Source organism: Rhamphochromis longiceps, linkage group LG18 (assembly GCF_057381845.1).
Source record: "Rhamphochromis longiceps isolate RC_006_pf linkage group LG18, R_longiceps_female_GT1.1, whole genome shotgun sequence".
Taxonomy (NCBI): domain Eukaryota; kingdom Metazoa; phylum Chordata; class Actinopteri; order Cichliformes; family Cichlidae; genus Rhamphochromis; species Rhamphochromis longiceps.
In genome coordinates this window covers 35,828,175-35,972,353 of record NC_140574.1, presented here as the reverse complement: position 1 = coordinate 35,972,353, position 144,179 = coordinate 35,828,175, and positions in this window count along the sequence as shown.

Here is a 144,179-nt window from a genome sequence, read left to right as displayed (position 1 = left end):
GTGGACATCTGGGGTTGGGTGGTAGGGTGGACCTCTGCGCATAATCACATGTGTGTGCAATCAGAGCCACGTCTGGATTTCTTGGAATGTGGATTGTTTGGGGTTAGTTTATCTCTGGATGTGTGCAAATGTATGTGCATTCATGTGTGCCTGCGTGGAGATCTGAGGTTGGCTGGTAGGGTGGACCTCTGCGTATAATCACATGTGTGTGCAATCAGAGCCACGTCTGGATTTCTTGGAATGTGGATTGTTTGGGGTTAGTTTATCTCTGGATGTGTGCAAATGTATGTGCATTCATGTGTGCCTGCGTGGAGATCTGAGGTTGGCTGGTAGGGTGGACCTCTGCGCATAATCACATGTGTGTGCAATCAGAGCCACGTCTGGATTCCTTGGAATGTGGATTGTTTGGGGTTAGTCTATCTCTGGATGTGTGCAAATGTATGTGCATTCATGTGTGCCTGCGTGGACATCTGGGGTTGGGTGGTAGGGTGGACCTCTGCGCATAATCACATGTGTGTGCAATCAGAGCCACGTCTGGATTTCTTGGAATGTGGATTGTTTGGGGTTAGTTTATCTCTGGATGTGTGCAAATGTATGTGCATTCATGTGTGCCTGCGTGGAGATCTGAGGTTGGCTGGTAGGGTGGACCTCTGCGCATAATCACATGTGTGTGCAATCAGAGCCATGTCTGGATTTCTTGGAATGTGGATTGTTTGGGGTTAGTTTATCTCTGGATGTGTGCAAATGTATGTGTATTCATGTGTGCCTGCGTGGAGATCTGAGGTTGGCTGGTAGGGTGGACCTCTGCGCATAATCACATGTGTGTGCAGTCAGAGCCACGTCTGGATTTCTTGGAATGTGGATTGTTTGGGGTGAGTTTATGTGCATTCATGTGTGCCTGCGTGGAGATCTGAGGTTGGCTGGTAGGGTGGACCTCTGCGCATAATCACATGTGTGTGCAATCAGAGCCATGTCTGGATTTCTTGGAATGTGGATTGTTTGGGGTTAGTTTATCTCTGGATGTGTGCAAATGTATGTGTATTCATGTGTGCCTGCGTGGAGATCTGAGGTTGGCTGGTAGGGTGGACCTCTGCGCATAATCACATGTGTGTGCAGTCAGAGCCACGTCTGGATTTCTTGGAATGTGGATTGTTTGGGGTGAGTTTATGTGCATTCATGTGTGCCTGCGTGGAGATCTGAGGTTGGCTGGTAGGGTGGACCTCTGCGCATAATCACATGTGTGTGCAATCAGAGCCATGTCTGGATTTCTTGGAATGTGGATTGTTTGGGGTTAGTTTATCTCTGGATGTGTGCAAATGTATGTGTATTCATGTGTGCCTGCGTGGAGATCTGAGGTTGGCTGGTAGGGTGGACCTCTGCGCATAATCACATGTGTGTGCAGTCAGAGCCACGTCTGGATTTCTTGGAATGTGGATTGTTTGGGGTGAGTTTATGTGCATTCATGTGTGCCTGCGTGGAGATCTGAGGTTGGCTGGTAGGGTGGACCTCTGCGCATAATCACATGTGTGTGCAATCAGAGCCACGTCTGGATTTCTTGGAATGTGGATTGTTTGGGGTGAGTTTATCTCTGGATGTGTGCAAATGTATGTGCATTCATGTGTGCCTGCGTGGAGATCTGAGGTTGGCTGGTAGGGTGGACCTCTGCGCATAATCACATGTGTGTGCAATCAGAGCCACGTCTGGATTTCTTGGAATGTGGATTGTTTGGGGTTAGTTTATCTCTGGATGTGTGCAAATGTATGTGCATTCATGTGTGCCTGCGTGGAGATCTGAGGTTGGCTGGTAGGGTGGACCTCTGCGCATAATCACATGTGTGTGCAATCAGAGCCACGTCTGGATTTCTTGGAATGTGGATTGTTTGGGGTTAGTTTATCTCTGGATGTGTGCAAATGTATGTGCATTCATGTGTGCCTGCGTGGAGATCTGAGGTTGGCTGGTAGGGTGGACCTCTGCGCATAATCACATGTGTGTGCAATCAGAGCCACGTCTGGATTTCTTGGAATGTGGATTGTTTGGGGTGAGTTTATCTCTGGATGTGTGCAAATGTATGTGCATTCATGTGTGCCTGCGTGGAGATCTGAGGTTGGCTGGTAGGGTGGACCTCTGCGCATAATCACATGTGTGTGCAATCAGAGCCACGTCTGGATTTCTTGGAATGTGGATTGTTTGGGGTTAGTTTATCTCTGGATGTGTGCAAATGTATGTGCATTCATGTGTGCCTGCGTGGAGATCTGAGGTTGGCTGGTAGGGTGGACCTCTGCGCATAATCACATGTGTGTGCAATCAGAGCCACGTCTGGATTTCTTGGAATGTGGATTGTTTGGGGTTAGTTTATCTCTGGATGTGTGCAAATGTATGTGCATTCATGTGTGCCTGCGTGGAGATCTGAGGTTGGCTGGTAGGGTGGACCTCTGCGCATAATCACATGTGTGTGCAATCAGAGCCATGTCTGGATTTCTTGGAATGTGGATTGTTTGGGGTTAGTTTATCTCTGGATGTGTGCAAATGTATGTGCATTCATGTGTGCCTGCGTGGAGATCTGAGGTTGGCTGGTAGGGTGGACCTCTGCGCATAATCACATGTGTGTGCAATCAGAGCCACATCTGGATTTCTTGGAATGTGGATTGTTTGGGGTGAGTTTATCTCTGAATGTGTGCAAATGTATGTGCATTCATGTGTGCCTGCGTGGAGATCTGAGGTTGGCTGGTAGGGTGGACCTCTGCGTATAATCACATGTGTGTGCAATCAGAGCCACGTCTGGATTTCTTGGAATGTGGATTGTTTGGGGTTAGTTTATCTCTGGATGTGTGCAAATGTATGTGCATTCATGTGTGCCTGCGTGGAGATCTGAGGTTGGCTGGTAGGGTGGACCTCTGCGCATAATCACATGTGTGTGCAATCAGAGCCACGTCTGGATTTCTTGGAATGTGGATTGTTTGGGGTGAGTTTATCTCTGGATGTGTGCAAATGTATGTGCATTCATGTGTGCCTGCGTGGAGATCTGAGGTTGGCTGGTAGGGTGGACCTCTGCGCATAATCGCATGTGTGTGCAATCAGAGCCACGTCTGGATTTCTTGGAATGTGGATTGTTTGGGGTTAGTTTATCTCTGGATGTGTGCAAATGTATGTGCATTCATGTGTGCCTGCGTGGAGATCTGAGGTTGGCTGGTAGGGTGGACCTCTGCGCATAATCACATGTGTGTGCAATCAGAGCCACGTCTGGATTTCTTGGAATGTGGATTGTTTGGGGTGAGTTTATCTCTGGATGTGTGCAAATGTATGTGCATTCATGTGTGCCTGCGTGGAGATCTGAGGTTGGCTGGTAGGGTGGACCTCTGCGCATAATCACATGTGTGTGCAATCAGAGCCATGTCTGGATTTCTTGGAATGTGGATTGTTTGGGGTGAGTTTATCTCTGGATGTGTGCAAATGTATGTGCATTCATGTGTGCCTGCGTGGAGATCTGAGGTTGGCTGGTAGGGTGGACCTCTGCGCATAATCACATGTGTGTGCAATCAGAGCCACGTCTGGATTTCTTGGAATGTGGATTGTTTGGGGTTAGTTTATCTCTGGATGTGTGCAAATGTATGTGCATTCATGTGTGCCTGCGTGGAGATCTGAGGTTGGCTGGTAGGGTGGACCTCTGCGCATAATCGCATGTGTGTGCAATCAGAGCCACGTCTGGATTTCTTGGAATGTGGATTGTTTGGGGTGAGTTTATCTCTGGATGTGTGCAAATGTATGTGCATTCATGTGTGCCTGTGTGGAGATCTGAGGTTGGCTGGTAGGGTGGACCTCTGCGCATAATCACATGTGTGTGCAATCAGAGCCACGTCTGGATTTCTTGGAATGTGGATTGTTTGGGGTTAGTTTATCTCTGGATGTGTGCAAATGTATGTGCATTCATGTGTGCCTGCGTGGAGATCTGAGGTTGGCTGGTAGGGTGGACCTCTGCGCATAATCACATGTGTGTGCAATCAGAGCCACGTCTGGATTTCTTGGAATGTGGATTGTTTGGGGTGAGTTTATCTCTGGATGTGTGCAAATGTATGTGCATTCATGTGTGCCTGCGTGGAGATCTGAGGTTGGCTGGTAGGGTGGACCTCTGCGCATAATCGCATGTGTGTGCAATCAGAGCCACGTCTGGATTTCTTGGAATGTGGATTGTTTGGGGTGAGTTTATCTCTGGATGTGTGCAAATGTATGTGCATTCATGTGTGCCTGCGTGGAGATCTGGGGTTGGGTGGTAGGGTGGACCTCTGCGCATAATCACATGTGTGTGCAATCAGAGCCACGTCTGGATTTCTTGGAATGTGGATTGTTTGGGGTGAGTTTATCTCTGGATGTGTGCAAATGTATGTGCATTCATGTGTGCCTGCGTGGAGATCTGAGGTTGGCTGGTAGGGTGGACCTCTGCGCATAATCACATGTGTGTGCAATCAGAGCCACGTCTGGATTTCTTGGAATGTGGATTGTTTGGGGTTAGTTTATCTCTGGATGTGTGCAAATGTATGTGCATTCATGTGTGCCTGCGTGGAGATCTGAGGTTGGCTGGTAGGGTGGACCTCTGCGCATAATCACATGTGTGTGCAATCAGAGCCACGTCTGGATTTCTTGGAATGTGGATTGTTTGGGGTGAGTTTATCTCTGGATGTGTGCAAATGTATGTGCATTCATGTGTGCCTGCGTGGAGATCTGAGGTTGGCTGGTAGGGTGGACCTCTGCGCATAATCACATGTGTGTGCAATCAGAGCCATGTCTGGATTTCTTGGAATGTGGATTGTTTGGGGTTAGTTTATCTCTGGATGTGTGCAAATGTATGTGCATTCATGTGTGCCTGCGTGGAGATCTGAGGTTGGCTGGTAGGGTGGACCTCTGCGCATAATCACATGTGTGTGCAATCAGAGCCATGTCTGGATTTCTTGGAATGTGGATTGTTTGGGGTTAGTTTATCTCTGGATGTGTGCAAATGTATGTGCATTCATGTGTGCCTGCGTGGAGATCTGAGGTTGGCTGGTAGGGTGGACCTCTGCGCATAATCACATGTGTGTGCAATCAGAGCCACGTCTGGATTTCTTGGAATGTGGATTGTTTGGGGTTAGTTTATCTCTGGATGTGTGCAAATGTATGTGCATTCATGCGTGCCTGCGTGGAGATCTGAGGTTGGCTGGTAGGGTGGACCTCTGCGCATAATCACCTGTGTGTGCAATCAGAGCCACGTCTGGATTTCTTGGAATGTGGATTGTTTGGGGTTAGTTTATCTCTGGATGTGTGCAAATGTATGTGCATTCATGTGTGCCTGCGTGGAGATCTGAGGTTGGCTGGTAGGGTGGACCTCTGCGCATAATCGCATGTGTGTGCAATCAGAGCCACGTCTGGATTTCTCGGAATGTGGATTGTTTGGGGTTAGTTTATCTCTGGATGTGTGCAAATGTATGTGCATTCATGTGTGCCTGCGTGGAGATCTGAGGTTGGCTGGTAGGGTGGACCTCTGCGCATAATCACATGTGTGTGCAATCAGAGCCATGTCTGGATTTCTTGGAATGTGGATTGTTTGGGGTTAGTTTATCTCTGGATGTGTGCAAATGTATGTGCATTCATGTGTGCCTGCGTGGAGATCTGAGGTTGGCTGGTAGGGTGGACCTCTGCGCATAATCACATGTGTGTGCAATCAGAGCCATGTCTGGATTTCTTGGAATGTGGATTGTTTGGGGTGAGTTTATCTCTGGATGTGTGCAAATGTATGTGCATTCATGTGTGCCTGCGTGGAGATCTGAGGTTGGCTGGTAGGGTGGACCTCTGCGCATAATCACATGTGTGTGCAATCAGAGCCACGTCTGGATTCCTTGGAATGTGGATTGTTTGGGGTTAGTCTATCTCTGGATGTGTGCAAATGTATGTGCATTCATGTGTGCCTGCGTGGACATCTGGGGTTGGGTGGTAGGGTGGACCTCTGCGCATAATCACATGTGTGTGCAATCAGAGCCACGTCTGGATTTCTTGGAATGTGGATTGTTTGGGGTTAGTTTATCTCTGGATGTGTGCAAATGTATGTGCATTCATGTGTGCCTGCGTGGAGATCTGAGGTTGGCTGGTAGGGTGGACCTCTGCGTATAATCACATGTGTGTGCAATCAGAGCCACGTCTGGATTTCTTGGAATGTGGATTGTTTGGGGTTAGTTTATCTCTGGATGTGTGCAAATGTATGTGCATTCATGTGTGCCTGCGTGGAGATCTGAGGTTGGCTGGTAGGGTGGACCTCTGCGCATAATCACATGTGTGTGCAATCAGAGCCATGTCTGGATTTCTTGGAATGTGGATTGTTTGGGGTTAGTTTATCTCTGGATGTGTGCAAATGTATGTGTATTCATGTGTGCCTGCGTGGAGATCTGAGGTTGGCTGGTAGGGTGGACCTCTGCGCATAATCACATGTGTGTGCAGTCAGAGCCACGTCTGGATTTCTTGGAATGTGGATTGTTTGGGGTGAGTTTATGTGCATTCATGTGTGCCTGCGTGGAGATCTGAGGTTGGCTGGTAGGGTGGACCTCTGCGCATAATCACATGTGTGTGCAATCAGAGCCATGTCTGGATTTCTTGGAATGTGGATTGTTTGGGGTTAGTTTATCTCTGGATGTGTGCAAATGTATGTGCATTCATGCGTGCCTGCGTGGAGATCTGAGGTTGGCTGGTAGGGTGGACCTCTGCGCATAATCACCTGTGTGTGCAATCAGAGCCACGTCTGGATTTCTTGGAATGTGGATTGTTTGGGGTTAGTTTATCTCTGGATGTGTGCAAATGTATGTGCATTCATGTGTGCCTGCGTGGAGATCTGAGGTTGGCTGGTAGGGTGGACCTCTGCGCATAATCGCATGTGTGTGCAATCAGAGCCACGTCTGGATTTCTCGGAATGTGGATTGTTTGGGGTTAGTTTATCTCTGGATGTGTGCAAATGTATGTGCATTCATGTGTGCCTGCGTGGAGATCTGAGGTTGGCTGGTAGGGTGGACCTCTGCGCATAATCACATGTGTGTGCAATCAGAGCCATGTCTGGATTTCTTGGAATGTGGATTGTTTGGGGTTAGTTTATCTCTGGATGTGTGCAAATGTATGTGCATTCATGTGTGCCTGCGTGGAGATCTGAGGTTGGCTGGTAGGGTGGACCTCTGCGCATAATCACATGTGTGTGCAATCAGAGCCATGTCTGGATTTCTTGGAATGTGGATTGTTTGGGGTGAGTTTATCTCTGGATGTGTGCAAATGTATGTGCATTCATGTGTGCCTGCGTGGAGATCTGAGGTTGGCTGGTAGGGTGGACCTCTGCGCATAATCACATGTGTGTGCAATCAGAGCCACGTCTGGATTCCTTGGAATGTGGATTGTTTGGGGTTAGTCTATCTCTGGATGTGTGCAAATGTATGTGCATTCATGTGTGCCTGCGTGGACATCTGGGGTTGGGTGGTAGGGTGGACCTCTGCGCATAATCACATGTGTGTGCAATCAGAGCCACGTCTGGATTTCTTGGAATGTGGATTGTTTGGGGTTAGTTTATCTCTGGATGTGTGCAAATGTATGTGCATTCATGTGTGCCTGCGTGGAGATCTGAGGTTGGCTGGTAGGGTGGACCTCTGCGTATAATCACATGTGTGTGCAATCAGAGCCACGTCTGGATTTCTTGGAATGTGGATTGTTTGGGGTTAGTTTATCTCTGGATGTGTGCAAATGTATGTGCATTCATGTGTGCCTGCGTGGAGATCTGAGGTTGGCTGGTAGGGTGGACCTCTGCGCATAATCACATGTGTGTGCAATCAGAGCCATGTCTGGATTTCTTGGAATGTGGATTGTTTGGGGTTAGTTTATCTCTGGATGTGTGCAAATGTATGTGTATTCATGTGTGCCTGCGTGGAGATCTGAGGTTGGCTGGTAGGGTGGACCTCTGCGCATAATCACATGTGTGTGCAGTCAGAGCCACGTCTGGATTTCTTGGAATGTGGATTGTTTGGGGTGAGTTTATGTGCATTCATGTGTGCCTGCGTGGAGATCTGAGGTTGGCTGGTAGGGTGGACCTCTGCGCATAATCACATGTGTGTGCAATCAGAGCCATGTCTGGATTTCTTGGAATGTGGATTGTTTGGGGTTAGTTTATCTCTGGATGTGTGCAAATGTATGTGTATTCATGTGTGCCTGCGTGGAGATCTGAGGTTGGCTGGTAGGGTGGACCTCTGCGCATAATCACATGTGTGTGCAGTCAGAGCCACGTCTGGATTTCTTGGAATGTGGATTGTTTGGGGTGAGTTTATGTGCATTCATGTGTGCCTGCGTGGAGATCTGAGGTTGGCTGGTAGGGTGGACCTCTGCGCATAATCACATGTGTGTGCAATCAGAGCCACGTCTGGATTTCTTGGAATGTGGATTGTTTGGGGTGAGTTTATCTCTGGATGTGTGCAAATGTATGTGCATTCATGTGTGCCTGCGTGGAGATCTGAGGTTGGCTGGTAGGGTGGACCTCTGCGCATAATCACATGTGTGTGCAATCAGAGCCACGTCTGGATTTCTTGGAATGTGGATTGTTTGGGGTTAGTTTATCTCTGGATGTGTGCAAATGTATGTGCATTCATGTGTGCCTGCGTGGAGATCTGAGGTTGGCTGGTAGGGTGGACCTCTGCGCATAATCACATGTGTGTGCAATCAGAGCCACGTCTGGATTTCTTGGAATGTGGATTGTTTGGGGTTAGTTTATCTCTGGATGTGTGCAAATGTATGTGCATTCATGTGTGCCTGCGTGGAGATCTGAGGTTGGCTGGTAGGGTGGACCTCTGCGCATAATCACATGTGTGTGCAATCAGAGCCACGTCTGGATTTCTTGGAATGTGGATTGTTTGGGGTGAGTTTATCTCTGGATGTGTGCAAATGTATGTGCATTCATGTGTGCCTGCGTGGAGATCTGAGGTTGGCTGGTAGGGTGGACCTCTGCGCATAATCACATGTGTGTGCAATCAGAGCCACGTCTGGATTTCTTGGAATGTGGATTGTTTGGGGTTAGTTTATCTCTGGATGTGTGCAAATGTATGTGCATTCATGTGTGCCTGCGTGGAGATCTGAGGTTGGCTGGTAGGGTGGACCTCTGCGCATAATCACATGTGTGTGCAATCAGAGCCATGTCTGGATTTCTTGGAATGTGGATTGTTTGGGGTTAGTTTATCTCTGGATGTGTGCAAATGTATGTGTATTCATGTGTGCCTGCGTGGAGATCTGAGGTTGGCTGGTAGGGTGGACCTCTGCGCATAATCACATGTGTGTGCAGTCAGAGCCACGTCTGGATTTCTTGGAATGTGGATTGTTTGGGGTGAGTTTATGTGCATTCATGTGTGCCTGCGTGGAGATCTGAGGTTGGCTGGTAGGGTGGACCTCTGCGCATAATCACATGTGTGTGCAATCAGAGCCATGTCTGGATTTCTTGGAATGTGGATTGTTTGGGGTTAGTTTATCTCTGGATGTGTGCAAATGTATGTGCATTCATGTGTGCCTGCGTGGAGATCTGAGGTTGGCTGGTAGGGTGGACCTCTGCGCATAATCACATGTGTGTGCAATCAGAGCCACGTCTGGATTTCTTGGAATGTGGATTGTTTGGGGTGAGTTTATCTCTGAATGTGTGCAAATGTATGTGCATTCATGTGTGCCTGCGTGGAGATCTGAGGTTGGCTGGTAGGGTGGACCTCTGCGCATAATCACATGTGTGTGCAATCAGAGCCACGTCTGGATTTCTTGGAATGTGGATTGTTTGGGGTTAGTTTATCTCTGGATGTGTGCAAATGTATGTGCATTCATGTGTGCCTGCGTGGAGATCTGAGGTTGGCTGGTAGGGTGGACCTCTGCGCATAATCACATGTGTGTGCAATCAGAGCCACGTCTGGATTTCTTGGAATGTGGATTGTTTGGGGTTAGTTTATCTCTGGATGTGTGCAAATGTATGTGCATTCATGTGTGCCTGCGTGGAGATCTGAGGTTGGCTGGTAGGGTGGACCTCTGCGCATAATCACATGTGTGTGCAATCAGAGCCACGTCTGGATTTCTTGGAATGTGGATTGTTTGGGGTGAGTTTATCTCTGGATGTGTGCAAATGTATGTGCATTCATGTGTGCCTGCGTGGAGATCTGAGGTTGGCTGGTAGGGTGGACCTCTGCGCATAATCACATGTGTGTGCAATCAGAGCCATGTCTGGATTTCTTGGAATGTGGATTGTTTGGGGTTAGTTTATCTCTGGATGTGTGCAAATGTATGTGCATTCATGTGTGCCTGCGTGGAGATCTGAGGTTGGCTGGTAGGGTGGACCTCTGCGCATAATCACATGTGTGTGCAATCAGAGCCACGTCTGGATTTCTTGGAATGTGGATTGTTTGGGGTTAGTTTATCTCTGGATGTGTGCAAATGTATGTGCATTCATGTGTGCCTGCGTGGAGATCTGAGGTTGGCTGGTAGGGTGGACCTCTGCGCATAATCACCTGTGTGTGCAATCAGAGCCACGTCTGGATTTCTTGGAATGTGGATTGTTTGGGGTTAGTTTATCTCTGGATGTGTGCAAATGTATGTGCATTCATGTGTGCCTGCGTGGAGATCTGAGGTTGGCTGGTAGGGTGGACCTCTGCGCATAATCGCATGTGTGTGCAATCAGAGCCACGTCTGGATTTCTCGGAATGTGGATTGTTTGGGGTTAGTTTATCTCTGGATGTGTGCAAATGTATGTGCATTCATGTGTGCCTGCGTGGAGATCTGAGGTTGGCTGGTAGGGTGGACCTCTGCGTATAATCACATGTGTGTGCAATCAGAGCCACGTCTGGATTTCTTGGAATGTGGATTGTTTGGGGTTAGTTTATCTCTGGATGTGTGCAAATGTATTTCCATTCATGTGTGCCTGCGTGGAGATCTGAGGTTGGCTGGTAGGGTGGACCTCTGCGCATAATCACATGTGTGTGCAATCAGAGCCACGTCTGGATTTCTTGGAATGTGGATTGTTTGGGGTTAGTTTATCTCTGGATGTGTGCAAATGTATGTGCATTCATGTGTGCCTGCGTGGAGATCTGAGGTTGGCTGGTAGGGTGGACCTCTGCGCATAATCGCATGTGTGTGCAATCAGAGCCACGTCTGGATTTCTTGGAATGTGGATTGTTTGGGGTGAGTTTATCTCTGGATGTGTGCAAATGTATGTGCATTCATGTGTGCCTGCGTGGAGATCTGAGGTTGGCTGGTAGGGTGGACCTCTGCGCATAATCACATGTGTGTGCAATCAGAGCCATGTCTGGATTTCTTGGAATGTGGATTGTTTGGGGTTAGTTTATCTCTGGATGTGTGCAAATGTATGTGCATTCATGTGTGCCTGCGTGGAGATCTGAGGCTGGCTGGTAGGGTGGACCTCTGCGCATAATCACATGTGTGTGCAATCAGAGCCACGTCTGGATTTCTTGGAATGTGGATTGTTTGGGGTTAGTTTATCTCTGGATGTGTGCAAATGTATGTGCATTCATGTGTGCCTGCGTGGAGATCTGAGGTTGGCTGGTAGGGTGGACCTCTGCGCATAATCACCTGTGTGTGCAATCAGAGCCACGTCTGGATTTCTTGGAATGTGGATTGTTTGGGGTTAGTTTATCTCTGGATGTGTGCAAATGTATGTGCATTCATGTGTGCCTGCGTGGAGATCTGAGGTTGGCTGGTAGGGTGGACCTCTGCGCATAATCGCATGTGTGTGCAATCAGAGCCACGTCTGGATTTCTCGGAATGTGGATTGTTTGGGGTTAGTTTATCTCTGGATGTGTGCAAATGTATGTGCATTCATGTGTGCCTGCGTGGAGATCTGAGGTTGGCTGGTAGGGTGGACCTCTGCGTATAATCACATGTGTGTGCAATCAGAGCCACGTCTGGATTTCTTGGAATGTGGATTGTTTGGGGTTAGTTTATCTCTGGATGTGTGCAAATGTATGTCCATTCATGTGTGCCTGCGTGGAGATCTGAGGTTGGCTGGTAGGGTGGACCTCTGCGCATAATCACATGTGTGTGCAATCAGAGCCACGTCTGGATTTCTTGGAATGTGGATTGTTTGGGGTGAGTTTATCTCTGGATGTGTGCAAATGTATGTGCATTCATGTGTGCCTGCGTGGAGATCTGAGGTTGGCTGGTAGGGTGGACCTCTGCGCATAATCGCATGTGTGTGCAATCAGAGCCACGTCTGGATTTCTTGGAATGTGGATTGTTTGGGGTTAGTTTATCTCTGGATGTGTGCAAATGTATGTGCATTCATGTGTGCCTGCGTGGAGATCTGAGGTTGGCTGGTAGGGTGGACCTCTGCGCATAATCACATGTGTGTGCAATCAGAGCCACGTCTGGATTTCTTGGAATGTGGATTGTTTGGGGTGAGTTTATCTCTGGATGTGTGCAAATGTATGTGCATTCATGTGTGCCTGCGTGGAGATCTGAGGTTGGCTGGTAGGGTGGACCTCTGCGCATAATCACATGTGTGTGCAATCAGAGCCATGTCTGGATTTCTTGGAATGTGGATTGTTTGGGGTGAGTTTATCTCTGGATGTGTGCAAATGTATGTGCATTCATGTGTGCCTGCGTGGAGATCTGAGGTTGGCTGGTAGGGTGGACCTCTGCGCATAATCGCATGTGTGTGCAATCAGAGCCACGTCTGGATTTCTTGGAATGTGGATTGTTTGGGGTTAGTTTATCTCTGGATGTGTGCAAATGTATGTGCATTCATGTGTGCCTGCGTGGAGATCTGAGGTTGGCTGGTAGGGTGGACCTCTGCGCATAATCGCATGTGTGTGCAATCAGAGCCACGTCTGGATTTCTTGGAATGTGGATTGTTTGGGGTGAGTTTATCTCTGGATGTGTGCAAATGTATGTGCATTCATGTGTGCCTGTGTGGAGATCTGAGGTTGGCTGGTAGGGTGGACCTCTGCGCATAATCACATGTGTGTGCAATCAGAGCCACGTCTGGATTTCTTGGAATGTGGATTGTTTGGGGTTAGTTTATCTCTGGATGTGTGCAAATGTATGTGCATTCATGTGTGCCTGCGTGGAGATCTGAGGTTGGCTGGTAGGGTGGACCTCTGCGCATAATCACATGTGTGTGCAATCAGAGCCACGTCTGGATTTCTTGGAATGTGGATTGTTTGGGGTGAGTTTATCTCTGGATGTGTGCAAATGTATGTGCATTCATGTGTGCCTGCGTGGAGATCTGAGGTTGGCTGGTAGGGTGGACCTCTGCGCATAATCGCATGTGTGTGCAATCAGAGCCACGTCTGGATTTCTTGGAATGTGGATTGTTTGGGGTGAGTTTATCTCTGGATGTGTGCAAATGTATGTGCATTCATGTGTGCCTGCGTGGAGATCTGGGGTTGGGTGGTAGGGTGGACCTCTGCGCATAATCACATGTGTGTGCAATCAGAGCCACGTCTGGATTTCTTGGAATGTGGATTGTTTGGGGTGAGTTTATCTCTGGATGTGTGCAAATGTATGTGCATTCATGTGTGCCTGCGTGGAGATCTGAGGTTGGCTGGTAGGGTGGACCTCTGCGCATAATCACATGTGTGTGCAATCAGAGCCACGTCTGGATTTCTTGGAATGTGGATTGTTTGGGGTTAGTTTATCTCTGGATGTGTGCAAATGTATGTGCATTCATGTGTGCCTGCGTGGAGATCTGAGGTTGGCTGGTAGGGTGGACCTCTGCGCATAATCACATGTGTGTGCAATCAGAGCCACGTCTGGATTTCTTGGAATGTGGATTGTTTGGGGTGAGTTTATCTCTGGATGTGTGCAAATGTATGTGCATTCATGTGTGCCTGCGTGGAGATCTGAGGTTGGCTGGTAGGGTGGACCTCTGCGCATAATCACATGTGTGTGCAATCAGAGCCATGTCTGGATTTCTTGGAATGTGGATTGTTTGGGGTTAGTTTATCTCTGGATGTGTGCAAATGTATGTGCATTCATGTGTGCCTGCGTGGAGATCTGAGGTTGGCTGGTAGGGTGGACCTCTGCGCATAATCACATGTGTGTGCAATCAGAGCCACGTCTGGATTTCTTGGAATGTGGATTGTTTGGGGTTAGTTTATCTCTGGATGTGTGCAAATGTATGTGCATTCATGTGTGCCTGCGTGGAGATCTGAGGTTGGCTGGTAGGGTGGACCTCTGCGCATAATCACCTGTGTGTGCAATCAGAGCCACGTCTGGATTTCTTGGAATGTGGATTGTTTGGGGTTAGTTTATCTCTGGATGTGTGCAAATGTATGTGCATTCATGTGTGCCTGCGTGGAGATCTGAGGTTGGCTGGTAGGGTGGACCTCTGCGCATAATCACATGTGTGTGCAATCAGAGCCATGTCTGGATTTCTTGGAATGTGGATTGTTTGGGGTGAGTTTATCTCTGGATGTGTGCAAATGTATGTGCATTCATGTGTGCCTGCGTGGAGATCTGAGGTTGGCTGGTAGGGTGGACCTCTGCGCATAATCGCATGTGTGTGCAATCAGAGCCACGTCTGGATTTCTTGGAATGTGGATTGTTTGGGGTTAGTTTATCTCTGGATGTGTGCAAATGTATGTGCATTCATGTGTGCCTGCGTGGAGATCTGAGGTTGGCTGGTAGGGTGGACCTCTGCGCATAATCGCATGTGTGTGCAATCAGAGCCACGTCTGGATTTCTTGGAATGTGGATTGTTTGGGGTGAGTTTATCTCTGGATGTGTGCAAATGTATGTGCATTCATGTGTGCCTGTGTGGAGATCTGAGGTTGGCTGGTAGGGTGGACCTCTGCGCATAATCACATGTGTGTGCAATCAGAGCCACGTCTGGATTTCTTGGAATGTGGATTGTTTGGGGTTAGTTTATCTCTGGATGTGTGCAAATGTATGTGCATTCATGTGTGCCTGCGTGGAGATCTGAGGTTGGCTGGTAGGGTGGACCTCTGCGCATAATCACATGTGTGTGCAATCAGAGCCACGTCTGGATTTCTTGGAATGTGGATTGTTTGGGGTGAGTTTATCTCTGGATGTGTGCAAATGTATGTGCATTCATGTGTGCCTGCGTGGAGATCTGAGGTTGGCTGGTAGGGTGGACCTCTGCGCATAATCGCATGTGTGTGCAATCAGAGCCACGTCTGGATTTCTTGGAATGTGGATTGTTTGGGGTGAGTTTATCTCTGGATGTGTGCAAATGTATGTGCATTCATGTGTGCCTGCGTGGAGATCTGGGGTTGGGTGGTAGGGTGGACCTCTGCGCATAATCACATGTGTGTGCAATCAGAGCCACGTCTGGATTTCTTGGAATGTGGATTGTTTGGGGTGAGTTTATCTCTGGATGTGTGCAAATGTATGTGCATTCATGTGTGCCTGCGTGGAGATCTGAGGTTGGCTGGTAGGGTGGACCTCTGCGCATAATCACATGTGTGTGCGCAATCAGAGCCACGTCTGGATTTCTTGGAATGTGGATTGTTTGGGGTTAGTTTATCTCTGGATGTGTGCAAATGTATGTGCATTCATGTGTGCCTGCGTGGAGATCTGAGGTTGGCTGGTAGGGTGGACCTCTGCGCATAATCACATGTGTGTGCAATCAGAGCCACGTCTGGATTTCTTGGAATGTGGATTGTTTGGGGTTAGTTTATCTCTGGATGTGTGCAAATGTATTTCCATTCATGTGTGCCTGCGTGGAGATCTGAGGTTGGCTGGTAGGGTGGACCTCTGCGCATAATCACATGTGTGTGCAATCAGAGCCATGTCTGGATTTCTTGGAATGTGGATTGTTTGGGGTGAGTTTATCTCTGGATGTGTGCAAATGTATGTGCATTCATGTGTGCCTGCGTGGAGATCTGGGGTTGGGTGGTAGGGTGGACCTCTGCGCATAATCACATGTGTGTGCAATCAGAGCCACGTCTGGATTTCTTGGAATGTGGATTGTTTGGGGTGAGTTTATCTCTGGATGTGTGCAAATGTATGTGCATTCATGTGTGCCTGCGTGGAGATCTGAGGTTGGCTGGTAGGGTGGACCTCTGCGCATAATCACATGTGTGTGCGCAATCAGAGCCACGTCTGGATTTCTTGGAATGTGGATTGTTTGGGGTTAGTTTATCTCTGGATGTGTGCAAATGTATGTGCATTCATGTGTGCCTGCGTGGAGATCTGAGGTTGGCTGGTAGGGTGGACCTCTGCGCATAATCACATGTGTGTGCAATCAGAGCCACGTCTGGATTTCTTGGAATGTGGATTGTTTGGGGTTAGTTTATCTCTGGATGTGTGCAAATGTATTTCCATTCATGTGTGCCTGCGTGGAGATCTGAGGTTGGCTGGTAGGGTGGACCTCTGCGCATAATCACATGTGTGTGCAATCAGAGCCACGTCTGGATTTCTTGGAATGTGGATTGTTTGGGGTTAGTTTATCTCTGGATGTGTGCAAATGTATGTGCATTCATGTGTGCCTGCGTGGAGATCTGAGGTTGGCTGGTAGGGTGGACCTCTGCGCATAATCGCATGTGTGTGCAATCAGAGCCACGTCTGGATTTCTTGGAATGTGGATTGTTTGGGGTGAGTTTATCTCTGGATGTGTGCAAATGTATGTGCATTCATGTGTGCCTGCGTGGAGATCTGAGGTTGGCTGGTAGGGTGGACCTCTGCGCATAATCACATGTGTGTGCAATCAGAGCCATGTCTGGATTTCTTGGAATGTGGATTGTTTGGGGTGAGTTTATCTCTGGATGTGTGCAAATGTATGTGCATTCATGTGTGCCTGCGTGGAGATCTGAGGTTGGCTGGTAGGGTGGACCTCTGCGCATAATCGCATGTGTGTGCAATCAGAGCCACGTCTGGATTTCTTGGAATGTGGATTGTTTGGGGTTAGTTTATCTCTGGATGTGTGCAAATGTATGTGCATTCATGTGTGCCTGCGTGGAGATCTGAGGTTGGCTGGTAGGGTGGACCTCTGCGCATAATCGCATGTGTGTGCAATCAGAGCCACGTCTGGATTTCTTGGAATGTGGATTGTTTGGGGTGAGTTTATCTCTGGATGTGTGCAAATGTATGTGCATTCATGTGTGCCTGTGTGGAGATCTGAGGTTGGCTGGTAGGGTGGACCTCTGCGCATAATCACATGTGTGTGCAATCAGAGCCACGTCTGGATTTCTTGGAATGTGGATTGTTTGGGGTTAGTTTATCTCTGGATGTGTGCAAATGTATGTGCATTCATGTGTGCCTGCGTGGAGATCTGAGGTTGGCTGGTAGGGTGGACCTCTGCGCATAATCACATGTGTGTGCAATCAGAGCCACGTCTGGATTTCTTGGAATGTGGATTGTTTGGGGTGAGTTTATCTCTGGATGTGTGCAAATGTATGTGCATTCATGTGTGCCTGCGTGGAGATCTGAGGTTGGCTGGTAGGGTGGACCTCTGCGCATAATCGCATGTGTGTGCAATCAGAGCCACGTCTGGATTTCTTGGAATGTGGATTGTTTGGGGTGAGTTTATCTCTGGATGTGTGCAAATGTATGTGCATTCATGTGTGCCTGCGTGGAGATCTGGGGTTGGGTGGTAGGGTGGACCTCTGCGCATAATCACATGTGTGTGCAATCAGAGCCACGTCTGGATTTCTTGGAATGTGGATTGTTTGGGGTGAGTTTATCTCTGGATGTGTGCAAATGTATGTGCATTCATGTGTGCCTGCGTGGAGATCTGAGGTTGGCTGGTAGGGTGGACCTCTGCGCATAATCACATGTGTGTGCAATCAGAGCCACGTCTGGATTTCTTGGAATGTGGATTGTTTGGGGTTAGTTTATCTCTGGATGTGTGCAAATGTATGTGCATTCATGTGTGCCTGCGTGGAGATCTGAGGTTGGCTGGTAGGGTGGACCTCTGCGCATAATCACATGTGTGTGCAATCAGAGCCACGTCTGGATTTCTTGGAATGTGGATTGTTTGGGGTGAGTTTATCTCTGGATGTGTGCAAATGTATGTGCATTCATGTGTGCCTGCGTGGAGATCTGAGGTTGGCTGGTAGGGTGGACCTCTGCGCATAATCACATGTGTGTGCAATCAGAGCCATGTCTGGATTTCTTGGAATGTGGATTGTTTGGGGTTAGTTTATCTCTGGATGTGTGCAAATGTATGTGCATTCATGTGTGCCTGCGTGGAGATCTGAGGTTGGCTGGTAGGGTGGACCTCTGCGCATAATCACATGTGTGTGCAATCAGAGCCACGTCTGGATTTCTTGGAATGTGGATTGTTTGGGGTTAGTTTATCTCTGGATGTGTGCAAATGTATGTGCATTCATGTGTGCCTGCGTGGAGATCTGAGGTTGGCTGGTAGGGTGGACCTCTGCGCATAATCACCTGTGTGTGCAATCAGAGCCACGTCTGGATTTCTTGGAATGTGGATTGTTTGGGGTTAGTTTATCTCTGGATGTGTGCAAATGTATGTGCATTCATGTGTGCCTGCGTGGAGATCTGAGGTTGGCTGGTAGGGTGGACCTCTGCGCATAATCACATGTGTGTGCAATCAGAGCCATGTCTGGATTTCTTGGAATGTGGATTGTTTGGGGTGAGTTTATCTCTGGATGTGTGCAAATGTATGTGCATTCATGTGTGCCTGCGTGGAGATCTGAGGTTGGCTGGTAGGGTGGACCTCTGCGCATAATCGCATGTGTGTGCAATCAGAGCCACGTCTGGATTTCTTGGAATGTGGATTGTTTGGGGTTAGTTTATCTCTGGATGTGTGCAAATGTATGTGCATTCATGTGTGCCTGCGTGGAGATCTGAGGTTGGCTGGTAGGGTGGACCTCTGCGCATAATCGCATGTGTGTGCAATCAGAGCCACGTCTGGATTTCTTGGAATGTGGATTGTTTGGGGTGAGTTTATCTCTGGATGTGTGCAAATGTATGTGCATTCATGTGTGCCTGTGTGGAGATCTGAGGTTGGCTGGTAGGGTGGACCTCTGCGCATAATCACATGTGTGTGCAATCAGAGCCACGTCTGGATTTCTTGGAATGTGGATTGTTTGGGGTTAGTTTATCTCTGGATGTGTGCAAATGTATGTGCATTCATGTGTGCCTGCGTGGAGATCTGAGGTTGGCTGGTAGGGTGGACCTCTGCGCATAATCACATGTGTGTGCAATCAGAGCCACGTCTGGATTTCTTGGAATGTGGATTGTTTGGGGTGAGTTTATCTCTGGATGTGTGCAAATGTATGTGCATTCATGTGTGCCTGCGTGGAGATCTGAGGTTGGCTGGTAGGGTGGACCTCTGCGCATAATCGCATGTGTGTGCAATCAGAGCCACGTCTGGATTTCTTGGAATGTGGATTGTTTGGGGTGAGTTTATCTCTGGATGTGTGCAAATGTATGTGCATTCATGTGTGCCTGCGTGGAGATCTGGGGTTGGGTGGTAGGGTGGACCTCTGCGCATAATCACATGTGTGTGCAATCAGAGCCACGTCTGGATTTCTTGGAATGTGGATTGTTTGGGGTGAGTTTATCTCTGGATGTGTGCAAATGTATGTGCATTCATGTGTGCCTGCGTGGAGATCTGAGGTTGGCTGGTAGGGTGGACCTCTGCGCATAATCACATGTGTGTGCGCAATCAGAGCCACGTCTGGATTTCTTGGAATGTGGATTGTTTGGGGTTAGTTTATCTCTGGATGTGTGCAAATGTATGTGCATTCATGTGTGCCTGCGTGGAGATCTGAGGTTGGCTGGTAGGGTGGACCTCTGCGCATAATCACATGTGTGTGCAATCAGAGCCACGTCTGGATTTCTTGGAATGTGGATTGTTTGGGGTTAGTTTATCTCTGGATGTGTGCAAATGTATTTCCATTCATGTGTGCCTGCGTGGAGATCTGAGGTTGGCTGGTAGGGTGGACCTCTGCGCATAATCACATGTGTGTGCAATCAGAGCCATGTCTGGATTTCTTGGAATGTGGATTGTTTGGGGTGAGTTTATCTCTGGATGTGTGCAAATGTATGTGCATTCATGTGTGCCTGCGTGGAGATCTGGGGTTGGGTGGTAGGGTGGACCTCTGCGCATAATCACATGTGTGTGCAATCAGAGCCACGTCTGGATTTCTTGGAATGTGGATTGTTTGGGGTGAGTTTATCTCTGGATGTGTGCAAATGTATGTGCATTCATGTGTGCCTGCGTGGAGATCTGAGGTTGGCTGGTAGGGTGGACCTCTGCGCATAATCACATGTGTGTGCGCAATCAGAGCCACGTCTGGATTTCTTGGAATGTGGATTGTTTGGGGTTAGTTTATCTCTGGATGTGTGCAAATGTATGTGCATTCATGTGTGCCTGCGTGGAGATCTGAGGTTGGCTGGTAGGGTGGACCTCTGCGCATAATCACATGTGTGTGCAATCAGAGCCACGTCTGGATTTCTTGGAATGTGGATTGTTTGGGGTTAGTTTATCTCTGGATGTGTGCAAATGTATTTCCATTCATGTGTGCCTGCGTGGAGATCTGAGGTTGGCTGGTAGGGTGGACCTCTGCGCATAATCACATGTGTGTGCAATCAGAGCCACGTCTGGATTTCTTGGAATGTGGATTGTTTGGGGTTAGTTTATCTCTGGATGTGTGCAAATGTATGTGCATTCATGTGTGCCTGCGTGGAGATCTGAGGTTGGCTGGTAGGGTGGACCTCTGCGCATAATCGCATGTGTGTGCAATCAGAGCCACGTCTGGATTTCTTGGAATGTGGATTGTTTGGGGTGAGTTTATCTCTGGATGTGTGCAAATGTATGTGCATTCATGTGTGCCTGCGTGGAGATCTGAGGTTGGCTGGTAGGGTGGACCTCTGCGCATAATCACATGTGTGTGCAATCAGAGCCATGTCTGGATTTCTTGGAATGTGGATTGTTTGGGGTTAGTTTATCTCTGGATGTGTGCAAATGTATGTGCATTCATGTGTGCCTGCGTGGAGATCTGAGGCTGGCTGGTAGGGTGGACCTCTGCGCATAATCACATGTGTGTGCAATCAGAGCCACGTCTGGATTTCTTGGAATGTGGATTGTTTGGGGTTAGTTTATCTCTGGATGTGTGCAAATGTATGTGCATTCATGTGTGCCTGCGTGGAGATCTGAGGTTGGCTGGTAGGGTGGACCTCTGCGCATAATCACCTGTGTGTGCAATCAGAGCCACGTCTGGATTTCTTGGAATGTGGATTGTTTGGGGTTAGTTTATCTCTGGATGTGTGCAAATGTATGTGCATTCATGTGTGCCTGCGTGGAGATCTGAGGTTGGCTGGTAGGGTGGACCTCTGCGCATAATCGCATGTGTGTGCAATCAGAGCCACGTCTGGATTTCTCGGAATGTGGATTGTTTGGGGTTAGTTTATCTCTGGATGTGTGCAAATGTATGTGCATTCATGTGTGCCTGCGTGGAGATCTGAGGTTGGCTGGTAGGGTGGACCTCTGCGTATAATCACATGTGTGTGCAATCAGAGCCACGTCTGGATTTCTTGGAATGTGGATTGTTTGGGGTTAGTTTATCTCTGGATGTGTGCAAATGTATGTCCATTCATGTGTGCCTGCGTGGAGATCTGAGGTTGGCTGGTAGGGTGGACCTCTGCGCATAATCACATGTGTGTGCAATCAGAGCCACGTCTGGATTTCTTGGAATGTGGATTGTTTGGGGTGAGTTTATCTCTGGATGTGTGCAAATGTATGTGCATTCATGTGTGCCTGCGTGGAGATCTGAGGTTGGCTGGTAGGGTGGACCTCTGCGCATAATCGCATGTGTGTGCAATCAGAGCCACGTCTGGATTTCTTGGAATGTGGATTGTTTGGGGTTAGTTTATCTCTGGATGTGTGCAAATGTATGTGCATTCATGTGTGCCTGCGTGGAGATCTGAGGTTGGCTGGTAGGGTGGACCTCTGCGCATAATCACATGTGTGTGCAATCAGAGCCACGTCTGGATTTCTTGGAATGTGGATTGTTTGGGGTGAGTTTATCTCTGGATGTGTGCAAATGTATGTGCATTCATGTGTGCCTGCGTGGAGATCTGAGGTTGGCTGGTAGGGTGGACCTCTGCGCATAATCACATGTGTGTGCAATCAGAGCCATGTCTGGATTTCTTGGAATGTGGATTGTTTGGGGTGAGTTTATCTCTGGATGTGTGCAAATGTATGTGCATTCATGTGTGCCTGCGTGGAGATCTGAGGTTGGCTGGTAGGGTGGACCTCTGCGCATAATCGCATGTGTGTGCAATCAGAGCCACGTCTGGATTTCTTGGAATGTGGATTGTTTGGGGTTAGTTTATCTCTGGATGTGTGCAAATGTATGTGCATTCATGTGTGCCTGCGTGGAGATCTGAGGTTGGCTGGTAGGGTGGACCTCTGCGCATAATCGCATGTGTGTGCAATCAGAGCCACGTCTGGATTTCTTGGAATGTGGATTGTTTGGGGTGAGTTTATCTCTGGATGTGTGCAAATGTATGTGCATTCATGTGTGCCTGTGTGGAGATCTGAGGTTGGCTGGTAGGGTGGACCTCTGCGCATAATCACATGTGTGTGCAATCAGAGCCACGTCTGGATTTCTTGGAATGTGGATTGTTTGGGGTTAGTTTATCTCTGGATGTGTGCAAATGTATGTGCATTCATGTGTGCCTGCGTGGAGATCTGAGGTTGGCTGGTAGGGTGGACCTCTGCGCATAATCACATGTGTGTGCAATCAGAGCCACGTCTGGATTTCTTGGAATGTGGATTGTTTGGGGTGAGTTTATCTCTGGATGTGTGCAAATGTATGTGCATTCATGTGTGCCTGCGTGGAGATCTGAGGTTGGCTGGTAGGGTGGACCTCTGCGCATAATCGCATGTGTGTGCAATCAGAGCCACGTCTGGATTTCTTGGAATGTGGATTGTTTGGGGTGAGTTTATCTCTGGATGTGTGCAAATGTATGTGCATTCATGTGTGCCTGCGTGGAGATCTGGGGTTGGGTGGTAGGGTGGACCTCTGCGCATAATCACATGTGTGTGCAATCAGAGCCACGTCTGGATTTCTTGGAATGTGGATTGTTTGGGGTGAGTTTATCTCTGGATGTGTGCAAATGTATGTGCATTCATGTGTGCCTGCGTGGAGATCTGAGGTTGGCTGGTAGGGTGGACCTCTGCGCATAATCACATGTGTGTGCAATCAGAGCCACGTCTGGATTTCTTGGAATGTGGATTGTTTGGGGTTAGTTTATCTCTGGATGTGTGCAAATGTATGTGCATTCATGTGTGCCTGCGTGGAGATCTGAGGTTGGCTGGTAGGGTGGACCTCTGCGCATAATCACATGTGTGTGCAATCAGAGCCACGTCTGGATTTCTTGGAATGTGGATTGTTTGGGGTGAGTTTATCTCTGGATGTGTGCAAATGTATGTGCATTCATGTGTGCCTGCGTGGAGATCTGAGGTTGGCTGGTAGGGTGGACCTCTGCGCATAATCACATGTGTGTGCAATCAGAGCCATGTCTGGATTTCTTGGAATGTGGATTGTTTGGGGTTAGTTTATCTCTGGATGTGTGCAAATGTATGTGCATTCATGTGTGCCTGCGTGGAGATCTGAGGTTGGCTGGTAGGGTGGACCTCTGCGCATAATCACATGTGTGTGCAATCAGAGCCACGTCTGGATTTCTTGGAATGTGGATTGTTTGGGGTTAGTTTATCTCTGGATGTGTGCAAATGTATGTGCATTCATGTGTGCCTGCGTGGAGATCTGAGGTTGGCTGGTAGGGTGGACCTCTGCGCATAATCACCTGTGTGTGCAATCAGAGCCACGTCTGGATTTCTTGGAATGTGGATTGTTTGGGGTTAGTTTATCTCTGGATGTGTGCAAATGTATGTGCATTCATGTGTGCCTGCGTGGAGATCTGAGGTTGGCTGGTAGGGTGGACCTCTGCGCATAATCACATGTGTGTGCAATCAGAGCCATGTCTGGATTTCTTGGAATGTGGATTGTTTGGGGTGAGTTTATCTCTGGATGTGTGCAAATGTATGTGCATTCATGTGTGCCTGCGTGGAGATCTGAGGTTGGCTGGTAGGGTGGACCTCTGCGCATAATCGCATGTGTGTGCAATCAGAGCCACGTCTGGATTTCTTGGAATGTGGATTGTTTGGGGTTAGTTTATCTCTGGATGTGTGCAAATGTATGTGCATTCATGTGTGCCTGCGTGGAGATCTGAGGTTGGCTGGTAGGGTGGACCTCTGCGCATAATCGCATGTGTGTGCAATCAGAGCCACGTCTGGATTTCTTGGAATGTGGATTGTTTGGGGTGAGTTTATCTCTGGATGTGTGCAAATGTATGTGCATTCATGTGTGCCTGTGTGGAGATCTGAGGTTGGCTGGTAGGGTGGACCTCTGCGCATAATCACATGTGTGTGCAATCAGAGCCACGTCTGGATTTCTTGGAATGTGGATTGTTTGGGGTTAGTTTATCTCTGGATGTGTGCAAATGTATGTGCATTCATGTGTGCCTGCGTGGAGATCTGAGGTTGGCTGGTAGGGTGGACCTCTGCGCATAATCACATGTGTGTGCAATCAGAGCCACGTCTGGATTTCTTGGAATGTGGATTGTTTGGGGTGAGTTTATCTCTGGATGTGTGCAAATGTATGTGCATTCATGTGTGCCTGCGTGGAGATCTGAGGTTGGCTGGTAGGGTGGACCTCTGCGCATAATCGCATGTGTGTGCAATCAGAGCCACGTCTGGATTTCTTGGAATGTGGATTGTTTGGGGTGAGTTTATCTCTGGATGTGTGCAAATGTATGTGCATTCATGTGTGCCTGCGTGGAGATCTGGGGTTGGGTGGTAGGGTGGACCTCTGCGCATAATCACATGTGTGTGCAATCAGAGCCACGTCTGGATTTCTTGGAATGTGGATTGTTTGGGGTGAGTTTATCTCTGGATGTGTGCAAATGTATGTGCATTCATGTGTGCCTGCGTGGAGATCTGAGGTTGGCTGGTAGGGTGGACCTCTGCGCATAATCACATGTGTGTGCGCAATCAGAGCCACGTCTGGATTTCTTGGAATGTGGATTGTTTGGGGTTAGTTTATCTCTGGATGTGTGCAAATGTATGTGCATTCATGTGTGCCTGCGTGGAGATCTGAGGTTGGCTGGTAGGGTGGACCTCTGCGCATAATCACATGTGTGTGCAATCAGAGCCACGTCTGGATTTCTTGGAATGTGGATTGTTTGGGGTGAGTTTATCTCTGGATGTGTGCAAATGTATGTGCATTCATGTGTGCCTGCGTGGAGATCTGAGGTTGGCTGGTAGGGTGGACCTCTGCGCATAATCACATGTGTGTGCAATCAGAGCCATGTCTGGATTTCTTGGAATGTGGATTGTTTGGGGTGAGTTTATCTCTGGATGTGTGCAAATGTATGTGCATTCATGTGTGCCTGCGTGGAGATCTGAGGTTGGCTGGTAGGGTGGACCTCTGCGCATAATCGCATGTGTGTGCAATCAGAGCCACGTCTGGATTTCTTGGAATGTGGATTGTTTGGGGTGAGTTTATCTCTGGATGTGTGCAAATGTATGTGCATTCATGTGTGCCTGCGTGGAGATCTGAGGTTGGCTGGTAGGGTGGACCTCTGTGCATAATCACATGTGTGTGCAATCAGAGCCATGTCTGGATTTCTTGGAATGTGGATTGTTTGGAGTGAGTTTATCTCTGGATGTGTGCAAATGTATGTGCATTCATGTGTGCCTGTGTGGAGATCTGAGGTTGGCTGGTAGGGTGGACCCCTGCGCATAATCACATGTGTGTGCAATCATAGCCACGTCTGGATTTCTTGGAATGTGGATTGTTTGGGGTGAGTTTATCTCTGGATGTGTGCAAATGTATGTGCATTCATGTGTGCCTGCGTGGAGATCTGAGGTTGGCTGGTAGGGTGGACCTCTGCGCATAATCACATGTGTGTGCAATCAGAGCCACGTCTGGATTTCTTGGAATGTGGATTGTTTGGGGTGAGTTTATCTCTGGATGTGTGCAAATGTATGTGCATTCATGTGTGCCTGCGTGGAGATCTGAGGTTGGCTGGTAGGGTGGACCTCTGCGCATAATCACATGTGTGTGCAATCAGAGCCATGTCTGGATTTCTTGGAATGTGGATTGTTTGGGGTTAGTTTATCTCTGGATGTGTGCAAATGTATGTGCATTCATGTGTGCCTGCGTGGAGATCTGAGGTTGGCTGGTAGGGTGGACCTCTGCGCATAATCACATGTGTGTGCAATCAGAGCCACGTCTGGATTTCTTGGAATGTGGATTGTTTGGGGTGAGTTTATCTCTGAATGTGTGCAAATGTATGTGCATTCATGTGTGCCTGCGTGGAGATCTGAGGTTGGCTGGTAGGGTGGACCTCTGCGCATAATCACATGTGTGTGCAATCAGAGCCACGTCTGGATTTCTTGGAATGTGGATTGTTTGGGGTTAGTTTATCTCTGGATGTGTGCAAATGTATGTGCATTCATGTGTGCCTGCGTGGAGATCTGAGGTTGGCTGGTAGGGTGGACCTCTGCGCATAATCACATGTGTGTGCAATCAGAGCCACGTCTGGATTTCTTGGAATGTGGATTGTTTGGGGTGAGTTTATCTCTGGATGTGTGCAAATGTATGTGCATTCATGTGTGCCTGCGTGGAGATCTGAGGTTGGCTGGTAGGGTGGACCTCTGCGCATAATCACATGTGTGTGCAATCAGAGCCATGTCTGGATTTCTTGGAATGTGGATTGTTTGGGGTTAGTTTATCTCTGGATGTGTGCAAATGTATGTGCATTCATGTGTGCCTGCGTGGAGATCTGAGGTTGGCTGGTAGGGTGGACCTCTGCGCATAATCACATGTGTGTGCAATCAGAGCCACGTCTGGATTTCTTGGAATGTGGATTGTTTGGGGTGAGTTTATCTCTGGATGTGTGCAAATGTATGTGCATTCATGTGTGCCTGCGTGGAGATCTGAGGTTGGCTGGTAGGGTGGACCTCTGCGCATAATCACATGTGTGTGCAATCAGAGCCATGTCTGGATTTCTTGGAATGTGGATTGTTTGGGGTTAGTTTATCTCTGGATGTGTGCAAATGTATGTGCATTCATGTGTGCCTGCGTGGAGATCTGAGGTTGGCTGGTAGGGTGGACCTCTGCGCATAATCACATGTGTGTGCAATCAGAGCCACGTCTGGATTTCTTGGAATGTGGATTGTTTGGGGTTAGTTTATCTCTGGATGTGTGCAAATGTATGTGCATTCATGTGTGCCTGCGTGGAGATCTGAGGTTGGCTGGTAGGGTGGACCTCTGCGCATAATCACATGTGTGTGCAATCAGAGCCACGTCTGGATTTCTTGGAATGTGGATTGTTTGGGGTGAGTTTATCTCTGGATGTGTGCAAATGTATGTGCATTCATGTGTGCCTGCGTGGAGATCTGAGGTTGGCTGGTAGGGTGGACCTCTGCGCATAATCACCTGTGTGTGCAATCAGAGCCACGTCTGGATTTCTTGGAATGTGGATTGTTTGGGGTTAGTTTATCTCTGGATGTGTGCAAATGTATGTGCATTCATGTGTGCCTGCGTGGAGATCTGAGGTTGGCTGGTAGGGTGGACCTCTGCGCATAATCGCATGTGTGTGCAATCAGAGCCACGTCTGGATTTCTCGGAATGTGGATTGTTTGGGGTTAGTTTATCTCTGGATGTGTGCAAATTTATGTGCATTCATGTGTGCCTGCGTGGAGATCTGAGGTTGGCTGGTAGGGTGGACCTCTGCGTATAATCACATGTGTGTGCAATCAGAGCCACGTCTGGATTTCTTGGAATGTGGATTGTTTGGGGTTAGTTTATCTCTGGATGTGTGCAAATGTATGTCCATTCATGTGTGCCTGCGTGGAGATCTGAGGTTGGCTGGTAGGGTGGACCTCTGCGCATAATCACATGTGTGTGCAATCAGAGCCACGTCTGGATTTCTTGGAATGTGGATTGTTTGGGGTGAGTTTATCTCTGGATGTGTGCAAATGTATGTGCATTCATGTGTGCCTGCGTGGAGATCTGAGGTTGGCTGGTAGGGTGGACCTCTGCGCATAATCGCATGTGTGTGCAATCAGAGCCACGTCTGGATTTCTTGGAATGTGGATTGTTTGGGGTTAGTTTATCTCTGGATGTGTGCAAATGTATGTGCATTCATGTGTGCCTGCGTGGAGATCTGAGGTTGGCTGGTAGGGTGGACCTCTGCGCATAATCACATGTGTGTGCAATCAGAGCCACGTCTGGATTTCTTGGAATGTGGATTGTTTGGGGTGAGTTTATCTCTGGATGTGTGCAAATGTATGTGCATTCATGTGTGCCTGCGTGGAGATCTGAGGTTGGCTGGTAGGGTGGACCTCTGCGCATAATCGCATGTGTGTGCAATCAGAGTCATGTCTGGATTTCTTGGAATGTGGATTGTTTGGGGTGAGTTTATCTCTGGATGTGTGCAAATGTATGTGCATTCATGTGTGCCTGCGTGGAGATCTGAGGTTGGCTGGTAGGGTGGACCTCTGCGCATAATCGCATGTGTGTGCAATCAGAGCCACGTCTGGATTTCTTGGAATGTGGATTGTTTGGGGTTAGTTTATCTCTGGATGTGTGCAAATGTATGTGCATTCATGTGTGCCTGCGTGGAGATCTGAGGTTGGCTGGTAGGGTGGACCTCTGCGCATAATCGCATGTGTGTGCAATCAGAGCCACGTCTGGATTTCTTGGAATGTGGATTGTTTGGGGTGAGTTTATCTCTGGATGTGTGCAAATGTATGTGCATTCATGTGTGCCTGTGTGGAGATCTGAGGTTGGCTGGTAGGGTGGACCTCTGCGCATAATCACATGTGTGTGCAATCAGAGCCACGTCTGGATTTCTTGGAATGTGGATTGTTTGGGGTTAGTTTATCTCTGGATGTGTGCAAATGTATGTGCATTCATGTGTGCCTGCGTGGAGATCTGAGGTTGGCTGGTAGGGTGGACCTCTGCGCATAATCACATGTGTGTGCAATCAGAGCCACGTCTGGATTTCTTGGAATGTGGATTGTTTGGGGTGAGTTTATCTCTGGATGTGTGCAAATGTATGTGCATTCATGTGTGCCTGCGTGGAGATCTGAGGTTGGCTGGTAGGGTGGACCTCTGCGCATAATCGCATGTGTGTGCAATCAGAGCCACGTCTGGATTTCTTGGAATGTGGATTGTTTGGGGTGAGTTTATCTCTGGATGTGTGCAAATGTATGTGCATTCATGTGTGCCTGCGTGGAGATCTGGGGTTGGGTGGTAGGGTGGACCTCTGCGCATAATCACATGTGTGTGCAATCAGAGCCACGTCTGGATTTCTTGGAATGTGGATTGTTTGGGGTGAGTTTATCTCTGGATGTGTGCAAATGTATGTGCATTCATGTGTGCCTGCGTGGAGATCTGAGGTTGGCTGGTAGGGTGGACCTCTGCGCATAATCACATGTGTGTGCAATCAGAGCCACGTCTGGATTTCTTGGAATGTGGATTGTTTGGGATTAGTTTATCTCTGGATGTGTGCAAATGTATGTGCATTCATGTGTGCCTGCGTGGAGATCTGAGGTTGGCTGGTAGGGTGGACCTCTGCGCATAATCACATGTGTGTGCAATCAGAGCCACGTCTGGATTTCTTGGAATGTGGATTGTTTGGGGTGAGTTTATCTCTGGATGTGTGCAAATGTATGTGCATTCATGTGTGCTTGTGTGGAGATCTGAGGTTGGCTGGTAGGGTGGACCTCTGCGCATAATCACATGTGTGTGCAATCAGAGCCACGTCTGGATTTCTTGGAATGTGGATTGTTTGGGGTGAGTTTATCTCTGGATGTGTGCAAATGTATGTGCATTCATGTGTGCCTGCGTGGAGATCTGAGGTTGGCTGGTAGGGTGGACCTCTGCGCATAATCGCATGTGTGTGCAATCAGAGCCACGTCTGGATTTCTTGGAATGTGGATTGTTTGGGGTTAGTTTATCTCTGGATGTGTGCAAATGTATGTGCATTCATGTGTGCCTGCGTGGAGATCTGAGGTTGGCTGGTAGGGTGGACCTCTGTGCATAATCACATGTGTGTGCAATCAGAGCCATGTCTGGATTTCTTGGAATGTGGATTGTTTGGGGTGAGTTTATCTCTGGATGTGTGCAAATGTATGTGCATTCATGTGTGCCTGCGTGGAGATCTGAGGTTGGCTGGTAGGGTGGACCTCTGCGCATAATCACATGTGTGCGCAATCAGAGCCACGTCTGGATTTCTTGGAATGTGGATTGTTTGGGGTGAGTTTATCTCTGGATGTGTGCAAATGTATGTGCATTCATGTGTGCCTGCGTGGAGATCTGAGGTTGGCTGGTAGGGTGGACCTCTGCGCATAATCACATGTGTGTGCAATCAGAGCCACGTCTGGATTTCTTGGAATGTGGATTGTTTAGGGTTAGTTTATCTCTGGATGTGTGCAAATGTATGTGCATTCATGTGTGCCTGCGTGGAGATCTGAGGTTGGCTGGTAGGGTGGACCTCTGCGCATAATCACATGTGTGTGCAATCAGAGCCACGTCTGGATTTCTTGGAATGTGGATTGTTTGGGGTGAGTTTATCTCTGGATGTGTGCAAATGTATGTGCATTCATGTGTGCCTGCGTGGAGATCTGAGGTTGGCTGGTAGGGTGGACCTCTGCGCATAATCACATGTGTGTGCAATCAGAGCCATGTCTGGATTTCTTGGAATGTGGATTGTTTGGGGTGAGTTTATCTCTGGATGTGTGCAAATGTATGTGCATTCATGTGTGCCTGCGTGGAGATCTGAGGTTGGCTGGTAGGGTGGACCTCTGCGCATAATCGCATGTGTGTGCAATCAGAGCCACATCTGGATTTCTTGGAATGTGGATTGTTTGGGGTTAGTTTATCTCTGGATGTGTGCAAATGTATGTGCATTCATGTGTGCCTGCGTGGAGATCTGAGGTTGGCTGGTAGGGTGGACCTCTGCGCATAATCGCATGTGTGTGCAATCAGAGCCACGTCTGGATTTCTTGGAATGTGGATTGTTTGGGGTTAGTTTATCTCTGGATGTGTGCAAATGTATGTGCATTCATGTGTGCCTGCGTGGAGATCTGAGGTTGGCTGGTAGGGTGGACCTCTGCGCATAATCACATGTGTGTGCAATCAGAGCCACGTCTGGATTTCTTGGAATGTGGATTGTTTGGGGTGAGTTTATCTCTGGATGTGTGCAAATGTATGTGCATTCATGTGTGCCTGTGTGGAGATCTGAGGTTGGCTGGTAGGGTGGACCTCTGCGCATAATCACATGTGTGTGCAATCAGAGCCACGTCTGGATTTCTTGGAATGTGGATTGTTTGGGGTGAGTTTATCTCTGGATGTGTGCAAATGTATGTGCATTCATGTGTGCCTGCGTGGAGATCTGAGGTTGGCTGGTAGGGTGGACCTCTGCGCATAATCGCATGTGTGTGCAATCAGAGCCACGTCTGGATTTCTTGGAATGTGGATTGTTTGGGGTGAGTTTATCTCTGGATGTGTGCAAATGTAGGTGCATTCATGTGTGCCTGCGTGGAGATCTGAGGTTGGCTGGTAGGGTGGACCTCTGCGCATAATCGCATGTGTGTGCAATCAGAGCCACGTCTGGATTTCTTGGAATGTGGTTTGGGGTTAGTTTATCTCTGGATGTGTGCAAATGTATGTGCATTCATGTGTGCCTGCGTGGAGATCTGAGGTTGGCTGGTAGGGTGGACCTCTGCGCATAATCGCATGTGTGTGCAATCAGAGCCACGTCTGGATTTCTTGGAATGTGGATTGTTTGGGGTGAGTTTATCTCTGGATGTGTGCAAATGTATGTGCATTCATGTGTGCCTGCGTGGAGATCTGAGGTTGGCTGGTAGGGTGGACCTCTGCGCATAATCGCATGTGTGTGCAATCAGAGCCACGTCTGGATTTCTTGGAATGGGGATTGTTTGGGGTTAGTTTATCTCTGGATGTGTGCAAATGTATGTTCATTCATGTGTGCCTGCGTGGAGATCTGAGGTTGGCTGGTAGGGTGGACCTCTGCGCATAATCGCATGTGTGTGCAATCAGAGCCACGTCTGGATTTCTTGGAATGTGGTTTGGGGTTAGTTTATCTCTGGATGTGTGCAAATGTATGTGCATTCATGTGTGCCTGCGTGGAGATCTGAGGTTGGCTGGTAGGGTGGACCTCTGCGCATAATCACATGTGTGTGCAATCAAAGCCATGTCTGGATTTCTTGGAATGTGGATTGTTTGGGGTGAATTTATCTCTGGATGTGTGCAAATGTATGTGCATTCATGTGTGCCTGCGTGGAGATCTGAGGTTGGCTGGTAGGGTGGACCTCTGCGCATAATCACATGTGTGTGCAATCAGAGCCACGTCTGGATTTCTTGGAATGTGGATTGTTTGGGGTGAGTTTATCTCTGGATGTGTGCAAATGTATGTGCATTCATGTGTGCCTGCGTGGAGATCTGAGGTTGGCTGGTAGGGTGGACCTCTGCGCATAATCACATGTGTGTGCAATCAGAGCCACGTCTGGATTTCTTGGAATGTGGATTGTTTGGGGTGAGTTTATCTCTGGATGTGTGCAAATGTATGTGCATTCATGTGTGCCTGCGTGGAGATCTGAGGTTGGCTGGTAGGGTGGACCTCTGCGCATAATCACATGTGTGTGCAATCAGAGCCACGTCTGGATTTCTTGGAATGTGGATTGTTTGGGGTGAGTTTATCTCTGGATGTGTGCAAATGTATGTGCATTCATGTGTGCCTGCGTGGAGATCTGAGGTTGGCTGGTAGGGTGGACCTCTGCGCATAATCGCATGTGTGTGCAATCAGAGCCACGTCTGGATTTCTTGGAATGTGGATTGTTTGGGGTTAGTTTATCTCTGGATGTGTGCAAATGTATGTGCATTCATGTGTGCCTGCGTGGAGATCTGGGGTTGGGTGGTAGGGTGGACCTCTGCGCATAATCACATGTGTGTGCAATCAGAGCCACGTCTGGATTTCTTGGAATGTGGATTGTTTGGGGTGAGTTTATCTCTGGATGTGTGCAAATGTATGTGCATTCATGTGTGCCTGCGTGGAGATCTGAGGTTGGCTGGTAGGGTGGACCTCTGCGCATAATCACATGTGTGTGCAATCAGAGCCATGTCTGGATTTCTTGGAATGTGGATTGTTTGGGGTGAGTTTATCTCTGGATGTGTGCAAATGTATGTGCATTCATGTGTGCCTGCGTGGAGATCTGAGGTTGGCTGGTAGGGTGGACCTCTGCGCATAATCGCATGTGTGTGCAATCAGAGCCACGTCTGGATTTCTTGGAATGTGGATTGTTTGGGGTTAGTTTATCTCTGGATGTGTGCAAATGTATGTGCATTCATGTGTGCCTGCGTGGAGATCTGAGGTTGGCTGGTAGGGTGGACCTCTGCGCATAATCACATGTGTGTGCAATCAGAGCCATGTCTGGATTTCTTGGAATGTGGATTGTTTGGGGTTAGTTTATCTCTGGATGTGTGCAAATGTAGGTGCATTCATGTGTGCCTGCGTGGAGATCTGAGGTTGGCTGGTAGGGTGGACCTCTGCGCATAATCGCATGTGTGTGCAATCAGAGCCACGTCTGGATTTCTTGGAATGTGGTTTGGGGTTAGTTTATCTCTGGATGTGTGCAAATGTATGTGCATTCATGTGTGCCTGCGTGGAGATCTGAGGTTGGCTGGTAGGGTGGACCTCTGCGCATAATCACATGTGTGTGCAATCAGAGCCATGTCTGGATTTCTTGGAATGTGGATTGTTTGGGGTGAGTTTATCTCTGGATGTGTGCAAATGTATGTGCATTCATGTGTGCCTGTGTGGAGATCTGAGGTTGGCTGGTAGGGTGGACCTCTGCGCATAATCACATGTGTGTGCAATCAGAGCCATGTCTGGATTTCTTGGAATGTGGATTGTTTGGGGTGAATTTATCTCTGGATGTGTGCAAATGTATGTGCATTCATGTGTGCCTGCGTGGAGATCTGAGGTTGGCTGGTAGGGTGGACCTCTGCGCATAATCACATGTGTGTGCAATCAGAGCCATGTCTGGATTTCTTGTAATGTGGATTGTTTGGGGTGAGTTTATCTCTGGATGTGTGCAAATGTATGTGCATTCATGTGTGCCTGCGTGGAGATCTGAGGTTGGCTGGTAGGGTGGACCTCTGCGCATAATCGCATGTGTGTGCAATCAGAGCCACGTCTGGATTTCTTGGAATGTGGTTTGGGGTTAGTTTATCTCTGGATGTGTGCAAATGTATGTGCATTCATGTGTGCCTGCGTGGAGATCTGAGGTTGGCTGGTAGGGTGGACCTCTGCGCATAATCGCATGTGTGTGCAATCAGAGCCACGTCTGGATTTCTTGGAATGGGGATTGTTTGGGGTTAGTTTATCTCTGGATGTGTGCAAATGTATGAGCATTCATGTGTGCCTGCGTGGAGATCTGAGGTTGGCTGGTAGGGTGGACCTCTGCGCATAATCACATGTGTGTGCAATCAGAGCCACGTCTGGATTTCTTGGAATGTGGATTGTTTGGGGTTAGTTTATCTCTGGATGTGTGCAAATGTATGTGCATTCATGTGTGCCTGCGTGGAGATCTGAGGTTGGCTGGTAGGGTGGACCTCTGCGCATAATCGCATGTGTGTGCAATCAGAGCCACGTCTGGATTTCTTGGAATGTGGATTGTTTGGGGTTAGTTTATCTCTGGATGTGTGCAAATGTATGTGCATTCATGTGTGCCTGCGTGGAGATCTGAGGTTGGCTGGTAGGGTGGACCTCTGCGCATAATCACATGTGTGTGCAATCAGAGCCACGTCTGGATTTCTTGGAATGTGGATTGTTTGGGGTGAGTTTATCTCTGGATGTGTGCAAATGTATGTGCATTCATGTGTGCCTGCGTGGAGATCTGAGGTTGGCTGGTAGGGTGGACCTCTGCGCATAATCACATGTGTGCGCAATCAGAGCCACGTCTGGATTTCTTGGAATGTGGATTGTTTGGGGTGAGTTTATCTCTGGATGTGTGCAAATGTATGTGCATTCATGTGTGCCTGTGTGGAGATCTGAGGTTGGCTGGTAGGGTGGACCTCTGCGCATAATCACATGTGTGTGCAATCAGAGCCACGTCTGGATTTCTTGGAATGTGGATTGTTTGGGGTGAGTTTATCTCTGGATGTGTGCAAATGTATGTGCATTCATGTGTGCCTGCGTGGAGATCTGAGGTTGGCTGGTAGGGTGGACCTCTGCGCATAATCACATGTGTGCGCAATCAGAGCCACGTCTGGATTTCTTGGAATGTGGATTGTTTGGGGTGAGTTTATCTCTGGATGTGTGCAAATGTATGTGCATTCATGTGTGCCTGCGTGGAGATCTGAGGTTGGCTGGTAGGGTGGACCTCTGCGCATAATCACATGTGTGTGCAATCAGAGCCACGTCTGGATTTCTTGGAATGTGGATTGTTTGGGGTTAGTTTATCTCTGGATGTGTGCAAATGTATGTGCATTCATGTGTGCCTGCGTGGAGATCTGAGGTTGGCTGGTAGGGTGGACCTCTGCGCATAATCACATGTGTGCGCAATCAGAGCCACGTCTGGATTTCTTGGAATGTGGATTGTTTGGGGTGAGTTTATCTCTGGATGTGTGCAAATGTATGTGCATTCATGTGTGCCTGCGTGGAGATCTGAGGTTGGCTGGTAGGGTGGACCTCTGCGCATAATCACATGTGTGTGCAATCAGAGCCATGTCTGGATTTCTTGGAATGTGGATTGTTTGGGGTGAGTTTATCTCTGGATGTGTGCAAATGTATGTGCATTCATGTGTGCCTGCGTGGAGATCTGAGGTTGGCTGGTAGGGTGGACCTCTGCGCATAATCGCATGTGTGTGCAATCAGAGCCACGTCTGGATTTCTTGGAATGTGGATTGTTTGGGGTTAGTTTATCTCTGGATGTGTGCAAATGTATGTGCATTCATGTGTGCCTGCGTGGAGATCTGAGGTTGGCTGGTAGGGTGGACCTCTGCGCATAATCACATGTGTGTGCAATCAGAGCCACGTCTGGATTTCTTGGAATGTGGATTGTTTGGGGTGAGTTTATCTCTGGATGTGTGCAAATGTATGTGCATTCATGTGTGCCTGCGTGGAGATCTGAGGTTGGCTGGTAGGGTGGATCTCTGCGCATAATCGCATGTGTGTGCAATCAGAGCCACGTCTGGATTTCTTGGAATGTGGATTGTTTGGGGTGAGTTTATCTCTGGATGTGTGCAAATGTATGTGCATTCATGTGTGCCTGCGTGGAGATCTGAGGTTGGCTGGTAGGGTGGACCTCTGCGCATAATCGCATGTGTGTGCAATCAGAGCCACGTCTGGATTTCTTGGAATGTGGATTGTTTGGGGTGAGTTTATCTCTGGATGTGTGCAAATGTATGTGCATTCATGTGTGCCTGCGTGGAGATCTGAGGTTGGTTGGTAGGGTGGACCTCTGCGCATAATCACATGTGTGTGCAATCAGAGCCACGTCTGGATTTCTTGGAATGTGGATTGTTTGGGGTGAGTTTATCTCTGGATGTGTGCAAATGTATGTGCATTCATGTGTGCCTGCGTGGAGATCTGAGGTTGGCTGGTAGGGTGGACCTCTGCGCATAATCACATGTGTGTGCAATCAGAGCCACGTCTGGATTTCTTGGAATGTGGATTGTTTGGGGTGAGTTTATCTCTGGATGTGTGCAAATGTATGTGCATTCATGTGTGCCTGCGTGGAGATCTGAGGTTGGCTGGTAGGGTGGACCTCTGCGCATAATCACATGTGTGTGCAATCAGAGCCACGTCTGGATTTCTTGGAATGTGGATTGTTTGGGGTGAGTTTATCTCTGGATGTGTGCAAATGTATGTGCATTCATGTGTGCCTGCGTGGAGATCTGGGGTTGGGTGGTAGGGTGGACCTCTGCGCATAATCACATGTGTGTGCAATCAGAGCCACGTCTGGATTTCTTGGAATGTGGATTGTTTGGGGTTAGTTTATCTCTGGATGTGTGCAAATGTATGTGCATTCATGTGTGCCTGCGTGGAGATCTGAGGTTGGCTGGTAGGGTGGACCTCTGCGCATAATCGCATGTGTGTGCAATCAGAGCCACGTCTGGATTTCTTGGAATGTGGATTGTTTGGGGTTAGTTTATCTCTGGATGTGTGCAAATGTATGTGCATTCATGTGTGCCTGCGTGGAGATCTGGGGTTGGGTGGTAGGGTGGACCTCTGCGCATAATCACATGTGTGTGCAATCAGAGCCACGTCTGGATTTCTTGGAATGTGGATTGTTTGGGGTGAGTTTATCTCTGGATGTGTGCAAATGTATGTGCATTCATGTGTGCCTGCGTGGAGATCTGAGGTTGGCTGGTAGGGTGGACCTCTGCGCATAATCGCATGTGTGTGCAATCAGAGCCACGTCTGGATTTCTTGGAATGTGGATTGTTTGGGGTTAGTTTATCTCTGGATGTGTGCAAATGTATGTGCATTCATGTGTGCCTGCGTGGAGATCTGAGGTTGGCTGGTAGGGTGGACCTCTGCGCATAATCACATGTGTGTGCAATCAGAGCCATGTCTGGATTTCTTGGAATGTGGATTGTTTGGGGTGAGTTTATCTCTGGATGTGTGCAAATGTATGTGCATTCATGTGTGCCTGTGTGGAGATCTGAGGTTGGCTGGTAGGGTGGACCTCTGCGCATAATCACATGTGTGTGCAATCAGAGCCACGTCTGGATTTCTTGGAATGTGGATTGTTTGGGGTGAGTTTATCTCTGGATGTGTGCAAATGTATGTGCATTCATGTGTGCCTGCGTGGAGATCTGAGGTTGGCTGGTAGGGTGGACCTCTGCGCATAATCACATGTGTGCGCAATCAGAGCCACGTCTGGATTTCTTGGAATGTGGATTGTTTGGGGTGAGTTTATCTCTGGATGTGTGCAAATGTATGTGCATTCATGTGTGCCTGCGTGGAGATCTGAGGTTGGCTGGTAGGGTGGACCTCTGCGCATAATCACATGTGTGTGCAATCAGAGCCACGTCTGGATTTCTTGGAATGTGGATTGTTTGGGGTTAGTTTATCTCTGGATGTGTGCAAATGTATGTGCATTCATGTGTGCCTGCGTGGAGATCTGAGGTTGGCTGGTAGGGTGGACCTCTGCGCATAATCGCATGTGTGTGCAATCAGAGCCACGTCTGGATTTCTTGGAATGTGGATTGTTTGGGGTGAGTTTATCTCTGGATGTGTGCAAATGTATGTGCATTCATGTGTGCCTGTGTGGAGATCTGAGGTTGGCTGGTAGGGTGGACCTCTGCGCATAATCACATGTGTGTGCAATCAGAGCCACGTCTGGATTTCTTGGAATGTGGATTGTTTGGGGTGAGTTTATCTCTGGATGTGTGCAAATGTATGTGCATTCATGTGTGCCTGCGTGGAGATCTGAGGTTGGCTGGTAGGGTGGACCTCTGCGCATAATCGCATGTGTGCGCAATCAGAGCCACGTCTGGATTTCTTGGAATGTGGATTGTTTGGGGTGAGTTTATCTCTGGATGTGTGCAAATGTATGTGCATTCATGTGTGCCTGTGTGGAGATCTGAGGTTGGCTGGTAGGGTGGACCTCTGCGCATAATCACATGTGTGTGCAATCAGAGCCACGTCTGGATTTCTTGGAATGTGGATTGTTTGGGGTGAGTTTATCTCTGGATGTGTGCAAATGTATGTGCATTCATGTGTGCCTGCGTGGAGATCTGAGGTTGGCTGGTAGGGTGGACCTCTGCGCATAATCACATGTGTGCGCAATCAGAGCCACGTCTGGATTTCTTGGAATGTGGATTGTTTGGGGTGAGTTTATCTCTGGATGTGTGCAAATGTATGTGCATTCATGTGTGCCTGCGTGGAGATCTGAGGTTGGCTGGTAGGGTGGACCTCTGCGCATAATCACATGTGTGTGCAATCAGAGCCACGTCTGGATTTCTTGGAATGTGGATTGTTTGGGGTTAGTTTATCTCTGGATGTGTGCAAATGTATGTGCATTCATGTGTGCCTGCGTGGAGATCTGAGGTTGGCTGGTAGGGTGGACCTCTGCGCATAATCACATGTGTGCGCAATCAGAGCCACGTCTGGATTTCTTGGAATGTGGATTGTTTGGGGTGAGTTTATCTCTGGATGTGTGCAAATGTATGTGCATTCATGTGTGCCTGCGTGGAGATCTGAGGTTGGCTGGTAGGGTGGACCTCTGCGCATAATCACATGTGTGTGCAATCAGAGCCATGTCTGGATTTCTTGGAATGTGGATTGTTTGGGGTGAGTTTATCTCTGGATGTGTGCAAATGTATGTGCATTCATGTGTGCCTGCGTGGAGATCTGAGGTTGGCTGGTAGGGTGGACCTCTGCGCATAATCGCATGTGTGTGCAATCAGAGCCACGTCTGGATTTCTTGGAATGTGGATTGTTTGGGGTTAGTTTATCTCTGGATGTGTGCAAATGTATGTGCATTCATGTGTGCCTGCGTGGAGATCTGAGGTTGGCTGGTAGGGTGGACCTCTGCGCATAATCACATGTGTGTGCAATCAGAGCCACGTCTGGATTTCTTGGAATGTGGATTGTTTGGGGTGAGTTTATCTCTGGATGTGTGCAAATGTATGTGCATTCATGTGTGCCTGCGTGGAGATCTGAGGTTGGCTGGTAGGGTGGACCTCTGCGCATAATCGCATGTGTGTGCAATCAGAGCCACGTCTGGATTTCTTGGAATGTGGATTGTTTGGGGTGAGTTTATCTCTGGATGTGTGCAAATGTATGTGCATTCATGTGTGCCTGCGTGGAGATCTGAGGTTGGTTGGTAGGGTGGACCTCTGCGCATAATCACATGTGTGTGCAATCAGAGCCACGTCTGGATTTCTTGGAATGTGGATTGTTTGGGGTGAGTTTATCTCTGGATGTGTGCAAATGTATGTGCATTCATGTGTGCCTGCGTGGAGATCTGAGGTTGGCTGGTAGGGTGGACCTCTGCGCATAATCACATGTGTGTGCAATCAGAGCCACGTCTGGATTTCTTGGAATGTGGATTGTTTGGGGTGAGTTTATCTCTGGATGTGTGCAAATGTATGTGCATTCATGTGTGCCTGCGTGGAGATCTGAGGTTGGCTGGTAGGGTGGACCTCTGCGCATAATCACATGTGTGTGCAATCAGAGCCACGTCTGGATTTCTTGGAATGTGGATTGTTTGGGGTGAGTTTATCTCTGGATGTGTGCAAATGTATGTGCATTCATGTGTGCCTGCGTGGAGATCTGAGGTTGGCTGGTAGGGTGGACCTCTGCGCATAATCACATGTGTGTGCAATCAGAGCCACGTCTGGATTTCTTGGAATGTGGATTGTTTGGGGTGAGTTTATCTCTGGATGTGTGCAAATGTATGTGCATTCATGTGTGCCTGCGTGGAGATCTGAGGTTGGCTGGTAGGGTGGACCTCTGCGCATAATCACATGTGTGTGCAATCAGAGCCACGTCTGGATTTCTTGGAATGTGGATTGTTTGGGGTGAGTTTATCTCTGGATGTGTGCAAATGTATGTGCATTCATGTGTGCCTGCGTGGAGATCTGGGGTTGGGTGGTAGGGTGGACCTCTGCGCATAATCACATGTGTGTGCAATCAGAGCCACGTCTGGATTTCTTGGAATGTGGATTGTTTGGGGTGAGTTTATCTCTGGATGTGTGCAAATGTATGTGCATTCATGTGTGCCTGCGTGGAGATCTGAGGTTGGCTGGTAGGGTGGACCTCTGCGCATAATCGCATGTGTGTGCAATCAGAGCCACGTCTGGATTTCTTGGAATGTGGATTGTTTGGGGTTAGTTTATCTCTGGATGTGTGCAAATGTATGTGCATTCATGTGTGCCTGCGTGGAGATCTGAGGTTGGCTGGTAGGGTGGACCTCTGCGCATAATCACATGTGTGTGCAATCAGAGCCACGTCTGGATTTCTTGGAATGTGGATTGTTTGGGGTTAGTTTATCTCTGGATGTGTGCAAATGTATGTGCATTCATGTGTGCCTGCGTGGAGATCTGAGGTTGGCTGGTAGGGTGGACCTCTGCGCATAATCACATGTGTGTGCAATCAGAGCCATGTCTGGATTTCTTGGAATGTGGATTGTTTGGGGTGAGTTTATCTCTGGATGTGTGCAAATGTATGTGCATTCATGTGTGCCTGCGTGGAGATCTGAGGTTGGCTGGTAGGGTGGACCTCTGCGCATAATCACATGTGTGTGCAATCAGAGCCATGTCTGGATTTCTTGGAATGTGGATTGTTTGGGGTGAGTTTATCTCTGGATGTGTGCAAATGTATGTGCATTCATGTGTGCCTGCGTGGAGATCTGAGGTTGGCTGGTAGGGTGGACCTCTGCGCATAATCACATGTGTGTGCAATCAGAGCCATGTCTGGATTTCTTGGAATGTGGATTGTTTGGGGTGAGTTTATCTCTGGATGTGTGCAAATGTATGTGCATTCATGTGTGCCTGCGTGGAGATCTGAGGTTGGCTGGTAGGGTGGACCTCTGCGCATAATCGCATGTGTGTGCAATCAGAGCCACGTCTGGATTTCTTGGAATGTGGATTGTTTGGGGTTAGTTTATCTCTGGATGTGTGCAAATGTATGTGCATTCATGTGTGCCTGCGTGGAGATCTGAGGTTGGCTGGTAGGGTGGACCTCTGCGCATAATCACATGTGTGTGCAATCAGAGCCACGTCTGGATTTCTTGGAATGTGGATTGTTTGGGGTGAGTTTATCTCTGGATGTGTGCAAATGTATGTGCATTCATGTGTGCCTGCGTGGAGATCTGAGGTTGGCTGGTAGGGTGGACCTCTGCGCATAATCGCATGTGTGTGCAATCAGAGCCACGTCTGGATTTCTTGGAATGTGGATTGTTTGGGGTGAGTTTATCTCTGGATGTGTGCAAATGTATGTGCATTCATGTGTGCCTGCGTGGAGATCTGAGGTTGGTTGGTAGGGTGGACCTCTGCGCATAATCACATGTGTGTGCAATCAGAGCCACGTCTGGATTTCTTGGAATGTGGATTGTTTGGGGTTAGTTTATCTCTGGATGTGTGCAAATGTATGTGCATTCATGTGTGCCTGCGTGGAGATCTGAGGTTGGCTGGTAGGGTGGACCTCTGCGCATAATCACATGTGTGTGCAATCAGAGCCACGTCTGGATTTCTTGGAATGTGGATTGTTTGGGGTTAGTTTATCTCTGGATGTGTGCAAATGTATGTGCATTCATGTGTGCCTGCGTGGAGATCTGAGGTTGGCTGGTAGGGTGGACCTCTGCGCATAATCACATGTGTGTGCAATCAGAGCCATGTCTGGATTTCTTGGAATGTGGATTGTTTGGGGTGAGTTTATCTCTGGATGTGTGCAAATGTATGTGCATTCATGTGTGCCTGCGTGGAGATCTGAGGTTGGCTGGTAGGGTGGACCTCTGCGCATAATCACATGTGTGTGCAATCAGAGCCATGTCTGGATTTCTTGGAATGTGGATTGTTTGGGGTTAGTTTATCTCTGGATGTGTGCAAATGTATGTGCATTCATGTGTGCCTGCGTGGAGATCTGAGGTTGGCTGGTAGGGTGGACCTCTGCGCATAATCACATGTGTGTGCAATCAGAGCCATGTCTGGATTTCTTGGAATGTGGATTGTTTGGGGTGAGTTTATCTCTGGATGTGTGCAAATGTATGTGCATTCATGTGTGCCTGCGTGGAGATCTGAGGTTGGCTGGTAGGGTGGACCTCTGCGCATAATCACATGTGTGTGCAATCAGAGCCATGTCTGGATTTCTTGGAATGTGGATTGTTTGGGGTGAGTTTATCTCTGGATGTGTGCAAATGTATGTGCATTCATGTGTGCCTGCGTGGAGATCTGAGGTTGGCTGGTAGGGTGGACCTCTGCGCATAATCGCATGTGTGTGCAATCAGAGCCATGTCTGGATTTCTTGGAATGTGGATTGTTTGGGGTTAGTTTATCTCTGGATGTGTGCAAATGTATGTGCATTCATGTGTGCCTGCGTGGAGATCTGAGGTTGGCTGGTAGGGTGGACCTCTGTGCATAATCACATGTGTGTGCAATCAGAGCCATGTCTGGATTTCTTGGAATGTGGATTGTTTGGGGTGAGTTTATCTCTGGATGTGTGCAAATGTATGTGCATTCATGTGTGCCTGTGTGGAGATCTGAGGTTGGCTGGTAGGGTGGACCTCTGCGCATAATCACATGTGTGTGCAATCAGAGCCACGTCTGGATTTCTTGGAATGTGGATTGTTTGGGGTGAGTTTATCTCTGGATGTGTGCAAATGTATGTGCATTCATGTGTGCCTGTGTGGAGATCTGAGGTTGGCTGGTAGGGTGGACCTCTGCGCATAATCACATGTGTGTGCAATCAGAGCCACGTCTGGATTCCTTGGAATGTGGATTGTTTGGTGTGATTTTATCTCTGGATGTGTGCAAATGTATGTGCATTCATGTGTGCCTGCGTGGAGATCTGAGGTTGGCTGGTAGGGTGGACCTCTGCGCATAATCACATGTGTGTGCAATCAGAGCCACGTCTGGATTTCTTGGAATGTGGATTGTTTGGGGTGAGTTTATCTCTGGATGTGTGCAAATGTATGTGCATTCATGTGTGCCTGCGTGGAGATCTGAGGTTGGCTGGTAGGGTGGACCTCTGCGCATAATCACATGTGTGTGCAATCAGAGCCATGTCTGGATTTCTTGGAATGTGGATTGTTTGGGGTTAGTTTATCTCTGGATGTGTGCAAATGTATGTGCATTCATGTGTGCCTGCGTGGAGATCTGAGGTTGGCTGGTAGGGTGGACCTCTGCGCATAATCGCATGTGTGTGCAATCAGAGCCACGTCTGGATTTCTTGGAATGTGGATTGTTTGGGGTTAGTTTATCTCTGGATGTGTGCAAATGTATGTGCATTCATGTGTGCCTGCGTGGAGATCTGAGGTTGGCTGGTAGGGTGGACCTCTGCGCATAATCACATGTGTGTGCAATCAGAGCCATGTCTGGATTTCTTGGAATGTGGATTGTTTGGGGTGAGTTTATCTCTGGATGTGTGCAAATGTATATGCATTCATGTGTGCCTGTGTGGAGATCTGAGGTTGGCTGGTAGGGTGGACCTCTGCGCATAATCACATGTGTGTGCAATCAGAGCCACGTCTGGATTTCTTGGAATGTGGATTGTTTGGGGTGAGTTTATCTCTGGATGTGTGCAAATGTATGTGCATTCATGTGTGCCTGCGTGGAGATCTGAGGTTGGCTGGTAGGGTGGACCTCTGCGCATAATCGCATGTGTGTGCAATCAGAGCCACGTCTGGATTTCTTGGAATGTGGATTGTTTGGGGTTAGTTTATCTCTGGATGTGTGCAAATGTATGTGCATTCATGTGTGCCTGCGTGGAGATCTGAGGTTGGCTGGTAGGGTGGACCTCTGCGCATAATCGCATGTGTGTGCAATCAGAGCCACGTCTGGATTTCTTGGAATGTGGATTGTTTGGGGTTAGTTTATCTCTGGATGTGTGCAAATGTATGTGCATTCATGTGTGCCTGCGTGGAGATCTGAGGTTGGCTGGTAGGGTGGACCTCTGCGCATAATCACATGTGTGTGCAATCAGAGCCACGTCTGGATTTCTTGGAATGTGGATTGTTTGGGGTTAGTTTATCTCTGGATGTGTGCAAATGTATGTGCATTCATGTGTGCCTGCGTGGAGATCTGAGGTTGGCTGGTAGGGTGGACCTCTGCGCATAATCACATGTGTGTGCAATCAGAGCCACGTCTGGATTTCTTGGAATGTGGATTGTTTGGGGTTAGTTTATCTCTGGATGTGTGCAAATGTATGTGCATTCATGTGTGCCTGCGTGGAGATCTGAGGTTGGCTGGTAGGGTGGACCTCTGCGCATAATCACATGTGTGTGCAATCAGAGCCACGTCTGGATTTCTTGGAATGTGGATTGTTTGGGGTGAGTTTATCTCTGGATGTGTGCAAATGTATGTGCATTCATGTGTGCCTGCGTGGAGATCTGAGGTTGGCTGGTAGGGTGGACCTCTGCGCATAATCACATGTGTGTGCAATCAGAGCCACGTCTGGATTTCTTGGAATGTGGATTGTTTGGGGTGAGTTTATCTCTGGATGTGTGCAAATGTATGTGCATTCATGTGTGCCTGCGTGGAGATCTGAGGTTGGCTGGTAGGGTGGACCTCTGCGCATAATCACATGTGTGTGCAATCAGAGCCATGTCTGGATTTCTTGGAATGTGGATTGTTTGGGGTTAGTTTATCTCTGGATGTGTGCAAATGTATGTGCATTCATGTGTGCCTGCGTGGAGATCTGAGGTTGGCTGGTAGGGTGGACCTCTGCGCATAATCGCATGTGTGTGCAATCAGAGCCACGTCTGGATTTCTTGGAATGTGGATTGTTTGGGGTTAGTTTATCTCTGGATGTGTGCAAATGTATGTGCATTCATGTGTGCCTGCGTGGAGATCTGAGGTTGGCTGGTAGGGTGGACCTCTGCGCATAATCACATGTGTGTGCAATCAGAGCCATGTCTGGATTTCTTGGAATGTGGATTGTTTGGGGTGAGTTTATCTCTGGATGTGTGCAAATGTATATGCATTCATGTGTGCCTGTGTGGAGATCTGAGGTTGGCTGGTAGGGTGGACCTCTGCGCATAATCACATGTGTGTGCAATCAGAGCCACGTCTGGATTTCTTGGAATGTGGATTGTTTGGGGTGAGTTTATCTCTGGATGTGTGCAAATGTATGTGCATTCATGTGTGCCTGCGTGGAGATCTGAGGTTGGCTGGTAGGGTGGACCTCTGCGCATAATCGCATGTGTGTGCAATCAGAGCCACGTCTGGATTTCTTGGAATGTGGATTGTTTGGGGTTAGTTTATCTCTGGATGTGTGCAAATGTATGTGCATTCATGTGTGCCTGCGTGGAGATCTGAGGTTGGCTGGTAGGGTGGACCTCTGCGCATAATCGCATGTGTGTGCAATCAGAGCCACGTCTGGATTTCTTGGAATGTGGATTGTTTGGGGTTAGTTTATCTCTGGATGTGTGCAAATGTATGTGCATTCATGTGTGCCTGCGTGGAGATCTGAGGTTGGCTGGTAGGGTGGACCTCTGCGCATAATCACATGTGTGTGCAATCAGAGCCACGTCTGGATTTCTTGGAATGTGGATTGTTTGGGGTGAGTTTATCTCCGGATGTGTGCAAATGTATGTGCATTCATGTGTGCCTGCGTGGAGATCTGAGGTTGGCTGGTAGGGTGGACCTCTGCGCATAATCACATGTGTGTGCAATCAGAGCCACGTCTGGATTTCTTGGAATGAGGATTGTTTGGGGTTAGTTTATCTCTGGATGTGTGCAAATGTATGTGCATTCATGTGTGCCTGCGTGGAGATCTGAGGTTGGCTGGTAGGGTGGACCTCTGCGCATAATCACATGTGTGTGCAATCAGAGCCACGTCTGGATTTCTTGGAATGTGGATTGTTTGGGGTTAGTTTATCTCTGGATGTGTGCAAATGTATGTGCATTCATGTGTGCCTGCGTGGAGATCTGAGGTTGGCTGGTAGGGTGGACCTCTGCGCATAATCACATGTGTGTGCAATCAGAGCCACGTCTGGATTTCTTGGAATGTGGATTGTTTGGGGTTAGTTTATCTCTGGATGTGTGCAAATGTATGTGCATTCATGTGTGCCTGCGTGGAGATCTGAGGTTGGCTGGTAGGGTGGACCTCTGCGCATAATCACATGTGTGTGCAATCAGAGCCACGTCTGGATTTCTTGGAATGTGGATTGTTTGGGGTTAGTTTATCTCTGGATGTGTGCAAATGTATGTGCATTCATGTGTGCCTGCGTGGAGATCTGAGGTTGGCTGGTAGGGTGGACCTCTGCGCATAATCACATGTGTGTGCAATCAGAGCCACGTCTGGATTTCTTGGAATGTGGATTGTTTGGGGTGAGTTTATCTCTGGATGTGTGCAAATGTATGTGCATTCATGTGTGCCTGCGTGGAGATCTGAGGTTGGCTGGTAGGGTGGACCTCTGCGCATAATCACATGTGTGTGCAATCAGAGCCACGTCTGGATTTCTTGGAATGTGGATTGTTTGGGGTGAGTTTATCTCTGGATGTGTGCAAATGTATGTGCATTCATGTGTGCCTGCGTGGAGATCTGAGGTTGGCTGGTAGGGTGGACCTCTGCGCATAATCACATGTGTGTGCAATCAGAGCCATGTCTGGATTTCTTGGAATGTGGATTGTTTGGGGTTAGTTTATCTCTGGATGTGTGCAAATGTATGTGCATTCATGTGTGCCTGCGTGGAGATCTGAGGTTGGCTGGTAGGGTGGACCTCTGCGCATAATCGCATGTGTGTGCAATCAGAGCCACGTCTGGATTTCTTGGAATGTGGATTGTTTGGGGTTAGTTTATCTCTGGATGTGTGCAAATGTATGTGCATTCATGTGTGCCTGCGTGGAGATCTGAGGTTGGCTGGTAGGGTGGACCTCTGCGCATAATCACATGTGTGTGCAATCAGAGCCATGTCTGGATTTCTTGGAATGTGGATTGTTTGGGGTGAGTTTATCTCTGGATGTGTGCAAATGTATATGCATTCATGTGTGCCTGTGTGGAGATCTGAGGTTGGCTGGTAGGGTGGACCTCTGCGCATAATCACATGTGTGTGCAATCAGAGCCACGTCTGGATTTCTTGGAATGTGGATTGTTTGGGGTGAGTTTATCTCTGGATGTGTGCAAATGTATGTGCATTCATGTGTGCCTGCGTGGAGATCTGAGGTTGGCTGGTAGGGTGGACCTCTGCGCATAATCGCATGTGTGTGCAATCAGAGCCACGTCTGGATTTCTTGGAATGTGGATTGTTTGGGGTTAGTTTATCTCTGGATGTGTGCAAATGTATGTGCATTCATGTGTGCCTGCGTGGAGATCTGAGGTTGGCTGGTAGGGTGGACCTCTGCGCATAATCGCATGTGTGTGCAATCAGAGCCACGTCTGGATTTCTTGGAATGTGGATTGTTTGGGGTTAGTTTATCTCTGGATGTGTGCAAATGTATGTGCATTCATGTGTGCCTGCGTGGAGATCTGAGGTTGGCTGGTAGGGTGGACCTCTGCGCATAATCACATGTGTGTGCAATCAGAGCCACGTCTGGATTTCTTGGAATGTGGATTGTTTGGGGTGAGTTTATCTCTGGATGTGTGCAAATGTATGTGCATTCATGTGTGCCTGCGTGGAGATCTGAGGTTGGCTGGTAGGGTGGACCTCTGCGCATAATCACATGTGTGTGCAATCAGAGCCACGTCTGGATTTCTTGGAATGAGGATTGTTTGGGGTTAGTTTATCTCTGGATGTGTGCAAATGTATGTGCATTCATGTGTGCCTGCGTGGAGATCTGAGGTTGGCTGGTAGGGTGGACCTCTGCGCATAATCACATGTGTGTGCAATCAGAGCCACGTCTGGATTTCTTGGAATGTGGATTGTTTGGGGTTAGTTTATCTCTGGATGTGTGCAAATGTATGTGCATTCATGTGTGCCTGCGTGGAGATCTGAGGTTGGCTGGTAGGGTGGACCTCTGCGCATAATCACATGTGTGTGCAATCAGAGCCACGTCTGGATTTCTTGGAATGTGGATTGTTTGGGATTAGTTTATCTCTGGATGTGTGCAAATGTATGTGCATTCATGTGTGCCTGCGTGGAGATCTGAGGTTGGCTGGTAGGGTGGACCTCTGCGCATAATCACATGTGTGTGCAATCAGAGCCACGTCTGGATTTCTTGGAATGTGGATTGTTTGGGGTTAGTTTATCTCTGGATGTGTGCAAATGTATGTGCATTCATGTGTGCCTGCGTGGAGATCTGAGGTTGGCTGGTAGGGTGGACCTCTGCGCATAATCACATGTGTGTGCAATCAGAGCCATGTCTGGATTCCTTGGAATGTGGATTGTTTGGGGTTAGTTTATCTCTGGATGTGTGCAAATGTATGTGCATTCATGTGTGCCTGCGTGGAGATCTGGGGTTGGCTGGTAGGGTGGACCTCTGCGCATAATCACATGTGTGTGCAATCAGAGCCATGTCTGGATTTCTTGGAATGTGGATTGTTTGGGGTGAGTTTATCTCTGGATGTGTGCAAATGTATGTGCATTCATGTGTGCCTGCGTGGAGATCTGAGGTTGGCTGGTAGGGTGGACCTCTGCGCATAATCACATGTGTGTGCAATCAGAGCCACGTCTGGATTTCTTGGAATGTGGATTGTTTGGGATTAGTTTATCTCTGGATGTGTGCAAATGTATGTGCATTCATGTGTGCCTGTGTGGAGATCTGAGGTTGGCTGGTAGGGTGGACCTCTGCGCATAATCACATGTGTGTGCAATCAGAGCCACGTCTGGATTTCTTGGAATGTGGATTGTTTGGGGTTAGTTTATCTCTGGATGTGTGCAAATGTATGTGCATTCATGTGTGCCTGCGTGGAGATCTGAGGTTGGCTGGTAGGGTGGACCTCTGCGCATAATCACATGTGTGTGCAATCAGAGCCACGTCTGGATTTCTTGGAATGTGGATTGTTTGGGGTTAGTTTATCTCTGGATGTGTGCAAATGTATGTGCATTCATGTGTGCCTGCGTGGAGATCTGAGGTTGGCTGGTAGGGTGGACCTCTGCGCATAATCACATGTGTGTGCAATCAGAGCCACGTCTGGATTTCTTGGAATGTGGATTGTTTGGGGTGAGTTTATCTCTGGATGTGTGCAAATGTATGTGCATTCATGTGTGCCTGCGTGGAGATCTGAGGTTGGCTGGTAGGGTGGACCTCTGCGCATAATCACATGTGTGTGCAATCAGAGCCACGTCTGGATTTCTTGGAATGTGGATTGTTTGGGGTTAGTTTATCTCTGGATGTGTGCAAATGTATGTGCATTCATGTGTGCCTGCGTGGAGATCTGAGGTTGGCTGGTAGGGTGGACCTCTGCACATAATCACATGTGTGTGCAATCAGAGCCATGTCTGGATTCCTTGGAATGTGGATTGTTTGGGGTTAGTTTATCTCTGGATGTGTGCAAATGTATGTGCATTCATGTGTGCCTGCGTGGAGATCTGAGGTTGGCTGGTAGGGTGGACCTCTGCGCATAATCACATGTGTGTGCAATCAGAGCCACGTCTGGATTCCTTGGAATGTGGATTGTTTGGGGTTAGTTTATCTCTGGATGTGTGCAAATGTATGTGCATTCATGTGTGCCTGCGTGGAGATCTGAGGTTGGCTGGTAGGGTGGACCTCTGCGCATAATCACATGTGTGTGCAATCAGAGCCATGTCTGGATTCCTTGGAATGTGGATTGTTTGGGGTTAGTTTATCTCTGGATGTGTGCAAATGTATGTGCATTCATGTGTGCCTGCGTGGAGATCTGAGGTTGGCTGTTAGGGTGGACCTCTGCGCATAATCACATGTGTGTGCAATCAGAGCCACGTCTGGATTCCTTGGAATGTGGATTGTTTGGGGTTAGTTTATCTCTGGATGTGTGCAAATGTATGTGCATTCATGTGTGCCTGCGTGGAGATCTGAGGTTGGCTGGTAGGGTGGACCTCTGCGCATAATCACATGTGTGTGCAATCAGAGCCACGTCTGGATTCCTTGGAATGTGGATTGTTTGGGGTTAGTTTATCTCTGGATGTGTGCAAATGTATGTGCATTCATGTGTGCCTGCGTGGAGATCTGGGGTTGGCTGGTAGGGTGGACCTCTGCGCATAATCACATGTGTGTGCAATCAGAGCCATGTCTGGATTTCTTGGAATGTGGATTGTTTGGGGTGAGTTTATCTCTGGATGTGTGCAAATGTATGTGCATTCATGTGTGCCTGTGTGGAGATCTGAGGTTGGCTGGTAGGGTGGACCTCTGCGCATAATCGCATGTGTGTGCAATCAGAGCCACGTCTGGATTTTTTGGAATGTGGATTGTTTGGGGTTAGTTTATCTCTGGATGTGTGCAAATGTATGTGCATTCATGTGTGCCTGCGTGGAGATCTGAGGTTGGCTGGTAGGGTGGACCTCTGCGCATAATCACATGTGTGTGCAATCAGATCCACGTCTGGATTTCTTGGAATGTGGATTGTTTGGGGTGAGTTTATCTCTGGATGTGTGCAAATGTATGTGCATTCATGTGTGCCTGTGTGGAGATCTGAGGTTGGCTGGTAGGGTGGACCTCTGCGCATAATCACATGTGTGTGCAATCAGAGCCACGTCTGGATTTCTTGGAATGTGGATTGTTTGGGGTGAGTTTATCTCTGGATGTGTGCAAATGTATGTGCATTCATGTGTGCCTGCGTGGAGATCTGAGGTTGGCTGGTAGGGTGGACCTCTGCGCATAATCACATGTGTGCGCAATCAGAGCCACGTCTGGATTTCTTGGAATGTGGATTGTTTGGGGTGAGTTTATCTCTGGATGTGTGCAAATGTATGTGCATTCATGTGTGCCTGTGTGGAGATCTGAGGTTGGCTGGTAGGGTGGACCTCTGCGCATAATCACATGTGTGTGCAATCAGAGCCACGTCTGGATTTCTTGGAATGTGGATTGTTTGGGGTGAGTTTATCTCTGGATGTGTGCAAATGTATGTGCATTCATGTGTGCCTGCGTGGAGATCTGAGGTTGGCTGGTAGGGTGGACCTCTGCGCATAATCACATGTGTGCGCAATCAGAGCCACGTCTGGATTTCTTGGAATGTGGATTGTTTGGGGTGAGTTTATCTCTGGATGTGTGCAAATGTATGTGCATTCATGTGTGCCTGTGTGGAGATCTGAGGTTGGCTGGTAGGGTGGACCTCTGCGCATAATCACATGTGTGTGCAATCAGAGCCACGTCTGGATTTCTTGGAATGTGGATTGTTTGGGGTTAGTTTATCTCTGGATGTGTGCAAATGTATGTGCATTCATGTGTGCCTGCGTGGAGATCTGAGGTTGGCTGGTAGGGTGGACCTCTGCGCATAATCACATGTGTGTGCAATCAGAGCCATGTCTGGATTTCTTGGAATGTGGATTGTTTGGGGTGAGTTTATCTCTGGATGTGTGCAAATGTATGTGCATTCATGTGTGCCTGTGTGGAGATCTGAGGTTGGCTGGTAGGGTGGACCTCTGCGCATAATCGCATGTGTGTGCAATCAGAGCCACGTCTGGATTTTTTGGAATGTGGATTGTTTGGGGTTAGTTTATCTCTGGATGTGTGCAAATGTATGTGCATTCATGTGTGCCTGCGTGGAGATCTGAGGTTGGCTGGTAGGGTGGACCTCTGCGCATAATCACATGTGTGTGCAATCAGATCCACGTCTGGATTTCTTGGAATGTGGATTGTTTGGGGTGAGTTTATCTCTGGATGTGTGCAAATGTATGTGCATTCATGTGTGCCTGTGTGGAGATCTGAGGTTGGCTGGTAGGGTGGACCTCTGCGCATAATCACATGTGTGTGCAATCAGAGCCACGTCTGGATTTCTTGGAATGTGGATTGTTTGGGGTGAGTTTATCTCTGGATGTGTGCAAATGTATGTGCATTCATGTGTGCCTGCGTGGAGATCTGAGGTTGGCTGGTAGGGTGGACCTCTGCGCATAATCACATGTGTGCGCAATCAGAGCCACGTCTGGATTTCTTGGAATGTGGATTGTTTGGGGTGAGTTTATCTCTGGATGTGTGCAAATGTATGTGCATTCATGTGTGCCTGTGTGGAGATCTGAGGTTGGCTGGTAGGGTGGACCTCTGCGCATAATCACATGTGTGTGCAATCAGAGCCACGTCTGGATTTCTTGGAATGTGGATTGTTTGGGGTGAGTTTATCTCTGGATGTGTGCAAATGTATGTGCATTCATGTGTGCCTGCGTGGAGATCTGAGGTTGGCTGGTAGGGTGGACCTCTGCGCATAATCACATGTGTGCGCAATCAGAGCCACGTCTGGATTTCTTGGAATGTGGATTGTTTGGGGTGAGTTTATCTCTGGATGTGTGCAAATGTATGTGCATTCATGTGTGCCTGCGTGGAGATCTGAGGTTGGCTGGTAGGGTGGACCTCTGCGCATAATCACATGTGTGTGCAATCAGAGCCACGTCTGGATTTCTTGGAATGTGGATTGTTTGGGGTTAGTTTATCTCTGGATGTGTGCAAATGTATGTGCATTCATGTGTGCCTGCGTGGAGATCTGAGGTTGGCTGGTAGGGTGGACCTCTGCGCATAATCACATGTGTGCGCAATCAGAGCCACGTCTGGATTTCTTGGAATGTGGATTGTTTGGGGTGAGTTTATCTCTGGATGTGTGCAAATGTATGTGCATTCATGTGTGCCTGCGTGGAGATCTGAGGTTGGCTGGTAGGGTGGACCTCTGCGCATAATCACATGTGTGTGCAATCAGAGCCATGTCTGGATTTCTTGGAATGTGGATTGTTTGGGGTGAGTTTATCTCTGGATGTGTGCAAATGTATGTGCATTCATGTGTGCCTGCGTGGAGATCTGAGGTTGGCTGGTAGGGTGGACCTCTGCGCATAATCGCATGTGTGTGCAATCAGAGCCACGTCTGGATTTCTTGGAATGTGGATTGTTTGGGGTTAGTTTATCTCTGGATGTGTGCAAATGTATGTGCATTCATGTGTGCCTGCGTGGAGATCTGAGGTTGGCTGGTAGGGTGGACCTCTGCGCATAATCACATGTGTGTGCAATCAGAGCCACGTCTGGATTTCTTGGAATGTGGATTGTTTGGGGTGAGTTTATCTCTGGATGTGTGCAAATGTATGTGCATTCATGTGTGCCTGCGTGGAGATCTGAGGTTGGCTGGTAGGGTGGACCTCTGCGCATAATCGCATGTGTGTGCAATCAGAGCCACGTCTGGATTTCTTGGAATGTGGATTGTTTGGGGTGAGTTTATCTCTGGATGTGTGCAAATGTATGTGCATTCATGTGTGCCTGCGTGGAGATCTGAGGTTGGTTGGTAGGGTGGACCTCTGCGCATAATCACATGTGTGTGCAATCAGAGCCACGTCTGGATTTCTTGGAATGTGGATTGTTTGGGGTGAGTTTATCTCTGGATGTGTGCAAATGTATGTGCATTCATGTGTGCCTGCGTGGAGATCTGAGGTTGGCTGGTAGGGTGGACCTCTGCGCATAATCACATGTGTGTGCAATCAGAGCCACGTCTGGATTTCTTGGAATGTGGATTGTTTGGGGTGAGTTTATCTCTGGATGTGTGCAAATGTATGTGCATTCATGTGTGCCTGCGTGGAGATCTGAGGTTGGCTGGTAGGGTGGACCTCTGCGCATAATCACATGTGTGTGCAATCAGAGCCACGTCTGGATTTCTTGGAATGTGGATTGTTTGGGGTGAGTTTATCTCTGGATGTGTGCAAATGTATGTGCATTCATGTGTGCCTGCGTGGAGATCTGAGGTTGGCTGGTAGGGTGGACCTCTGCGCATAATCACATGTGTGTGCAATCAGAGCCACGTCTGGATTTCTTGGAATGTGGATTGTTTGGGGTGAGTTTATCTCTGGATGTGTGCAAATGTATGTGTATTCATGTGTGCCTGCGTGGAGATCTGGGGTTGGGTGGTAGGGTGGACCTCTGCGCATAATCACATGTGTGTGCAATCAGAGCCACGTCTGGATTTCTTGGAATGTGGATTGTTTGGGGTGAGTTTATCTCTGGATGTGTGCAAATGTATGTGCATTCATGTGTGCCTGCGTGGAGATCTGAGGTTGGCTGGTAGGGTGGACCTCTGCGCATAATCGCATGTGTGTGCAATCAGAGCCACGTCTGGATTTCTTGGAATGTGGATTGTTTGGGGTTAGTTTATCTCTGGATGTGTGCAAATGTATGTGCATTCATGTGTGCCTGCGTGGAGATCTGAGGTTGGCTGGTAGGGTGGACCTCTGCGCATAATCACATGTGTGTGCAATCAGAGCCACGTCTGGATTTCTTGGAATGTGGATTGTTTGGGGTGAGTTTATCTCTGGATGTGTGCAAATGTATGTGCATTCATGTGTGCCTGCGTGGAGATCTGAGGTTGGCTGGTAGGGTGGACCTCTGCGCATAATCACATGTGTGTGCAATCAGAGCCATGTCTGGATTTCTTGGAATGTGGATTGTTTGGGGTGAGTTTATCTCTGGATGTGTGCAAATGTATGTGCATTCATGTGTGCCTGCGTGGAGATCTGAGGTTGGCTGGTAGGGTGGACCTCTGCGCATAATCACATGTGTGTGCAATCAGAGCCATGTCTGGATTTCTTGGAATGTGGATTGTTTGGGGTGAGTTTATCTCTGGATGTGTGCAAATGTATGTGCATTCATGTGTGCCTGCGTGGAGATCTGAGGTTGGCTGGTAGGGTGGACCTCTGCGCATAATCGCATGTGTGTGCAATCAGAGCCATGTCTGGATTTCTTGGAATGTGGATTGTTTGGGGTTAGTTTATCTCTGGATGTGTGCAAATGTATGTGCATTCATGTGTGCCTGCGTGGAGATCTGAGGTTGGCTGGTAGGGTGGACCTCTGTGCATAATCACATGTGTGTGCAATCAGAGCCATGTCTGGATTTCTTGGAATGTGGATTGTTTGGGGTGAGTTTATCTCTGGATGTGTGCAAATGTATGTGCATTCATGTGTGCCTGTGTGGAGATCTGAGGTTGGCTGGTAGGGTGGACCTCTGCGCATAATCACATGTGTGTGCAATCAGAGCCACGTCTGGATTTCTTGGAATGTGGATTGTTTGGGGTGAGTTTATCTCTGGATGTGTGCAAATGTATGTGCATTCATGTGTGCCTGCGTGGAGATCTGAGGTTGGCTGGTAGGGTGGACCTCTGCGCATAATCACATGTGTGTGCAATCAGAGCCACGTCTGGATTCCTTGGAATGTGGATTGTTTGGTGTGATTTTATCTCTGGATGTGTGCAACTGTATGTGCATTCATGTGTGCCTGCGTGGAGATCTGAGGTTGGCTGGTAGGGTGGACCTCTGCGCATAATCACATGTGTGTGCAATCAGAGCCACGTCTGGATTTCTTGGAATGTGGATTGTTTGGGGTGAGTTTATCTCTGGATGTGTGCAAATGTATGTGCATTCATGTGTGCCTGCGTGGAGATCTGAGGTTGGCTGGTAGGGTGGACCTCTGCGCATAATCACATGTGTGTGCAATCAGAGCCATGTCTGGATTTCTTGGAATGTGGATTGTTTGGGGTTAGTTTATCTCTGGATGTGTGCAAATGTATGTGCATTCATGTGTGCCTGCGTGGAGATCTGAGGTTGGCTGGTAGGGTGGACCTCTGCGCATAATCGCATGTGTGTGCAATCAGAGCCACGTCTGGATTTCTTGGAATGTGGATTGTTTGGGGTTAGTTTATCTCTGGATGTGTGCAAATGTATGTGCATTCATGTGTGCCTGCGTGGAGATCTGAGGTTGGCTGGTAGGGTGGACCTCTGCGCATAATCACATGTGTGTGCAATCAGAGCCACGTCTGGATTTCTTGGAATGTGGATTGTTTGGGGTGAGTTTATCTCTGGATGTGTGCAAATGTATGTGCATTCATGTGTGCCTGCGTGGAGATCTGAGGTTGGCTGGTAGGGTGGACCTCTGCGCATAATCACATGTGTGTGCAATCAGAGCCACGTCTGGATTTCTTGGAATGAGGATTGTTTGGGGTTAGTTTATCTCTGGATGTGTGCAAATGTATGTGCATTCATGTGTGCCTGCGTGGAGATCTGAGGTTGGCTGGTAGGGTGGACCTCTGCGCATAATCACATGTGTGTGCAATCAGAGCCACGTCTGGATTTCTTGGAATGTGGATTGTTTGGGGTTAGTTTATCTCTGGATGTGTGCAAATGTATGTGCATTCATGTGTGCCTGCGTGGAGATCTGAGGTTGGCTGGTAGGGTGGACCTCTGCGCATAATCACATGTGTGTGCAATCAGAGCCACGTCTGGATTTCTTGGAATGTGGATTGTTTGGGATTAGTTTATCTCTGGATGTGTGCAAATGTATGTGCATTCATGTGTGCCTGCGTGGAGATCTGAGGTTGGCTGGTAGGGTGGACCTCTGCGCATAATCACATGTGTGTGCAATCAGAGCCACGTCTGGATTTCTTGGAATGTGGATTGTTTGGGGTTAGTTTATCTCTGGATGTGTGCAAATGTATGTGCATTCATGTGTGCCTGCGTGGAGATCTGAGGTTGGCTGGTAGGGTGGACCTCTGCGCATAATCACATGTGTGTGCAATCAGAGCCATGTCTGGATTCCTTGGAATGTGGATTGTTTGGGGTTAGTTTATCTCTGGATGTGTGCAAATGTATGTGCATTCATGTGTGCCTGCGTGGAGATCTGGGGTTGGCTGGTAGGGTGGACCTCTGCGCATAATCACATGTGTGTGCAATCAGAGCCATGTCTGGATTTCTTGGAATGTGGATTGTTTGGGGTGAGTTTATCTCTGGATGTGTGCAAATGTATGTGCATTCATGTGTGCCTGCGTGGAGATCTGAGGTTGGCTGGTAGGGTGGACCTCTGCGCATAATCACATGTGTGTGCAATCAGAGCCACGTCTGGATTTCTTGGAATGTGGATTGTTTGGGATTAGTTTATCTCTGGATGTGTGCAAATGTATGTGCATTCATGTGTGCCTGTGTGGAGATCTGAGGTTGGCTGGTAGGGTGGACCTCTGCGCATAATCACATGTGTGTGCAATCAGAGCCACGTCTGGATTTCTTGGAATGTGGATTGTTTGGGGTTAGTTTATCTCTGGATGTGTGCAAATGTATGTGCATTCATGTGTGCCTGCGTGGAGATCTGAGGTTGGCTGGTAGGGTGGACCTCTGCGCATAATCACATGTGTGTGCAATCAGAGCCACGTCTGGATTTCTTGGAATGTGGATTGTTTGGGGTTAGTTTATCTCTGGATGTGTGCAAATGTATGTGCATTCATGTGTGCCTGCGTGGAGATCTGAGGTTGGCTGGTAGGGTGGACCTCTGCGCATAATCACATGTGTGTGCAATCAGAGCCACGTCTGGATTTCTTGGAATGTGGATTGTTTGGGGTGAGTTTATCTCTGGATGTGTGCAAATGTATGTGCATTCATGTGTGCCTGCGTGGAGATCTGAGGTTGGCTGGTAGGGTGGACCTCTGCGCATAATCACATGTGTGTGCAATCAGAGCCACGTCTGGATTTCTTGGAATGTGGATTGTTTGGGGTTAGTTTATCTCTGGATGTGTGCAAATGTATGTGCATTCATGTGTGCCTGCGTGGAGATCTGAGGTTGGCTGGTAGGGTGGACCTCTGCACATAATCACATGTGTGTGCAATCAGAGCCATGTCTGGATTCCTTGGAATGTGGATTGTTTGGGGTTAGTTTATCTCTGGATGTGTGCAAATGTATGTGCATTCATGTGTGCCTGCGTGGAGATCTGAGGTTGGCTGTTAGGGTGGACCTCTGCGCATAATCACATGTGTGTGCAATCAGAGCCACGTCTGGATTCCTTGGAATGTGGATTGTTTGGGGTTAGTTTATCTCTGGATGTGTGCAAATGTATGTGCATTCATGTGTGCCTGCGTGGAGATCTGAGGTTGGCTGGTAGGGTGGACCTCTGCGCATAATCACATGTGTGTGCAATCAGAGCCACGTCTGGATTCCTTGGAATGTGGATTGTTTGGGGTTAGTTTATCTCTGGATGTGTGCAAATGTATGTGCATTCATGTGTGCCTGCGTGGAGATCTGGGGTTGGCTGGTAGGGTGGACCTCTGCGCATAATCACATGTGTGTGCAATCAGAGCCATGTCTGGATTTCTTGGAATGTGGATTGTTTGGGGTGAGTTTATCTCTGGATGTGTGCAAATGTATGTGCATTCATGTGTGCCTGTGTGGAGATCTGAGGTTGGCTGGTAGGGTGGACCTCTGCGCATAATCGCATGTGTGTGCAATCAGAGCCACGTCTGGATTTTTTGGAATGTGGATTGTTTGGGGTTAGTTTATCTCTGGATGTGTGCAAATGTATGTGCATTCATGTGTGCCTGCGTGGAGATCTGAGGTTGGCTGGTAGGGTGGACCTCTGCGCATAATCACATGTGTGTGCAATCAGATCCACGTCTGGATTTCTTGGAATGTGGATTGTTTGGGGTGAGTTTATCTCTGGATGTGTGCAAATGTATGTGCATTCATGTGTGCCTGTGTGGAGATCTGAGGTTGGCTGGTAGGGTGGACCTCTGCGCATAATCACATGTGTGTGCAATCAGAGCCACGTCTGGATTTCTTGGAATGTGGATTGTTTGGGGTTAGTTTATCTCTGGATGTGTGCAAATGTATGTGCATTCATGTGTGCCTGCGTGGAGATCTGAGGTTGGCTGGTAGGGTGGACCTCTGCGCATAATCACATGTGTGTGCAATCAGAGCCATGTCTGGATTTCTTGGAATGTGGATTGTTTGGGGTGAGTTTATCTCTGGATGTGTGCAAATGTATGTGCATTCATGTGTGCCTGCGTGGAGATCTGAGGTTGGCTGGTAGGGTGGACCTCTGCGCATAATCACATGTGTGTGCAATCAGATCCACGTCTGGATTTCTTGGAATGTGGATTGTTTGGGGTGAGTTTATCTCTGGATGTGTGCAAATGTATGTGCATTCATGTGTGCCTGTGTGGAGATCTGAGGTTGGCTGGTAGGGTGGACCTCTGCGCATAATCACATGTGTGTGCAATCAGAGCCACGTCTGGATTTCTTGGAATGTGGATTGTTTGGGGTTAGTTTATCTCTGGATGTGTGCAAATGTATGTGCATTCATGTGTGCCTGCGTGGAGATCTGAGGTTGGCTGGTAGGGTGGACCTCTGCGCATAATCACATGTGTGTGCAATCAGAGCCATGTCTGGATTTCTTGGAATGTGGATTGTTTGGGGTGAGTTTATCTCTGGATGTGTGCAAATGTATGTGCATTCATGTGTGCCTGCGTGGAGATCTGAGGTTGGCTGGTAGGGTGGACCTCTGCGCATAATCACATGTGTGTGCAATCAGAGCCATGTCTGGATTTCTTGGAATGTGGATTGTTTGGGGTGAGTTTATCTCTGGATGTGTGCAAATGTATGTGCATTCATGTGTGCCTGTGTGGAGATCTGAGGTTGGCTGGTAGGGTGGACCTCTGCGCATAATCACATGTGTGTGCAATCAGAGCCACGTCTGGATTTCTTGGAATGTGGATTGTTTGGGGTGAGTTTATCTCTGGATGTGTGCAAATGTATGTGCAATTATGTGTGCCTGTGTGGAGATCTGAGGTTGGCTGGTAGGGTGGACCTCTGCGCATAATCACATGTGTGTGCAATCAGAGCCACGTCTGGATTTCTTGGAATGTGGATTGTTTGGGGTTAGTTTATCTCTGGATGTGTGCAAATGTATGTGCATTCATGTGTGCCTGCGTGGAGATCTGAGGTTGGCTGGTAGGGTGGACCTCTGCGCATAATCGCATGTGTGTGCAATCAGAGCCACGTCTGGATTTCTTGGAATGTGGATTGTTTGGGGTTAGTTTATCTCTGGATGTGTGCAAATGTATGTGCATTCATGTGTGCCTGCGTGGAGATCTGAGGTTGGCTGGTAGGGTGGACCTCTGCGCATAATCACATGTGTGTGCAATCAGAGCCATGTCTGGATTTCTTGGAATGTGGATTGTTTGGGGTGAGTTTATCTCTGGATGTGTGCAAATGTATATGCATTCATGTGTGCCTGTGTGGAGATCTGAGGTTGGCTGGTAGGGTGGACCTCTGCGCATAATCACATGTGTGTGCAATCAGAGCCACGTCTGGATTTCTTGGAATGTGGATTGTTTGGGGTGAGTTTATCTCTGGATGTGTGCAAATGTATGTGCATTCATGTGTGCCTGCGTGGAGATCTGAGGTTGGCTGGTAGGGTGGACCTCTGCGCATAATCGCATGTGTGTGCAATCAGAGCCACGTCTGGATTTCTTGGAATGTGGATTGTCTGGGGTTAGTTTATCTCTGGATGTGTGCAAATGTATGTGCATTCATGTGTGCCTGCGTGGAGATCTGAGGTTGGCTGGTAGGGTGGACCTCTGCGCATAATCGCATGTGTGTGCAATCAGAGCCACGTCTGGATTTCTTGGAATGTGGATTGTTTGGGGTTAGTTTATCTCTGGATGTGTGCAAATGTATGTGCATTCATGTGTGCCTGCGTGGAGATCTGAGGTTGGCTGGTAGGGTGGACCTCTGCGCATAATCACATGTGTGTGCAATCAGAGCCATGTCTGGATTTCTTGGAATGTGGATTGTTTGGGGTGAGTTTATCTCTGGATGTGTGCAAATGTATGTGCATTCATGTGTGCCTGCGTGGAGATCTGAGGTTGGCTGGTAGGGTGGACCTCTGCGCATAATCACATGTGTGTGCAATCAGAGCCACGTCTGGATTTCTTGGAATGTGGATTGTTTGGGGTTAGTTTATCTCTGGATGTGTGCAAATGTATGTGCATTCATGTGTGCCTGCGTGGAGATCTGAGGTTGGCTGGTAGGGTGGACCTCTGCGCATAATCACATGTGTGTGCAATCAGAGCCATGTCTGGATTCCTTGGAATGTGGATTGTTTGGGGTTAGTTTATCTCTGGATGTGTGCAAATGTATGTGCATTCATGTGTGCCTGCGTGGAGATCTGGGGTTGGCTGGTAGGGTGGACCTCTGCGCATAATCACATGTGTGTGCAATCAGAGCCATGTCTGGATTTCTTGGAATGTGGATTGTTTGGGGTGAGTTTATCTCTGGATGTGTGCAAATGTATGTGCATTCATGTGTGCCTGCGTGGAGATCTGAGGTTGGCTGGTAGGGTGGACCTCTGCGCATAATCACATGTGTGTGCAATCAGAGCCACGTCTGGATTTCTTGGAATGTGGATTGTTTGGGATTAGTTTATCTCTGGATGTGTGCAAATGTATGTGCATTCATGTGTGCCTGTGTGGAGATCTGAGGTTGGCTGGTAGGGTGGACCTCTGCGCATAATCGCATGTGTGTGCAATCAGAGCCACGTCTGGATTTTTTGGAATGTGGATTGTTTGGGGTTAGTTTATCTCTGGATGTGTGCAAATGTATGTGCATTCATGTGTGCCTGCGTGGAGATCTGAGGTTGGCTGGTAGGGTGGACCTCTGCGCATAATCACATGTGTGTGCAATCAGATCCACGTCTGGATTTCTTGGAATGTGGATTGTTTGGGGTGAGTTTATCTCTGGATGTGTGCAAATGTATGTGCATTCATGTGTGCCTGTGTGGAGATCTGAGGTTGGCTGGTAGGGTGGACCTCTGCGCATAATCACATGTGTGTGCAATCAGAGCCACGTCTGGATTTCTTGGAATGTGGATTGTTTGGGGTTAGTTTATCTCTGGATGTGTGCAAATGTATGTGCATTCATGTGTGCCTGCGTGGAGATCTGAGGTTGGCTGGTAGGGTGGACCTCTGCGCATAATCACATGTGTGTGCAATCAGAGCCATGTCTGGATTTCTTGGAATGTGGATTGTTTGGGGTGAGTTTATCTCTGGATGTGTGCAAATGTATGTGCATTCATGTGTGCCTGCGTGGAGATCTGAGGTTGGCTGGTAGGGTGGACCTCTGCGCATAATCACATGTGTGTGCAATCAGATCCACGTCTGGATTTCTTGGAATGTGGATTGTTTGGGGTGAGTTTATCTCTGGATGTGTGCAAATGTATGTGCATTCATGTGTGCCTGTGTGGAGATCTGAGGTTGGCTGGTAGGGTGGACCTCTGCGCATAATCACATGTGTGTGCAATCAGAGCCACGTCTGGATTTCTTGGAATGTGGATTGTTTGGGGTTAGTTTATCTCTGGATGTGTGCAAATGTATGTGCATTCATGTGTGCCTGCGTGGAGATCTGAGGTTGGCTGGTAGGGTGGACCTCTGCGCATAATCACATGTGTGTGCAATCAGAGCCATGTCTGGATTTCTTGGAATGTGGATTGTTTGGGGTGAGTTTATCTCTGGATGTGTGCAAATGTATGTGCATTCATGTGTGCCTGCGTGGAGATCTGAGGTTGGCTGGTAGGGTGGACCTCTGCGCATAATCACATGTGTGTGCAATCAGAGCCATGTCTGGATTTCTTGGAATGTGGATTGTTTGGGGTGAGTTTATCTCTGGATGTGTGCAAATGTATGTGCATTCATGTGTGCCTGTGTGGAGATCTGAGGTTGGCTGGTAGGGTGGACCTCTGCGCATAATCACATGTGTGTGCAATCAGAGCCACGTCTGGATTTCTTGGAATGTGGATTGTTTGGGGTGAGTTTATCTCTGGATGTGTGCAAATGTATGTGCAATTATGTGTGCCTGTGTGGAGATCTGAGGTTGGCTGGTAGGGTGGACCTCTGCGCATAATCACATGTGTGTGCAATCAGAGCCACGTCTGGATTTCTTGGAATGTGGATTGTTTGGGGTTAGTTTATCTCTGGATGTGTGCAAATGTATGTGCATTCATGTGTGCCTGCGTGGAGATCTGAGGTTGGCTGGTAGGGTGGACCTCTGCGCATAATCGCATGTGTGTGCAATCAGAGCCACGTCTGGATTTCTTGGAATGTGGATTGTTTGGGGTTAGTTTATCTCTGGATGTGTGCAAATGTATGTGCATTCATGTGTGCCTGCGTGGAGATCTGAGGTTGGCTGGTAGGGTGGACCTCTGCGCATAATCACATGTGTGTGCAATCAGAGCCATGTCTGGATTTCTTGGAATGTGGATTGTTTGGGGTGAGTTTATCTCTGGATGTGTGCAAATGTATATGCATTCATGTGTGCCTGTGTGGAGATCTGAGGTTGGCTGGTAGGGTGGACCTCTGCGCATAATCACATGTGTGTGCAATCAGAGCCACGTCTGGATTTCTTGGAATGTGGATTGTTTGGGGTGAGTTTATCTCTGGATGTGTGCAAATGTATGTGCATTCATGTGTGCCTGCGTGGAGATCTGAGGTTGGCTGGTAGGGTGGACCTCTGCGCATAATCGCATGTGTGTGCAATCAGAGCCACGTCTGGATTTCTTGGAATGTGGATTGTCTGGGGTTAGTTTATCTCTGGATGTGTGCAAATGTATGTGCATTCATGTGTGCCTGCGTGGAGATCTGAGGTTGGCTGGTAGGGTGGACCTCTGCGCATAATCGCATGTGTGTGCAATCAGAGCCACGTCTGGATTTCTTGGAATGTGGATTGTTTGGGGTTAGTTTATCTCTGGATGTGTGCAAATGTATGTGCATTCATGTGTGCCTGCGTGGAGATCTGAGGTTGGCTGGTAGGGTGGACCTCTGCGCATAATCACATGTGTGTGCAATCAGAGCCACGTCTGGATTTCTTGGAATGTGGATTGTTTGGGGTGAGTTTATCTCTGGATGTGTGCAAATGTATGTGCATTCATGTGTGCCTGCGTGGAGATCTGAGGTTGGCTGGTAGGGTGGACCTCTGCGCATAATCACATGTGTGTGCAATCAGAGCCACGTCTGGATTTCTTGGAATGAGGATTGTTTGGGGTTAGTTTATCTCTGGATGTGTGCAAATGTATGTGCATTCATGTGTGCCTGCGTGGAGATCTGAGGTTGGCTGGTAGGGTGGACCTCTGCGCATAATCACATGTGTGTGCAATCAGAGCCACGTCTGGATTTCTTGGAATGTGGATTGTTTGGGGTTAGTTTATCTCTGGATGTGTGCAAATGTATGTGCATTCATGTGTGCCTGCGTGGAGATCTGAGGTTGGCTGGTAGGGTGGACCTCTGCGCATAATCACATGTGTGTGCAATCAGAGCCACGTCTGGATTTCTTGGAATGTGGATTGTTTGGGATTAGTTTATCTCTGGATGTGTGCAAATGTATGTGCATTCATGTGTGCCTGCGTGGAGATCTGAGGTTGGCTGGTAGGGTGGACCTCTGCGCATAATCACATGTGTGTGCAATCAGAGCCACGTCTGGATTTCTTGGAATGTGGATTGTTTGGGGTTAGTTTATCTCTGGATGTGTGCAAATGTATGTGCATTCATGTGTGCCTGCGTGGAGATCTGAGGTTGGCTGGTAGGGTGGACCTCTGCGCATAATCACATGTGTGTGCAATCAGAGCCATGTCTGGATTCCTTGGAATGTGGATTGTTTGGGGTTAGTTTATCTCTGGATGTGTGCAAATGTATGTGCATTCATGTGTGCCTGCGTGGAGATCTGGGGTTGGCTGGTAGGGTGGACCTCTGCGCATAATCACATGTGTGTGCAATCAGAGCCATGTCTGGATTTCTTGGAATGTGGATTGTTTGGGGTGAGTTTATCTCTGGATGTGTGCAAATGTATGTGCATTCATGTGTGCCTGCGTGGAGATCTGAGGTTGGCTGGTAGGGTGGACCTCTGCGCATAATCACATGTGTGTGCAATCAGAGCCACGTCTGGATTTCTTGGAATGTGGATTGTTTGGGATTAGTTTATCTCTGGATGTGTGCAAATGTATGTGCATTCATGTGTGCCTGTGTGGAGATCTGAGGTTGGCTGGTAGGGTGGACCTCTGCGCATAATCACATGTGTGTGCAATCAGAGCCACGTCTGGATTTCTTGGAATGTGGATTGTTTGGGGTTAGTTTATCTCTGGATGTGTGCAAATGTATGTGCATTCATGTGTGCCTGCGTGGAGATCTGAGGTTGGCTGGTAGGGTGGACCTCTGCGCATAATCACATGTGTGTGCAATCAGAGCCACGTCTGGATTTCTTGGAATGTGGATTGTTTGGGGTTAGTTTATCTCTGGATGTGTGCAAATGTATGTGCATTCATGTGTGCCTGCGTGGAGATCTGAGGTTGGCTGGTAGGGTGGACCTCTGCGCATAATCACATGTGTGTGCAATCAGAGCCACGTCTGGATTTCTTGGAATGTGGATTGTTTGGGGTGAGTTTATCTCTGGATGTGTGCAAATGTATGTGCATTCATGTGTGCCTGCGTGGAGATCTGAGGTTGGCTGGTAGGGTGGACCTCTGCGCATAATCACATGTGTGTGCAATCAGAGCCACGTCTGGATTTCTTGGAATGTGGATTGTTTGGGGTTAGTTTATCTCTGGATGTGTGCAAATGTATGTGCATTCATGTGTGCCTGCGTGGAGATCTGAGGTTGGCTGGTAGGGTGGACCTCTGCGCATAATCACATGTGTGTGCAATCAGAGCCATGTCTGGATTCCTTGGAATGTGGATTGTTTGGGGTTAGTTTATCTCTGGATGTGTGCAAATGTATGTGCATTCATGTGTGCCTGCGTGGAGATCTGGGGTTGGCTGGTAGGGTGGACCTCTGCGCATAATCACATGTGTGTGCAATCAGAGCCATGTCTGGATTTCTTGGAATGTGGATTGTTTGGGGTGAGTTTATCTCTGGATGTGTGCAAATGTATGTGCATTCATGTGTGCCTGCGTGGAGATCTGAGGTTGGCTGGTAGGGTGGACCTCTGCGCATAATCACATGTGTGTGCAATCAGAGCCACGTCTGGATTTCTTGGAATGTGGATTGTTTGGGATTAGTTTATCTCTGGATGTGTGCAAATGTATGTGCATTCATGTGTGCCTGTGTGGAGATCTGAGGTTGGCTGGTAGGGTGGACCTCTGCGCATAATCACATGTGTGTGCAATCAGAGCCACGTCTGGATTTCTTGGAATGTGGATTGTTTGGGGTTAGTTTATCTCTGGATGTGTGCAAATGTATGTGCATTCATGTGTGCCTGCGTGGAGATCTGAGGTTGGCTGGTAGGGTGGACCTCTGCGCATAATCACATGTGTGTGCAATCAGAGCCATGTCTGGATTTCTTGGAATGTGGATTGTTTGGGGTGAGTTTATCTCTGGATGTGTGCAAATGTATGTGCATTCATGTGTGCCTGCGTGGAGATCTGAGGTTGGCTGGTAGGGTGGACCTCTGCGCATAATCACATGTGTGTGCAATCAGATCCACGTCTGGATTTCTTGGAATGTGGATTGTTTGGGGTGAGTTTATCTCTGGATGTGTGCAAATGTATGTGCATTCATGTGTGCCTGTGTGGAGATCTGAGGTTGGCTGGTAGGGTGGACCTCTGCGCATAATCACATGTGTGTGCAATCAGAGCCACGTCTGGATTTCTTGGAATGTGGATTGTTTGGGGTTAGTTTATCTCTGGATGTGTGCAAATGTATGTGCATTCATGTGTGCCTGCGTGGAGATCTGAGGTTGGCTGGTAGGGTGGACCTCTGCGCATAATCACATGTGTGTGCAATCAGAGCCATGTCTGGATTTCTTGGAATGTGGATTGTTTGGGGTGAGTTTATCTCTGGATGTGTGCAAATGTATGTGCATTCATGTGTGCCTGCGTGGAGATCTGAGGTTGGCTGGTAGGGTGGACCTCTGCGCATAATCACATGTGTGTGCAATCAGAGCCATGTCTGGATTTCTTGGAATGTGGATTGTTTGGGGTGAGTTTATCTCTGGATGTGTGCAAATGTATGTGCATTCATGTGTGCCTGTGTGGAGATCTGAGGTTGGCTGGTAGGGTGGACCTCTGCGCATAATCACATGTGTGTGCAATCAGAGCCACGTCTGGATTTCTTGGAATGTGGATTGTTTGGTGTGAGTTTATCTCTGGATGTGTGCAAATGTATGTGCAATTATGTGTGCCTGTGTGGAGATCTGAGGTTGGCTGGTAGGGTGGACCTCTGCGCATAATCACATGTGTGTGCAATCAGAGCCACGTCTGGATTTCTTGGAATGTGGATTGTTTGGGGTTAGTTTATCTCTGGATGTGTGCAAATGTATGTGCATTCATGTGTGCCTGTGTGGAGATCTGAGGTTGGCTGGTAGGGTGGACCTCTGCGCATAATCACATGTGTGTGCAATCAGAGCCACGTCTGGATTTCTTGGAATGTGGATTGTTTGGGGTTAGTTTATCTCTGGATGTGTGCAAATGTATGTGCATTCATGTGTGCCTGTGTGGAGATCTGAGGTTGGCTGGTAGGGTGGACCTCTGCGCATAATCACATGTGTGTGCAATCAGAGCCACGTCTGGATTTCTTGGAATGTGGATTGTTTGGGGTGAGTTTATCTCTGGATGTGTGCAAATGTATGTGCATTCATGTGTGCCTGCGTGGAGATCTGAGGTTGGCTGGTAGGGTGGACCTCTGCGCATAATCACATGTGTGTGCAATCAGATCCACGTCTGGATTTCTTGGAATGAGGATTGTTTGGGGTGAGTTTATCTCTGGATGTGTGCAAATGTATGTGCATTCATGTGTGCCTTTGTGGAGATCTGAGGTTGGCTGGTAGGGTGGACCTCTGCGCATAATCACATGTGTGTGCAATCAGAGCCACGTCTGGATTTTTTGGAATGTGGATTGTTTGGGGTTAGTTTATCTCTGGATGTGTGCAAATGTATGTGCATTCATGTGTGCCTGCGTGGAGATCTGAGGTTGGCTGGTAGGGTGGACCTCTGCGCATAATCACATGTGTGTGCAATCAGATCCACGTCTGGATTTCTTGGAATGTGGATTGTTTGGGGTGAGTTTATCTCTGGATGTGTGCAAATGTATGTGCATTCATGTGTGCCTGTGTGGAGATCTGAGGTTGGCTGGTAGGGTGGACCTCTGCGCATAATCACATGTGTGTGCAATCAGAGCCACGTCTGGATTTCTTGGAATGTGGATTGTTTGGGGTTAGTTTATCTCTGGATGTGTGCAAATGTATGTGCATTCATGTGTGCCTGCGTGGAGATCTGAGGTTGGCTGGTAGGGTGGACCTCTGCGCATAATCACATGTGTGTGCAATCGGAGCCATGTCTGGATTTCTTGGAATGTGGATTGTTTGGGGTGAGTTTATCTCTGGATGTGTGCAAATGTATGTGCATTCATGTGTGCCTGCGTGGAGATCTGAGGTTGGCTGGTAGGGTGGACCTCTGCGCATAATCACATGTGTGTGCAATCAGAGCCATGTCTGGATTTCTTGGAATGTGGATTGTTTGGGGTGAGTTTATCTCTGGATGTGTGCAAATGTATGTGCATTCATGTGTGTCTGTGTGGAGATCTGAGGTTGGCTGGTAGGGTGGACCTCTGCGCATAATCACATGTGTGTGCAATCAGAGCCACGTCTGGATTTCTTGGAATGTGGATTGTTTGGGGTGAGTTTATCTCTGGATGTGTGCAAATGTATGTGCATTCATGTGTGCCTGTGTGGAGATCTGAGGTTGGCTGGTAGGGTGGACCTCTGCGCATAATCACATGTGTGTGCAATCAGAGCCACGTCTGGATTTCTTGGAATGTGGATTGTTTGGGGTTAGTTTATCTCTGGATGTGTGCAAATGTATGTGCATTCATGTGTGCCTGTGTGGAGATCTGAGGTTGGCTGGTAGGGTGGACCTCTGCGCATAATCACATGTGTGTGCAATCAGAGCCACGTCTGGATTTCTTGGAATGTGGATTGTTTGGGGTTAGTTTATCTCTGGATGTGTGCAAATGTATGTGCATTCATGTGTGCCTGTGTGGAGATCTGAGGTTGGCTGGTAGGGTGGACCTCTGCGCATAATCACATGTGTGTGCAATCAGAGCCACGTCTGGATTTCTTGGAATGTGGATTGTTTGGGGTGAGTTTATCTCTGGATGTGTGCAAATGTATGTGCATTCATGTGTGCCTGTGTGGAGATCTGAGGTTGGCTGGTAGGGTGGACCTCTGCGCATAATCACATGTGTGTGCAATCAGAGCCACGTCTGGATTTCTTGGAATGTGGATTGTTTGGGGTTAGTTTATCTCTGGATGTGTGCAAATGTATGTGCATTCATGTGTGCCTGTGTGGAGATCTGAGGTTGGCTGGTAGGGTGGACCTCTGCGCATAATCACATGTGTGTGCAATCAGAGCCACGTCTGGATTTCTTGGAATGTGGATTGTTTGGGGTGAGTTTATCTCTGGATGTGTGCAAATGTATGTGCATTCATGTGTGCCTGCGTGGAGATCTGAGGTTGGCTGGTAGGGTGGACCTCTGCTCATAATCACATGTGTGTGCAATCAGAGCCACGTCTGGATTCCTTGGAATGTGGATTGTTTGGTGTGATTTTATCTCTGGATGTGTGCAAATGTATGTGCATTCATGTGTGCCTGCGTGGAGATCTGAGGTTGGCTGGTAGGGTGGACCTCTGCGCATAATCACATGTGTGTGCAATCAGAGCCACGTCTGGATTTCTTGGAATGTGGATTGTTTGGGGTGAGTTTATCTCTGGATGTGTGCAAATGTATGTGCATTCATGTGTGCCTGCGTGGAGATCTGAGGTTGGCTGGTAGGGTGGACCTCTGCGCATAATCACATGTGTGTGCAATCAGAGCCACGTCTGGATTTCTTGGAATGTGGATTGTTTGGGGTGAGTTTATCTCTGGATGTGTGCAAATGTATGTGCATTCATGTGTGCCTGCGTGGAGATCTGAGGTTGGCTGGTAGGGTGGACCTCTGCGCATAATCACATGTGTGTGCAATCAGAGCCACGTCTGGATTTCTTGGAATGTGGATTGTTTGGGGTTAGTTTATCTCTGGATGTGTGCAAATGTATGTGCATTCATGTGTGCCTGTGTGGAGATCTGAGGTTGGCTGGTAGGGTGGACCTCTGCGCATAATCACATGTGTGTGCAATCAGAGCCACGTCTGGATTTTTTGGAATGTGGATTGTTTGGGGTTAGTTTATCTCTGGATGTGTGCAAATGTATGTGCATTCATGTGTGCCTGCGTGGAGATCTGAGGTTGGCTGGTAGGGTGGACCTCTGTGCATAATCACATGTGTGTGCAATCAGATCCATGTCTGGATTTCTTGGAATGTGGATTGTTTGGGGTTAGTTTATCTCTGGATGTGTGCAAATGTATGTGCATTCATGTGTGCCTGCGTGGAGATCTGAGGTTGGCTGGTAGGGTGGACCTCTGCGCATAATCACATGTGTGTGCAATCAGATCCACGTCTGGATTTCTTGGAATGAGGATTGTTTGGGGTGAGTTTATCTCTGGATGTGTGCAAATGTATGTGCATTCATGTGTGCCTGTGTGGAGATCTGAGGTTGGCTGGTAGGGTGGACCTCTGCGCATAATCACATGTGTGTGCAATCAGAGCCACGTCTGGATTTTTTGGAATGTGGATTGTTTGGGGTTAGTTTATCTCTGGATGTGTGCAAATGTATGTGCATTCATGTGTGCCTGTGTGGAGATCTGAGGTTGGCTGGTAGGGTGGACCTCTGCGCATAATCACATGTGTGTGCAATCAGAGCCACATCTGGATTTCTTGGAATGTGGATTGTTTGGGGTGAGTTTATCTCTGGATGTGTGCAAATGTATGTGCATTCATGTGTGCCTGTGTGGAGATCTGAGGTTGGCTGGTAGGGTGGACCTCTGCGCATAATCACATGTGTGTGCAATCAGAGCCACGTCTGGATTTCTTGGAATGTGGATTGTTTGGGGTTAGTTTATCTCTGGATGTGTGCAAATGTATGTGCATTCATGTGTGCCTGTGTGGAGATCTGAGGTTGGCTGGTAGGGTGGACCTCTGCGCATAATCACATGTGTGTGCAATCAGAGCCACGTCTGGATTTCTTGGAATGTGGATTGTTTGGGGTGAGTTTATCTCTGGATGTGTGCAAATGTATGTGCATTCATGTGTGCCTGTGTGGAGATCTGAGGTTGGCTGGTAGGGTGGACCTCTGCGCATAATCACATGTGTGTGCAATCAGAGCCACGTCTGGATTTCTTGGAATGTGGATTGTTTGGGGTGAGTTTATCTCTGGATGTGTGCAAATGTATGTGCATTCATGTGTGCCTGCGTGGAGATCTGAGGTTGGCTGGTAGGGTGGACCTCTGCGCATAATCACATGTGTGTGCAATCAGAGCCACGTCTGGATTCCTTGGAATGTGGATTGTTTGGTGTGATTTTATCTCTGGATGTGTGCAAATGTATGTGCATTCATGTGTGCCTGCGTGGAGATCTGAGGTTGGCTGGTAGGGTGGACCTCTGCGCATAATCACATGTGTGTGCAATCAGAGCCACGTCTGGATTTCTTGGAATGTGGATTGTTTGGGGTGAGTTTATCTCTGGATGTGTGCAAATGTATGTGCATTCATGTGTGCCTGCGTGGAGATCTGAGGTTGGCTGGTAGGGTGGACCTCTGCGCATAATCACATGTGTGTGCAATCAGAGCCACGTCTGGATTTCTTGGAATGTGGATTGTTTGGGGTGAGTTTATCTCTGGATGTGTGCAAATGTATGTGCATTCATGTGTGCCTGCGTGGAGATCTGAGGTTGGCTGGTAGGGTGGACCTCTGCGCATAATCACATGTGTGTGCAATCAGAGCCACGTCTGGATTTCTTGGAATGTGGATTGTTTGGGGTTAGTTTATCTCTGGATGTGTGCAAATGTATGTGCATTCATGTGTGCCTGTGTGGAGATCTGAGGTTGGCTGGTAGGGTGGACCTCTGCGCATAATCACATGTGTGTGCAATCAGAGCCACGTCTGGATTTCTTGGAATGTGGATTGTTTGGGGTGAGTTTATCTCTGGATGTGTGCAAATGTATGTGCATTCATGTGTGCCTGCGTGGAGATCTGAGGTTGGCTGGTAGGGTGGACCTCTGCGCATAATCACATGTGTGTGCAATCAGAGCCACGTCTGGATTCCTTGGAATGTGGATTGTTTGGTGTGATTTTATCTCTGGATGTGTGCAAATGTATGTGCATTCATGTGTGCCTGCGTGGAGATCTGAGGTTGGCTGGTAGGGTGGACCTCTGCGCATAATCACATGTGTGTGCAATCAGAGCCACGTCTGGATTTCTTGGAAAGTGGATTGTTTGGGGTGAGTTTGTCTCTGGATGTGTGCAAATGTATGTGCATTCATGTGTGCCTGCGTGGAGATCTGAGGTTGGCTGGTAGGGTGGACCTCTGCGCATAATCACATGTGTGTGCAATCAGAGCCACGTCTGGATTTCTTGGAATGTGGATTGTTTGGGGTTAGTTTATCTCTGGATGTGTGCAAATGTATGTGCATTCATGTGTGCCTGTGTGGAGATCTGAGGTTGGCTGGTAGGGTGGACCTCTGCGCATAATCACATGTGTGTGCAATCAGAGCCACGTCTGGATTTCTTGGAATGTGGATTGTTTGGGGTGAGTTTATCTCTGGATGTGTGCAAATGTATGTGCATTCATGTGTGCCTGCGTGGAGATCTGAGGTTGGCTGGTAGGGTGGACCTCTGCGCATAATCACATGTGTGTGCAATCAGAGCCACGTCTGGATTCCTTGGAATGTGGATTGTTTGGTGTGATTTTATCTCTGGATGTGTGCAAATGTATGTGCATTCATGTGTGCCTGCGTGGAGATCTGAGGTTGGCTGGTAGGGTGGACCTCTGCGCATAATCACATGTGTGTGCAATCAGAGCCACGTCTGGATTTCTTGGAAAGTGGATTGTTTGGGGTGAGTTTATCTCTGGATGTGTGCAAATGTATGTGCATTCATGTGTGCCTGCGTGGAGATCTGAGGTTGGCTGGTAGGGTGGACCTCTGCGCATAATCACATGTGTGTGCAATCAGAGCCACGTCTGGATTTCTTGGAATGTGGATTGTTTGGGGTGAGTTTATCTCTGGATGTGTGCAAATGTATGTGCATTCATGTGTGCCTGCGTGGAGATCTGAGGTTGGCTGGTAGGGTGGACCTCTGCGCATAATCACATGTGTGTGCAATCAGAGCCACGTCTGGATTTCTTGGAATGTGGATTGTTTGGGGTTAGTTTATCTCTGGATGTGTGCAAATGTATGTGCATTCATGTGTGCCTGTGTGGAGATCTGAGGTTGGCTGGTAGGGTGGACCTCTGCGCATAATCACATGTGTGTGCAATCAGAGCCACGTCTGGATTTTTTGGAATGTGGATTGTTTGGGGTTAGTTTATCTCTGGATGTGTGCAAATGTATGTGCATTCATGTGTGCCTGCGTGGAGATCTGAGGTTGGCTGGTAGGGTGGACCTCTGTGCATAATCACATGTGTGTGCAATCAGATCCATGTCTGGATTTCTTGGAATGTGGATTGTTTGGGGTTAGTTTATCTCTGGATGTGTGCAAATGTATGTGCATTCATGTGTGCCTGCGTGGAGATCTGAGGTTGGCTGGTAGGGTGGACCTCTGCGCATAATCACATGTGTGTGCAATCAGATCCACGTCTGGATTTCTTGGAATGAGGATTGTTTGGGGTGAGTTTATCTCTGGATGTGTGCAAATGTATGTGCATTCATGTGTGCCTGTGTGGAGATCTGAGGTTGGCTGGTAGGGTGGACCTCTGCGCATAATCACATGTGTGTGCAATCAGAGCCATGTCTGGATTTCTTGGAATGTGGATTGTTTGGGGTGAGTTTATGTGCATTCATGTGTGTCTGCGTGGAGATCTGAGGTTGGCTGGTAGGGTGGACCTCTGCGCATAATCACATGTGTGTGCAATCAGAGCCATGTCTGGATTTCTTGGAATGTGGATTGTTTGGGGTGAGTTTATCTCTGGATGTGTGCAAATGTATGTGCATTCATGTGTGCCTGCGTGGAGATCTGAGGTTGGCTGGTAGGGTGGACCTCTGCGCATAATCACATGTGTGTGCAATCAGAGCCACGTCTGGATTTCTTGGAATGTGGATTGTTTGGGGTGAGTTTATCTCTGGATGTGTGCAAATGTATGTGCATTCATGTGTGCCTGCGTGGAGATCTGAGGTTGGCTGGTAGGGTGGACCTCTGCGCATAATCACATGTGTGTGCAATCAGAGCCACGTCTGGATTTCTTGGAATGTGGATTGTTTGGGGTTAGTTTATCTCTGGATGTGTGCAAATGTATGTGCATTCATGTGTGCCTGCGTGGAGATCTGGGGTTGGGTGGTAGGGTGGACCTCTGCGCATAATCACATGTGTGTGCAATCAGAGCCACGTCTGGATTTCTTGGAATGTGGATTGTTTGGGGTGAGTTTATCTCTGGATGTGTGCAAATGTATGTGCATTCATGTGTGCCTGTGTGGAGATCTGAGGTTGGCTGGTAGGGTGGACCTCTGCGCATAATCACATGTGTGTGCGATCAGAGCCACGTCTGGATTTCTTGGAATGTGGATTGTTTGGGGTGAGTTTATCTCTGGATGTGTGCAAATGTATGTGCATTCATGTGTGCCTGCGTGGAGATCTGAGGTTGGCTGGTAGGGTGGACCTCTGCGCATAATCACATGTGTGTGCAATCAGAGCCACGTCTGGATTTCTTGGAATGTGGATTGTTTGGGGTTAGTTTATCTCTGGATGTGTGCAAATGTATGTGCATTCATGTGTGCCTGCGTGGAGATCTGAGGTTGGCTGGTAGGGTGGACCTCTGCGTATAATCACATGTGTGTGCAATCAGAGCCACGTCTGGATTTCTTGGAATGTGGATTGTTTGGGGTTAGTTTATCTCTGGATGTGTGCAAATGTATGTGCATTCATGTGTGCCTGCGTGGAGATCTGAGGTTGGCTGGTAGGGTGGACCTCTGTGCATAATCACATGTGTGTGCAATCAGATCCATGTCTGGATTTCTTGGAATGTGGATTGTTTGGGGTTAGTTTATCTCTGGATGTGTGCAAATGTATGTGCATTCATGTGTGCCTGCGTGGAGATCTGAGGTTGGCTGGTAGGGTGGACCTCTGCGCATAATCACATGTGTGTGCAATCAGATCCACGTCTGGATTTCTTGGAATGAGGATTGTTTGGGGTGAGTTTATCTCTGGATGTGTGCAAATGTATGTGCATTCATGTGTGCCTGTGTGGAGATCTGAGGTTGGCTGGTAGGGTGGACCTCTGCGCATAATCACATGTGTGTGCAATCAGAGCCATGTCTGGATTTCTTGGAATGTGGATTGTTTGGGGTTAGTTTATCTCTGGATGTGTGCAAATGTATGTGCATTCATGTGTGCCTGCGTGGAGATCTGAGGTTGGCTGGTAGGGTGGACCTCTGCGCATAATCACATGTGTGTGCAATCAGATCCACGTCTGGATTTCTTGGAATGAGGATTGTTTGGGGTGAGTTTATCTCTGGATGTGTGCAAATGTATGTGCATTCATGTGTGCCTGTGTGGAGATCTGAGGTTGGCTGGTAGGGTGGACCTCTGCGCATAATCACATGTGTGTGCAATCAGAGCCATGTCTGGATTTCTTGGAATGTGGATTGTTTGGGGTGAGTTTATGTGCATTCATGTGTGTCTGCGTGGAGATCTGAGGTTGGCTGGTAGGGTGGACCTCTGCGCATAATCACATGTGTGTGCAATCAGAGCCACGTCTGGATTTCTTGGAATGTGGATTGTTTGGGGTGAGTTTATCTCTGGATGTGTGCAAATGTATGTGCATTCATGTGTGCCTGCGTGGAGATCTGAGGTTGGCTGGTAGGGTGGACCTCTGCGCATAATCACATGTGTGTGCAATCAGAGCCACGTCTGGATTTCTTGGAATGTGGATTGTTTGGGGTTAGTTTATCTCTGGATGTGTGCAAATGTATGTGCATTCATGTGTGCCTGCGTGGAGATCTGGGGTTGGGTGGTAGGGTGGACCTCTGCGCATAATCACATGTGTGTGCAATCAGAGCCACGTCTGGATTTCTTGGAATGTGGATTGTTTGGGGTGAGTTTATCTCTGGATGTGTGCAAATGTATGTGCATTCATGTGTGCCTGTGTGGAGATCTGAGGTTGGCTGGTAGGGTGGACCTCTGCGCATAATCACATGTGTGTGCGATCAGAGCCACGTCTGGATTTCTTGGAATGTGGATTGTTTGGGGTGAGTTTATCTCTGGATGTGTGCAAATGTATGTGCATTCATGTGTGCCTGCGTGGAGATCTGAGGTTGGCTGGTAGGGTGGACCTCTGCGCATAATCACATGTGTGTGCAATCAGAGCCACGTCTGGATTTCTTGGAATGTGGATTGTTTGGGGTTAGTTTATCTCTGGATGTGTGCAAATGTATGTGCATTCATGTGTGCCTGCGTGGAGATCTGAGGTTGGCTGGTAGGGTGGACCTCTGCGTATAATCACATGTGTGTGCAATCAGAGCCACGTCTGGATTTCTTGGAATGTGGATTGTTTGGGGTTAGTTTATCTCTGGATGTGTGCAAATGTATGTGCATTCATGTGTGCCTGCGTGGAGATCTGAGGTTGGCTGGTAGGGTGGACCTCTGTGCATAATCACATGTGTGTGCAATCAGATCCACGTCTGGATTTCTTGGAATGAGGATTGTTTGGGGTGAGTTTATCTCTGGATGTGTGCAAATGTATGTGCATTCATGTGTGCCTGTGTGGAGATCTGAGGTTGGCTGGTAGGGTGGACCTCTGCGCATAATCACATGTGTGTGCAATCAGAGCCATGTCTGGATTTCTTGGAATGTGGATTGTTTGGGGTGAGTTTATGTGCATTCATGTGTGTCTGCGTGGAGATCTGAGGTTGGCTGGTAGGGTGGACCTCTGCGCATAATCACATGTGTGTGCAATCAGAGCCATGTCTGGATTTCTTGGAATGTGGATTGTTTGGGGTGAGTTTATCTCTGGATGTGTGCAAATGTATGTGCATTCATGTGTGCCTGCGTGGAGATCTGAGGTTGGCTGGTAGGGTGGACCTCTGCGCATAATCACATGTGTGTGCAATCAGAGCCACGTCTGGATTTCTTGGAATGTGGATTGTTTGGGGTGAGTTTATCTCTGGATGTGTGCAAATGTATGTGCATTCATGTGTGCCTGCGTGGAGATCTGAGGTTGGCTGGTAGGGTGGACCTCTGCGCATAATCACATGTGTGTGCAATCAGAGCCACGTCTGGATTTCTTGGAATGTGGATTGTTTGGGGTTAGTTTATCTCTGGATGTGTGCAAATGTATGTGCATTCATGTGTGCCTGTGTGGAGATCTGAGGTTGGCTGGTAGGGTGGACCTCTGCGCATAATCACATGTGTGTGCAATCAGAGCCACGTCTGGATTTTTTGGAATGTGGATTGTTTGGGGTTAGTTTATCTCTGGATGTGTGCAAATGTATGTGCATTCATGTGTGCCTGCGTGGAGATCTGAGGTTGGCTGGTAGGGTGGACCTCTGCGCATAATCACATGTGTGTGCAATCAGATCCACGTCTGGATTTCTTGGAATGTGGATTGTTTGGGGTGAGTTTATCTCTGGATGTGTGCAAATGTATGTGCATTCATGTGTGCCTGTGTGGAGATCTGAGGTTGGCTGGTAGGGTGGACCTCTGCACATAATCACATGTGTGTGCAATCAGAGCCATGTCTGGATTCCTTGGAATGTGGATTGTTTGGGGTTAGTTTATCTCTGGATGTGTGCAAATGTATGTGCATTCATGTGTGCCTGCGTGGAGATCTGAGGTTGGCTGTTAGGGTGGACCTCTGCGCATAATCACATGTGTGTGCAATCAGAGCCACGTCTGGATTCCTTGGAATGTGGATTGTTTGGGGTTAGTTTATCTCTGGATGTGTGCAAATGTATGTGCATTCATGTGTGCCTGCGTGGAGATCTGAGGTTGGCTGGTAGGGTGGACCTCTGCGCATAATCACATGTGTGTGCAATCAGAGCCACGTCTGGATTCCTTGGAATGTGGATTGTTTGGGGTTAGTTTATCTCTGGATGTGTGCAAATGTATGTGCATTCATGTGTGCCTGCGTGGAGATCTGGGGTTGGCTGGTAGGGTGGACCTCTGCGCATAATCACATGTGTGTGCAATCAGAGCCATGTCTGGATTTCTTGGAATGTGGATTGTTTGGGGTGAGTTTATCTCTGGATGTGTGCAAATGTATGTGCATTCATGTGTGCCTGTGTGGAGATCTGAGGTTGGCTGGTAGGGTGGACCTCTGCGCATAATCGCATGTGTGTGCAATCAGAGCCACGTCTGGATTTTTTGGAATGTGGATTGTTTGGGGTTAGTTTATCTCTGGATGTGTGCAAATGTATGTGCATTCATGTGTGCCTGCGTGGAGATCTGAGGTTGGCTGGTAGGGTGGACCTCTGCGCATAATCACATGTGTGTGCAATCAGATCCACGTCTGGATTTCTTGGAATGTGGATTGTTTGGGGTGAGTTTATCTCTGGATGTGTGCAAATGTATGTGCATTCATGTGTGCCTGTGTGGAGATCTGAGGTTGGCTGGTAGGGTGGACCTCTGCGCATAATCACATGTGTGTGCAATCAGAGCCACGTCTGGATTTCTTGGAATGTGGATTGTTTGGGGTTAGTTTATCTCTGGATGTGTGCAAATGTATGTGCATTCATGTGTGCCTGCGTGGAGATCTGAGGTTGGCTGGTAGGGTGGACCTCTGCGCATAATCACATGTGTGTGCAATCAGAGCCATGTCTGGATTTCTTGGAATGTGGATTGTTTGGGGTGAGTTTATCTCTGGATGTGTGCAAATGTATGTGCATTCATGTGTGCCTGCGTGGAGATCTGAGGTTGGCTGGTAGGGTGGACCTCTGCGCATAATCACATGTGTGTGCAATCAGATCCACGTCTGGATTTCTTGGAATGTGGATTGTTTGGGGTGAGTTTATCTCTGGATGTGTGCAAATGTATGTGCATTCATGTGTGCCTGTGTGGAGATCTGAGGTTGGCTGGTAGGGTGGACCTCTGCGCATAATCACATGTGTGTGCAATCAGAGCCACGTCTGGATTTCTTGGAATGTGGATTGTTTGGGGTTAGTTTATCTCTGGATGTGTGCAAATGTATGTGCATTCATGTGTGCCTGCGTGGAGATCTGAGGTTGGCTGGTAGGGTGGACCTCTGCGCATAATCACATGTGTGTGCAATCAGAGCCATGTCTGGATTTCTTGGAATGTGGATTGTTTGGGGTGAGTTTATCTCTGGATGTGTGCAAATGTATGTGCATTCATGTGTGCCTGCGTGGAGATCTGAGGTTGGCTGGTAGGGTGGACCTCTGCGCATAATCACATGTGTGTGCAATCAGAGCCATGTCTGGATTTCTTGGAATGTGGATTGTTTGGGGTGAGTTTATCTCTGGATGTGTGCAAATGTATGTGCATTCATGTGTGCCTGTGTGGAGATCTGAGGTTGGCTGGTAGGGTGGACCTCTGCGCATAATCACATGTGTGTGCAATCAGAGCCACGTCTGGATTTCTTGGAATGTGGATTGTTTGGGGTGAGTTTATCTCTGGATGTGTGCAAATGTATGTGCAATTATGTGTGCCTGTGTGGAGATCTGAGGTTGGCTGGTAGGGTGGACCTCTGCGCATAATCACATGTGTGTGCAATCAGAGCCACGTCTGGATTTCTTGGAATGTGGATTGTTTGGGGTTAGTTTATCTCTGGATGTGTGCAAATGTATGTGCATTCATGTGTGCCTGCGTGGAGATCTGAGGTTGGCTGGTAGGGTGGACCTCTGCGCATAATCGCATGTGTGTGCAATCAGAGCCACGTCTGGATTTCTTGGAATGTGGATTGTTTGGGGTTAGTTTATCTCTGGATGTGTGCAAATGTATGTGCATTCATGTGTGCCTGCGTGGAGATCTGAGGTTGGCTGGTAGGGTGGACCTCTGCGCATAATCACATGTGTGTGCAATCAGAGCCATGTCTGGATTTCTTGGAATGTGGATTGTTTGGGGTGAGTTTATCTCTGGATGTGTGCAAATGTATATGCATTCATGTGTGCCTGTGTGGAGATCTGAGGTTGGCTGGTAGGGTGGACCTCTGCGCATAATCACATGTGTGTGCAATCAGAGCCACGTCTGGATTTCTTGGAATGTGGATTGTTTGGGGTGAGTTTATCTCTGGATGTGTGCAAATGTATGTGCATTCATGTGTGCCTGCGTGGAGATCTGAGGTTGGCTGGTAGGGTGGACCTCTGCGCATAATCGCATGTGTGTGCAATCAGAGCCACGTCTGGATTTCTTGGAATGTGGATTGTCTGGGGTTAGTTTATCTCTGGATGTGTGCAAATGTATGTGCATTCATGTGTGCCTGCGTGGAGATCTGAGGTTGGCTGGTAGGGTGGACCTCTGCGCATAATCACATGTGTGTGCAATCAGAGCCACGTCTGGATTTCTTGGAATGTGGATTGTTTGGGGTTAGTTTATCTCTGGATGTGTGCAAATGTATGTGCATTCATGTGTGCCTGCGTGGAGATCTGAGGTTGGCTGGTAGGGTGGACCTCTGCGCATAATCACATGTGTGTGCAATCAGAGCCATGTCTGGATTCCTTGGAATGTGGATTGTTTGGGGTTAGTTTATCTCTGGATGTGTGCAAATGTATGTGCATTCATGTGTGCCTGCGTGGAGATCTGGGGTTGGCTGGTAGGGTGGACCTCTGCGCATAATCACATGTGTGTGCAATCAGAGCCATGTCTGGATTTCTTGGAATGTGGATTGTTTGGGGTGAGTTTATCTCTGGATGTGTGCAAATGTATGTGCATTCATGTGTGCCTGCGTGGAGATCTGAGGTTGGCTGGTAGGGTGGACCTCTGCGCATAATCACATGTGTGTGCAATCAGAGCCACGTCTGGATTTCTTGGAATGTGGATTGTTTGGGATTAGTTTATCTCTGGATGTGTGCAAATGTATGTGCATTCATGTGTGCCTGTGTGGAGATCTGAGGTTGGCTGGTAGGGTGGACCTCTGCGCATAATCGCATGTGTGTGCAATCAGAGCCACGTCTGGATTTTTTGGAATGTGGATTGTTTGGGGTTAGTTTATCTCTGGATGTGTGCAAATGTATGTGCATTCATGTGTGCCTGCGTGGAGATCTGAGGTTGGCTGGTAGGGTGGACCTCTGCGCATAATCACATGTGTGTGCAATCAGATCCACGTCTGGATTTCTTGGAATGTGGATTGTTTGGGGTGAGTTTATCTCTGGATGTGTGCAAATGTATGTGCATTCATGTGTGCCTGTGTGGAGATCTGAGGTTGGCTGGTAGGGTGGACCTCTGCGCATAATCACATGTGTGTGCAATCAGAGCCACGTCTGGATTTCTTGGAATGTGGATTGTTTGGGGTTAGTTTATCTCTGGATGTGTGCAAATGTATGTGCATTCATGTGTGCCTGCGTGGAGATCTGAGGTTGGCTGGTAGGGTGGACCTCTGCGCATAATCACATGTGTGTGCAATCAGAGCCATGTCTGGATTTCTTGGAATGTGGATTGTTTGGGGTGAGTTTATCTCTGGATGTGTGCAAATGTATGTGCATTCATGTGTGCCTGCGTGGAGATCTGAGGTTGGCTGGTAGGGTGGACCTCTGCGCATAATCACATGTGTGTGCAATCAGATCCACGTCTGGATTTCTTGGAATGTGGATTGTTTGGGGTGAGTTTATCTCTGGATGTGTGCAAATGTATGTGCATTCATGTGTGCCTGTGTGGAGATCTGAGGTTGGCTGGTAGGGTGGACCTCTGCGCATAATCACATGTGTGTGCAATCAGAGCCACGTCTGGATTTCTTGGAATGTGGATTGTTTGGGGTTAGTTTATCTCTGGATGTGTGCAAATGTATGTGCATTCATGTGTGCCTGCGTGGAGATCTGAGGTTGGCTGGTAGGGTGGACCTCTGCGCATAATCACATGTGTGTGCAATCAGAGCCATGTCTGGATTTCTTGGAATGTGGATTGTTTGGGGTGAGTTTATCTCTGGATGTGTGCAAATGTATGTGCATTCATGTGTGCCTGCGTGGAGATCTGAGGTTGGCTGGTAGGGTGGACCTCTGCGCATAATCACATGTGTGTGCAATCAGAGCCATGTCTGGATTTCTTGGAATGTGGATTGTTTGGGGTGAGTTTATCTCTGGATGTGTGCAAATGTATGTGCATTCATGTGTGCCTGTGTGGAGATCTGAGGTTGGCTGGTAGGGTGGACCTCTGCGCATAATCACATGTGTGTGCAATCAGAGCCACGTCTGGATTTCTTGGAATGTGGATTGTTTGGGGTGAGTTTATCTCTGGATGTGTGCAAATGTATGTGCAATTATGTGTGCCTGTGTGGAGATCTGAGGTTGGCTGGTAGGGTGGACCTCTGCGCATAATCACATGTGTGTGCAATCAGAGCCACGTCTGGATTTCTTGGAATGTGGATTGTTTGGGGTTAGTTTATCTCTGGATGTGTGCAAATGTATGTGCATTCATGTGTGCCTGCGTGGAGATCTGAGGTTGGCTGGTAGGGTGGACCTCTGCGCATAATCGCATGTGTGTGCAATCAGAGCCACGTCTGGATTTCTTGGAATGTGGATTGTTTGGGGTTAGTTTATCTCTGGATGTGTGCAAATGTATGTGCATTCATGTGTGCCTGCGTGGAGATCTGAGGTTGGCTGGTAGGGTGGACCTCTGCGCATAATCACATGTGTGTGCAATCAGAGCCATGTCTGGATTTCTTGGAATGTGGATTGTTTGGGGTGAGTTTATCTCTGGATGTGTGCAAATGTATATGCATTCATGTGTGCCTGTGTGGAGATCTGAGGTTGGCTGGTAGGGTGGACCTCTGCGCATAATCACATGTGTGTGCAATCAGAGCCACGTCTGGATTTCTTGGAATGTGGATTGTTTGGGGTGAGTTTATCTCTGGATGTGTGCAAATGTATGTGCATTCATGTGTGCCTGCGTGGAGATCTGAGGTTGGCTGGTAGGGTGGACCTCTGCGCATAATCGCATGTGTGTGCAATCAGAGCCACGTCTGGATTTCTTGGAATGTGGATTGTCTGGGGTTAGTTTATCTCTGGATGTGTGCAAATGTATGTGCATTCATGTGTGCCTGCGTGGAGATCTGAGGTTGGCTGGTAGGGTGGACCTCTGCGCATAATCGCATGTGTGTGCAATCAGAGCCACGTCTGGATTTCTTGGAATGTGGATTGTTTGGGGTTAGTTTATCTCTGGATGTGTGCAAATGTATGTGCATTCATGTGTGCCTGCGTGGAGATCTGAGGTTGGCTGGTAGGGTGGACCTCTGCGCATAATCACATGTGTGTGCAATCAGAGCCACGTCTGGTTTTCTTGGAATGTGGATTGTTTGGGGTGAGTTTATCTCTGGATGTGTGCAAATGTATGTGCATTCATGTGTGCCTGCGTGGAGATCTGAGGTTGGCTGGTAGGGTGGACCTCTGCGCATAATCACATGTGTGTGCAATCAGAGCCACGTCTGGATTTCTTGGAATGAGGATTGTTTGGGGTTAGTTTATCTCTGGATGTGTGCAAATGTATGTGCATTCATGTGTGCCTGCGTGGAGATCTGAGGTTGGCTGGTAGGGTGGACCTCTGCGCATAATCACATGTGTGTGCAATCAGAGCCACGTCTGGATTTCTTGGAATGTGGATTGTTTGGGGTTAGTTTATCTCTGGATGTGTGCAAATGTATGTGCATTCATGTGTGCCTGCGTGGAGATCTGAGGTTGGCTGGTAGGGTGGACCTCTGCGCATAATCACATGTGTGTGCAATCAGAGCCACGTCTGGATTTCTTGGAATGTGGATTGTTTGGGATTAGTTTATCTCTGGATGTGTGCAAATGTATGTGCATTCATGTGTGCCTGCGTGGAGATCTGAGGTTGGCTGGTAGGGTGGACCTCTGCGCATAATCACATGTGTGTGCAATCAGAGCCACGTCTGGATTTCTTGGAATGTGGATTGTTTGGGGTTAGTTTATCTCTGGATGTGTGCAAATGTATGTGCATTCATGTGTGCCTGCGTGGAGATCTGAGGTTGGCTGGTAGGGTGGACCTCTGCGCATAATCACATGTGTGTGCAATCAGAGCCATGTCTGGATTCCTTGGAATGTGGATTGTTTGGGGTTAGTTTATCTCTGGATGTGTGCAAATGTATGTGCATTCATGTGTGCCTGCGTGGAGATCTGGGGTTGGCTGGTAGGGTGGACCTCTGCGCATAATCACATGTGTGTGCAATCAGAGCCATGTCTGGATTTCTTGGAATGTGGATTGTTTGGGGTGAGTTTATCTCTGGATGTGTGCAAATGTATGTGCATTCATGTGTGCCTGCGTGGAGATCTGAGGTTGGCTGGTAGGGTGGACCTCTGCGCATAATCACATGTGTGTGCAATCAGAGCCACGTCTGGATTTCTTGGAATGTGGATTGTTTGGGATTAGTTTATCTCTGGATGTGTGCAAATGTATGTGCATTCATGTGTGCCTGTGTGGAGATCTGAGGTTGGCTGGTAGGGTGGACCTCTGCGCATAATCACATGTGTGTGCAATCAGAGCCACGTCTGGATTTCTTGGAATGTGGATTGTTTGGGGTTAGTTTATCTCTGGATGTGTGCAAATGTATGTGCATTCATGTGTGCCTGCGTGGAGATCTGAGGTTGGCTGGTAGGGTGGACCTCTGCGCATAATCACATGTGTGTGCAATCAGAGCCACGTCTGGATTTCTTGGAATGTGGATTGTTTGGGGTTAGTTTATCTCTGGATGTGTGCAAATGTATGTGCATTCATGTGTGCCTGCGTGGAGATCTGAGGTTGGCTGGTAGGGTGGACCTCTGCGCATAATCACATGTGTGTGCAATCAGAGCCACGTCTGGATTTCTTGGAATGTGGATTGTTTGGGGTTAGTTTATCTCTGGATGTGTGCAAATGTATGTGCATTCATGTGTGCCTGCGTGGAGATCTGAGGTTGGCTGGTAGGGTGGACCTCTGCGCATAATCACATGTGTGTGCAATCAGAGCCACGTCTGGATTTCTTGGAATGTGGATTGTTTGGGGTTAGTTTATCTCTGGATGTGTGCAAATGTATGTGCATTCATGTGTGCCTGCGTGGAGATCTGAGGTTGGCTGGTAGGGTGGACCTCTGCGCATAATCACATGTGTGTGCAATCAGAGCCATGTCTGGATTCCTTGGAATGTGGATTGTTTGGGGTTAGTTTATCTCTGGATGTGTGCAAATGTATGTGCATTCATGTGTGCCTGCGTGGAGATCTGGGGTTGGCTGGTAGGGTGGACCTCTGCGCATAATCACATGTGTGTGCAATCAGAGCCATGTCTGGATTTCTTGGAATGTGGATTGTTTGGGGTGAGTTTATCTCTGGATGTGTGCAAATGTATGTGCATTCATGTGTGCCTGCGTGGAGATCTGAGGTTGGCTGGTAGGGTGGACCTCTGCGCATAATCACATGTGTGTGCAATCAGAGCCACGTCTGGATTTCTTGGAATGTGGATTGTTTGGGATTAGTTTATCTCTGGATGTGTGCAAATGTATGTGCATTCATGTGTGCCTGTGTGGAGATCTGAGGTTGGCTGGTAGGGTGGACCTCTGCGCATAATCACATGTGTGTGCAATCAGAGCCACGTCTGGATTTCTTGGAATGTGGATTGTTTGGGGTTAGTTTATCTCTGGATGTGTGCAAATGTATGTGCATTCATGTGTGCCTGCGTGGAGATCTGAGGTTGGCTGGTAGGGTGGACCTCTGCGCATAATCACATGTGTGTGCAATCAGAGCCATGTCTGGATTTCTTGGAATGTGGATTGTTTGGGGTGAGTTTATCTCTGGATGTGTGCAAATGTATGTGCATTCATGTGTGCCTGCGTGGAGATCTGAGGTTGGCTGGTAGGGTGGACCTCTGCGCATAATCACATGTGTGTGCAATCAGATCCACGTCTGGATTTCTTGGAATGTGGATTGTTTGGGGTGAGTTTATCTCTGGATGTGTGCAAATGTATGTGCATTCATGTGTGCCTGTGTGGAGATCTGAGGTTGGCTGGTAGGGTGGACCTCTGCGCATAATCACATGTGTGTGCAATCAGAGCCACGTCTGGATTTCTTGGAATGTGGATTGTTTGGGGTTAGTTTATCTCTGGATGTGTGCAAATGTATGTGCATTCATGTGTGCCTGCGTGGAGATCTGAGGTTGGCTGGTAGGGTGGACCTCTGCGCATAATCACATGTGTGTGCAATCAGAGCCATGTCTGGATTTCTTGGAATGTGGATTGTTTGGGGTGAGTTTATCTCTGGATGTGTGCAAATGTATGTGCATTCATGTGTGCCTGCGTGGAGATCTGAGGTTGGCTGGTAGGGTGGACCTCTGCGCATAATCACATGTGTGTGCAATCAGAGCCATGTCTGGATTTCTTGGAATGTGGATTGTTTGGGGTGAGTTTATCTCTGGATGTGTGCAAATGTATGTGCATTCATGTGTGCCTGTGTGGAGATCTGAGGTTGGCTGGTAGGGTGGACCTCTGCGCATAATCACATGTGTGTGCAATCAGAGCCACGTCTGGATTTCTTGGAATGTGGATTGTTTGGTGTGAGTTTATCTCTGGATGTGTGCAAATGTATGTGCAATTATGTGTGCCTGTGTGGAGATCTGAGGTTGGCTGGTAGGGTGGACCTCTGCGCATAATCACATGTGTGTGCAATCAGAGCCACGTCTGGATTTCTTGGAATGTGGATTGTTTGGGGTTAGTTTATCTCTGGATGTGTGCAAATGTATGTGCATTCATGTGTGCCTGTGTGGAGATCTGAGGTTGGCTGGTAGGGTGGACCTCTGCGCATAATCACATGTGTGTGCAATCAGAGCCACGTCTGGATTTCTTGGAATGTGGATTGTTTGGGGTTAGTTTATCTCTGGATGTGTGCAAATGTATGTGCATTCATGTGTGCCTGTGTGGAGATCTGAGGTTGGCTGGTAGGGTGGACCTCTGCGCATAATCACATGTGTGTGCAATCAGAGCCACGTCTGGATTTCTTGGAATGTGGATTGTTTGGGGTGAGTTTATCTCTGGATGTGTGCAAATGTATGTGCATTCATGTGTGCCTGCGTGGAGATCTGAGGTTGGCTGGTAGGGTGGACCTCTGCGCATAATCACATGTGTGTGCAATCAGATCCACGTCTGGATTTCTTGGAATGAGGATTGTTTGGGGTGAGTTTATCTCTGGATGTGTGCAAATGTATGTGCATTCATGTGTGCCTTTGTGGAGATCTGAGGTTGGCTGGTAGGGTGGACCTCTGCGCATAATCACATGTGTGTGCAATCAGAGCCACGTCTGGATTTTTTGGAATGTGGATTGTTTGGGGTTAGTTTATCTCTGGATGTGTGCAAATGTATGTGCATTCATGTGTGCCTGCGTGGAGATCTGAGGTTGGCTGGTAGGGTGGACCTCTGCGCATAATCACATGTGTGTGCAATCAGATCCACGTCTGGATTTCTTGGAATGTGGATTGTTTGGGGTGAGTTTATCTCTGGATGTGTGCAAATGTATGTGCATTCATGTGTGCCTGTGTGGAGATCTGAGGTTGGCTGGTAGGGTGGACCTCTGCGCATAATCACATGTGTGTGCAATCAGAGCCACGTCTGGATTTCTTGGAATGTGGATTGTTTGGGGTTAGTTTATCTCTGGATGTGTGCAAATGTATGTGCATTCATGTGTGCCTGCGTGGAGATCTGAGGTTGGCTGGTAGGGTGGACCTCTGCGCATAATCACATGTGTGTGCAATCAGAGCCATGTCTGGATTTCTTGGAATGTGGATTGTTTGGGGTGAGTTTATCTCTGGATGTGTGCAAATGTATGTGCATTCATGTGTGCCTGCGTGGAGATCTGAGGTTGGCTGGTAGGGTGGACCTCTGCGCATAATCACATGTGTGTGCAATCAGATCCACGTCTGGATTTCTTGGAATGTGGATTGTTTGGGGTGAGTTTATCTCTGGATGTGTGCAAATGTATGTGCATTCATGTGTGCCTGTGTGGAGATCTGAGGTTGGCTGGTAGGGTGGACCTCTGCGCATAATCACATGTGTGTGCAATCAGAGCCACGTCTGGATTTCTTGGAATGTGGATTGTTTGGGGTTAGTTTATCTCTGGATGTGTGCAAATGTATGTGCATTCATGTGTGCCTGCGTGGAGATCTGAGGTTGGCTGGTAGGGTGGACCTCTGCGCATAATCACATGTGTGTGCAATCAGAGCCATGTCTGGATTTCTTGGAATGTGGATTGTTTGGGGTGAGTTTATCTCTGGATGTGTGCAAATGTATGTGCATTCATGTGTGCCTGCGTGGAGATCTGAGGTTGGCTGGTAGGGTGGACCTCTGCGCATAATCACATGTGTGTGCAATCAGAGCCATGTCTGGATTTCTTGGAATGTGGATTGTTTGGGGTGAGTTTATCTCTGGATGTGTGCAAATGTATGTGCATTCATGTGTGCCTGTGTGGAGATCTGAGGTTGGCTGGTAGGGTGGACCTCTGCGCATAATCACATGTGTGTGCAATCAGAGCCACGTCTGGATTTCTTGGAATGTGGATTGTTTGGGGTGAGTTTATCTCTGGATGTGTGCAAATGTATGTGCAATTATGTGTGCCTGTGTGGAGATCTGAGGTTGGCTGGTAGGGTGGACCTCTGCGCATAATCACATGTGTGTGCAATCAGAGCCACGTCTGGATTTCTTGGAATGTGGATTGTTTGGGGTTAGTTTATCTCTGGATGTGTGCAAATGTATGTGCATTCATGTGTGCCTGCGTGGAGATCTGAGGTTGGCTGGTAGGGTGGACCTCTGCGCATAATCGCATGTGTGTGCAATCAGAGCCACGTCTGGATTTCTTGGAATGTGGATTGTTTGGGGTTAGTTTATCTCTGGATGTGTGCAAATGTATGTGCATTCATGTGTGCCTGCGTGGAGATCTGAGGTTGGCTGGTAGGGTGGACCTCTGCGCATAATCACATGTGTGTGCAATCAGAGCCATGTCTGGATTTCTTGGAATGTGGATTGTTTGGGGTGAGTTTATCTCTGGATGTGTGCAAATGTATATGCATTCATGTGTGCCTGTGTGGAGATCTGAGGTTGGCTGGTAGGGTGGACCTCTGCGCATAATCACATGTGTGTGCAATCAGAGCCACGTCTGGATTTCTTGGAATGTGGATTGTTTGGGGTGAGTTTATCTCTGGATGTGTGCAAATGTATGTGCATTCATGTGTGCCTGCGTGGAGATCTGAGGTTGGCTGGTAGGGTGGACCTCTGCGCATAATCGCATGTGTGTGCAATCAGAGCCACGTCTGGATTTCTTGGAATGTGGATTGTCTGGGGTTAGTTTATCTCTGGATGTGTGCAAATGTATGTGCATTCATGTGTGCCTGCGTGGAGATCTGAGGTTGGCTGGTAGGGTGGACCTCTGCGCATAATCGCATGTGTGTGCAATCAGAGCCACGTCTGGATTTCTTGGAATGTGGATTGTTTGGGGTTAGTTTATCTCTGGATGTGTGCAAATGTATGTGCATTCATGTGTGCCTGCGTGGAGATCTGAGGTTGGCTGGTAGGGTGGACCTCTGCGCATAATCACATGTGTGTGCAATCAGAGCCACGTCTGGTTTTCTTGGAATGTGGAATGTTTGGGGTGAGTTTATCTCTGGATGTGTGCAAATGTATGTGCATTCATGTGTGCCTGCGTGGAGATCTGAGGTTGGCTGGTAGGGTGGACCTCTGCGCATAATCACATGTGTGTGCAATCAGAGCCACGTCTGGATTTCTTGGAATGAGGATTGTTTGGGGTTAGTTTATCTCTGGATGTGTGCAAATGTATGTGCATTCATGTGTGCCTGCGTGGAGATCTGAGGTTGGCTGGTAGGGTGGACCTCTGCGCATAATCACATGTGTGTGCAATCAGAGCCACGTCTGGATTTCTTGGAATGTGGATTGTTTGGGGTTAGTTTATCTCTGGATGTGTGCAAATGTATGTGCATTCATGTGTGCCTGCGTGGAGATCTGAGGTTGGCTGGTAGGGTGGACCTCTGCGCATAATCACATGTGTGTGCAATCAGAGCCACGTCTGGATTTCTTGGAATGTGGATTGTTTGGGATTAGTTTATCTCTGGATGTGTGCAAATGTATGTGCATTCATGTGTGCCTGCGTGGAGATCTGAGGTTGGCTGGTAGGGTGGACCTCTGCGCATAATCACATGTGTGTGCAATCAGAGCCACGTCTGGATTTCTTGGAATGTGGATTGTTTGGGGTTAGTTTATCTCTGGATGTGTGCAAATGTATGTGCATTCATGTGTGCCTGCGTGGAGATCTGAGGTTGGCTGGTAGGGTGGACCTCTGCGCATAATCACATGTGTGTGCAATCAGAGCCATGTCTGGATTCCTTGGAATGTGGATTGTTTGGGGTTAGTTTATCTCTGGATGTGTGCAAATGTATGTGCATTCATGTGTGCCTGCGTGGAGATCTGGGGTTGGCTGGTAGGGTGGACCTCTGCGCATAATCACATGTGTGTGCAATCAGAGCCATGTCTGGATTTCTTGGAATGTGGATTGTTTGGGGTGAGTTTATCTCTGGATGTGTGCAAATGTATGTGCATTCATGTGTGCCTGCGTGGAGATCTGAGGTTGGCTGGTAGGGTGGACCTCTGCGCATAATCACATGTGTGTGCAATCAGAGCCACGTCTGGATTTCTTGGAATGTGGATTGTTTGGGATTAGTTTATCTCTGGATGTGTGCAAATGTATGTGCATTCATGTGTGCCTGTGTGGAGATCTGAGGTTGGCTGGTAGGGTGGACCTCTGCGCATAATCACATGTGTGTGCAATCAGAGCCACGTCTGGATTTCTTGGAATGTGGATTGTTTGGGGTTAGTTTATCTCTGGATGTGTGCAAATGTATGTGCATTCATGTGTGCCTGCGTGGAGATCTGAGGTTGGCTGGTAGGGTGGACCTCTGCGCATAATCACATGTGTGTGCAATCAGAGCCACGTCTGGATTTCTTGGAATGTGGATTGTTTGGGGTTAGTTTATCTCTGGATGTGTGCAAATGTATGTGCATTCATGTGTGCCTGCGTGGAGATCTGAGGTTGGCTGGTAGGGTGGACCTCTGCGCATAATCACATGTGTGTGCAATCAGAGCCACGTCTGGATTTCTTGGAATGTGGATTGTTTGGGGTGAGTTTATCTCTGGATGTGTGCAAATGTATGTGCATTCATGTGTGCCTGCGTGGAGATCTGAGGTTGGCTGGTAGGGTGGACCTCTGCGCATAATCACATGTGTGTGCAATCAGAGCCACGTCTGGATTTCTTGGAATGTGGATTGTTTGGGGTTAGTTTATCTCTGGATGTGTGCAAATGTATGTGCATTCATGTGTGCCTGCGTGGAGATCTGAGGTTGGCTGGTAGGGTGGACCTCTGCGCATAATCACATGTGTGTGCAATCAGAGCCATGTCTGGATTCCTTGGAATGTGGATTGTTTGGGGTTAGTTTATCTCTGGATGTGTGCAAATGTATGTGCATTCATGTGTGCCTGCGTGGAGATCTGGGGTTGGCTGGTAGGGTGGACCTCTGCGCATAATCACATGTGTGTGCAATCAGAGCCATGTCTGGATTTCTTGGAATGTGGATTGTTTGGGGTGAGTTTATCTCTGGATGTGTGCAAATGTATGTGCATTCATGTGTGCCTGCGTGGAGATCTGAGGTTGGCTGGTAGGGTGGACCTCTGCGCATAATCACATGTGTGTGCAATCAGAGCCACGTCTGGATTTCTTGGAATGTGGATTGTTTGGGATTAGTTTATCTCTGGATGTGTGCAAATGTATGTGCATTCATGTGTGCCTGTGTGGAGATCTGAGGTTGGCTGGTAGGGTGGACCTCTGCGCATAATCACATGTGTGTGCAATCAGAGCCACGTCTGGATTTCTTGGAATGTGGATTGTTTGGGGTTAGTTTATCTCTGGATGTGTGCAAATGTATGTGCATTCATGTGTGCCTGCGTGGAGATCTGAGGTTGGCTGGTAGGGTGGACCTCTGCGCATAATCACATGTGTGTGCAATCAGAGCCATGTCTGGATTTCTTGGAATGTGGATTGTTTGGGGTGAGTTTATCTCTGGATGTGTGCAAATGTATGTGCATTCATGTGTGCCTGCGTGGAGATCTGAGGTTGGCTGGTAGGGTGGACCTCTGCGCATAATCACATGTGTGTGCAATCAGATCCACGTCTGGATTTCTTGGAATGTGGATTGTTTGGGGTGAGTTTATCTCTGGATGTGTGCAAATGTATGTGCATTCATGTGTGCCTGTGTGGAGATCTGAGGTTGGCTGGTAGGGTGGACCTCTGCGCATAATCACATGTGTGTGCAATCAGAGCCACGTCTGGATTTCTTGGAATGTGGATTGTTTGGGGTTAGTTTATCTCTGGATGTGTGCAAATGTATGTGCATTCATGTGTGCCTGCGTGGAGATCTGAGGTTGGCTGGTAGGGTGGACCTCTGCGCATAATCACATGTGTGTGCAATCAGAGCCATGTCTGGATTTCTTGGAATGTGGATTGTTTGGGGTGAGTTTATCTCTGGATGTGTGCAAATGTATGTGCATTCATGTGTGCCTGCGTGGAGATCTGAGGTTGGCTGGTAGGGTGGACCTCTGCGCATAATCACATGTGTGTGCAATCAGAGCCATGTCTGGATTTCTTGGAATGTGGATTGTTTGGGGTGAGTTTATCTCTGGATGTGTGCAAATGTATGTGCATTCATGTGTGCCTGTGTGGAGATCTGAGGTTGGCTGGTAGGGTGGACCTCTGCGCATAATCACATGTGTGTGCAATCAGAGCCACGTCTGGATTTCTTGGAATGTGGATTGTTTGGTGTGAGTTTATCTCTGGATGTGTGCAAATGTATGTGCAATTATGTGTGCCTGTGTGGAGATCTGAGGTTGGCTGGTAGGGTGGACCTCTGCGCATAATCACATGTGTGTGCAATCAGAGCCACGTCTGGATTTCTTGGAATGTGGATTGTTTGGGGTTAGTTTATCTCTGGATGTGTGCAAATGTATGTGCATTCATGTGTGCCTGTGTGGAGATCTGAGGTTGGCTGGTAGGGTGGACCTCTGCGCATAATCACATGTGTGTGCAATCAGAGCCACGTCTGGATTTCTTGGAATGTGGATTGTTTGGGGTTAGTTTATCTCTGGATGTGTGCAAATGTATGTGCATTCATGTGTGCCTGTGTGGAGATCTGAGGTTGGCTGGTAGGGTGGACCTCTGCGCATAATCACATGTGTGTGCAATCAGAGCCACGTCTGGATTTCTTGGAATGTGGATTGTTTGGGGTGAGTTTATCTCTGGATGTGTGCAAATGTATGTGCATTCATGTGTGCCTGCGTGGAGATCTGAGGTTGGCTGGTAGGGTGGACCTCTGCGCATAATCACATGTGTGTGCAATCAGATCCACGTCTGGATTTCTTGGAATGAGGATTGTTTGGGGTGAGTTTATCTCTGGATGTGTGCAAATGTATGTGCATTCATGTGTGCCTTTGTGGAGATCTGAGGTTGGCTGGTAGGGTGGACCTCTGCGCATAATCACATGTGTGTGCAATCAGAGCCACGTCTGGATTTTTTGGAATGTGGATTGTTTGGGGTTAGTTTATCTCTGGATGTGTGCAAATGTATGTGCATTCATGTGTGCCTGCGTGGAGATCTGAGGTTGGCTGGTAGGGTGGACCTCTGCGCATAATCACATGTGTGTGCAATCAGATCCACGTCTGGATTTCTTGGAATGTGGATTGTTTGGGGTGAGTTTATCTCTGGATGTGTGCAAATGTATGTGCATTCATGTGTGCCTGTGTGGAGATCTGAGGTTGGCTGGTAGGGTGGACCTCTGCGCATAATCACATGTGTGTGCAATCAGAGCCACGTCTGGATTTCTTGGAATGTGGATTGTTTGGGGTTAGTTTATCTCTGGATGTGTGCAAATGTATGTGCATTCATGTGTGCCTGCGTGGAGATCTGAGGTTGGCTGGTAGGGTGGACCTCTGCGCATAATCACATGTGTGTGCAATCGGAGCCATGTCTGGATTTCTTGGAATGTGGATTGTTTGGGGTGAGTTTATCTCTGGATGTGTGCAAATGTATGTGCATTCATGTGTGCCTGCGTGGAGATCTGAGGTTGGCTGGTAGGGTGGACCTCTGCGCATAATCACATGTGTGTGCAATCAGAGCCATGTCTGGATTTCTTGGAATGTGGATTGTTTGGGGTGAGTTTATCTCTGGATGTGTGCAAATGTATGTGCATTCATGTGTGTCTGTGTGGAGATCTGAGGTTGGCTGGTAGGGTGGACCTCTGCGCATAATCACATGTGTGTGCAATCAGAGCCACGTCTGGATTTCTTGGAATGTGGATTGTTTGGGGTGAGTTTATCTCTGGATGTGTGCAAATGTATGTGCATTCATGTGTGCCTGTGTGGAGATCTGAGGTTGGCTGGTAGGGTGGACCTCTGCGCATAATCACATGTGTGTGCAATCAGAGCCACGTCTGGATTTCTTGGAATGTGGATTGTTTGGGGTTAGTTTATCTCTGGATGTGTGCAAATGTATGTGCATTCATGTGTGCCTGTGTGGAGATCTGAGGTTGGCTGGTAGGGTGGACCTCTGCGCATAATCACATGTGTGTGCAATCAGAGCCACGTCTGGATTTCTTGGAATGTGGATTGTTTGGGGTTAGTTTATCTCTGGATGTGTGCAAATGTATGTGCATTCATGTGTGCCTGTGTGGAGATCTGAGGTTGGCTGGTAGGGTGGACCTCTGCGCATAATCACATGTGTGTGCAATCAGAGCCACGTCTGGATTTCTTGGAATGTGGATTGTTTGGGGTGAGTTTATCTCTGGATGTGTGCAAATGTATGTGCATTCATGTGTGCCTGTGTGGAGATCTGAGGTTGGCTGGTAGGGTGGACCTCTGCGCATAATCACATGTGTGTGCAATCAGAGCCACGTCTGGATTTCTTGGAATGTGGATTGTTTGGGGTTAGTTTATCTCTGGATGTGTGCAAATGTATGTGCATTCATGTGTGCCTGTGTGGAGATCTGAGGTTGGCTGGTAGGGTGGACCTCTGCGCATAATCACATGTGTGTGCAATCAGAGCCACGTCTGGATTTCTTGGAATGTGGATTGTTTGGGGTGAGTTTATCTCTGGATGTGTGCAAATGTATGTGCATTCATGTGTGCCTGCGTGGAGATCTGAGGTTGGCTGGTAGGGTGGACCTCTGCTCATAATCACATGTGTGTGCAATCAGAGCCACGTCTGGATTCCTTGGAATGTGGATTGTTTGGTGTGATTTTATCTCTGGATGTGTGCAAATGTATGTGCATTCATGTGTGCCTGCGTGGAGATCTGAGGTTGGCTGGTAGGGTGGACCTCTGCGCATAATCACATGTGTGTGCAATCAGAGCCACGTCTGGATTTCTTGGAATGTGGATTGTTTGGGGTGAGTTTATCTCTGGATGTGTGCAAATGTATGTGCATTCATGTGTGCCTGCGTGGAGATCTGAGGTTGGCTGGTAGGGTGGACCTCTGCGCATAATCACATGTGTGTGCAATCAGAGCCACGTCTGGATTTCTTGGAATGTGGATTGTTTGGGGTGAGTTTATCTCTGGATGTGTGCAAATGTATGTGCATTCATGTGTGCCTGCGTGGAGATCTGAGGTTGGCTGGTAGGGTGGACCTCTGCGCATAATCACATGTGTGTGCAATCAGAGCCACGTCTGGATTTCTTGGAATGTGGATTGTTTGGGGTTAGTTTATCTCTGGATGTGTGCAAATGTATGTGCATTCATGTGTGCCTGTGTGGAGATCTGAGGTTGGCTGGTAGGGTGGACCTCTGCGCATAATCACATGTGTGTGCAATCAGAGCCACGTCTGGATTTTTTGGAATGTGGATTGTTTGGGGTTAGTTTATCTCTGGATGTGTGCAAATGTATGTGCATTCATGTGTGCCTGCGTGGAGATCTGAGGTTGGCTGGTAGGGTGGACCTCTGTGCATAATCACATGTGTGTGCAATCAGATCCATGTCTGGATTTCTTGGAATGTGGATTGTTTGGGGTTAGTTTATCTCTGGATGTGTGCAAATGTATGTGCATTCATGTGTGCCTGCGTGGAGATCTGAGGTTGGCTGGTAGGGTGGACCTCTGCGCATAATCACATGTGTGTGCAATCAGATCCACGTCTGGATTTCTTGGAATGAGGATTGTTTGGGGTGAGTTTATCTCTGGATGTGTGCAAATGTATGTGCATTCATGTGTGCCTGTGTGGAGATCTGAGGTTGGCTGGTAGGGTGGACCTCTGCGCATAATCACATGTGTGTGCAATCAGAGCCACGTCTGGATTTTTTGGAATGTGGATTGTTTGGGGTTAGTTTATCTCTGGATGTGTGCAAATGTATGTGCATTCATGTGTGCCTGTGTGGAGATCTGAGGTTGGCTGGTAGGGTGGACCTCTGCGCATAATCACATGTGTGTGCAATCAGAGCCACATCTGGATTTCTTGGAATGTGGATTGTTTGGGGTGAGTTTATCTCTGGATGTGTGCAAATGTATGTGCATTCATGTGTGCCTGTGTGGAGATCTGAGGTTGGCTGGTAGGGTGGACCTCTGCGCATAATCACATGTGTGTGCAATCAGAGCCACGTCTGGATTTCTTGGAATGTGGATTGTTTGGGGTTAGTTTATCTCTGGATGTGTGCAAATGTATGTGCATTCATGTGTGCCTGTGTGGAGATCTGAGGTTGGCTGGTAGGGTGGACCTCTGCGCATAATCACATGTGTGTGCAATCAGAGCCACGTCTGGATTTCTTGGAATGTGGATTGTTTGGGGTGAGTTTATCTCTGGATGTGTGCAAATGTATGTGCATTCATGTGTGCCTGTGTGGAGATCTGAGGTTGGCTGGTAGGGTGGACCTCTGCGCATAATCACATGTGTGTGCAATCAGAGCCACGTCTGGATTTCTTGGAATGTGGATTGTTTGGGGTGAGTTTATCTCTGGATGTGTGCAAATGTATGTGCATTCATGTGTGCCTGCGTGGAGATCTGAGGTTGGCTGGTAGGGTGGACCTCTGCGCATAATCACATGTGTGTGCAATCAGAGCCACGTCTGGATTCCTTGGAATGTGGATTGTTTGGTGTGATTTTATCTCTGGATGTGTGCAAATGTATGTGCATTCATGTGTGCCTGCGTGGAGATCTGAGGTTGGCTGGTAGGGTGGACCTCTGCGCATAATCACATGTGTGTGCAATCAGAGCCACGTCTGGATTTCTTGGAATGTGGATTGTTTGGGGTGAGTTTATCTCTGGATGTGTGCAAATGTATGTGCATTCATGTGTGCCTGCGTGGAGATCTGAGGTTGGCTGGTAGGGTGGACCTCTGCGCATAATCACATGTGTGTGCAATCAGAGCCACGTCTGGATTTCTTGGAATGTGGATTGTTTGGGGTGAGTTTATCTCTGGATGTGTGCAAATGTATGTGCATTCATGTGTGCCTGCGTGGAGATCTGAGGTTGGCTGGTAGGGTGGACCTCTGCGCATAATCACATGTGTGTGCAATCAGAGCCACGTCTGGATTTCTTGGAATGTGGATTGTTTGGGGTTAGTTTATCTCTGGATGTGTGCAAATGTATGTGCATTCATGTGTGCCTGTGTGGAGATCTGAGGTTGGCTGGTAGGGTGGACCTCTGCGCATAATCACATGTGTGTGCAATCAGAGCCACGTCTGGATTTCTTGGAATGTGGATTGTTTGGGGTGAGTTTATCTCTGGATGTGTGCAAATGTATGTGCATTCATGTGTGCCTGCGTGGAGATCTGAGGTTGGCTGGTAGGGTGGACCTCTGCGCATAATCACATGTGTGTGCAATCAGAGCCACGTCTGGATTCCTTGGAATGTGGATTGTTTGGTGTGATTTTATCTCTGGATGTGTGCAAATGTATGTGCATTCATGTGTGCCTGCGTGGAGATCTGAGGTTGGCTGGTAGGGTGGACCTCTGCGCATAATCACATGTGTGTGCAATCAGAGCCACGTCTGGATTTCTTGGAAAGTGGATTGTTTGGGGTGAGTTTATCTCTGGATGTGTGCAAATGTATGTGCATTCATGTGTGCCTGCGTGGAGATCTGAGGTTGGCTGGTAGGGTGGACCTCTGCGCATAATCACATGTGTGTGCAATCAGAGCCACGTCTGGATTTCTTGGAATGTGGATTGTTTGGGGTTAGTTTATCTCTGGATGTGTGCAAATGTATGTGCATTCATGTGTGCCTGTGTGGAGATCTGAGGTTGGCTGGTAGGGTGGACCTCTGCGCATAATCACATGTGTGTGCAATCAGAGCCACGTCTGGATTTCTTGGAATGTGGATTGTTTGGGGTGAGTTTATCTCTGGATGTGTGCAAATGTATGTGCATTCATGTGTGCCTGCGTGGAGATCTGAGGTTGGCTGGTAGGGTGGACCTCTGCGCATAATCACATGTGTGTGCAATCAGAGCCACGTCTGGATTCCTTGGAATGTGGATTGTTTGGTGTGATTTTATCTCTGGATGTGTGCAAATGTATGTGCATTCATGTGTGCCTGCGTGGAGATCTGAGGTTGGCTGGTAGGGTGGACCTCTGCGCATAATCACATGTGTGTGCAATCAGAGCCACGTCTGGATTTCTTGGAAAGTGGATTGTTTGGGGTGAGTTTATCTCTGGATGTGTGCAAATGTATGTGCATTCATGTGTGCCTGCGTGGAGATCTGAGGTTGGCTGGTAGGGTGGACCTCTGCGCATAATCACATGTGTGTGCAATCAGAGCCACGTCTGGATTTCTTGGAATGTGGATTGTTTGGGGTGAGTTTATCTCTGGATGTGTGCAAATGTATGTGCATTCATGTGTGCCTGCGTGGAGATCTGAGGTTGGCTGGTAGGGTGGACCTCTGCGCATAATCACATGTGTGTGCAATCAGAGCCACGTCTGGATTTCTTGGAATGTGGATTGTTTGGGGTTAGTTTATCTCTGGATGTGTGCAAATGTATGTGCATTCATGTGTGCCTGTGTGGAGATCTGAGGTTGGCTGGTAGGGTGGACCTCTGCGCATAATCACATGTGTGTGCAATCAGAGCCACGTCTGGATTTTTTGGAATGTGGATTGTTTGGGGTTAGTTTATCTCTGGATGTGTGCAAATGTATGTGCATTCATGTGTGCCTGCGTGGAGATCTGAGGTTGGCTGGTAGGGTGGACCTCTGTGCATAATCACATGTGTGTGCAATCAGATCCATGTCTGGATTTCTTGGAATGTGGATTGTTTGGGGTTAGTTTATCTCTGGATGTGTGCAAATGTATGTGCATTCATGTGTGCCTGCGTGGAGATCTGAGGTTGGCTGGTAGGGTGGACCTCTGCGCATAATCACATGTGTGTGCAATCAGATCCACGTCTGGATTTCTTGGAATGAGGATTGTTTGGGGTGAGTTTATCTCTGGATGTGTGCAAATGTATGTGCATTCATGTGTGCCTGTGTGGAGATCTGAGGTTGGCTGGTAGGGTGGACCTCTGCGCATAATCACATGTGTGTGCAATCAGAGCCATGTCTGGATTTCTTGGAATGTGGATTGTTTGGGGTGAGTTTATGTGCATTCATGTGTGTCTGCGTGGAGATCTGAGGTTGGCTGGTAGGGTGGACCTCTGCGCATAATCACATGTGTGTGCAATCAGAGCCATGTCTGGATTTCTTGGAATGTGGATTGTTTGGGGTGAGTTTATCTCTGGATGTGTGCAAATGTATGTGCATTCATGTGTGCCTGCGTGGAGATCTGAGGTTGGCTGGTAGGGTGGACCTCTGCGCATAATCACATGTGTGTGCAATCAGAGCCACGTCTGGATTTCTTGGAATGTGGATTGTTTGGGGTGAGTTTATCTCTGGATGTGTGCAAATGTATGTGCATTCATGTGTGCCTGCGTGGAGATCTGAGGTTGGCTGGTAGGGTGGACCTCTGCGCATAATCACATGTGTGTGCAATCAGAGCCACGTCTGGATTTCTTGGAATGTGGATTGTTTGGGGTTAGTTTATCTCTGGATGTGTGCAAATGTATGTGCATTCATGTGTGCCTGCGTGGAGATCTGGGGTTGGGTGGTAGGGTGGACCTCTGCGCATAATCACATGTGTGTGCAATCAGAGCCACGTCTGGATTTCTTGGAATGTGGATTGTTTGGGGTGAGTTTATCTCTGGATGTGTGCAAATGTATGTGCATTCATGTGTGCCTGTGTGGAGATCTGAGGTTGGCTGGTAGGGTGGACCTCTGCGCATAATCACATGTGTGTGCGATCAGAGCCACGTCTGGATTTCTTGGAATGTGGATTGTTTGGGGTGAGTTTATCTCTGGATGTGTGCAAATGTATGTGCATTCATGTGTGCCTGCGTGGAGATCTGAGGTTGGCTGGTAGGGTGGACCTCTGCGCATAATCACATGTGTGTGCAATCAGAGCCACGTCTGGATTTCTTGGAATGTGGATTGTTTGGGGTTAGTTTATCTCTGGATGTGTGCAAATGTATGTGCATTCATGTGTGCCTGCGTGGAGATCTGAGGTTGGCTGGTAGGGTGGACCTCTGCGTATAATCACATGTGTGTGCAATCAGAGCCACGTCTGGATTTCTTGGAATGTGGATTGTTTGGGGTTAGTTTATCTCTGGATGTGTGCAAATGTATGTGCATTCATGTGTGCCTGCGTGGAGATCTGAGGTTGGCTGGTAGGGTGGACCTCTGTGCATAATCACATGTGTGTGCAATCAGATCCATGTCTGGATTTCTTGGAATGTGGATTGTTTGGGGTTAGTTTATCTCTGGATGTGTGCAAATGTATGTGCATTCATGTGTGCCTGCGTGGAGATCTGAGGTTGGCTGGTAGGGTGGACCTCTGCGCATAATCACATGTGTGTGCAATCAGATCCACGTCTGGATTTCTTGGAATGAGGATTGTTTGGGGTGAGTTTATCTCTGGATGTGTGCAAATGTATGTGCATTCATGTGTGCCTGTGTGGAGATCTGAGGTTGGCTGGTAGGGTGGACCTCTGCGCATAATCACATGTGTGTGCAATCAGAGCCATGTCTGGATTTCTTGGAATGTGGATTGTTTGGGGTTAGTTTATCTCTGGATGTGTGCAAATGTATGTGCATTCATGTGTGCCTGCGTGGAGATCTGAGGTTGGCTGGTAGGGTGGACCTCTGCGCATAATCACATGTGTGTGCAATCAGATCCACGTCTGGATTTCTTGGAATGAGGATTGTTTGGGGTGAGTTTATCTCTGGATGTGTGCAAATGTATGTGCATTCATGTGTGCCTGTGTGGAGATCTGAGGTTGGCTGGTAGGGTGGACCTCTGCGCATAATCACATGTGTGTGCAATCAGAGCCATGTCTGGATTTCTTGGAATGTGGATTGTTTGGGGTGAGTTTATGTGCATTCATGTGTGTCTGCGTGGAGATCTGAGGTTGGCTGGTAGGGTGGACCTCTGCGCATAATCACATGTGTGTGCAATCAGAGCCACGTCTGGATTTCTTGGAATGTGGATTGTTTGGGGTGAGTTTATCTCTGGATGTGTGCAAATGTATGTGCATTCATGTGTGCCTGCGTGGAGATCTGAGGTTGGCTGGTAGGGTGGACCTCTGCGCATAATCACATGTGTGTGCAATCAGAGCCACGTCTGGATTTCTTGGAATGTGGATTGTTTGGGGTTAGTTTATCTCTGGATGTGTGCAAATGTATGTGCATTCATGTGTGCCTGCGTGGAGATCTGGGGTTGGGTGGTAGGGTGGACCTCTGCGCATAATCACATGTGTGTGCAATCAGAGCCACGTCTGGATTTCTTGGAATGTGGATTGTTTGGGGTGAGTTTATCTCTGGATGTGTGCAAATGTATGTGCATTCATGTGTGCCTGTGTGGAGATCTGAGGTTGGCTGGTAGGGTGGACCTCTGCGCATAATCACATGTGTGTGCGATCAGAGCCACGTCTGGATTTCTTGGAATGTGGATTGTTTGGGGTGAGTTTATCTCTGGATGTGTGCAAATGTATGTGCATTCATGTGTGCCTGCGTGGAGATCTGAGGTTGGCTGGTAGGGTGGACCTCTGCGCATAATCACATGTGTGTGCAATCAGAGCCACGTCTGGATTTCTTGGAATGTGGATTGTTTGGGGTTAGTTTATCTCTGGATGTGTGCAAATGTATGTGCATTCATGTGTGCCTGCGTGGAGATCTGAGGTTGGCTGGTAGGGTGGACCTCTGCGTATAATCACATGTGTGTGCAATCAGAGCCACGTCTGGATTTCTTGGAATGTGGATTGTTTGGGGTTAGTTTATCTCTGGATGTGTGCAAATGTATGTGCATTCATGTGTGCCTGCGTGGAGATCTGAGGTTGGCTGGTAGGGTGGACCTCTGTGCATAATCACATGTGTGTGCAATCAGATCCACGTCTGGATTTCTTGGAATGAGGATTGTTTGGGGTGAGTTTATCTCTGGATGTGTGCAAATGTATGTGCATTCATGTGTGCCTGTGTGGAGATCTGAGGTTGGCTGGTAGGGTGGACCTCTGCGCATAATCACATGTGTGTGCAATCAGAGCCATGTCTGGATTTCTTGGAATGTGGATTGTTTGGGGTGAGTTTATGTGCATTCATGTGTGTCTGCGTGGAGATCTGAGGTTGGCTGGTAGGGTGGACCTCTGCGCATAATCACATGTGTGTGCAATCAGAGCCATGTCTGGATTTCTTGGAATGTGGATTGTTTGGGGTGAGTTTATCTCTGGATGTGTGCAAATGTATGTGCATTCATGTGTGCCTGCGTGGAGATCTGAGGTTGGCTGGTAGGGTGGACCTCTGCGCATAATCACATGTGTGTGCAATCAGAGCCACGTCTGGATTTCTTGGAATGTGGATTGTTTGGGGTGAGTTTATCTCTGGATGTGTGCAAATGTATGTGCATTCATGTGTGCCTGCGTGGAGATCTGAGGTTGGCTGGTAGGGTGGACCTCTGCGCATAATCACATGTGTGTGCAATCAGAGCCACGTCTGGATTTCTTGGAATGTGGATTGTTTGGGGTTAGTTTATCTCTGGATGTGTGCAAATGTATGTGCATTCATGTGTGCCTGCGTGGAGATCTGGGGTTGGGTGGTAGGGTGGACCTCTGCGCATAATCACATGTGTGTGCAATCAGAGCCACGTCTGGATTTCTTGGAATGTGGATTGTTTGGGGTGAGTTTATCTCTGGATGTGTGCAAATGTATGTGCATTCATGTGTGCCTGCGTGGAGATCTGAGGTTGGCTGGTAGGGTGGACCTCTGCGCATAATCACATGTGTGTGCGATCAGAGCCACGTCTGGATTTCTTGGAATGTGGATTGTTTGGGGTGAGTTTATCTCTGGATGTGTGCAAATGTATGTGCATTCATGTGTGCCTGCGTGGAGATCTGAGGTTGGCTGGTAGGGTGGACCTCTGCGCATAATCACATGTGTGTGCAATCAGAGCCACGTCTGGATTTCTTGGAATGTGGATTGTTTGGGGTTAGTTTATCTCTGGATGTGTGCAAATGTATGTGCATTCATGTGTGCCTGCGTGGAGATCTGAGGTTGGCTGGTAGGGTGGACCTCTGCGTATAATCACATGTGTGTGCAATCAGAGCCACGTCTGGATTTCTTGGAATGTGGATTGTTTGGGGTTAGTTTATCTCTGGATGTGTGCAAATGTATGTCCATTCATGTGTGCCTGCGTGGAGATCTGAGGTTGGCTGGTAGGGTGGACCTCTGCGCATAATCACATGTGTGTGCAATCAGAGCCACGTCTGGATTTCTTGGAATGTGGATTGTTTGGGGTGAGTTTATCTCTGGATGTGTGCAAATGTATGTGCATTCATGTGTGCCTGCGTGGAGATCTGAGGTTGGCTGGTAGGGTGGACCTCTGCGCATAATCACATGTGTGTGCAATCAGAGCCACGTCTGGATTTCTTGGAATGTGGATTGTTTGGGGTGAGTTTATCTCTGGATGTGTGCCAATGTATGTGCATTCATGTGTGCCTGCGTGGAGATCTGAGGTTGGCTGGTAGGGTGGACCTCTGCGCATAATCACATGTGTGTGCAATCAGAGCCACGTCTGGATTTCTTGGAATGTGGATTGTTTGGGGTTAGTTTATCTCTGGATGTGTGCAAATGTATGTGCATTCATGTGTGCCTGCGTGGAGATCTGAGGTTGGCTGGTAGGGTGGACCTCTGCGCATAATCACATGTGTGTGCAATCAGAGCCACGTCTGGATTTCTTGGAATGTGGATTGTTTGGGGTGAGTTTATCTCTGGATGTGTGCAAATGTATGTGCATTCATGTGTGCCTGCGTGGAGATCTGAGGTTGGCTGGTAGGGTGGACCTCTGCGCATAATCACATGTGTGTGCAATCAGAGCCACGTCTGGATTTCTTGGAATGTGGATTGTTTGGGGTTAGTTTATCTCTGGATGTGTGCAAATGTATGTGCATTCATGTGTGCCTGCGTGGAGATCTGAGGTTGGCTGGTAGGGTGGACCTCTGCGCATAATCACATGTGTGTGCAATCAGAGCCATGTCTGGATTTCTTGGAATGTGGATTGTTTGGGGTGAGTTTATCTCTGGATGTGTGCAAATGTATGTGCATTCATGTGTGCCTGCGTGGAGATCTGAGGTTGGCTGGTAGGGTGGACCTCTGCGCATAATCACATGTGTGTGCAATCAGAGCCATGTCTGGATTTCTTGGAATGTGGATTGTTTGGGGTGAGTTTATCTCTGGATGTGTGCAAATGTATGTGCATTCATGTGTGCCTGCGTGGAGATCTGAGGTTGGCTGGTAGGGTGGACCTCTGCGCATAATCACATGTGTGTGCAATCAGAGCCACGTCTGGATTTCTTGGAATGTGGATTGTTTGGGGTGAGTTTATCTCTGGATGTGTGCAAATGTATGTGCATTCATGTGTGCCTGCGTGGAGATCTGAGGTTGGCTGGTAGGGTGGACCTCTGCGCATAATCACATGTGTGTGCAATCAGAGCCACGTCTGGATTTCTTGGAATGTGGATTGTTTGGGGTGAGTTTATCTCTGGATGTGTGCAAATGTATGTGCATTCATGTGTGCCTGCGTGGAGATCTGAGGTTGGCTGGTAGGGTGGACCTCTGCGCATAATCACATGTGTGTGCAATCAGAGCCATGTCTGGATTTCTTGGAATGTGGATTGTTTGGGGTGAGTTTATCTCTGGATGTGTGCAAATGTATGTGCATTCATGTGTGCCTGCGTGGAGATCTGAGGTTGGCTGGTAGGGTGGACCTCTGCGCATAATCACATGTGTGTGCAATCAGAGCCACGTCTGGATTTCTTGGAATGTGGATTGTTTGGGGTTAGTTTATCTCTGGATGTGTGCAAATGTATGTGCATTCATGTGTGCCTGCGTGGAGATCTGAGGTTGGCTGGTAGGGTGGACCTCTGCGTATAATCACATGTGTGTGCAATCAGAGCCACGTCTGGATTTCTTGGAATGTGGATTGTTTGGGGTTAGTTTATCTCTGGATGTGTGCAAATGTATGTGCATTCATGTGTGCCTGCGTGGAGATCTGAGGTTGGCTGGTAGGGTGGACCTCTGCGCATAATCACATGTGTGTGCAATCAAAGCCATGTCTGGATTTCTTGGAATGTGGATTGTTTGGGGTTAGTTTATCTCTGGATGTGTGCAAATGTATGTGCATTCATGTGTGCCTGCGTGGAGATCTGAGGTTGGCTGGTAGGGTGGACCTCTGCGCATAATCACATGTGTGTGCAGTCAGAGCCACGTCTGGATTTCTTGGAATGTGGATTGTTTGGGGTGAGTTTATGTGCATTCATGTGTGCCTGCGTGGAGATCTGAGGTTGGCTGGTAGGGTGGACCTCTGCGCATAATCACATGTGTGTGCAATCAGAGCCACGTCTGGATTTCTTGGAATGTGGATTGTTTGGGGTGAGTTTATCTCTGGATGTGTGCAAATGTATGTGCATTCATGTGTGCCTGTGTGGAGATCTGAGGTTGGCTGGTAGGGTGGACCTCTGCGCATAATCACATGTGTGTGCAATCAGAGCCACGTCTGGATTTCTTGGAATGTGGATTGTTTGGGGTGAGTTTATCTCTGGATGTGTGCAAATGTATGTGCATTCATGTGTGCCTGCGTGGAGATCTGAGGTTGGCTGGTAGGGTGGACCTCTGCGCATAATCACATGTGTGTGCAATCAGAGCCACGTCTGGATTTCTTGGAATGTGGATTGTTTGGGGTGAGTTTATCTCTGGATGTGTGCAAATGTATGTGCATTCATGTGTGCCTGCGTGGAGATCTGAGGTTGGCTGGTAGGGTGGACCTCTGCGCATAATCACATGTGTGTGCAATCAGAGCCACGTCTGGATTTCTTGGAATGTGGATTGTTTGGGGTGAGTTTATCTCTGGATGTGTGCAAATGTATGTGCATTCATGTGTGCCTGCGTGGAGATCTGAGGTTGGCTGGTAGGGTGGACCTCTGCGCATAATCACATGTGTGTGCAATCAGAGCCACGTCTGGATTTCTTGGAATGTGGATTGTTTGGGGTGAGTTTATCTCTGGATGTGTGCAAATGTATGTGCATTCATGTGTGCCTGCGTGGAGATCTGAGGTTGGCTGGTAGGGTGGACCTCTGCGCATAATCACATGTGTGTGCAATCAGAGCCATGTCTGGATTTCTTGGAATGTGGATTGTTTGGGGTGAGTTTATCTCTGGATGTGTGCAAATGTATGTGCATTCATGTGTGCCTGCGTGGAGATCTGAGGTTGGTTGGTAGGGTGGACCTCTGCGCATAATCACATGTGTGTGCAATCAGAGCCATGTCTGGATTTCTTGGAATGTGGATTGTTTGGGGTGAGTTTATCTCTGGATGTGTGCAAATGTATGTGCATTCATGTGTGCCTGCGTGGAGATCTGAGGTTGGCTGGTAGGGTGGACCTCTGCGCATAATCACATGTGTGTGCAATCAGAGCCACGTCTGGATTTCTTGGAATGTGGATTGTTTGGGGTGAGTTTATCTCTGGATGTGTGCAAATGTATGTGCATTCATGTGTGCCTGCGTGGAGATCTGAGGTTGGCTGGTAGGGTGGACCTCTGCGCATAATCACATGTGTGTGCAATCAGAGCCACGTCTGGATTTCTTGGAATGTGGATTGTTTGGGGTGAGTTTATCTCTGGATGTGTGCAAATGTATGTGCATTCATGTGTGCCTGCGTGGAGATCTGAGGTTGGCTGGTAGGGTGGACCTCTGCGCATAATCACATGTGTGTGCAATCAGAGCCACGTCTGGATTTCTTGGAATGTGGATTGTTTGGGGTGAGTTTATCTCTGGATGTGTGCAAATGTATGTGCATTCATGTGTGCCTGCGTGGAGATCTGAGGTTGGCTGGTAGGGTGGACCTCTGCGCATAATCACATGTGTGTGCAATCAGAGCCATGTCTGGATTTCTTGGAATGTGGATTGTTTGGGGTGAGTTTATCTCTGGATGTGTGCAAATGTATGTGCATTCATGTGTGCCTGCGTGGAGATCTGAGGTTGGCTGGTAGGGTGGACCTCTGCGCATAATCACATGTGTGTGCAATCAGAGCCACGTCTGGATTTCTTGGAATGTGGATTGTTTGGGGTTAGTTTATCTCTGGATGTGTGCAAATGTATGTGCATTCATGTGTGCCTGCGTGGAGATCTGAGGTTGGCTGGTAGGGTGGACCTCTGCGTATAATCACATGTGTGTGCAATCAGAGCCACGTCTGGATTTCTTGGAATGTGGATTGTTTGGGGTTAGTTTATCTCTGGATGTGTGCAAATGTATGTGCATTCATGTGTGCCTGCGTGGAGATCTGAGGTTGGCTGGTAGGGTGGACCTCTGAGCATTATCACATGTGTGTGCAATCAAAGCCATGTCTGGATTTCTTGGAATGTGGATTGTTTGGGGTTAGTTTATCTCTGGATGTGTGCAAATGTATGTGCATTCATGTGTGCCTGCGTGGAGATCTGAGGTTGGCTGGTAGGGTGGACCTCTGCGCATAATCACATGTGTGTGCAGTCAGAGCCACGTCTGGATTTCTTGGAATGTGGATTGTTTGGGGTGAATTTATGTGCATTCATGTGTGCCTGCGTGGAGATCTGAGGTTGGCTGGTAGGGTGGACCTCTGCGCATAATCACATGTGTGTGCAATCAGAGCCACGTCTGGATTTCTTGGAATGTGGATTGTTTGGGGTGAGTTTATCTCTGGATGTGTGCAAATGTATGTGCATTCATGTGTGCCTGCGTGGAGATCTGAGGTTGGCTGGTAGGGTGGACCTCTGCGCATAATCGCATGTGTGTGCAATCAGAGCCACGTCTGGATTTCTTGGAATGTGGATTGTTTGGGGTTAGTTTATCTCTGGATGTGTGCAAATGTATGTGCATTCATGTGTGCCTGCGTGGAGATCTGAGGTTGGCTGGTAGGGTGGACCTCTGCGCATAATCACATGTGTGTGCAATCAGAGCCACGTCTGGATTTCTTGGAATGTGGATTGTTTGGGGTGAGTTTATCTCTGGATGTGTGCAAATGTATGTGCATTCATGTGTGCCTGCGTGGAGATCTGAGGTTGGCTGGTAGGGTGGACCTCTGCGCATAATCACATGTGTGTGCAATCAGAGCCATGTCTGGATTTCTTGGAATGTGGATTGTTTGGGGTGAGTTTATCTCTGGATGTGTGCAAATGTATGTGCATTCATGTGTGCCTGCGTGGAGATCTGAGGTTGGCTGGTAGGGTGGACCTCTGCGCATAATCACATGTGTGTGCAATCAGAGCCATGTCTGGATTTCTTGGAATGTGGATTGTTTGGGGTGAGTTTATCTCTGGATGTGTGCAAATGTATGTGCATTCATGTGTGCCTGCGTGGAGATCTGAGGTTGGCTGGTAGGGTGGACCTCTGCGCATAATCGCATGTGTGTGCAATCAGAGCCACGTCTGGATTTCTTGGAATGTGGATTGTTTGGGGTTAGTTTATCTCTGGATGTGTGCAAATGTATGTGCATTCATGTGTGCCTGCGTGGAGATCTGAGGTTGGCTGGTAGGGTGGACCTCTGCGCATAATCACATGTGTGTGCAATCAGAGCCACGTCTGGATTTCTTGGAATGTGGATTGTTTGGGGTGAGTTTATCTCTGGATGTGTGCAAATGTATGTGCATTCATGTGTGCCTGCGTGGAGATCTGAGGTTGGCTGGTAGGGTGGACCTCTGCGCATAATCACATGTGTGTGCAATCAGAGCCACGTCTGGATTTCTTGGAATGTGGATTGTTTGGGGTGAGTTTATCTCTGGATGTGTGCAAATGTATGTGCATTCATGTGTGCCTGCGTGGAGATCTGAGGTTGGCTGGTAGGGTGGACCTCTGCGCATAATCACATGTGTGTGCAATCAGAGCCATGTCTGGATTTCTTGGAATGTGGATTGTTTGGGGTTAGTTTATCTCTGGATGTGTGCAAATGTATGTGCATTCATGTGTGCCTGCGTGGAGATCTGAGGTTGGCTGGTAGGGTGGACCTCTGCGCATAATCACATGTGTGTGCAATCAGAGCCACGTCTGGATTCCTTGGAATGTGGATTGTTTGGGGTTAGTTTATCTCTGGATGTGTGCAAATGTATGTGCATTCATGTGTGCCTGCGTGGAGATCTGAGGTTGGCTGGTAGGGTGGACCTCTGCGCATAATCACATGTGTGTGCAATCAGAGCCACGTCTGGATTTCTTGGAATGTGGATTGTTTGGGGTTAGTTTATCTCTGGATGTGTGCAAATGTATGTGCATTCATGTGTGCCTGCGTGGAGATCTGAGGTTGGCTGGTAGGGTGGACCTCTGCGCATAATCACCTGTGTGTGCAATCAGAGCCACGTCTGGATTCCTTGGAATGTGGATTGTTTGGGGTTAGTCTATCTCTGGATGTGTGCAAATGTATGTGCATTCATGTGTGCCTGCGTGGACATCTGGGGTTGGGTGGTAGGGTGGACCTCTGCGCATAATCACATGTGTGTGCAATCAGAGCCACGTCTGGATTTCTCGGAATGTGGATTGTTTGGGGTTAGTTTATCTCTGGATGTGTGCAAATGTATGTGCATTCATGTGTGCCTGCGTGGAGATCTGAGGTTGGCTGGTAGGGTGGACCTCTGCGCATAATCACATGTGTGTGCAATCAGAGCCATGTCTGGATTTCTTGGAATGTGGATTGTTTGGGGTGAGTTTATCTCTGGATGTGTGCAAATGTATGTGCATTCATGTGTGCCTGCGTGGAGATCTGAGGTTGGCTGGTAGGGTGGACCTCTGCGCATAATCACATGTGTGTGCAATCAGAGCCATGTCTGGATTTCTTGGAATGTGGATTGTTTGGGGTGAGTTTATCTCTGGATGTGTGCAAATGTATGTGCATTCATGTGTGCCTGCGTGGAGATCTGAGGTTGGCTGGTAGGGTGGACCTCTGCGCATAATCACATGTGTGTGCAATCAGAGCCACGTCTGGATTTCTCGGAATGTGGATTCTTTGGGGTGAGTTTATCTCTGGATGTGTGCAAATGTATGTGCATTCATGTGTGCCTGCGTGGAGATCTGAGGTTGGCTGGTAGGGTGGACCTCTGCGCATAATCACATGTGTGTGCAATCAGAGCCACGTCTGGATTTCTCGGAATGTGGATTCTTTGGGGTGAGTTTATCTCCGGATGTGTGCAAATGTATGTGCATTCATGTGTGCCTGCGTGAAGATCTGAGGTTGGCTGGTAGGGTGGACCTCTGCGCATAATCACATGTGTGTGCAATCAGAGCCACGTCTGGATTTCTCGGAATGTGGATTCTTTGGGGTGAGTTTATCTCTGGATGTGTGCAAATGTATGTGCATTCATGTGTGCCTGCGTGGAGATCTGAGGTTGGCTGGGAGGGTGGACCTCTGCACATAATCACATGTGTGTGCAATCAGAGCCACGTCTGGATTTCTCGGAATGTGGATTCTTTGGGGTGAGTTTATCTCCGGATGTGTGCAAATGTATGTGCATTCATGTTTGCCTGTGTGGAGATCTGAGGTTGGCTGGTAGGGTGGACCTCTGCACATAATCACATGTGTGTGCAATCAGAGCCACGTCTGGATTTCTTGGAATGTGGATTGTTTGGGGTGAGTTTATCTCTGGATGTGTGCAAATGTATGTGCATTCATGTGTGCCTGCGTGGAGATCTGAGGTTGGCTGGTAGGGTGGACCTCTGCGCATAATCACATGTGTGTGCAATCAGAGCCATGTCTGGATTTCTTGGAATGTGGATTGTTTGGGGTGAGTTTATCTCTGGATGTGTGCAAATGTATGTGCATTCATGTGTGCCTGCGTGGAGATCTGAGGTTGGCTGGTAGGGTGGACCTCTGCGCATAATCACATGTGTGTGCAATCAGAGCCACGTCTGGATTTCTTGGAATGTGGGTTCTTTGGGGTGAGTTTATCTCTGGATGTGTGCAAATGTATGTGCATTCATGTGTTCTTGCGTGGAGATCTGAGGTTGGTTGGTAGGGTGGACCTCTGCGCATAATCACATGTATGTGCCAGCATTGCCACGTTTGGATTTCTTGGAATGTGGATTGTTTGGGGTGAGTTTATCTCTGGATGTGTGCAAATGTATGTGCATTCATGTGTGCCTGCGTGGAGATCTGAGGTTGGCTGGTAGGGTGGACCTCTGCGCATAATCACATGTGTGTGCAATCAGAGCCATGTCTGGATTTCTTGGAATGTGGATTGTTTGGGGTGAGTTTATCTCTGGATGTGTGCAAATGTATGTGCATTCATGTGTGCCTGCGTGGAGATCTGAGGTTGGCTGGTAGGGTGGACCTCTGCGCATAATCACATGTGTGTGCAATCAGAGCCACGTCTGGATTTCTTGGAATGTGGATTGTTTGGGGTGAGTTTATCTCTGGATGTGTGCAAATGTATGTGCATTCATGTGTGCCTGCGTGGAGATCTGAGGTTGGCTGGTAGGGTGGACCTCTGCGCATAATCACATGTGTGTGCAATCAGAGCCACGTCTGGATTTCTTGGAATGTGGATTGTTTGGGGTGAGTTTATCTCTGGATGTGTGCAAATGTATGTGCATTCATGTGTGCCTGCGTGGAGATCTGAGGTTGGCTGGTAGGGTGGACCTCTGCGCATAATCACATGTGTGTGCAATCAGAGCCACGTCTGGATTTCTTGGAATGTGGATTGTTTGGGGTGAGTTTATCTCTGGATGTGTGCAAATGTATGTGCATTCATGTGTGCCTGCGTGGAGATCTGAGGTTGGCTGGTAGGGTGGACCTCTGCGCATAATCACATGTGTGTGCAATCAGAGCCATGTCTGGATTTCTTGGAATGTGGATTGTTTGGGGTGAGTTTATCTCTGGATGTGTGCAAATGTATGTGCATTCATGTGTGCCTGCGTGGAGATCTGAGGTTGGCTGGTAGGGTGGACCTCTGCGCATAATCACATGTGTGTGCAATCAGAGCCACGTCTGGATTTCTTGGAATGTGGATTGTTTGGGGTTAGTTTATCTCTGGATGTGTGCAAATGTATGTGCATTCATGTGTGCCTGCGTGGAGATCTGAGGTTGGCTGGTAGGGTGGACCTCTGCGCATAATCACATGTGTGTGCAATCAAAGCCATGTCTGGATTTCTTGGAATGTGGATTGTTTGGGGTTAGTTTATCTCTGGATGTGTGCAAATGTATGTGCATTCATGTGTGCCTGCGTGGAGATCTGAGGTTGGCTGGTAGGGTGGACCTCTGCGCATAATCACATGTGTGTGCAGTCAGAGCCACGTCTGGATTTCTTGGAATGTGGATTGTTTGGGGTGAGTTTATGTGCATTCATGTGTGCCTGCGTGGAGATCTGAGGTTGGCTGGTAGGGTGGACCTCTGCGCATAATCACATGTGTGTGCAATCAGAGCCACGTCTGGATTTCTTGGAATGTGGATTGTTTGGGGTGAGTTTATCTCTGGATGTGTGCAAATGTATGTGCATTCATGTGTGCCTGCGTGGAGATCTGAGGTTGGCTGGTAGGGTGGACCTCTGCGCATAATCGCATGTGTGTGCAATCAGAGCCACGTCTGGATTTCTTGGAATGTGGATTGTTTGGGGTTAGTTTATCTCTGGATGTGTGCAAATGTATGTGCATTCATGTGTGCCTGCGTGGAGATCTGAGGTTGGCTGGTAGGGTGGACCTCTGCGCATAATCACATGTGTGTGCAATCAGAGCCACGTCTGGATTTCTTGGAATGTGGATTGTTTGGGGTGAGTTTATCTCTGGATGTGTGCAAATGTATGTGCATTCATGTGTGCCTGCGTGGAGATCTGAGGTTGGCTGGTAGGGTGGACCTCTGCGCATAATCACATGTGTGTGCAATCAGAGCCATGTCTGGATTTCTTGGAATGTGGATTGTTTGGGGTGAGTTTATCTCTGGATGTGTGCAAATGTATGTGCATTCATGTGTGCCTGCGTGGAGATCTGAGGTTGGCTGGTAGGGTGGACCTCTGTGCATAATCACATGTGTGTGCAATCAGAGCCACGTCTGGATTTCTTGGAATGTGGATTGTTTGGGGTGAGTTTATCTCTGGATGTGTGCAAATGTATGTGCATTCATGTGTGCCTGCGTGGAGATCTGAGGTTGGCTGGTAGGGTGGACCTCTGCGCATAATCGCATGTGTGTGCAATCAGAGCCACGTCTGGATTTCTTGGAATGTGGATTGTTTGGGGTTAGTTTATCTCTGGATGTGTGCAAATGTATGTGCATTCATGTGTGCCTGCGTGGAGATCTGAGGTTGGCTGGTAGGGTGGACCTCTGCGCATAATCACATGTGTGTGCAATCAGAGCCACGTCTGGATTTCTTGGAATGTGGATTGTTTGGGGTGAGTTTATCTCTGGATGTGTGCAAATGTATGTGCATTCATGTGTGCCTGCGTGGAGATCTGAGGTTGGCTGGTAGGGTGGACCTCTGCGCATAATCACATGTGTGTGCAATCAGAGCCACGTCTGGATTTCTTGGAATGTGGATTGTTTGGGGTGAGTTTATCTCTGGATGTGTGCAAATGTATGTGCATTCATGTGTGCCTGCGTGGAGATCTGAGGTTGGCTGGTAGGGTGGACCTCTGCGCATAATCACATGTGTGTGCAATCAGAGCCATGTCTGGATTTCTTGGAATGTGGATTGTTTGGGGTTAGTTTATCTCTGGATGTGTGCAAATGTATGTGCATTCATGTGTGCCTGCGTGGAGATCTGAGGTTGGCTGGTAGGGTGGACCTCTGCGCATAATCACATGTGTGTGCAATCAGAGCCACGTCTGGATTCCTTGGAATGTGGATTGTTTGGGGTTAGTTTATCTCTGGATGTGTGCAAATGTATGTGCATTCATGTGTGCCTGCGTGGAGATCTGAGGTTGGCTGGTAGGGTGGACCTCTGCGCATAATCACATGTGTGTGCAATCAGAGCCACGTCTGGATTTCTTGGAATGTGGATTGTTTGGGGTTAGTTTATCTCTGGATGTGTGCAAATGTATGTGCATTCATGTGTGCCTGCGTGGAGATCTGAGGTTGGCTGGTAGGGTGGACCTCTGCGCATAATCACCTGTGTGTGCAATCAGAGCCACGTCTGGATTCCTTGGAATGTGGATTGTTTGGGGTTAGTCTATCTCTGGATGTGTGCAAATGTATGTGCATTCATGTGTGCCTGCGTGGACATCTGGGGTTGGGTGGTAGGGTGGACCTCTGCGCATAATCACATGTGTGTGCAATCAGAGCCACGTCTGGATTTCTCGGAATGTGGATTGTTTGGGGTTAGTTTATCTCTGGATGTGTGCAAATGTATGTGCATTCATGTGTGCCTGCGTGGAGATCTGAGGTTGGCTGGTAGGGTGGACCTCTGCGCATAATCACATGTGTGTGCAATCAGAGCCATGTCTGGATTTCTTGGAATGTGGATTGTTTGGGGTGAGTTTATCTCTGGATGTGTGCAAATGTATGTGCATTCATGTGTGCCTGCGTGGAGATCTGAGGTTGGCTGGTAGGGTGGACCTCTGCGCATAATCACATGTGTGTGCAATCAGAGCCACGTCTGGATTTCTCGGAATGTGGATTCTTTGGGGTGAGTTTATCTCTGGATGTGTGCAAATGTATGTGCATTCATGTGTGCCTGCGTGGAGATCTGAGGTTGGCTGGTAGGGTGGACCTCTGCACATAATCACATGTGTGTGCAATCAGAGCCACGTCTGGATTTCTCGGAATGTGGATTCTTTGGGGTGAGTTTATCTCCGGATGTGTGCAAATGTATGTGCATTCATGTGTGCCTGCGTGAAGATCTGAGGTTGGCTGGTAGGGTGGACCTCTGCGCATAATCACATGTGTGTGCAATCAGAGCCACGTCTGGATTTCTCGGAATGTGGATTCTTTGGGGTGAGTTTATCTCTGGATGTGTGCAAATGTATGTGCATTCATGTGTGCCGGCGTGGAGATCTGAGGTTGGCTGGGAGGGTGGACCTCTGCACATAATCACATGTGTGTGCAATCAGAGCCACGTCTGGATTTCTCGGAATGTGGATTCTTTGGGGTGAGTTTATCTCTGGATGTGTGCAAATGTATGTGCATTCATGTTTGCCTGTGTGGAGATCTGAGGTTGGCTGGTAGGGTGGACCTCTGCACATAATCACATGTGTGTGCAATCAGAGCCACGTCTGGATTTCTTGGAATGTGGATTGTTTGGGGTGAGTTTATCTCTGGATGTGTGCAAATGTATGTGCATTCATGTGTGCCTGCGTGGAGATCTGAGGTTGGCTGGTAGGGTGGACCTCTGCGCATAATCACATGTGTGTGCAATCAGAGCCACGTCTGGATTTCTTGGAATGTGGATTGTTTGGGGTGAGTTTATCTCTGGATGTGTGCAAATGTATGTGCATTCATGTGTGCCTGCGTGGAGATCTGAGGTTGGCTGGTAGGGTGGACCTCTGCGCATAATCACATGTGTGTGCAATCAGAGCCACGTCTGGATTTCTTGGAATGTGGGTTCTTTGGGGTGAGTTTATCTCTGGATGTGTGCAAATGTATGTGCATTCATGTGTTCTTGCGTGGAGATCTGAGGTTGGTTGGTAGGGTGGACCTCTGCGCATAATCACATGTATGTGCCAGCATTGCCACGTTTGGATTTCTTGGAATGTGGATTGTTTGGGGTGAGTTTATCTCTGGATGTGTGCAAATGTATGTGCATTCATGTGTGCCTGCGTGGAGATCTGAGGTTGGCTGGTAGGGTGGACCTCTGCGCATAATCACATGTGTGTGCAATCAGAGCCATGTCTGGATTTCTTGGAATGTGGATTGTTTGGGGTGAGTTTATCTCTGGATGTGTGCAAATGTATGTGCATTCATGTGTGCCTGCGTGGAGATCTGAGGTTGGCTGGTAGGGTGGACCTCTGCGCATAATCACATGTGTGTGCAATCAGAGCCACGTCTGGATTTCTTGGAATGTGGATTGTTTGGGGTGAGTTTATCTCTGGATGTGTGCAAATGTATGTGCATTCATGTGTGCCTGCGTGGAGATCTGAGGTTGGCTGGTAGGGTGGACCTCTGCGCATAATCACATGTGTGTGCAATCAGAGCCACGTCTGGATTTCTTGGAATGTGGATTGTTTGGGGTGAGTTTATCTCTGGATGTGTGCAAATGTATGTGCATTCATGTGTGCCTGCGTGGAGATCTGAGGTTGGCTGGTAGGGTGGACCTCTGCGCATAATCACATGTGTGTGCAATCAGAGCCACGTCTGGATTTCTTGGAATGTGGATTGTTTGGGGTGAGTTTATCTCTGGATGTGTGCAAATGTATGTGCATTCATGTGTGCCTGCGTGGAGATCTGAGGTTGGCTGGTAGGGTGGACCTCTGCGCATAATCACATGTGTGTGCAATCAGAGCCATGTCTGGATTTCTTGGAATGTGGATTGTTTGGGGTGAGTTTATCTCTGGATGTGTGCAAATGTATGTGCATTCATGTGTGCCTGCGTGGAGATCTGAGGTTGGCTGGTAGGGTGGACCTCTGCGCATAATCACATGTGTGTGCAATCAGAGCCACGTCTGGATTTCTTGGAATGTGGATTGTTTGGGGTTAGTTTATCTCTGGATGTGTGCAAATGTATGTGCATTCATGTGTGCCTGCGTGGAGATCTGAGGTTGGCTGGTAGGGTGGACCTCTGCGTATAATCACATGTGTGTGCAATCAGAGCCACGTCTGGATTTCTTGGAATGTGGATTGTTTGGGGTTAGTTTATCTCTGGATGTGTGCAAATGTATGTGCATTCATGTGTGCCTGCGTGGAGATCTGAGGTTGGCTGGTAGGGTGGACCTCTGCGCATAATCACATGTGTGTGCAATCAAAGCCATGTCTGGATTTCTTGGAATGTGGATTGTTTGGGGTTAGTTTATCTCTGGATGTGTGCAAATGTATGTGCATTCATGTGTGCCTGCGTGGAGATCTGAGGTTGGCTGGTAGGGTGGACCTCTGCGCATAATCACATGTGTGTGCAGTCAGAGCCACGTCTGGATTTCTTGGAATGTGGATTGTTTGGGGTGAGTTTATGTGCATTCATGTGTGCCTGCGTGGAGATCTGAGGTTGGCTGGTAGGGTGGACCTCTGCGCATAATCACATGTGTGTGCAATCAGAGCCATGTCTGGATTTCTTGGAATGTGGATTGTTTGGGGTGAGTTTATCTCTGGATGTGTGCAAATGTATGTGCATTCATGTGTGCCTGCGTGGAGATCTGAGGTTGGCTGGTAGGGTGGACCTCTGCGCATAATCACATGTGTGTGCAATCAGAGCCATGTCTGGATTTCTTGGAATGTGGATTCTTTGGGGTGAGTTTATCTCTGGATGTGTGCAAATGTATGTGCATTCATGTGTGCCTGCGTGGAGATCTGAGGTTGGCTGGTAGGGTGGACCTCTGCGCATAATCGCATGTGTGTGCAATCAGAGCCACGTCTGGATTTCTTGGAATGTGGATTGTTTGGGGTTAGTTTATCTCTGGATGTGTGCAAATGTATGTGCATTCATGTGTGCCTGCGTGGAGATCTGAGGTTGGCTGGTAGGGTGGACCTCTGCGCATAATCACATGTGTGTGCAATCAGAGCCACGTCTGGATTTCTTGGAATGTGGATTGTTTGGGGTGAGTTTATCTCTGGATGTGTGCAAATGTATGTGCATTCATGTGTGCCTGCGTGGAGATCTGAGGTTGGCTGGTAGGGTGGACCTCTGCGCATAATCACATGTGTGTGCAATCAGAGCCACGTCTGGATTTCTTGGAATGTGGATTGTTTGGGGTGAGTTTATCTCTGGATGTGTGCAAATGTATGTGCATTCATGTGTGCCTGCGTGGAGATCTGAGGTTGGCTGGTAGGGTGGACCTCTGCGCATAATCACATGTGTGTGCAATCAGAGCCATGTCTGGATTTCTTGGAATGTGGATTGTTTGGGGTTAGTTTATCTCTGGATGTGTGCAAATGTATGTGCATTCATGTGTGCCTGCGTGGAGATCTGAGGTTGGCTGGTAGGGTGGACCTCTGCGCATAATCACATGTGTGTGCAATCAGAGCCACGTCTGGATTCCTTGGAATGTGGATTGTTTGGGGTTAGTTTATCTCTGGATGTGTGCAAATGTATGTGCATTCATGTGTGCCTGCGTGGAGATCTGAGGTTGGCTGGTAGGGTGGACCTCTGCGCATAATCACATGTGTGTGCAATCAGAGCCACGTCTGGATTTCTTGGAATGTGGATTGTTTGGGGTTAGTTTATCTCTGGATGTGTGCAAATGTATGTGCATTCATGTGTGCCTGCGTGGAGATCTGAGGTTGGCTGGTAGGGTGGACCTCTGCGCATAATCACCTGTGTGTGCAATCAGAGCCACGTCTGGATTTCTCGGAATGTGGATTGTTTGGGGTTAGTTTATCTCTGGATGTGTGCAAATGTATGTGCATTCATGTGTGCCTGCGTGGAGATCTGAGGTTGGCTGGTAGGGTGGACCTCTGCGCATAATCACATGTGTGTGCAATCAGAGCCATGTCTGGATTTCTTGGAATGTGGATTGTTTGGGGTGAGTTTATCTCTGGATGTGTGCAAATGTATGTGCATTCATGTGTGCCTGCGTGGAGATCTGAGGTTGGCTGGTAGGGTGGACCTCTGCGCATAATCACATGTGTGTGCAATCAGAGCCACGTCTGGATTTCTCGGAATGTGGATTCTTTGGGGTGAGTTTATCTCTGGATGTGTGCAAATGTATGTGCATTCATGTGTGCCTGCGTGGAGATCTGAGGTTGGCTGGTAGGGTGGACCTCTGCACATAATCACATGTGTGTGCAATCAGAGCCACGTCTGGATTTCTCGGAATGTGGATTCTTTGGGGTGAGTTTATCTCCGGATGTGTGCAAATGTATGTGCATTCATGTGTGCCTGCGTGAAGATCTGAGGTTGGCTGGTAGGGTGGACCTCTGCGCATAATCACATGTGTGTGCAATCAGAGCCACGTCTGGATTTCTCGGAATGTGGATTCTTTGGGGTGAGTTTATCTCTGGATGTGTGCAAATGTATGTGCATTCATGTGTGCCGGCGTGGAGATCTGAGGTTGGCTGGGAGGGTGGACCTCTGCACATAATCACATGTGTGTGCAATCAGAGCCACGTCTGGATTTCTCGGAATGTGGATTCTTTGGGGTGAGTTTATCTCTGGATGTGTGCAAATGTATGTGCATTCATGTTTGCCTGTGTGGAGATCTGAGGTTGGCTGGTAGGGTGGACCTCTGCACATAATCACATGTGTGTGCAATCAGAGCCACGTCTGGATTTCTTGGAATGTGGATTGTTTGGGGTGAGTTTATCTCTGGATGTGTGCAAATGTATGTGCATTCATGTGTGCCTGCGTGGAGATCTGAGGTTGGCTGGTAGGGTGGACCTCTGCGCATAATCACATGTGTGTGCAATCAGAGCCACGTCTGGATTTCTTGGAATGTGGATTGTTTGGGGTGAGTTTATCTCTGGATGTGTGCAAATGTATGTGCATTCATGTGTGCCTGCGTGGAGATCTGAGGTTGGCTGGTAGGGTGGACCTCTGCGCATAATCACATGTGTGTGCAATCAGAGCCACGTCTGGATTTCTTGGAATGTGGGTTCTTTGGGGTGAGTTTATCTCTGGATGTGTGCAAATGTATGTGCATTCATGTGTGCCTGCGTGGAGATCTGAGGTTGGCTGGTAGGGTGGACCTCTGCGCATAATCACATGTGTGTGCAATCAGAGCCACGTCTGGATTTCTTGGAATGTGGATTGTTTGGGGTGAGTTTATCTCTGGATGTGTGCAAATGTATGTGCATTCATGTGTGCCTGCGTGGAGATCTGAGGTTGGCTGGTAGGGTGGACCTCTGCGCATAATCACATGTGTGTGCAATCAGAGCCACGTCTGGATTTCTTGGAATGTGGATTGTTTGGGGTGAGTTTATCTCTGGATGTGTGCAAATGTATGTGCATTCATGTGTGCCTGCGTGGAGATCTGAGGTTGGCTGGTAGGGTGGACCTCTGCGCATAATCACATGTGTGTGCAATCAGAGCCACGTCTGGATTTCTTGGAATGTGGATTGTTTGGGGTGAGTTTATCTCTGGATGTGTGCAAATGTATGTGCATTCATGTGTGCCTGCGTGGAGATCTGAGGTTGGCTGGTAGGGTGGACCTCTGCGCATAATCACATGTGTGTGCAATCAGAGCCATGTCTGGATTTCTTGGAATGTGGATTGTTTGGGGTGAGTTTATCTCTGGATGTGTGCAAATGTATGTGCATTCATGTGTGCCTGCGTGGAGATCTGAGGTTGGCTGGTAGGGTGGACCTCTGCGCATAATCACATGTGTGTGCAATCAGAGCCACGTCTGGATTTCTTGGAATGTGGATTGTTTGGGGTTAGTTTATCTCTGGATGTGTGCAAATGTATGTGCATTCATGTGTGCCTGCGTGGAGATCTGAGGTTGGCTGGTAGGGTGGACCTCTGCGTATAATCACATGTGTGTGCAATCAGAGCCACGTCTGGATTTCTTGGAATGTGGATTGTTTGGGGTTAGTTTATCTCTGGATGTGTGCAAATGTATGTGCATTCATGTGTGCCTGCGTGGAGATCTGAGGTTGGCTGGTAGGGTGGACCTCTGCGCATAATCACATGTGTGTGCAATCAAAGCCATGTCTGGATTTCTTGGAATGTGGATTGTTTGGGGTTAGTTTATCTCTGGATGTGTGCAAATGTATGTGCATTCATGTGTGCCTGCGTGGAGATCTGAGGTTGGCTGGTAGGGTGGACCTCTGCGCATAATCACATGTGTGTGCAGTCAGAGCCACGTCTGGATTTCTTGGAATGTGGATTGTTTGGGGTGAGTTTATGTGCATTCATGTGTGCCTGCGTGGAGATCTGAGGTTGGCTGGTAGGGTGGACCTCTGCGCATAATCACATGTGTGTGCAATCAGAGCCACGTCTGGATTTCTTGGAATGTGGATTGTTTGGGGTGAGTTTATCTCTGGATGTGTGCAAATGTATGTGCATTCATGTGTGCCTGCGTGGAGATCTGAGGTTGGCTGGTAGGGTGGACCTCTGCGCATAATCGCATGTGTGTGCAATCAGAGCCACGTCTGGATTTCTTGGAATGTGGATTGTTTGGGGTTAGTTTATCTCTGGATGTGTGCAAATGTATGTGCATTCATGTGTGCCTGCGTGGAGATCTGAGGTTGGCTGGTAGGGTGGACCTCTGCGCATAATCACATGTGTGTGCAATCAGAGCCACGTCTGGATTTCTTGGAATGTGGATTGTTTGGGGTGAGTTTATCTCTGGATGTGTGCAAATGTATGTGCATTCATGTGTGCCTGCGTGGAGATCTGAGGTTGGCTGGTAGGGTGGACCTCTGCGCATAATCACATGTGTGTGCAATCAGAGCCATGTCTGGATTTCTTGGAATGTGGATTGTTTGGGGTGAGTTTATCTCTGGATGTGTGCAAATGTATGTGCATTCATGTGTGCCTGCGTGGAGATCTGAGGTTGGCTGGTAGGGTGGACCTCTGCGCATAATCACATGTGTGTGCAATCAGAGCCATGTCTGGATTTCTTGGAATGTGGATTGTTTGGGGTGAGTTTATCTCTGGATGTGTGCAAATGTATGTGCATTCATGTGTGCCTGCGTGGAGATCTGAGGTTGGCTGGTAGGGTGGACCTCTGCGCATAATCGCATGTGTGTGCAATCAGAGCCACGTCTGGATTTCTTGGAATGTGGATTGTTTGGGGTTAGTTTATCTCTGGATGTGTGCAAATGTATGTGCATTCATGTGTGCCTGCGTGGAGATCTGAGGTTGGCTGGTAGGGTGGACCTCTGCGCATAATCACATGTGTGTGCAATCAGAGCCACGTCTGGATTTCTTGGAATGTGGATTGTTTGGGGTGAGTTTATCTCTGGATGTGTGCAAATGTATGTGCATTCATGTGTGCCTGCGTGGAGATCTGAGGTTGGCTGGTAGGGTGGACCTCTGCGCATAATCACATGTGTGTGCAATCAGAGCCACGTCTGGATTCCTTGGAATGTGGATTGTTTGGGGTTAGTTTATCTCTGGATGTGTGCAAATGTATGTGCATTCATGTGTGCCTGCGTGGAGATCTGAGGTTGGCTGGTAGGGTGGACCTCTGCGCATAATCACATGTGTGTGCAATCAGAGCCACGTCTGGATTTCTTGGAATGTGGATTGTTTGGGGTTAGTCTATCTCTGGATGTGTGCAAATGTATGTGCATTCATGTGTGCCTGCGTGGACATCTGGGGTTGGGTGGTAGGGTGGACCTCTGCGCATAATCACATGTGTGTGCAATCAGAGCCACGTCTGGATTTCTCGGAATGTGGATTGTTTGGGGTTAGTTTATCTCTGGATGTGTGCAAATGTATGTGCATTCATGTGTGCCTGCGTGGAGATCTGAGGTTGGCTGGTAGGGTGGACCTCTGCGCATAATCACATGTGTGTGCAATCAGAGCCATGTCTGGATTTCTTGGAATGTGGATTGTTTGGGGTGAGTTTATCTCTGGATGTGTGCAAATGTATGTGCATTCATGTGTGCCTGCGTGGAGATCTGAGGTTGGCTGGTAGGGTGGACCTCTGCGCATAATCACATGTGTGTGCAATCAGAGCCACGTCTGGATTTCTCGGAATGTGGATTCTTTGGGGTGAGTTTATCTCTGGATGTGTGCAAATGTATGTGCATTCATGTGTGCCTGCGTGGAGATCTGAGGTTGGCTGGTAGGGTGGACCTCTGCACATAATCACATGTGTGTGCAATCAGAGCCACGTCTGGATTTCTCGGAATGTGGATTCTTTGGGGTGAGTTTATCTCCGGATGTGTGCAAATGTATGTGCATTCATGTGTGCCTGCGTGAAGATCTGAGGTTGGCTGGTAGGGTGGACCTCTGCGCATAATCACATGTGTGTGCAATCAGAGCCACGTCTGGATTTCTCGGAATGTGGATTCTTTGGGGTGAGTTTATCTCTGGATGTGTGCAAATGTATGTGCATTCATGTGTGCCTGCGTGGAGATCTGAGGTTGGCTGGGAGGGTGGACCTCTGCACATAATCACATGTGTGTGCAATCAGAGCCACGTCTGGATTTCTCGGAATGTGGATTCTTTGGGGTGAGTTTATCTCCGGATGTGTGCAAATGTATGTGCATTCATGTTTGCCTGTGTGGAGATCTGAGGTTGGCTGGTAGGGTGGACCTCTGCACATAATCACATGTGTGTGCAATCAGAGCCACGTCTGGATTTCTTGGAATGTGGATTGTTTGGGGTGAGTTTATCTCTGGATGTGTGCAAATGTATGTGCATTCATGTGTGCCTGCGTGGAGATCTGAGGTTGGCTGGTAGGGTGGACCTCTGCGCATAATCACATGTGTGTGCAATCAGAGCCACGTCTGGATTTCTTGGAATGTGGATTGTTTGGGGTGAGTTTATCTCTGGATGTGTGCAAATGTATGTGCATTCATGTGTGCCTGCGTGGAGATCTGAGGTTGGCTGGTAGGGTGGACCTCTGCGCATAATCACATGTGTGTGCAATCAGAGCCACGTCTGGATTTCTTGGAATGTGGGTTCTTTGGGGTGAGTTTATCTCTGGATGTGTGCAAATGTATGTGCATTCATGTGTTCTTGCGTGGAGATCTGAGGTTGGTTGGTAGGGTGGACCTCTGCGCATAATCACATGTATGTGCCAGCATTGCCACGTTTGGATTTCTTGGAATGTGGATTCTTTGGGGTGAGTTTGTCTCTGGATTTGTTCAAATAGCTGTGCATTCATGTGTGCCTGCGTGGAGATCTGAGGTTGGCTGGTAGGGTGGACCTCTGCGCATAATCACATGTGTGTGCAAACATTTCCATGTCTGGATATCTTGGAATTTGGTTTCTTTGGGGGAGTTTATTTGTGGATGTGTGCAAATGTCCTGTTATCTTGTCTTCCTTCTCTCACCCCAACCGTTCACAGCTCCCTGAGCCTGGTTCTGCCGGAGGTTTCTTCCTGTTAAAAGGGAGTTTTTCCTTCCCACTGTTGCCAAAGTGCTTGCTCATAGGGGGTCATATGATTGTTGGCTGTTTCTCTGTATCTATGAAGCGCCTTGAGGCAACTTTTGTTGTGATTTGGCGCTATATAAATAAAATTGAATTGAATTGAATTGATGTATGTTCATCATGTCTGCCTGCGTGGAGATCTGAGGTTGGCTGGTAGGGTGGATCTCTGTGCATAATCACATGTGTGTGCAAACATTTCCATGTTTGGGTATTGTAACTTTGGGTTGTGTTGCGTGGTTGAGAGGAGGCGGTAAAACACCTAGTAGGCTAGTCGGAAGAACACACACCCACGCTGGTATCGGTAATCCACGGTGGTTCTTTAATACGCCTTCTTCAACAACCATATAAAAGCCTGGCTGAACGGCTGCGGTTTAACAACATAACGCCCAGCGTCCATACAACCCAAGCGTTGCAAACAAAACAAAAAAGGTTTAGAGAAGAAAACATAAATCCGTCCCTCGTTAAACACAAGCGTGCAGGCACGTGTCCTCATAATCCCAGAGAGAGAGAGCAGTGGCACAAACTGATGACACCATCAACCCTCGACTTGGGTGTCTTAAAGAGACACCACACCATTGTGACTGTTACATATTCCCCCCGGGTTAAACAAAGGCTGTCCCCAGCCGAACACAGCAAAGGTACAGTTCAGACTTAACCAGCCTCCATACATGGTCAGCAGGATAAGACGTTAAAACCAAAACAGGGAAATGTACAGTTCAAAATTGACAAACTGGCATACATGACAGTGTCCCACATGGTGAATGTCCATTTAAATAAATGTTAAAGAAAGAAAATAAACTCAGGAGAGCCAGGACAATTACAGAACGAAATTCCCTCTTTTTCTTACATTGCGTTTCTTCCTTTTCCCCAAAAACTGTAACAGTAAGCATGAACATATTACCACAACATGAAAACATTGCCAACATGAATCGTAGAAAACTCAAACAACGGTCCTGTTACAACAGTAGACCACATGAAACACATCAAAAAGCAAACAAGGTCACTTTAGGTCAAATCTGTCAGTATGAAAAGGGTTGGTCCACCTATTGACTGACCAGTCAGCGGTCACTCTAGGAACTCGTCTTGGTCTGAGGTTATAATAACCTCTAACAGCACACCCATCGTCAGCAGGAGGTGAACTGTTAACCTCTGTCTCCAGAGCAATGTCAGCAGTCTCTTGGAAAGAGTTCTGGTCCACGAAAAACGGGACAGTGTCAGCATAGTCAAAGTCAGTCTCAGCAGAGGCGTTGCTAAAGACCGCGGGAGTGGTGTCAACAGCGTCACAGTCAATGCGGCCTGGGACTGAAAGAGCAGGAGGCAAGCTGCTGTCCGGGACACTGAGATCCAAAGCTGCTGCAGCCTTTAGGTTTGCACGCTTGCCAGATAAAGCTGAGGCCCAGGTGTAGAATGGTTGCAGGTTTGCAACATGAAAAACTCCAACTCTCTTCCCAGTGTCCACTGTGGTGAGACAGTAATTCACATCAGACATCCTCTTGGAGATGCGGTAGGGACCCGTGTAAAGGGGGGCCAACTTAGCAGAAAAGTTGGACGATGCATCTGATTTTGGGTGCGACTTTACTCTGACGAGGTCCCCAACTTCATAAGAGACTGTGCGACGTCTCAGATCATAGTAGTGCTTTTGCCTTTTATGACTCTCTCCGAGCACCAAGCGAGCATGTTCATGAGCATCCCGAAGTAAAGCTCTCAGGTCATCTGAGTGGGACGTTTCAGGGTCGCTCAGTCCCTCCCCGGAGGGCTGAGTGACAAGGTCCAAGGGCGTGTCCAACTCTCGCCCATACAGCATCATGGACGGGCTCAGGCCTGTGCTCTCGTGAGGCGCAGTGCGCAGTGCAAAACAGATCTGGGGAATATATTTGTCCCAAGAGGTGTGTTTATCCCCAACATAGGCTCGAATGGCCGTTTTCAAAGCGCGATTTACACGCTCAGTTGCATTCGTTTGAGGATGGTATGCAGTCGTTAGTCTGTGTTCAGTCCCAAGAGTCAACAAAACATGCTCAAAGAGTTCACTGACGAAAGGCGTTCCCCTATCAGAAATAAGGTGAAAAAAAAAAAAAAAGAAAGAAAAAAGAAATAAGGTGGGAGGGAGAACCATGTCGGGCAAAAATGTCAGTAATGAACTTGTTCGCAGCATCTTGAGCAGTGGCTTCTCTCACAGCACTCACCTCGACCCATTTTGAGAAATAGTCCACAAAAACAAGGATATAAGCATTCCCTCTTTGTGTGCGGGGCAGTGGGCCAACATAGTCCACACCTGTGTACTCCCATGGTCTTTGTGGCTGGATAGGGACCATAAGGCCTGCTGTTTTTCTTTGACTTGGCTTAGTGGCTTGACATGAACAACATGAGACCACATACTTTTTCACATCAGAGTTCATGTGTGGCCAGAAGAATCTGAGACGCAAGCGTGCCAGCGTTTTTGCAATGCCCAGATGTCCGGCTGTAGGATGATCGTGGTAATACTTGAGCAGATAACCACGGAGTGTAGTAGGAGCAAACAGTTTAAGCTGCTTGAGTGGGTGGAGACCACATTTTGTTTTTGGGTCGAGGAAATAGAGGAGACCATCATGTACAACATACTTTTCCAGATCTTGATTATCCTCCCCAGTTTGTTGGTCACTCTCCAGCTGATTGAGCAATGAGCCTGTGACTGGGTCCTCAAGCTGCAGTTGACGAACATGCGGGCGGTCTGAAACAATTACAGAAGGCAGAGCACGAAGGTCCATGCTCCCAATCATGGCAGAGGGAGGGAGAAGATCAATGGGGGCATCCACATCTGGTAGAGGATTACATGAAAGGGCATCGGGCACCTTATTACGTTCTCCAGGTTTGTGGATAATGCTGAAGTCAAAGTCTTGAAGGCGAAGAGACCACCGAGCAAGCCTGCCAGAGGGGTTTGGTCGAGACATCAACCACTTGAGGCTGCTGTGGTCAGTGTAAATGGTTACGTGCAAGCCTTCAACATAGGGTCGGAAATGTTCCAAGGCCCAGATCACGGCCAGACACTCCTTCTCTGGAGTTGAGTAGGGCTTTTCCGATTTGTACATAGCACAGCTAGCAAATGCTACAGCAACGTCTTTGCCATCCTCATCTTTCTGCATTAATGCTGCTCCAAGACCAGCATCGCATGCATCAGTGTGAATGAAGAATGGACGCGAAAAATCTGGGAACCTGAGGACTGGTGCTGAGGTTATAGAATGTTTCAGAAAGTCCACAGCTGCCTGGCACTTGTCATCTCAGTGACACTGCACGTCCTTTTTAGTGAGGGCGAAGAGTGGCTCTGCATGGCGGGCATAGTTCTGTACAAAGCGGCGATAGTAGCCAGTTAGGCCAAGGAACTGTCGCACCTGCTTTGTTGTGGTTGGCACTCTGAACTCAGTCACAGCTCTCACCTTGTCAGGGTCAGGATGAATGCCAGCCGGCGTAACCCGATAACCAAGGAAGGTGAGTTCTGAAAGGCAGAATTGGCATTTGCTCAGCTTTAAAGAGAGGCCAGCGGACTGAAGCCTACCAAGGACCTCTTTTAAGCCAAGCAGGTGTTGCTCAAAGGTCGGTGATGCGGCAACAATGTCATCTAGATACACCACGCAGGACTTATAAATCAGGCCAGCTAGAACATTGTTCATAAGCCGCTGAAAAGTCGCAGGGGCGTTACACAGGCCGAAAGGAAGGACTCTGAACTGAAACAGGCCACAGTGCATGATAAAAGCAGTCTTTGGTTTAGCTTCTTCAGCAATGGGGACCTGCCAGTAACCTCGAGCGAGGTCTAGTGTCATGAGAAACTTCCCTCTCGACAGAAAGTCCAGTGATTCATCCACCCGCGGAGTGGGTAAGAATCCTCCACGGTCAGCTGATTCAGACCACGGAAGTCAACACAGAACCGTGGTTCGCGGGGGGGTTTGTTCACAATGACCACGGGGGCTGCCCATGGTCCTGATGCAGGTTCGATGATGTTATCCTGTAGCATTTTTTCCACTTGCTCGTCTATGATTTGCTTTTTAGCTGGTGAGGTGCGGTATGGTGGCAAGTTAACAGGCTTTGCATCCCCAGTTACAATGACATGTTCTGCCAGTGAAGTGCGACCAAGGTGGCCATCAAACAGGTCACCAAAACTATTTAACAACTCCAACAGTTCTTCCCTCTCCTCAGAATCCAAGTTAGCTTCTCCAGCCTTATCATGGAGGGAGAGCTGTGGGGTGTTCTGCAGGGTCATAGTTCCACACTCAAGATCAGCTTCCACAAAGCCATTTTCACCGAGTTCATCAAGACATGGGGGGTTATCGTCCATAATTACAGTTCTTGTTGGGACATGTATTGTTAGTGAAGTGCGAGTCATAAAGTCCATCCCAAGAACAAAGGGGGATGACAGGTCCTGCACTATCACAAACCGCTGATAGACTCGCTTGCCCATAAATCCAATGGTTAACCAGGTTATTCCCAATGGACTGCAGTTAGTGCCATTGGCCAGTCTTATGGGTGGAGAATCCCACGGATTCTTTAATGACTGATTTTGGTTTTTCTCAGACAACAGGTCTGCATTTACTGCTGAAAGAGATGCCCCTGTATCTAGTGTGGCATCCAGAGCTGCCCCATTAAAGTTCACTTTAACTCTGAGAGGGGTGTTCCACGATGCTTGCGAAGTTCCATCTTCAACGTGACTGAGCACTGGTGGCACACTTTGATCTGACAAAGGCGATGAGGGCTGAGTTATTGGCTGGGGGAGGGTTGCACCTGTGAAACACTCTCCCCCCCTGAAGTTTCCCTGCCTCCTGCCAGCTGCTCTCGTCTCCCTGACAACGCCAGTTTCATCTGGATCCACAGGATGAGTTACTGGATGTTGGTCGGGAGACAGCGTTTGAGGAAGCTCCGGAGCCATCCTGGGAGAGTGTCGAGCTCCCTGAAAATCAGTGGAACAGTTAGGGCACGTACGAGATGTAACACCAGGCATGGCACATTTGAAACAGCGGGGTCCTCCCTCAGCTCTGTTTTTCAGCTGAGCTCGGGAAGGCTGTGAAAGGCTGGTGCCAAGAACAGAATGCAGCTCGTGGGCACGCAGCACTAGATCAATTTCTGACCTTACAGGTGTTCCATACAGTGTTACTCTGTACTTCTCCACTGCGTGTTTACAGATGAGCTCAATTTGCTCCTGTTCAGATGGTGGGTTCCTCAGTCTAAATTCACTGAGCATATGGGCAACAAACGTTGGCAGAGGCTCTTCAGGGTGCTGGAAACGGTCCAGGATGCCTCTCAAAATCTGCTCCTGGTTGTCAGCAGGCAAGAAGACAGTTCTGAAAAGTTCACAAAACTTAGCCCATGTAGATACATGAGGAATGAGCACATTAAACCACTTTCTTGGTTCCTTAGCTAGGAAGTGTGGTAGCTCTCTGAGGATTTGGGCGTCTGTTAGGTCTAAGGAGGTTTTATAAGCATTAACAGACTGTAGCCATTCTTCTGGGTGAAGACTGGCATCATTAGTGAGCACATTGGGCTCCAATTTAGCTTGGTGCAATGCCGCAGCAAGGACTCTGGTTGTATTAATTAGCTCCAGTGAATCTGACTGGGATTGGGACAAGGCCCTGGCGGGCTGCGTGGGGCCAGGTGCTGAGATAGATCGCTCCGTTTCCCTGGTTGGTATGCCTGGCACATATGGAGTAGAGGAGGCCTGAGGAAAAGGGTGAGTAATCTGGGCAGCTGGTATTTTTGGGACTGGTCTTTTTTGTTGAATCCACTGCTCCAAAATATTCCTCTGGAGATCCAAAGAGTCATGAAGGCACATCTGTAACCGGAAGGTCGCCGGTTCGATCCCCGGGCTCTCTGTCCTGGTCGTTGTGTCCTTGGGCAAGACACTTTACCCTACTTGCCTACTGGTGTTGGCCTGAGGGGCCGATGGCGCAATATGGCAGCCTCGCTTCTGTCAGTCTGCCCCAGGGCAGCTGTGGCTACAACTCTAACTGCCTCCACCAGTGTGTGAATGTGAGAGTGAATGAATAGTGGCATTGTAAAGCGCTTTGGGTGCCTTGAAAAGTGCTATATAAATCCAATCCATTATTATTATTATTATTATTATTATTATTAATAATATTTTTAACTGTATTTGTTTTTTGAAAAACGATGTCATGAAATAACAGTTTTTTAACTGTTTTACCATACTATATTCCTTTTTTAACACTGATGTTTATGCCCTGTCCCATGAAACTTTTTTCAGAAAATATTATTTTGAATACACTGATTTTAATGTTTCACATGATTCCACGGTTTTTTAATCTAAATATAATTTTTTATCTCTGTGAAGGTTCTCAGTCATCCAGGTCATTGTAGTCAAAGGAGCTTGCAAAGAAAAGCGTCTGGACTTCTTTAAGTTACTTGAAGACGTTTCACCTCTCATCCGAGAAGCTTCTTCAGTTCTAAGGTCAAATGGTGGAGAGTCCCAGATATAAACCTAGTGGGAGTATCCTCCCACAGAGGGAATTTTTTATCCAATAAAAAGAGGTTTCAATCAATTTTTGTAATGTAGAGAATATCCATGTCCAATTGTAATTTACTGTAAACATTAAGATGAGGGTTTTGTGTTATGGCCCCCAGGGTAAGATTAGAATTAGGATGGGGGAGGGGGTATGGTTAGGGTTAGGGGGTTTAGATGGGGGAGTTCAAGTTGGGAGGTTGGCCACCGAAGGTGGCCAAACTCCATGCACAGACCACACCTGTTCCCATCCCTGGCCCCCACGTCACTCACGGATTGCTCTCCAGGAGGGAAGTGTCCTCTCTTATCCCAAATAAAGGGGTTTGAAAGTGGGCTTAGGGAACCCAGAGGTTAGGTTTAGGGCCGGAAGATAGGGGATGAAGTTAGGGCCCAATGTTCAATCAGGGCTCTAGGCGGTTAGGTTTAGGGCCGGAATGAAATCCCTGCATGGGGTTAAAGGAGGTTAAGGTTAGGGAAGGCTTCAAGGCCAGGTGTTTATAATGGGATGGCCATAAAAGGGCCTATACAAATAAAAAATGAAGAAACAAGGAGAAAAGTAAAGAGGAGGGGAAAATTCCCTTAAATGGAGTTACAGCACCCTCTAGTGGGTTATATTGGGGTTAAACTCTCACAAAATGGCATCTGAAGCCTCCCTCAAGCACAGAAGTACATCAAATCAGTCCCTCAAATTGGTTTCATGGAGATGCTCCATTAACATGATCATTCCAATGATCCAACATGTGCTCTGCAGTCTTGTCCGTCCAGCGAAGATTGTCCGATTCTGTGCTGAACTTATCAGCAGGTAGAGCAGGTATGTGCTCCTTTAAACCTGTAATAAAATTGTTTATGTGTAATAATGTTTCTTGTTCTGTTTTGGGAAGGGCAGAAGAAAAGTTAATCAATGGAATATAAATGTCAGCTTGGGGGAATTTGTCTTGTGCCGACCTCAGTGTTCTTCTCAGCTCCCTTATTGGTACATTTTTATCCCTCTGACACCTGTTATTCAGGCCGAAGGAGAGAACCAGCTTCTCCACCGATGTGTCACTGTCTGCTTTATCCAGAAGGATCTCTGCATGGCCCCATTTGGCTCCTGGGAAGCTGTCAATTTGGACTCCCTCCACAACATAAGGAGGAATCAAGCCCACATTGGTGTCTCCAATGATCACCGATGCTTCCTTTGTGTGCAGTCTCCACTCTCTGAGCTTTTTCTTTGAGCTTGGATGTCTCGTCGGGGTGCATACCTGTTGTCCAGCTGAAGCTGTGTTGGTCTTCTTGGGGGTGGATTCCCCCTGTATGAGGTCCATCGCCTCCGTGTTCTGTTGTAGCTGAATGGCGGGAGAAGATTTCCTCTCAGAAGAAGCCCCATGAAGTGCTGTAGGGATTCTCCTCACCCTCTGGTCTCTCGGTGCCACTTGATTGGGCCCTGGTTCCTGTAGATGCACAGGAGGAGTGGCAGGTCTCAGATCGCCGTCTCTTCCCTCCTCTGTCTTACTGGAGAGTGACAGTTCACCTCTTTTTTTTTTTTCCCACCTTTTATTGTTTATTTTATTTTCACTTGCTGAATACGGGACAGACTTGACTGGGGGAAAGAAGGGGAGAAAGAAAGAGGGAAAGAGAAACAGCTGAGAAGAGGGACGGGGGAGAAGGGCAAAAAACAAAAACCAACAGAATGGGCAGAAAAAAAAATGCATCTATCAATCACCTGGATCACCTGTTGAGAAAGAAAAAAGAAAACAAGCAGAAGAGAACAAGAGTAATAGAATAAACAACATCACAATGATATATGGGAATATGACAGTAAATACTAAATATTAAACATTATTGTGCAGCACATAAGATCAACAGAACACAGTGTGCTTTGAGGTAGGAGCCAAAAAGGGTGTAGTTTGTGGGTGTGATCACCCGTGTGTACACCTGTGAGCATGGATGCACTTGTTTTTTTTAAAAGGTTCCTTCATGTAATGATCTGCTGGAGGGTGTGGGGGGGCCACAGCCCCGTCCTCCAGGGCATGAAGCAGGTATGGAGGAGATCAAAACTCCAGACATCCAGAGGCCCCCAGAATACAAGAGACCAAGGAAGACCAACAGAGGGGCAGCCGCGCCACTGTCCCAGATAGAGCTGAGGAGAGTCCCAGATGAGGGCTCACTCAGCAGCTGCGGAGCAGAAGCCAGGGGGAGTTGCAGTGACGCGCCCGTGAGCTCCGCCGGCAGCCAGCTGTGCCTGAGTGACCGAGCCCCAGGCCGAGAGGCCGGGGGCACCCCACCTCCGAAGTGGCCCGAGCGAGCCCCAGGCTCCAGGCCCCGACAAGCAGCCACCAAGGAGTGAGCCGGTGTGTACCCGGACGCCCATCCCCAGACACAAAGAACCACCAACGCACCGATGTCTGAGGGAGTCCGCCACTGGCAGGGGAAGTGGTGGTGGGGGGAGATATGCCTTCAAACCTTGGAGGGCCTGAGATGTCCCCAGAGAGGTGGCGTCTGATACCCGACCTGATATATAGACACAGAAATACAGGCACACACATATACAAACATCCATTCCCACCCTCATGCTCTCATATGCACTTACTCCACACTCAACCAACGTGGAAACAGACATAAAGAGACGCTGTACACACGATCACACTCCCCAAGCGTACTCTACGAACCGGGTCTAGGTACCTTTGCCCCTGGAGGGGGGAACTGCACCCAGACCCAGGTGGTGTTACCCTTTTCCCTGCGGTGGGGAGAGGCAGACCGCCCCGACTCCGCAGCAGCAGGGAGGCCCCACACTCCAGACCGCAGTCGGACGGCCAACTCCTCCTCCTAGCCCCCCCGCTCCAGCAGGCCGCAGAGAATGGGGGTGAGAGAAGACTCCAAACCTCCCTCCACCCGCTCATTGTAGTGTTGATGCATGTGTGTTCTAAGGTGCATTTAAAACCCATGAGGGCATGGAGCTACCTGCCAGAGAGCAGCAGGTAAGCGCATAGTCCCTCCTGCTAGCCCTCAATGTCTACGTGTATTTAAAATTGAGAGGTGGGCAACAACGCCAGGGGTGGGGTGTACACCCCGATGGTCTTTTGGAATCCGTGTAGCGTGCCCACCCCCAAGATCCTATATGTATGTGTCAAGAAATATACTCTAAAACACTTCTTCAGTAAGGACTCAGAGAAGAGAAACACACAAAACTTCTTGCTAGCAAGGGCAGCCCCCAGCACTGAGGCTCGCACTGAGAAACTGCCCCGGTCTTTATTTATACTTCAGTGAGCGTTTTTTCCTTACATTGGAATGTGTGTGTGTGTGTGTGTGTGTGTGTGTGTGTGTGTGTGTGTGTGTGGTCAGAGTGTGGCCCCATAAACAACTTCCCTTAACCTGCTGGTCTGGAAAATCCAACAGTTCATCTATATGTAAAGAAGCACTTAAACTAAAACTGACATAGCTACGTTAATCGTACCGTAAAACAATAAGACAAGGTATGACCTCTCTCATGCTCCTAGGATGTGGGGGTGAACACCCTAGAATGTTACAGACCTCCTAGGATGAAACATTCTTTCAATATGCCACCAACTATATACTTCTACACACAAATGATTACATGCAGCATTCTACCATATGCAAACTTATATCATTAAAAGATTATACTGACTAATAAGTACAATTTTCCTATTAACAGTATGTGTAATGAGAGTGTGAGTAATGTGAATGTCTAAGTTGTGGGATAAAATTGAGGCAGAGGCAGCCAGAAGGGGACAGAGGGGGGGGGGGGGGGGGGTAGCCTCCTCTGCACCCTGGTGACACACCCCTACTCCAAGGCCCTGCATGTGGGGGTGGTTGTGGTGGAGCGGGCAGAGGGAGGCAGCTGGAGATGGGGAGGGAAGGAAGGGAGGGGCAAGTGACCCCTCCCTGGGGCCAGCTCCCCCGCTGACCCCAGTAGGCACTCCCATACTCCGCGACCCGCCAGGGAAAGGGGGCCCAGGCCCATCCAGACCGGGGCCCAGTGCAGCAGCGCCCCCCGGCCCCACAGAGCCCGGGACAGTCCACCCAACCCCACCATCCACTCATCTTCCAGACTACATAAGACAATAGACGCCCAGGCTGAGATCTTCCTCCACCTCTCCACCTCTCCTGTATCTCCCCCTCCTGCAGAGAGAGTTCCTGAAGAGAGGAAAGCTCCTGCAAGATGTGACAACCTCCCTCACCAGTTGAAGAGCCCCCCAGCATTGCCCTCTATTAGAGTCTGCCCTGGTTCCTGTAGATGCACAGGAGGAGTGGAAGGTCTCAGATCGCCGTCTCTTCCCTCCTCCGTCTTACTGGAGAGTGACAGTTCACCTCCAATCGGGTCAGACGTCGTAGCAGACGTAGTTTTGGGTGCGGTGTTAGCTGTGGGTGGAGCATGAACTTGTGCTGTGACAGAAACGATCCGGCCAGTAGTGGCCTGCAGTGCTGCGGGTTGTGTGTGCAGAGAAGCTGATTGTGATGCTTCAATCAGGGGTGCAATCATGTCCAAATGTCTCACCTCTCCATTTACTTGTGGCTGATGATCTGATTCATTGATGGTGTTGCTCCACTCCGTCGATCCAATAGTTGCCTGCACGTCTGCCAGCTTCGCCACAATGACAGCCTCAGTTTGCTCCAAAGATTCAGGCTGAAGACGGCGGCCCAGATTCCTTTTGGCCCAGGATGTCACGATCTGAGGGGACAGACCGTGCGGTGGTGTGTGTGGTGGACCCAGGTGCGAACACAAGAGAGTAGACCGGAGTTCTCAACACAAAGCAGAAACACCGTAACTAAACTGAACCTAAACTAAACTGGGAAACAGATACTGATAAACTAAGGAGACTCAGAAAACCATGACGATGATTGTACAGACTGGCTGTGAGGACATGGAGGGTGGGAACACAGACGATGCGACACAGACTGTATGAAACACAGAGACTAAATACACATGAGGGATGATCAGGAGAAGTGGCCACACATGGGAGCACAGCTGACACACATGAACCTAACGACAGGACAGGAGGAGTGAAACTGAATACACTGACATTGAATACAGACTTTCAAAGTAAAACAGGAAACATGGAGATTAGACATGACATGAACTATAATATAACTGTAATATATCTATATCACTAAAGCACTTCTGGATGGATGCAAACTGCATTTTGTTGCCCTGTACCTGTGCATGTGCAATGACAATAAAGTTGAATTCTATTCTATTCTATTCTATTCTATTCTAACTAAACATAACCACGCAGACATGACGCATGAACCAGGGAGACTTAGTACAGGGGGAGATGACATAAACAACTAAGGAACAAGGACTAAACAGCAATCTCAAAATAAACTAGATGAGCTAAACTAGGGCACAAATGAATACAAAAGATACATAAAACTCAAACACTGGGTCACTCGACCCAGGACCATGACACCACCCCCCCTCCAAGGGCTGGCTCCAGACAGCCCCAAACAAAACAGACCAACGACCCCGGGCGGGCGGCGGGGGGTCCAGGACGGAGGGCACAGAACAGGAAACAAAAGTAGTCAACAGAGAACACTGGAGCTCATGACCACAGTTCAAACATGGCTCCGGGGGCCGGCCCGGAGGACGGTAACACAACAGCCCACAGTTTATGAGTTCAGGGGGCCGACCCGGAGATTGACGGCACAACGGCCCATACCATCCTCTATCAGGAGGCCGTCCACGACGGCAATGATGTCCAGCTGACGGCTTGGCAGGGGCCGGTCGTGGACGTGGCTTGGCAGGGCCAGGCGACATAGGCACTGCAGGGGACGGAGCTGCAGGCTGGGACTGGACGGGCTCCTCGGCCCTCCAGCGGACGAGGCGTGGGACTGGACGGGCTCAGACAATGATCCAAAGTTCATAGTGGGTTGGACGAGCTCGAGTGAGCTCTCCACTGCTGGGCTTAGAGGGCCTGAGTCTGCTGAGGTCTGTAGTTTGGCATCTGAGGAAGCCCTGGAGAGAGTCTCAGGCTCAGAAGTGAGTGGTGAGGCAGCACATAGAACACCGTTAGCATGACAATCTTTGAAACCATAATTTCTCAGGTCATGAACACTTTCGGTAACTCAAGTGGTAGATGCCAACTCCCTGTCGGCATTGTCAACACAATAGTTCATGGTAGGATTACACATAAGTCCATGGCTGAATTCAGAGTCACATAAAGAGGCAGACATGCTCATGGCTGGCCTAACAGTCTGCAACTGAGAAGCAGTATCATCAGAGCTCACGTTCCTGTACATTTGGTCTTGATCACTGTCTGCAATTCCAACATCAGGGAATACAGTATTAGACTCCACTACAATCTGCACACGGGGGCAACACTCTGTCTCGGCTGTACGAGTTGGCTGCGGTAGAAAACAGTCTGAGGCGGAGAGAAAGCTCACGCAGCCCTTGGCCATCTTTGATGTTTCACAATCATTCCCAGCAGGCTCAGAAGCAGACTGTACAGTTGACGTATGAACCCCTTTCACTGTCTCATGAACCTTGGCTTCATGTGGTGCGGCTATGGGAGCAACACTAGAAAAAGTCCTGATTTCTACAGAGTCAAGAACATGGTCTGTGATTTCATTGTGCGCTTCTTCAAAACAGTTACACACAGTCTTTTTATTATCACAACACGACTCTGACTGGCCCTCAGTCTTAACCAGAGTTAGGTCGGCCACAGCATGGAAGTCTATGAAATCATGATTAACACCTGGAGTCCCAGGCTTCTACCGTTCTACCTATAAAACCCGAGAGCAGCCAAATGGCTGGTAGGCTTTTAGCTAAGCTTTAGCTTCAGCCAAGTGGAAGCTAAATTGGCTAGTCATTCATATGTATATTAGGTCGTTACCTGGGAATTCTGGAGGGAGGGGAGTGGGGGTGTGTGATTGAGGGCGTGGGGGAGCGGAGCTGCTAAAAGCTGTGCACTTCCTTTTGTGTTTCATCTTGATGCATTCTCAATCATCCAGGGAAATAAATCTCAAAGTCACCAACTTGGAGTGTTTCAGTTTGCCATCTTAGGGAGAAATCAACACACATGGGTGTATGTCCTTTGTTGCTGAGATTTATTGATAAAGACAGTACAAAAAACCAACCATTTGTACACATATTTACAAATAATAATAAAAAGTGAGTGAGTACATTTCAACATTTTCAGCAATCACTCACAATCCTGGCACTGCCATGGTATCTGTAGTCTGCATTTACCACATGTGTATCTGTTGCAGTGAACACATCGCACAGTGGCATGATTGTTCTTGCATTTGTGTGTTTGTGTCCCAAACTTGTCAGGTTTACTTGCAATATACTGCAGGAAACAGCACCGAGTCTTTGATGGGAAAAGCTGTTCATCAACGGTGATATGTAGACCAGGGTTGTAGCACGTGATGCAGTTGGTGACAAATGATCCCCACACACTGGAAATTGCAGCGAACTTTGCTCGATCACTGCGGGTGGACTTGTCATCAAAGCGTAGGTGTTGCATGATGTCTTGGAAGCGGTTTCGTGCCATAGTTCCAATTATCTGTGGGTTTCCCAGGTTTGCTGACCAGCAGTCATTTAGAGATGGAACCCTGGTAACCCCCCGCAAGATGCATGGCCAGACTAGACTGTCAAAAGATACATGCGAAAAATAAAAAGTAATATTAACTGGCACCATAGAAAAATCGTGAACTGGTTCTTGTAGAAAACCGGTACCCAGCATCCAATTTTTTGAATTTGCTAGTCTGCTTGTTTATCCATCCGATTTCAGGTTGTGTGCCAGAGGAGGGAAATGGCATTGCAGTATATAGTGTGGATATGGACATAACTTTTATTTTTATTGCACAACAGCGCGATGGTAAAGTGGAGGAATTAATTTTTCTTGGTGTAATTAACATACTGCATTACTTTTAGGGAAACGCATTCAGTGTAATGTGTGTAATAATTACTTTTTCTGAGTAGAGATCCGAACACTGATCACAACAAACATGCAACAACATTGTATCAATGTAATGTCTTTCGTATGCAGCTTAGCAATGGTGGTCATTGTCAAAGTGAATCAATGAGGAATCGAATCAGTAAGTGATATCAATAATAGAATCAGAATTACTAAATTCTTATCCATTCCCATTCCTTGTTCACAGTACTCAAATGGACTCCACAGTCACCAGATCTCAATCCAGTAGAGCACCTTAGATGGGAAATGTGCATCATGGATATTCGCTGACAAATCTACTGCAACTGTGTAATGCTATCATGTCAAAGTCTAAGGAATCTTTCCATCATCTTGCTGAAAATTAAGGCAGTTCTGAAGGCACAAAGCCCGTAAATATGTGTACAAATGGTTGGTTTTTTGTACTGTTTTTATCAATAAATCTCAGCAACAAAGGACATACACCCATGTGTGTTGATTTCTCCCTAAGATGGCAAACTGAAACACTCCAAGTTGGTGACTTTTGGAGATTTATTTCCCTGGATGATTGAGAATGCATCAAGATGAAACACAAAAGGAAGTGCACAGCTTTTAGCAGCTCCCCCACGCCCTCAATCACACACCCCCACTCCCCTCCCTCCAGAATTCCCAGATAACGACCTAATATACATATGAATGACTAGCCAATTTAGCTTCCACTTGGCTGAAGCTAAAGCTTAGCTAAAAGCCATTTGGCTGCTCTCCCGGGTTTTAAAGGTAGAAAAAGCCAAATGGCAGTCCGTGGGGGTTTAAGTAAGTTAATGGTAGAGCAGTCTTTGGCACCAGTTTCTTCGTAGCTGGGCTCACAAAAGGGCAACCCAGTACACTCCACTATATCAGGCTCATGGGATGAAAAAGCACAGTCACTCACCTCCGTTATAAGAGGAGTCTGGGACAAAACTAGGACGGGTGCTGACTGGACAGCTGCTGCCCCCACCTGGGAATCAGATGCGGGTATAAGGTCGAGCAGTGCCACAGCCGCCTTGGAAGTGCACCCAGAGTCCTGAACATGCAATTCAAGGGGTGCTAGCAGAGGGGCAACAACAAAATTAGATCTTAACTCTTCAGAGACTTCAGCACAGTTCAAACAGTCTTTAGTTGCTCCTTGAGGAAAGCTAGACAGTCTCTCTTCAGACTTAGAAAATGGTTTAAGCAAAGTTTCAAACCTGGCATGAGGTGGCTTGGTAATTGTTAAATTGTCTGAGGTAACAGGATTTAATTCTTGATCACACATACAACTAGGACTGCTCGCTGATGATTTCAACACATTAAATCAAAAGTCATATGATACAGAATACTTTGAGTCTGAACCTTTACTCCCAGCATCTTTCATTATTTCAGAAAAACCCACCGACTGCAGGTTCACTGTGTGAGACTTAACGTCCTCATCACTAGTTAACTCAGAAAAACCCTTTGATTTGGTAGGAAGACACAGTACAGAAGTACAACGGTTGGTGGCTGCAAATAATGGTGGGTTAGTTATCACAGTGTTGCACGTTACAGACAATCCGTCCTGTACTGCGCTAAAAACCCCTGTAGAGCTGGGTGCTAGGTTAGTGTTGGCGGATACAGACACATTTTCATCAACGGCAACATTGGGACTGTTGATCGTAGTACCAGATTCAGACATTGTCTGCTCAAAGCTTGCTGTACCAGGGATAAACAACTCTAGAACAAGACAGTTATTGTTTGCATCAGTACAACATTCAGGTTCAGAAGTCATAGAATAGAATAGAATAGAATAGAATAGAATAGAATAGAATAGCCTTTATTGTCATTGTACAGAGTACAACGAAATTGGAGTGCCACTCCCTTGGTGCAAGTTTCAATAATAAATATAAATGTAAAATATAAAAAGTACAAAAAAAACAATCGTAAGTACTCAAACAATAGTATGTACAATATATACAGGATAGCAGCATTAATATAATGACAGTATGAATAGCAGCATAATATAATGACAGTGACGGTATGGAATAGGTTCAATTGTTTTTGTGCTTATTTACTACGGTGGTAGCTCTGGGAAAGAAGCTATCCCTGAATCTGTTTGTCCTGGTTTTATGTGACCTGTACCGTCGGCCTGACGGTAATAGTTCAAACAGTTGGTTGCTGGGGTGAGAGTGGTCCTTGATGATATTGCCAGCTCTGCTGAGGTACCGAGAGTTTGCAGTGACCTCCAGGCTGGGCAGAGAGCAGCCAGTGATCTTCTGGGCTGTGTTGATGACCCTCTGCAGTACTTTCCTGTCCGCAGCTGAGCACCCTGCATACCATGTTGTTATGCCGTACGTTAGGATGCTCTCTATGGTGGCTCTGTAAAATGTCACCAGCAGCCTCTCCTCCAGGTTGTTCCTCCTGAGCACTCTCAGAAAGTGGAGACGCTGCTGGGCCTTTTTAACCACCGCCGTGGTATTTGCAGTCCAGGAGAGGTCATCAGAGATGTGCACGCCCAGAAACCTCATGGAGTGTACCCTCTCCACACAATTCCCGTGGATGTAGAGTGGGGCCGGGTCTGCTCTGCCCTTCCTGAAGTCCAAGATAAGTTCTTTCGTTTCGTGGTGTTCAGTTGGAGGTTGTTAACTGAACACCACTCAGTCAGTCTGTTGACCTCATCTCTGTAGTCCGACTCATCCCCCTTGCGATGAATCCAACCACTGTGGTGTCATCCGCGAACTTTATGATGGTGTTTGAGAGATGGGTAGGGGAGCAGTCGGATGTGTAGAGCGTAAACAGGAGGGGACTCAAAACACATCCTTGTGGAGACCTGGTGCTGAGTGTGATGGTGCTGGACCGGTGGGGGCCGAGTCTGACAGACTGTGGTCTATTTGTCAGGAAGTCCTTGATCCAGAGGCAGATGGGGGTGGAGAGTCCCAGGTGAGACAGTTTCTGGACCAGGATCTCCAGGATGATATGATTGAATGCTGAGCTAAAGTCCAGGAAGAGCACATAGCTTCCTCGGTGCTCCAGGTGACTCAGCGCAGTGTGGAGCGCTATGGTGATAGCGTCCTCGGTGGATCGATTTGTCCTGTAGGCAAATTGGTGGGGGTCCAGAGTGGGAGACAGACCGGCCCTGATGTGCTGACAGACCAGTCTCTCAAAGCACTTCATCACCACAGGCGTAAGTGCAACAGGCCTGTAGTCATTTGAGCTGGCCACAGCTGTCTTCTTGGCGATGGGGATGATGGTGGAGGTTTTGAGGCAGTGCGGGATGGTGTTTGATGACAAGGAAAGGTTGAAGATTTGAAGTCATGACGCCGAGGGCACAGTCATCTTTATTGCTGTTATGATTGTTAACCGGTTCATGGATGCTGTAACCTGCCGAATCAGCCAGGTCACAGTCAGACAAGAAAATTTTATTCACAGCAGCCCCTGAAACACTCTCCTTTGACTTGAGATCTTTGGCTATGGGGCTAGATACAACGTCAGAAACTGAGTCAGTGGTACTCACGACTGGATGGCTGATGGAAGTTAAAGCCTCAGATGGCATTAACTGAGGGACCTCCTTAGGCTGAGGCTCAGAGCGCCGGCGGCGAGAGTGCCGCTTCTTTCTATCCGTGGAAGCGGGCGGGGTGAGGGGTGGAAGTCCCTGGCAGCTCCGGGGACCCCCGAGAGCCAGTCGAGTTCCCCGGAAAGAGCGCTCATCATAATCAGGAGCGAGCCACGGCTCCCTCCCGAACTCTTCCTCTAGCTGCGCACAGGCGGCGCGCTGCCGCTCCTCGAGATCGACATCCAGGAACCCCACAGCGTCCTCGTGATGCTCCGTGGAGGGCAAGACAGGACGTAGCGGTGCGCGACGGCGGCGTGAACGCCGCCTCTTCTTTGAAGCGGCTGTGGACAAAACTTGACTTTCCATGGCGACCGGCTCCTCGTCCTCCAACCACATCTGTGCTAGAAAGGCAGCAGGAGGCGAGTAGTCCGATCGAGGCGGCGAGGGTGGGCGGCAGGTGCGAGGCGGGGCGGTTGGCGAGAGCTCCTCCTTGGGGATGAGCCAGGGCTTCCAACGGAGCTCGTCCTCGCGATACGCCCATAATACCTGCTGCCGCTCCTCCTCACCGAAGTCAATAGCAGCTGGCATCTACTTGAGCCGCGTAGTGCAGTCAGGCGGTGGTGAGGATGCGGAAGCCGATGGAGCGTGAGCCGAGGGTGTGTCGGCGGTGAGCCTCACCGTACCGACTCTGACTGCTTCTGCCTCACGAGGCAGCGGGGAAACGGAGCTACAGCCTGGCTCTGGCAACGGCTCACGCACACAGGACAG